The sequence below is a fragment of the Xenopus laevis genome, chromosome 9_10L (genome assembly GCF_017654675.1).
Source record: "Xenopus laevis strain J_2021 chromosome 9_10L, Xenopus_laevis_v10.1, whole genome shotgun sequence".
Lineage (NCBI taxonomy): Eukaryota > Metazoa > Chordata > Amphibia > Anura > Pipidae > Xenopus > Xenopus laevis.
The window spans coordinates 114,243,968-114,351,082 of record NC_054387.1 but is presented as its reverse complement, the minus strand read 5'-3'; the positions used below and the strand labels follow the sequence as shown (position 1 = coordinate 114,351,082).

At 40.5% G+C, this 107,115-nt stretch overlaps 3 protein-coding genes across 7 annotated transcripts; 1 reads left to right on the top strand and 2 right to left on the bottom strand.

Moving 5' to 3' along the window:
- Window positions 1-8,673: 8,673 nt before the first annotated feature.
- Window positions 8,674-16,974, bottom strand: ears2.L (glutamyl-tRNA synthetase 2, mitochondrial L homeolog). Of its 2 annotated transcripts, none has more exons than XM_018236461.2 (9): window positions 16,737-16,974; window positions 15,647-15,802; window positions 15,035-15,224; window positions 14,289-14,761; window positions 13,253-13,361; window positions 13,041-13,179; window positions 12,833-12,963; window positions 9,480-9,615; window positions 8,674-8,835 (listed from the first exon to the last, which is right to left on the bottom strand). In XM_018236461.2, the coding sequence occupies exons 1-9, from the start codon at window positions 16,867-16,869 to the stop codon at window positions 8,752-8,754; spliced, it is 1,551 nt and encodes a 516-aa protein (XP_018091950.1). In that variant the 5' UTR covers window positions 16,870-16,974; the 3' UTR covers window positions 8,674-8,751. The 2 variants fall into 2 exon arrangements, with proteins under 2 accessions (XP_018091950.1, XP_018091951.1); XM_018236462.2 differs by having other exon boundaries at window positions 16,768-16,904.
- A 38-nt stretch (window positions 16,975-17,012) lies between these two features.
- cog7.L (component of oligomeric golgi complex 7 L homeolog) lies at window positions 17,013-52,060 on the top strand. Of its 4 annotated transcripts, none has more exons than XM_018234340.2 (19): window positions 17,013-17,151; window positions 19,057-19,324; window positions 24,459-24,635; window positions 26,015-26,163; window positions 26,246-26,362; window positions 29,472-29,640; window positions 35,015-35,097; window positions 38,377-38,499; window positions 42,250-42,448; window positions 45,236-45,363; window positions 45,464-45,618; window positions 46,126-46,242; window positions 47,808-47,873; window positions 47,995-48,178; window positions 49,486-49,626; window positions 49,785-49,868; window positions 49,946-50,060; window positions 50,597-50,740; window positions 51,756-52,060. In XM_018234340.2, exons 3-19 carry the CDS (start codon window positions 24,470-24,472, stop codon window positions 51,920-51,922), a joined length of 2,307 nt encoding a protein of 768 aa, XP_018089829.1. In that variant the 5' UTR covers window positions 17,013-17,151; window positions 19,057-19,324; window positions 24,459-24,469; the 3' UTR covers window positions 51,923-52,060.
- A 2,774-nt stretch (window positions 52,061-54,834) lies between these two features.
- scnn1b.L (sodium channel, non voltage gated 1 beta subunit L homeolog) lies at window positions 54,835-100,165 on the bottom strand. The gene is given in 13 exon segments (NM_001085789.1): window positions 54,835-55,357; window positions 55,670-55,745; window positions 56,110-56,171; window positions 56,313-56,370; window positions 57,208-57,283; window positions 59,083-59,200; window positions 65,730-65,837; window positions 66,473-66,636; window positions 75,756-75,862; window positions 85,598-85,788; window positions 88,183-88,495; window positions 88,987-89,306; window positions 99,947-100,165. Coding segments are annotated over 13 exon segments (1,944 nt in total). The 5' UTR covers window positions 99,956-100,165; the 3' UTR covers window positions 54,835-55,015.
- Window positions 100,166-107,115: the final 6,950 nt, after the last annotated feature.

Below are 107,115 nucleotides of genomic sequence, written 5' to 3'. Positions count from 1 at the left end.
CTTTTTAGGGTTAGTTTTCACCTCCACCGCAATTAACTCTTCATTTCTTTTCTTAGCCTTCCGGATTGCTGATTTACAACATTTATTACAGTGTTTATATTCATTAAATGCAGCTTCTGTCCCTACAGATTTGTAGTTTTTAAATGCCTTTCTCTTCTTTCCCATTAACATCTTTACCTCTGTATTAAGCCACACAGGATGATTCTTAGAGCTTCTACGTTTAGTCCTTAAGGGAATAAATTGAGAACAGTAATGATTTAATATCATTTTAAAGGACAACCATTTCTGTTCTGTGTTTTTAGCTGAAAACCTAATGCCCCAATCAATGCTCTGTAGGGCAGCCCTCAAGGCACTAAAATTAGCTTTGGCAAAATTCATGGTTTTTGTTGCCCCAGTATATTTTTGTTTTTTGCACCAGACATTAAAAGATATAACATTATGGTCACTATTACCCAGGGGTTCAATGACTTGCACATTTGCTATAAGTTCTGGGTCATTTGAGATCACTAAATCAAGAATAGCATTTTTTCTGGTAGGCTCCTCAACAACCTGTGCTAAAAAATTGTCGTGCAATAAGTTTATAAACTTGCTCCCATTAACTGATCTAGCAGTACCGTTGCTCCAGTCAATATCTGGGTAATTAAAATCCCCCATTATCATTACTTTACCTAAACTAGCAGCCTTTTCTATTTGCATTAGGAGCTTTGTCTCTTCCTCCTCACTTACATTAGGGGTCTATAGCATACTCCTACAATTAATTTGCTGGATTCTTTACAATTGGTGAAGAACTCCACCCATACGACTTCTGGCCCCTCATTTTCTAACATAACCTCCTCCTTTATATGAGCTTTTAAATCCTGCCTAACATACAGACATACCCCTCCTCCTTTTCTATTGCCTCTGTCCCTCCGAAACAAAGTATAGCCACTGATATTTACTGCCCAGTCATGCGACTCATTCAGCCATGTTTCGGCCACACCAATCACATCATATTTTCCTTCCATCACCAGCAGCTCCAGCTCTCCCATTTTACCAGTCAGACTTCTTGCATTTGTAAACATACATTTAATACTCGCACCATATTGAACATATGACATGTGGTCCTCCCTATCCTTAACAGTATCCCTAGCCAAATCTCCTCCCCCATTTTCCCTTTCTTTGCCCACTATCTCATCTAACCTGTCTACCACTGAATCTTTTACTGAACCCTCCCCCCCCACACCTAGTTTAAAATCTCCTCCAACCCTCTAGCCATCTTCTCTCCCAAAACAGCTGCCCCATCATCATTGAGGTGCAGCCCATCCCTAGCAAAGAGCCTGTAGCCGACTGAAAAATCAGCCCAGTTCTCCAAAAACCCAAAACCCTCCTCCCTACACCAATCTTTTAGCCACGCATTAATCTCCCTACGCTCCCGCTGTCTCCTTAGCGTTGCTCGTGGCTCAGGTAATATCTCTGAGAAAATTACCTTGGAAGTCCTCGCCCTCAGCTTTGAACCTAGTTTTTTAAAATCATTTTTGAGGACTTCACCACCTCCTCTAACTTTGTCATTGGTACCTATGTGTACCAAGACCGCTTGGTGAATCTTACGATCTCAGGGGGCGGCCCTTATTTTTTAAAATGGCAATTTTCTATTTATGATTACCCAATGGCACATACTACTAAAAAAGTATATTATTATGATAATGGTTCATTTACATGAAGCAGGGTTTTACACATGAGCTGTTTTACTCAGTATCTTTTAATAGAGACCTACATTGTTTGGGGGGTATAGTTTTCCTTTAATCCAAACTAAGATATAATTAATCCTTATTGGAGTGATTTTATAGTAGACTTGAGGTAGGAAAATCCAAATTACAGAAAGATCTGTTATCTTGGAAAACCCCAGGTCCCAATCTTTCTGGATAACAGGTCCCATACCTGTAGTAGTAAATGAGCCCTGACAGTAGGTAACTGCGCTACATCACTCCCACTGGTGGACCAAAGCTGGAATGTGTGGTTTTGAGGCATGTGAAGCTGGTGAAAGGATTCTGGGAGATGTAGTTGGCACTGAAGATTGTTTTTTTTTTTAGATAAAAACCCTCTTGGCGGCACCCTGCCTGTTAGCACTGAATTGTATTTGTACCATTTTATCTGACAAGATAAGGGAAATGCAATAAGCATGTAACATTCACCAGTGCATAGTATATTAAGGTTATTCATAACTGTGGAAAAAATACCATTGAAATGTGTTTCTTAAAGGAGAACTAAAACCTAAAATTTAATATGGCTAAAAATGCCATATTTTATATTGTGAACTTATTGCACCAGCCTAAAGTTTCATCTTGTCAATAGCAGCAATGATCCAGGACTTCAGACTTGTCACAGGGGGTCAACATCTTGGAAAGTGTCTGTGACACTCACATGCTCAGTGGGCTCTGAGCAGCTGTTGAGAAGCTAAGCTTAGGGGTCGTCACTAATTATCCAGCAGAAAATGAGGTTGGTCTGTAATATAAGCTGATGCTACAGGGCTGATTATTAAATTCTAATGCTAATTGCACTGGTTTCTGTGCTGCCAAGTAGGTAATTATCTTTATTAATTACTAATCAGCCTTATATTGTGACATTTCTATTCTATGTGTACTGTATATTGTGAGTGGGTCCCTAAGCTCAGTAAGTGACAGCAGCACAGAGCATGTGCAGTGAATCAGCAGAAAAGAAGATGGGGAGCTACTGGAGCATCTTTGGAGACACAGATCTTTACTGCTAAAGGGCTGTGGTTGCCTTGGGCTGGTACAGAAGCACAAAACATAATGGACAGCATTTTAGCCTACTTTTTTTTAATTAGGCTCTAGTTCTCCTTTAAACAGCTCAGGGAAAGCAGGATCCCCTGCACTTAATATTTTCCATTGAAAAACACCCTCCCTGCACAGGATATTGTGTGAGCCGGGTAATATCCTTTTCCCCATTAAAGGGGTGGTTCACCTTTAAGTATGTTACAGAATGGTTAATTCTGAGCAGATTTTCAATTGGCCTTCATTTTTTTTTTTACAATAGTTTTAGAATTATTTACCTTCTTCTTCTGACTCATTCCAGCTTTCAAATGGGGGTCATTGACCCCCATCCAAAAAACAAATACTCTGTATGGCAACAAATTTATTTTTATTGCTATTTTTTTTTAACACTCATCTTTGTATTCAGGCCTCTCCTATTCATATTCCAGTCTCTTATTCAAAGGAGTGCATGGTTGGTAGGATACTTTGGGCCCTAGCAACCAGGTGAAATTGCAAACTGGAGAGCAGGTGCATAAAAAGCTAAATAACTCAAAAACCACAAATACAAAAAATCTAAACCAATTGCAAACTGTCTCAGAATTTCACTCTCTATATCATACTAAAAGTTAATTTAAAGATGCTCTGTATAGCACAGTCACAAAGCAAGGGGGATTCAGCCACACACACACACAGGGCCATAGACAACCTCATAAACTGCATAGAGACCTGGACTTTACCTTGGTTAAGAGTCGACAATACCAAGTTAGGCTTCTTGTTAAACATGGACTTACCAAGTCATGGCTAAAAGTAGTAGTGGTAGAGGCACTTACCGGTATTGGGATCCATTATCCAGAAACCTGTTATCCTGAAAGCTCCAAATTGCAGAAAGACGGTCTCCCATGAACTCCATTTTTATCCAAATAATCCAAATATTAATAAATGTTTTTTTCTCTGTAATAATAAAACAGTACCTTGTACTTGATCCAAACTAAGATATACTTAATCCTTATCGGTGGCAAACCAGACTATTGGTTTTTTGTAATGGTTAGATTATCTAGTAGACTTAAAGTATGAAGATGCAATATATGGAAAGACACCTTATCCGGAAAACCCCAGGTTCTGGATAACAGGTCCCATACTTGTATATGTAATAAAAGCTGAGGAACGTAACACCTTGGGTGCTCAACAGGAAACATAAAGCTGGGGCACCCTCATCTGCTATTGAGCTATAAAGAGTTGGTGTTTCTCTAGTGGATTGAATAAATGGATTCCAGGAGTATAGTCTAAAGTAGTGGTTGCATAAAAAACAGGTGCACTAGCGAAATAAGCCTCCTGTAGGCTGCCAGTCCATATAAGGGCTACCAAATGTCCAATCACAGCCCTTATTCAGCACTCCCAGGAACATTTTTCATGCTTGTGTTGTTCCTCAATTCCTTTTACATCTGAATGTTGCTCACAGGTAAAAAAAAAGGTTGGGGGGACCCCTCATCTAAAGGATTGTCATTGTCCGTGTTCTCATACATTTGTAACCAGTTTCCAGATCATTTCATTTTAAAATATAAATGATAAAAACTGTCCTTTGCTGAAGCTGCATCCTTCTTCCATGTCACAATAGTATTAAAGGGATGTTTTTTCTTTAAGTTAACTTTTAGTATGTTATAGAATGGCTAATCCTTAACAACTTTTCAATTGGCCTTCGTTTTTTCTTTTTTATAGATTTTGAATTATTTGCCTTCTTCTGACCCTTTTCAACTTTCAAAAGAGGGTCACTGACCCCATCTAAAAAACAAGTGCTCCGTAAAGCTACACATTTATTGTTATTGCTTTTATTACTCATCTTTCTATCTAGGCCTCTCCTCTCTCATATTCAATTCTCTTATTCAAATCAATACATGGTTGCTAGGGGAATTTGGACTGGAGAGCGGCTGAATAAAATGCTAAATAACTGAAAAACCACTAATAACGAAACATGAAAACTAATTGCAAATTGTCTCACTGTCTACATCAGTGATCCCCAACCAGTAGCTCATGAGTAACATGTTTCTCCCCAACCCCTTGGATGTTGCTCTCAGTGGCCTCAAAGCAGGTGCTTATTTTTGAATTCCAGGCTTGAAGGCAAGTTTTAATTGTATAAAACCATATGTACTGCCAAACAGAGCCTCATGTAGGCTGCCAGTCCACATAGGGGTTACCAATAGCCAATCACATCCCTTATTTGGCATTGCAAGGAACATTTTTCATGCTTGTGTTGCTCTCCAACTCTTTTTACATCTGAATGTTGCTCGCAGGTGAAAAAGGTTGGGGACCCATGGTCTACATCATACTTAGCATAAAAAAACATAAAACAAATAGAAAAGTTCACTTAAAGGTGAACAACCCCTTTAATGATGTTGATGATGAATTATGATACCATTCTTTTATTAAGGTGGGTACAAAATTGAGAGGCAAATTTTATAGGTTTCAAACTGGGGCATCCCCAATTGATATTGACCCCTTTTAACAAATTTGTTATTTGTATATTCTGTATATTCCAAAGCAGCACCGATCTAATCAGTAAGTCCCCAAAAGCAGAACAAGCATAGAATTCATTTTATTCGAATACAGGAAACATAGCAAATAAATATTTTTTACATCAGAATCTATTCTTTCCTTTTTTTATCAGCTCTAGCTTTCATTTGCACTCTAAATAATAAATCTGCCCAGTCTAATATAGAATTAAAGGGCATGTAAAGTCTAAAATAGAATAAGGCTAGAAATGCTGTATTTTGTATACTAAATATAAACATGAACTTACTGCATCACAAACCTAATCAAACAAATAATTTATGCTTTCAAAGTTGGCCACAGGGGGTCACCATCTTGTAACTTTGTTAAACATCTTTGCAAGACTAAGACTGTGCACATGCTCAGTGTGGTCTGGGCTGCTTAGGGATCATCATAAACAAAGCTGCTTGAGTTCTGCATGGCTGGGAAGTAGGGCGGGGGCTCCCCCTGCTGTTCATAAGTATGATTGTTTCCCTGCTCAGCAGTTAGGGACCGTCTGACAATTCCTATCCACAGCAGTAAATGAAGGGAGAATTTCACTGCATACAGTCAGGTTTCTTATAGAATCGGTACACATTTTTTAATTAAAGTATATTGGAGATAATATTCATAATATTATTATTACTACCATGAATTTATTTAGTTCTGACCCATTTGCACAGCATTAACAGAGATTGCCCATGATGCACATTAGCACCTTCCCAAGTGGAACTTGTAGTCTAAAATCCCTATCCCTATCCATACACACTAGGGCCGTTTTCATGATGAGCCAATGGAATTGCCTGTGTATTTGTTTCCACACTCTGTTTTCATTGCCTGTTTACTCCACCATAAAACCCTCCCTTGCCCCTGCACTTTATGTAGAGTGTGAGCTGTAATACTGAGTCTCTTCTCTTCATATCAGTGTAAATGTATTGGCATCTCCGTGTGTCTCCCCTGCACTGTAGGTTGGCACCTTCTGATGCCACCTGAGATTCCACTAACCACAAAGATCTTAGTCTTCACAAATATCTTTTTTATGTTCACATATTTACATCATCCTTATTTCATCATACAGTATATAAAGTTAGGTTTAATAAATAGGCAAAAGAGGTATTTGTCCAGATAGTGGGGCACCAAGAAACATTTTATCAGGTGGCACAGCTCTTCAGCACATCCTTTCAGCAGCCGCTCCATCTTACACCTGAGGAAATCAACTGCAGGAATTACATGTAAATGTTCACTAAGAGGAACTGTTGTATAAATGAAAATATACCAGCTTCAGCTCTTTCAGATGAGAAACGTTCTTAGTATATTCAATTAAAAATTCGTTTCTGACAAATTATTCTTCTCCACCCCCCTCTCTGTAATCTGTCTCTCTCCATGCAGGAGTCAGAGTCAGATTTTGATGGACATTTAGCTCTATTACATCATCATGTTATGCATTCCCTTTGCCTGGACAAGGTTTTAGAGATGTCTATCAAAATAACTGAATGTTACAAAGTCTATCTGTAGAGAGACAGATTGCAGAGAGAGGGCGAGTGAAGAGTAACTTGGTAATTTCAGAAAAAGGATTTTTAACTTAAAAAAAACATTATCTAGAAAGCTCCAAATTACGGAAAGGCCGTCTCCCATAGACTCCATTATAATCAATAATCCAATGTTTTAAAAACTATTTCTTTTTTTTCTCTAATAATAATAAAACAGTAGCTTGTACTTGATCCAAACTAAGATATAATGAATACTTATTGGAAGCAAACCCAGCCTATTGGGTTTATTTCATGTTTACATGATTTTTTAGTAGACTTAAGGTATGAAGATCCAAATTATCGGTTATCCGGAAAGTCCCAGGTCCCGAGCATTCTGGGTAACAGGTCCCATACCTGTATATACATAATTACATGTTCTCAATGCTGTGTGTACAGGTGTCTCAGGGCTATCAAGTAAAGGTTCCAAGGGAACTTGGATACATATGATATGGGCTTGCCCCAAACTAGTGACCTACTGGACACAATTAACCGCCTTTATATCTAAAATAATGGTCCTCGAGTTACCTCTGGACCCAGCACTGGCGCTCTTGGGTTTGACTAGGGGATTTGTTGACAAGGGTTCCGACGGAACATTGCTTCAATTGTTAATGTACTATGCACGTAAACAGATAATTTTGAAATGGAACAGGCCCGATCCTCCAACACTTGCAACCTGGAAAGAATTAGTTAATAAGGCACTGCCATGCTACAAAGCTGCCTATTTTGCTAGAGGCTGTATGGACAAGTTCATAGACATTTGGATGATCTGGGTGCTCAACCCTGCAACTAACAGCCCACATGTTTTTTGAGGTCTAGAATGTTGGCATTGTGTTATAGTGTATGATTACTCTGTACGTTCGACCCCCCCCCTCCGCTCTCCTCTACTTTATTTCCTTTTCTTCTACCTTTCCTTTCCCTTTTTCTTTTTCTTTTTTCTTGTGATTTGTATCTCTTCGTGTGGATACATTGTTGTTAAAATCAATAAAAAGAAGTTTAAAAAAAAAAAAAAGGTTCCAAGGGAACATACACTTAATATAATTAAATGTAAGGTTGATGTATGATACAAGCCCTGAGCCTGACATAGGGAGCTTGCTGTGGGGTGCAGTAGCACTTTGATGGGTAGAGTAATAATGATGTACATCAGAGATGTCAGCTAAGCTGAATTTATTTGCATCATTTTATTAGCTAATTGGTTATATGGATAGAATGCAGAACCAGCTTTTAACAGATGATGAGGCAACCACACCATACTAGGGGTGCCATTCACCCACTAAAATACCAGCCAGTACCAGCTAAGCCAATATGACCTGGCCAGCCCAGTTACACACATATTCTGCCCAACTACGCCCCCAAGTCCCCACACTCATAACAAATTGCTTCCCCTAGATCTGCCAGATCTCCACCCCAGATAAACCCAATCCTGCCCTCGGCCGAATCCCTAAATCCTTAGTGAAAGATTTGGCCGAATACCGAACCGAATCCTAATTTGCATATGCAAATGTAAAATTGTCCCTACTACCCCTAATTTACATATGCAAAGTAGGATTCGGTTCGGCCAGGCACAAGGATTCGGCCCAAATCCTGAACCGAATCCTGGATTCGGCACATCCCTAGTTAGAGTGCAAATCACCGCTTACTTCTATCTTCTTCGCTAGCAAAGTGACGTCTGTGCCCTTTAGCAAATTTGCCCCTAAAGGTTTTAAAAGAGCACCTACTAGCTAAACATAAAGTAAAAGCACTCCCCAGAGGTGGTGATGGGCCAAGTGACTTCTGGAGAGAGAACAGCATATGTGTCGAATACAGATTTTATAGATGATTTTTCCACACCAACCAGCTGCCAGCAGTTACATATACAGGAACAGTACACAGTCTTAAAATAAAAATAAATTTATTAAATGTCAGTGTATTGTGGGGCTCTGTCACACTGTTGTAGGAAGAGTGTCAGGTCTTCAGTCAGTGAGAGCATTCTGTAGCCGAACAATAGATTCCTCGTGCCCCAGGGACAGCAGCATCTCAGCTACACTTGGTCCGTGCTGGGGAAACACAGGTGAACAGAAGTATTACTGGGATGGAAAATTAAATATAACAGTAAGTATGTATATATATATATATTTTAGTAATATAGGGGTAGAGTCATGATCTGTTGGGTATCATTAATGCCTACACGTAGGATTAAGTACCAGAGGGTATGAAACGCATAAGGCGGAATACCATGTGGTCTGTATGCCTATTTTTTTTAAATTATTTTTGGAATAGATATATTTTAAACTTAATGAAGATTTACAGGATAATTATTTGATTTTGGATCTCTCTCTCAATGTGTCTCACGCTCTCTCTTCTCTGAACAATACGGATAGGTATTGAAATTGTTACTATTAAGGATAGGTGATGTAGGTAGACAGATACACAAGAATTCTAAATTGAAACCAATGCATTTAAAATATACTTTAAATCTATATCACAAATTAAAGGGGTTTATTAATTTTTTTGTCTTTTTCCCTCCGCCCCCCATATTTATGTTAGTTCAACACTGATTAAAATATTTCACGATGATACACAACTTCTCTCTATCTATATAGAACTTTGGGATCATCTTCCACCAAAACATCACTTAAATGTGTTTTCCAGAAAAACCTGGCAGAATTCCATTATTGCCTATGGGGGTGGGGAGCCGCACCTCCTGTCCACTCAGAGCCATGCGGAGCAGTTTCATAGCACTGCTGTACTTTACGTCTTTCAGATGTTTCAGCTGCCTCCTCAGTTCCCCATTTAATGTGTCCAGAGTTAAGTTACTGTCGCTCTCTTGTAGGAGTCTGAAGGATAAGAAAAGAGAAAATAGTTATGATATTCTTTACCGAGATAAATATAACTATATCCCTTGAAATCAATGACTTTAGAATGATTTGTAGAAATGCTGTTACTTGTATTTATTTACAGGTTTTAAAGGGGAAATAAAGTCTAAAATAGAATAAGGCTAGAAATGCTGTATTTTGTATACTAAATATAAACATGAACTTACTGCACCACAAACCTAATCAAACAAATGATTTATGTTTTCAAAGTTGGCTACAGGGTGTCACCATCTTGTAACTTTGTTATACATCTTTGCAAGACTAAGACTGTGCACATGCTCAGTGTGGTCTGGGCTGCTTAGGGATTGTCATAAATTATCAAAACAGCACAAGTCAAATAATATCTGCTAGAAGCTGATACAGCAAGACTGATTAATAATCAGAATATACAGACTGCACTGGGTCCTGTGTTGTCATGTAATCTAATGTGGATTTTATAGTTTTTGTATTGTTTAATACAAACTTTCTCCAACTCTGCAGAACCAGTGGCTGCAGCAAAATAATCCTCCAAATAGAATCCCAGTTTATCTGTTTAAATCTGGCTCCATGATCTTTGTCTCTGCACCTGGAGTTGGGAACAGTAAAGGGGATGTAAAAGCAAAAATAAAATCCAATACAAATCTCTACACAGTCGCCAACTGCTCTACAAGAAAACAAACAAAGCTGCTTGAGTTCTGCATGGCTGGGAAGTAAGGCCGGGGCCCCCCCTGCTGTCCATAAGTATGATTGTTTCCCTGCTCAGCAGTTAGGGACCGTCTGACAATTCCTATTCACAGCAGTAAATGAAGGGAGAATTTCACTGCTTACAGCAGGTTTCTTATAAAAACGGTACACATTTCTAATTAAAGTATATTGGAGCTAGGTTTCTTTTTTCATTGAAGAAAGAAAAAATGTGATTTTATTTTTTTGCCTTTCATTTTTTTGCCTTTACATGCCCTTTAACCAAAAACAATTAACAATTCTGAATTGGGTCACTATGTGGAGCCTGCAGTGCAATAAAAGCAAATAAAACTCCAGTAAAAGCCTTAAAAAACAACATTGCTGCACAGGCTCCAAACATTAAGCAAAACCAACCCTCTCAACATTATCAGAACTATGTTTTTGATAAACGACAACACCTTGGAGAAGATTGCTTCCATGTGACAGCATAATACATGAAAAAGAGACCTAGCTTTTATATTTCACACAGTTGGGCAACTGCAGGGTCAAGTCCAACATGTATCAAGCAAGGGATAAAACTGCTAATTTGAGGGTTTTGTATGTTTTTAAGGTTAAAAGGCTTACAGCTCTTAAACAAAAGTGTAAATATATCCATTTTTTAACGTTAAAGGAGTTCTCAAAGAATATAAACGTTTCACTGCTTTATTGAAATCTACCCAAAACTTTAATAACATAACCCAGCGACTAAACTTCCATTGCCCCCTTTTTCAGGCTGTCATATATGTACTATATAACTAGGTCATATTTATCAGAAGTCAATGAACCTGCCTATATGGGAGGAAACCTGAGTATCCATATTTAAATTAGGTGTTATATATATGATTTGTCATTGGATAAATACTGGTCCCTTTAAAAGGGGTTGTTCATCTTTGAGTTAAGTTCTAGTATGATGTAAAGAGTGATATTCTGAGACAATTTGCAATTGGTTTTCATTTTTTATTATGTGTGGTTTTTGAGTTATTTAGCTTTTTATTCAGCAGTTCTCCAGTTTATAATTTCAGCAATCTGGTTGCTAGGGTCCAAATTACCTAACTAACCATGCATTGATTTGAGTAAGAGACTGGTCTATGAATAGGAGAGGGTCTGGATAGAAAGATGAGTAATAAAAAGAAACAATAACAATAAATTTGTAGCCTTATAGGGCATTGTTTTTTTTGATGGGGTCAGTGACCCCCACTTGAAAGCTGAAAAGAGTCAGGAGAAGAGGACAAATAACTGAAAAACTATAAAAAATGAAGGTCAACTGAAAAGTTACTTAGAATTAGCCATTCTATAACATACTGAAAATTAACTTAAAGGTGAACCTTTAAGAGAGTTGTTGTTAAACTATTTCAGCTCAAGCTTAAAGGGGTTGTTCATGTTTAAATTAACTTTTAGTCTGGCGTAGAGAGTGATAGTCTGAGACAATTTGCAAATGGTTTTAATTTTTTATTATTTGTGGCTTTTGAGTTGAGTTATTTGGCTTTTTATTCCGCAGCTTTCCAGTTTGCAATTTCAGCAGTCTGGTTGCTCGGATCCAAATAATCCTAGCAACCATGCACTGATTTAAATGAGAGACTGGAATATGAATAGGAGAGGGCCAGAATAAAAAAAAAGGAGTAATACAAAGTAGCAGTAACAATAAATGTGTAGCCTTTCAGTGTATTTGTTGTTTAAATGAGGTCAGTGACCCCCATTTCAAAGCTGGAGTGAGTCAGAAGGAAAAGGCAATTAATTCAGAAGTATAAACAATACAACACCAATTGAAAAGTTGCTTATAATTGGCCATTTTAGAACATGCTAAAAGTTAACTTGTAGGTGAACCACCCCTTTAAAGGTCCATCCTTTGGCCAAGGCCTCCCCATGCTTATGAAATAATTACAAGCTGGGCTTTTAATGCATCTAGGAAAGCAAATGGCCATTCTCCCCAATTCTCCCCCTAACTGTCCTTCAGGCTGAGCCTCTCTGCCACCAACCAATGACTTGGGACAGCTATAGTGCAGGTAGTTGTACATGAACTGCCCCATACAAGCAGCATGCATATAATCATTGTAATATCTAGTTTCTGTAATATAAGGCTTATACTGTCTTCTGCCATGGTATAACTTTGATATACAACAAATGAGGTCTCAATGTACTGACTCATCAAGTGAAGGACCTTCAGCTAAGGGAGCAGATCAAAACCGTATAGTAGTAGAGCAGGCACTCAAAGAGCTCCCAGACAGACGTGTAGAAGAATTATAATTTATTTGGTACACATGGAAGTTGCCTTATGCGTTTGTAGCTCTCTGTATAGGCTATGATTAAGTGTCTATGAGATACAAAGCATATAAGGCTTCTACACATTTATCTGGAAGATTGCGCTTAGAGTGCCTGCTCTACTGCCATAATGTTGATATACTACCACACTCTTTTCCCCTGTTATACAGCTCTCAAAGGCTGGATTTCAGTAAGGGTCATCTTGGGTCCACATTCATACCTCACCACAATGTTCTTGATCTTACTGCCTTCACTTGTGAGGCTCTGAAGTTGTTCCCTTGTCACTGAAGGCCTGATCCATAGGTAGGAATATTCAGGGGACATCAAATCCGTCAGCCGACACAAGTGGCCCTTAGAGGGAAGCACAGAGTAAAGCTTATAAGCACCACACATGCAAAGAGTGTTCTTCTCAGCTCAATGCTACCCACCTTCCTAAGCAATAATATCCGCTCAATGTGCTTTTTATCCAACGCTAGATCTTTATAGGTGTCTTTCAAAAGGGCTTGGAGCTGTCCAACCAGTTGAACTCGGGTTTCAGTGCCATCAATCCACCTAGTGAGGTGAATTCTAGGAAAGAGATGAATACATGAGCTTAGCCCACGGCCAAGTAATTAAAGGGTCACTATTGTACCACATGTACCTGTTAAACTCTGGGAGCTTGTCCAAATCCAACAGAGCTGAGTGGGTGCTGGTTTTGACTAGTTCATATTGCTGGATAAGTGTTTCAAGAGTGCGACCCATTTGGGTTTCTGATTGGAAGAAAAGAAATGAGAAGTGACCCACTGAACAGTCCGTTCTATTAAGTACATGGTATAATAACCCTTAGAATGCCTATAAATGTATGTAGCTTTATTTAGGCCCACTCAATGCCCTATTATTATTATTATTTAACATGTATTTATAGAGCCCTATTACTGAATAGGAGGACAAGAATAAAATATAAATTGAATATTGTTTTGGTTCTCATAATTAAGGACATTAATCGGTTGTAATACACAAAAGCCATGAATATCCTGTAAATAATATCCTTATCAGTGGCTCTTAGTGATGTCATCAGTTAAAAGCAGAGCTTAGTGATGTAAAACTTGTGTATTATAATAAATAAAGTACCCCTTGCTGGAAAATATGATGATATTAGAAGTTACCTCAAAGTTCCATGACCTGTATAAAAGCACTAAGCCTTCGGTCATATGCTTTTATATTGTCATGGAACACATCTGTGACTTATAATATCTTTATAACACACAAAAGCCATGAATATCTTTGTATTTTGTCAATTGTATCCTTATAAACGGTGAGTTCTGATGTCATTTCTGTCACATGACTCACTGAAACTTGTGTATTATAATAAATAAAGTACCCCAAGTTGCAAAATATGAGGACATTAGAAGTTACCTCGGAGTTCCATGACCTGTATAAAAACTCCTCGGTAACTTATAATATCCTCATATTTTACAAGAGGGGGAACTTTATTCACTATATATTTTACAATAGGGGGTACTTTATCCACTATATAATAAATAAAGTACCCCTTGTTGTAAATAAGTTCCATGACCTGTATAAAAGCACTCGGCCTCGACCCCTAGCGAGTGCATGGCCCTACACCTCTCAACTAATACTGTTCTATACATTTCTCTTTTTCTTGCCAACGCTTCTCTCTTTCTGGCCACTGTTACCAGTAAATCCTGAACCGCAGTTGGTGATGAGGTCTAGAAGGGCATCAGACAGGTAACCAGTGCGTACATAATGCTGGATAAAGATATCCCCTTGCCGTTTAGATAGTTTGGTGCCATCCTTGTTAAGCAATAAAGGCAGATGAGCAAACTGTGGCGGCCGCCAGTCCAGGGCTTTATACAATAGTAGGTGTTTGGCTGTGGAAATGAGCCACTCCGCTCCCCTGAGCACATGACTGATGCCCATATGGTGATCGTCCACTACGTTGGCTAAATGATAGGTGGGGAAACCATCTCCTTTTAGAATCACTGGGTCGCCCTCCACACTGGCCACATCATGCTGAGTCCAGCCGTACACGAGATCCTGAAAAGGCTGGGGACCTTCTTGCAGATGAAATCGGATAACATACGGGGAGCTTCGGGACAGCTTCTCCTCCACTTGTTTTGGAGTCAAATGCCGGCAGCGGTTGTCATATCTTCAGAAAAGGAAATGTTTTTAATGTAAAAGAACATAAATGGCCAACACTGCAAGTAGATACAGCATTATTTAGGGAAAGCCTGACATTGTATGCACCCAAGGGCGCTTTCAACTACCACGGGTACAGACCCACAGTGACAGAGCACCAACATCACAGAAATCATTTTTGGAATCCAAGCAAATCGTTTGGAACATATAGATTTTAAGCATGCATCTGTCAATGTTGCAATAACCCCCATGCTGAGTGTCAGCACAAACAGTAAGCTCCTACCGTGGTGTCTGTCTGTTTCGCACGGCTTCTCTTTTCAGCAGCTCTAGTCTTTGTGGGGTGCAAAAGCAACGATACGCAGCTCCAGTGTCCAGCAGTGTGTGGGCTGCTGCATGATAGAAGTCAAGGCGCTTCGACTGCTCATATGGAGCACATGGCCCGCCATGCCTCGGACCCTCATCTGGTGGGATACCTGCAAAATAGATAAATTCCAGAGATTGAAATACTGAGGGGTAATGCTGGGAGTTGTATTTTAACAACCCATGAATCATGAAGTGAAGAGCCCAGATTATCTCAGTAATGCTACTATTATAAAAACAGGTTTATTCATGTTACTTTAACCAAAATGCAGCTGCGTCCCATCCCATTGTCCCTTCAAGTCGCTGACTAACTCAAGAGTTAGAGAGCTGAAAAGCAGGAAGTAGTGTTCTGGCTATTATGTTAGACATCCAGCCTTTATATATTACATTTTTGGCTAAATATATTAGAAACATTTTTTTATTTTTCACAGCCTATTTATCCAATTTTTATTTTTCCACTGAATTGCTCCTTTAATAAAATTAACATACAAGTCTAGTCTCAGTGTCAGCCCCACTGAGGGCAAATCCTATTCACCTGCCCATTCCAACATGTCCTCAATACTCTCAGCTGCTCCAGGCACCAGCCGGCTCCTGTCTGTGTCTTCAAGGCGCAGGATAAAAGCCCCTCCATGTTTCTTGGCAAACAAGTAGTTATAGAGTGCAGTGCGCAAGCCTCCTAGGTGCAGAAACCCTGGAGAGAACAAAGCCACTAATCACAATGCAGCCTCATTACAGATGGACTATACCAGGGGTGCCCAAAAGGTAGATGGGGATCTACCAGTAGACCTTTAGCTGGTGATCAGTAGACCTCAAGAAACTGTCAACAAACAGCTTATCTAAATCACCCTCATATTTCATGGTTTTCATTCAGATATTTATTATTACAAAGGTTACATAAGAAATAGTTGTTTGTTAAATATAGCAATATATATTTTCTAATAAATCAATATTTAAGTAATATTTTTCATGGAACAGAATGCTAAAAATACTTTTATGGATGTAGATCATAATGGGACAACATCACTGAAAGTAGACCTCACATGGGTAAAGTATGGGCACTCCTGGACTATACCATTATGTCACAAATCCTATAGTTTACATGTCTCTGTTGCTACATAACCTCCTCTATTGTTCCCTGATATAAACCTATTGTCATTATGGGATATTCATCTTTATATTACCTTTTTAGTATGATGACGAGAGTGATATTCTGAGACAATTTGCAATTGGTTTTCATTTTTTATTGTTTGTGATTTTTGAATTATTTAGCAGTTCTCCAGTTTGCAATTTCAGCAATCTGGTTGCTAGGGTCCAAATCACCCTAGCAACCTTGCACTTATATAAATAGGAGACTGGAATATGAATAGGAGGCCCGAATAGAAAGATGAGTAATAAAAAGTAGCAATAACAATAAATGTGTAGCCTTACAGAGCATTTGTTTTTTGGATGGGGTCAGTGACCCCCATTTAAAAGCTGGAAAGAGAAGAAGGAAAAGGGGAACAGATGCCCCAAACTGTATAAATAAATAAATGCATTTAAGCACAGTTTGCTTGGTAGTTGTATGGGAGGGTGCTTTCTATCTGTCAAGAGATTACAATGAATAGGGGAGCAGAAAAGAAACGTACCAGTGGGACTGGGTGCAAATCTGACACGCACCTCGCTCCCTGACTCCCTAGAACTGCACCTCCTCCGCCCCAGACCGGTGACAAGTTCCAGCGATCGGAACAACCATTTCCCAGGAACAAGGGCGGGACGCATATCCCTGCTCTACAGCGCCCGTCCTTCTCAAGGGAACCGGGTTACTACACACCTACATGTGGTTTCAGATACGACTTCCGGGTTTGTTGCACGTGACTTTGTCTTCTCCAGTAGGAGTTCGGCTTCCTGCTGCCTGGCAACGTTGGAAAATCAAAGCAGCCTTCCCATTGGTGCAGGAGAAGGAAGTTTGGGAAGTCCGTCTTCTGCCAGTCTGGAACTTGCCAGTTGCTGCGTGCGCATGTGCAGGTGACGTGTAAGACGCTACGGTGGCTCTCTGGCAAAGTAAGTGACACACTTCATTTCCTGGTATAAATGGGGTATTTCTGTGTGAAAGCAGACAGTGTCAGTGGGTTTATTGGCGTAACTAGGGAGTGTAGCTAAGGTAGGGCAGACAAAGCTTTTGCCCTGGGCCCCCCAGTGCCTTTAGGGGCCCCATAGGGGAAACATGTTTCCTTGTGTAACAATCATACACATCAGGAATGAGGGAAGAGTTGAGAGTTGCAGTTCAATAATAGATGGAAGGTGGAAGGTTGGTTTTTTTTATGTTTCTCCCTTAGGTTGGGACCCCAGTCTTGGTGCGGAGTCCATGACCCATTGATACATAACGCAGACCCCAGTAAACAGGTCACTTACCACTATGGTTATCGTGTTGCCATGGGACTCTTTTCCATTATCACTTGCTAAAGGGCCTGTTCACCTTCCAAACACTCTTTTCAATTCAGTTGTTTTTAGATTGTTCCCCAGAAATAAAGACTTTTTTTCAATTACTTTCCGTTAATTATATTTTGCTGTTTTTCCAAAAATCTAAGTTTAAAGTTGAATGTTGGTGTCTCAGTCTGGTGTTTCAGTCTGGCAGCTCAGTAATTCAGACTCTTAACCTGTTACAATTTTGCAACATTTACATTTCTCAGCAGCATCTCTGGAGTATTAGCAACTATTGTATCAATTCTGCTGCCTGTAATAAAACCCAGAGATTCTGCTCAGCAGGGACAAAGATAAGAAATTTATCAACTAAATGTATTCATTTAGAATAGTTTACTGGGTCGCCGACCCCCCTCCCAGAGCTGCTTTAGATGGTGAAAAAAAGACACTTTACACTTCAATGTTACAAAAACGGTGACAAATAGAAATATAAAGTAATTGGTAAAGGTCATTATTTATGGCGATCTATTGGAAAATAACTAGTTGAAGGTGAACCACCCCTTTCAAGGTACAGAAACACCAAAAAAATGAACGTGCTTTAAAGGAATGGCAATAGAGTCTACTGTTGCCCTGCACTGGTAAAACTGGTGTGTTTGATTCAGAAACATTACATTATTGTTTATGTAAAAAAGCTGCTGTGTAGCCATGGGGCAGCCATTCAGGCAAAGGATATACAATAGATAACAGTTAAGTGCAGAAGAATCCCATTGTATACTGCAGAGCTTATCTGTTATCTGCTGTGTATCCTGTGCCTTTTCTCCTTTTTCAACTTTAAATGGCTGCCCCATGGCTACACAGTAGCTTGTTTATATAAATGTATGTAGCGAACACACCAGTTTTACCAGTGCAGAGCAAAACTACATTATATTTTTATTATTTTGAAACACTTTCATTATTTAGTTACATAGTTACATAGTTAAATTGGGTTGAAAAAAGACAAAGCCCATCAAGTTCAACCCCTCCAAATGAAAACCCAGCATCCATAAACACACCCCTCCCTACTTTTAATTAAAATTCTATATACCCATACCTATACTAACTATAGAGTTTAGTATCACAATAGCCTTTGATATTATGTCTGTCCAAAAAATCATCCAAGTCATTCTTATAGTCATAAACTGAATCAGCATCACAACATCACCCGGCAGTGCATTCCACAACCTCACTGTCCTGACTGTGAAGAACCCCCTACATTGCTTCAAATGAAAGTTCTTTTCTTCTAGTCTAAAGGGGTGGCCTCTGGTACGGTGATCCTCTTTATAGTGTTACTGTTCCTTTAATATTGAGTTTCCCCCATCCCTTAGCCCACTGGTTGGGTCTTCTGCCCACAAATACAGTAGGCTCTGTATAAACAGTGAGTCCATACACACCCAGACGTTTGGACTCTATAGCTGCATCTGTAAGGACATTTTCTATGATTCTAGAAAATCGGATTGAAATCATAAAATGTCATCTGAAAAAAATGTGGTTTCCTTTTTCTCCCAGCACATCGCACAATGAAATGTTAGGCTTGCCAGCAGGAATATTGGTATTTCTACAACAACCAGCATCAGAATTATAATGCCAGGTGGGCCTCAGCAACTCATCCACAACAGAACCATGTTACCTTCATTGTGAAGTTCCACCACATCCAGGAAAGTATCTAGTAAAGTGTCACTGACTGTCGCTTTGCATTGAAGCCAGCTAAGGGACTCTACATGGTGAAGTGGAGCCGGTGACAGAGACCTGCAGTAAAACTGCAAACTTTCTCCTGGTAAGTGGGAGGGGCTGGCGTTGGTAAAGTATATTGTTTGTTCGTTATATGAACTTGAAATGCACAAATAGTCATACAGCTACCCCCTTTTGTTGGCTTTGTATAGTTTGGGAGGAGTTACCAAGTAATTTGTAGGCACCCCAGAGGAATACAGAAATATATATGTATCAGTCGCATTCACAAGTCCTTCCTTTGCTATTTACATTCCTGTTGTATTTTGGTTTATCCAGAATAGGCCTACCAATGTCTACATAGTGTGTGTAAGCTGGACATACACGTTGGCAAGGTCATCAAAAAGTGGACATCTGCATGATTTGTCCACCCACACGCTGTGCCAAATCAGCCTGATTGTGAGGCATAAGGCAGGAACCCCATCACCTACAGATGCATCCTTCCGTGATGGTATTTTCAAACCTACCCAAAAGATATCTGGCCAATTTTTGACTATACATTTGTTGTGTAGACCCTCCCAAGGGTTCAGATGTTTCATACAGGATTTTGACTTGGTCTGGAAGGAAGGGCCCAGTTGGCAGCTTATTATATAGCCTGTGTATGACCACCTGACATAATAAGGAATCTGTGGTTTCTCTCTTTTCCCAGTAAGCCCTTTCCACAGTTATTTTATTTAGCTAAAGCTTTGAGATCCACTTGTTTGGTGAGGTCACGAAACAATCATATCTCTGCCCAATTTGTCCTCACACATACACTGTGGGACAATTATGTACAATAATGGGAGCCTATAGAGCACTGATGTAGTCTTTCCATTTTCAGACTTGCCATATAGAAAGGCAGATTTTCAACCAGATATTGGTTGGGCAGACCATCCTGAGGGCCTGATACACAAGCCAATAAGCTGTTGAAGTTGTCCACATATGGTCACCTTCAATGAATTTAGGGGCAGATTTATCAAGGGTTGCATTGAAAATTGGAATTTTTTAGTTTTTTTAATAGATTCAATTCAAGTTTTTAAAATTTTCTTAATTTGATATTCAAGATTTATCATACTCTGGCCCTTTAAGAAATCAAATTTCGACTATTCGCCCCCTGAAACCTGCCAAATGAATGTTTAAGAAGTAATTCTGTGTCAGCACACAACTCCTCCACTTATTTCAGGTGCACGTTCAGAGGTGGCCACCACACACCATAGATACTTCAATATAGAACACGAACAGCACCTTCTTGATATAATAAAAGGCCTTTATTCAAACATGGCACAGACCAATCGTAGCAACGTTTCGAGCCGTCTCCGGCTCTTTATCAAGCTAACACACCTGGTCACAAAGACTTCCTTTTAAACAAGTAAAAACAGCGCCATCTACAGACAAAATAGCAACAAAGTGACAGCAATTTGTGTACAATATAAAGCATACTTGTATCCATTTCTAAATGTAGCCACTTGGCAAGGAGCTATTCTGCTTTTCTTCAAAAGTATGTGCTGGAGTCAATTACCTGTAAAAACACAACAATAAAAAAGACTATAAAAACAACTGGATATCATATTTATAAAATAGTATGTAACTCATACTCTCTATTAAGGCCATTAGGTGCGAGGGTTTCCAGGCGACGAATCCAAAAGGCCTCCTTCTTGAGTAGCCTTTTCGCTCTGTCACCCCCACGACGTAAAGGGGGGACATGGTCCACCACTTGGAATCTAAGCTGGTGTATCCCATGTCCCATCTCTACGAAATGGCCCGCAACAGCTTGATCAACTTTTTTTGTTTTTATAGCAGATTTGTGCTCTCTAATTCTATCTTTGACCTGGCGAGTGGTCTGTCCTACATATAATAAACCGCATGGGCATTTTATTACATATACAGCAAACACAGTGAGGCAGGTATAATATCCATTGATAATAATAGGTGTACCTTTACGAGGGTGATATACATGTGGGCCTTTCAGGCAATTTGTGCAACAGTTGCAACCCAAACAAGGAAAAGTTCCATGTCTTTTAGACTGTAGTAGCAACTGGGTGTCTTTTTTACCACCAATATCAGATTGCACCAAGGATGACCCAATAGTACGACCCTTTTTATATGACATCATCGGGGGAGAATGGAAGCTCGGGATATTTGGAAACCCGTCTCTTAATACCCGCCAGTGTTTACGTAGAATGTTAGTTATCTGTGGGCTAATACTGTTATATGTAGTGACAAACGGTATGCGATCCATTGATTTACGTGGGCGTCCCTGTAACAGATTCTCTCGGCTAGAGAGTTCAACTTCAGAGCGCTGTTGGACCAATAAAGGGGCAGGATAACCTCTATCAAAAAATTTAGATTGCATCTCATCCAATCTGCGTTGGCAAACCCCTTGATCACTTACAATTCGTTTCACACGTGAAAATTGTGCTTTTGGAAGTGATTTTTTTACTTGAATAGGGTGAAACGAATTGAAATGGAGTAAGGTATTTTTGTCCGTGGGCTTTGTATATAAATCTGTCAGTAAACAGCCAGACGTCATATACACCCTAGTGTCCAAATAGGGTATATCACTCTCACTGACATGTATAGTAAATTTAATGAAAGGTGAACATGAATTAATGGACTCAAAAAAATTGTCCAAGGATGACCGAGGACCTGCCCATACCATGAACACGTCATCGATGTACCGGAGCCATCGAAGACAGTGTTCACGGTACTGGGTATTAGTGTAAATATAGTTCTCTTCAAATTGGTTCATGTATATATTGGCGTACGAGGGGGCCACATTTGACCCCATCGCTGTCCCTCTGATTTGGATATAGAATTGGTCCCGAAATAGAAAATAGTTATTGTAAAGGATAAGCTGAATGAATGAATGTTTAAGTCAATGGGAGAGGTCAGGGATCAGTTTTGAGTTGTTTGCAGCCTTCCTGACATTCGAGTTCTTTTGGGAGAAAAAAAAAATTTATTGAATTTTTAAAATTCGATTTGAAATTCGATTCCAGTTTTTGAGTCGATTACATTCATCCGAGTTGAAAATTTTCAATTTTTAAAATAAATTTTGATTGGTCGAATTTATGGGAGTTTAGGGGAGTTTTTAAAGACTCACCTGAATTTGAAACTCGACCTTTGATAAAGGTGTTCTATGTCATATGTACTGCTTGCTTAATATACTACAAATCAAAAAATTAAAGTTCCAAACCCAATGTATTCTCCAGTTCAGTAACAGATAGGCTCTCTCCAACCTCTGATAAATGCAAGTGTTCCAAGAAAATTTGCTACTGATCGTACCTCAGAAAAAGGAAACGGAGAAAAAAAACAAGAAAAATATAGTGCAGCTTTTTTAATAAAATTACACCTGAAAGGGGCCCAAAGCTTAAAACCTTGGAGACCAAGATAGATAAAGCTATCCCTTACTATAAACTAACATATATGAGCAGGGGCTGTCCTCAGAAATTTGACAAAATATGGGCAATATGGACGGAACCCGAAATCTTAATGCACTGTGGGATAATTACGGCTGTAATATTGAAATTACACACTGGAAATGTTGTATTAAATGAATGCATATAGACTATGGAAATGATGAAGCTGCAAAGTTGTTATTTGTTTAATGTTTATTTGATAATATCCCATATTATTCAATGTACAATGCGTAACATGAAACTTGTTAATGATACAATGCAAATGTGTACATTTGAAATTTAAAAAAAATTCATTCTTAAAAAAAACAAAAAAAAAAAACACCTCAAGGTGATTCCATTCACACAATTATCAGTGTAATGTTCCCCACCTTACATTGATAAAGTTTTTAGCTTTCAAAAGACTTTGGATGTTTGAAAGCTTAAGAGTAGAGATAAGGAGCAACCATCATCGCTCAAGGAAGAAGCCTATTTGGCGAAACGCGTCAGCGTTGACGTAAGCGGAAGCAATTACAGACATGCGCAGCGAGGTCTGAGGAATGCCGTGGACGTCTCAACACACACTGCGGGAGAACCGCTCCTAAAAAAGAAATGCCGCAGACATCCCAGCACACAGTGGCTTTTGATTTTAAAGTGATTTTAAAGTGGGAAATTTGTGCAATATTTAATTATTAAAGTACTGTAAAGCGCTTTCCGCACATGCCCCTCTTTGTTGTCCAAAGGAAGGATTTGGGAAACAACTGCATCCTTGATATGTGATATAAATTTCTGGCTGGCTGTGAGTATAATCAACTACCATAAACTGGGCTAATCTGTGTCGGTATTCAACTATCCTAAAAAACTTTTTTATTCATGAACACAGCGCACAATGCTGATGGTGATTAAAGGGATACTGTCATGGGGAAAAAAAAAATGTTTTCAAAATGAATCAGTTAATAGTGCTGCTCCAGCAGAATTCTGCACTGAAATCCATTTCTCAAAAGAGCAAACAGATTTTTTTTATATTCAATTTTGAAATCTGACATGGGGCTAGACATATTGTCAATTTCCCAGCTGCCCCAAGTCATGTGACTTGTGCTCTGATAAACTTCAATCACTCTTTACTGCTGTACTGCAAGTTGGAGTGATATCACCCCTCCCTTTTCCCCCCAGCAGCCAAACAAAAGAACAATGGGAAGGTAACCAGATAACAGCTCCCTAACACAAGATAACAGCTGCCTGGTAGATCTAAGAACAACACTCAATAGTAAAAACCCATGTCTCACTGAGACACATTCAGTTACACTGAGAAGGAAAAATAGAAGCCTGCCAGAAAGCATTTCTCTCCTAACGTGCAGGCACAAGTCACATGACTGGGGGCAGCTGGGAAATTGACGAAATGTCTAGCCCCATGTCAGATTTCAAAATTGAATATAAAAAAAATCTGTTTGCTCTTTTGAGAAATGGATTTCAGTGCAGAATTCTGCTGGAGTAGAACTATTAACTGATGTGTTTTGAAAAAAAACATGTTTTCCCATGACAGGATCCCTTTAAGTATACATGAAACTATTTTCACCTGCACTAAAGGTTTAAGGTGGGGAACATTACACTGATAACTGTGTGAATGGAATCACCTTAAGGAGTAATTTTATTAAAAAGGCTGCACTATATATTTTTTCGATCAGTAGCAAATTTACTTGGAACACTTGCTTATTATACTACTCGGTTCATTGTTGATATATATTCCTCTTTTATAACTGTATATAACCAATCTCTGTCTCAGATCCGACTTCTTATGTATCTTTTTTTCAGACCCTGCCATCATGGATTTCTCACGTTTTTTAGCTGATGACTTTGAGGTAAAGGAATGGGTTAATGCAGCTTTTAAGTCCGTTCAAAAAGATGCACCAGCCAAGGCAGATGCGCACGCCTCTACTCTGGTAATGAAACTGCAACTCTTCATCCAGGAGGTGAACAACTCTGTGGAAGGTATTGCAGTTTGTTGATCATAGCAATTTATTCCTCTTATGTTTTTGTAAAGGGAAGCTGTCATTAAAATAACAAGAAAAATATGTGCATGAAAAAAGTGTGTTTACTGCTGAAAATAATAATAATAAAAATTAAAATTTTGTTACTTATGACATGGGATCCAGCTCTCTGTACAGCAGAGCATGAGTCTGCCGTTACACAAGATAACTGATCCTTCATCTGGCAAAGTCTAAATGTCAGTGGCTATTTTCATTATTTTTAACCAAAGTTGGTCCTTGTAGACCCCAAAATGAGCCTATTATGTGTTTAAAATCAGTTGTGGGTCAGAAATACTGGTAAATAGATGCATAATCTGTTCAGGGCACTGGGCATCAGAACCCTTTGATAAGGGGTGTGTGATGTGTCGCTGTAATGTCATTTTTTTTAAATAAACATATTTACATAAATCCTGGATCTTTACAATTATATATAGATATGTTGGGAATTAAAACTCCCTCTAGTGGGTGCTAGGTATAAGCAAAAAACTGTTGCATATTTGATTGATAATTACATAGGTCCAGTGTCTACTGTGATTGGCTAATTAGTCACCGATCCAGTCTTTCATTCAAATGCTGAAATACTAGAGTGGAGACCTTCATTGCGTTTGCATAATGAAAGAAAATATCATTCTAAGCAAATTTTCAATATATATATTAAATTACCTTTAAGGTAACTTTTATTATTTTTTACAATGACCAATTCTAAGCAACTTTTCAACTGGTTTTCATTATTTTTTTTTTTTATAGTTTTGTAGTTATTTGTCTTTTTCTTCTGACTTGCTGCTTTCAAATGGGTTTCACTGTCCCCTTCAAAAAAAACAAATACTCTGTAAGGCTACAATGGATTGTTATTGCTACTTTTTATTACTGATCCTTCTATTCAGACTCTCTCCTATTCATATTCCAGTCTCAAATCAGTGCATGGTTGCTAGGGTAATTTGGGCACTAATTACCAGATTGCTTAAAATGCATATTGAAGAGCTGCTGAATAAAAAGCTAAATAACTCAAAAACCTTCAATAATAAAAAATATAAACAAATGGCAATTTATCTCAGAATATCACTCTCTACATCATACTAAAAGTTATCTCAAAGCTGAACAACCCCTTTAATTTAAAAACCTAAATTAATTTAAAACTGCGGTAATGTAAAGACGTAGGATACCATCAGACAATTGTACCCTGAACTTGCATGACTCATTTATCATCATCAACATCATTTTTTCATATTAGCACCAGCAGTTTACAAGTGTGATTTAAATACTCTCCTTTACTAAGTACATTGTTTTCAGGAACACTTTAAATCACAACTGATTAAAGAGATTTACTGATGTTTCTCACAGAGATCAGTCACCAGGCTCTGCAGAATATGCCCCGAGTGCTACGTGATGTGGAAGCAGTAAGGCAAGAGGCATCGTTCCTAAAAGAGCAAATGATCCTTGTGAAAGAAGACATCAAGAAATTTGAGCAAGACACGGCTCAGTCCATGCATGTGAGGCACAGTCAGGCAGTGAACAGCAGACTCTGGAAGGAAGGGTTATTCTCCCATTATAACATGTCATTGCCTCTTTCAGGTTCTGGTGGAGATGGATAAAGTAAAGTCTCGTATGCAGCTGGCTGCTGAGTCTCTGCAGGAAGCAGATAAATGGAGCACACTGAGCGCAGACATAGAGGAAACCTTAAAAACCCAGGTGTGTGTGTGTTTTTACTTAAATGTGCCACATTAAATACTTTAAATGGGTAATTTTTTTCAAGCATTCAAATAAGGGTCACTGACCCTGGTTGCCAACACACTTTTTCTTTGTGCGGCTACAATTTTATATACTTTTTCTGGATTCTCTTTCTGTTCCGGCCCTCTCCTATTCATCTTTCAAAAAGCACTGGTTGGTTGCTAGGGTAAATTGGACTCTAGCAACCAGGTGGCTGCTGAAATTTCATACTGGAGAGCTGCTGAAAAAAAAAATTTACCATTAACATTTACCCCTTTAAGTTTACACTTTATTTTTCTACCTCCTGCCCATTTCCCTGTCCATCGATGTGGATACATGATGTTTGTTTTCCCGTAGCTGCTAGTGCCGCTCCAGAGAATGTAGATACAGTCAATACATCGTACTGATTTATTTTGTTACAGAATGTGACAGCAAACCGTATCATGCAGTAAAGCCTTGCCCAAATGTGATTAAATGCACAGTGACCCTACAATTACTGACTTTAAAGGGGTTGTAAACCCTGCTACACCACACTGCTCAACCAAATGTTACTCAGTTGTTGCTGGACTACAAATCCCAGAAGAATGTAACATAATAAAGGTTGAAGCATGCTGGGAGCTGTAGTCCAGCAACAGCAGGGTCATATTCTTAAAGTAGTATTGCAGAATCACATTAAGATTTGGACTAATCTTTCACAAAGGATTTGGGATTTGACCGAATCCCAAAAAAGTGAATTCTGTGCATTCCTACATATTTCTAAAAGTAAAAGGAGCGATATCTAATAATAATAGATTTCTACAGGGCAACATAGATTATACTGAGTTGGTAACAGTACCGAGACATTGGGCAGTGGATATACCATAACTGGACATGTAAGGGCTCATAAAAGCATATACACAACTCTGACACATACTACCATCCAGTACAGGAAAATCTTTCAAAATGTATTTCGTAGACCTTCTGTTAACTTCTGAAATTTATTTAAACATGCAAAGACATCAGATGATCACTGCCCAAAAGCTAATATGATGCATTGTCTATGTTGGGGAGCAACACAAATATGAAAAGTTTCTGGGGGTGCCAAATAAGGGCTGTGATCAGGGCCGCTTCTATCATGAGGTAAGGTGAGACCCTTAGAAAGGCACTTGGTCAATGATGCAAAAAGCCGCCTCTTGTAACTTTAAGAGCCGAACTTCCGGGTTTTAACCTGGAAATTCGGCTCCGCTAGTGCAGAGAGTGCCATTGCGCTTGATGCATTAGCAATACTACCCCCTTAGACCCGCTCCGACGCTAATTTTTAAGCGCAGAGAGAGGAGGGGGGTGGCAACCGGGTGCTGCCTCAGGCTGCCGCAGCCCCAGAATTGGCGCTGGCTGTGATTGGCTATTTGGTGGACTGGCAGCCTACAGGAGGCTCTGTTTGGCAGTACACTTGGTTTTTATACAACCAAAACTTACCTCCAAGTCAGGAATTCAAAAATAAGCACTTGCTTTGAGGCCACTGAGAGCAACATCCAAGGGGTTGGTGAGCAACATGTTGCTCATGAGCCACTGGTTGAAGATCACTGGTCTATGGAGTTGCCCAATTATTAGAAAGGCCCTTGGTCAATGATGTCATTTTATCAATTTTGGGCATTACCCCTAATTATGCGCGCTAAAATGAAAAAAAAAAACCTTCCACGTTAAAATCCCATACAGATATGGGATCCGTTATCTGGAAACCCTTTTTCTAAAAAAGCTCCAAATTACTCGACGTCCGTCTGACATAGACTCCATTTTAAATAAATAATTCAAATTTTCCAAAATAATTTTCACTGTAACAATAAAACAGTAGCTTGTACTTGATGCCACCTAAGATATAATTAATCCTTATTGGAGGCAAAACAATTGGGTTCATTTACCGTTTAAATTATTTTTTTCAGTTGACTTAACGTATGTTGTTCCAAATTGTTCCTAAGCATTCTGGATAATGGGTCTCAAACCTGTACTATAGAACTGTGTCTGCTTCTATCATATCATAATACTGCAATTACAAACCTTGTACAAACAATGCTGAAATGATTTAAAAATAAATAAGTTAAATACATTTTACCTGTGCAATTTTCAAACAGTGTGTGGCAGCTCCAAAAAAAGTTTTTTGAATATATATATATATATATATAATATTGTGAACCTGCACCCAGGCAGTTGTTTTTCTCTACAAGAGTGCTCCAGTTTTGGTGAATATATATATTAACCAAAAAAATGAACCTGTGAATAAAAGCACATTTATTTCACTATAAAGAACGAGTGCGGGTCCATTTACTGGATTGTAAAATGAAACTTTGACCAACGCACCACCATCAACAGAATTGAATCGGGGAGGAGTGCGTTCACTGTACTGACATAATATATATATATATATATATATATATATATATATTCACCAAAACTGGAGCACTCTTGTAGAGAAAAAACAACTGCCTGGGTGCAGGTTCACAATATTATGTAAACCGAACTGTACAAGAACCACACTCACAGGACCTGTTAAAGTGCAAAAAAATTATTTTTTATTTCGACGTTTCGGCTCCTATACTTTCACCTGAGGAAGGCTCCAGTATAGCAGCCGAAACGTTGAAATAAAAAATATTTTTTTTGCACTTTAACAAGTCCTGTGAGTGCAGTTCTTGTACAGTTCGGTTTATATATATATATATATATATATATATATATATATATATATACATACACGCACAGTTTTGTGCGATATATGATGCAGGGAGTCACAGAGCTCCTGCCACACTTTTACACGCAATAGCGGGATGCAACATGCTGGGAGTTCCTCAATATGCTCCATTTATATTTCTTGATAAAATACAAAGAAGGGATATTCAGTGCACTTAGCCTTGATCACTTACTTGTCTGGTGGAAAATAAACAGATGATAAACCCTAGAAGAGTGGAAGCAGAACTTATTATATACAGTATTCTGGTTTTAGGAGGGTGCATTAATTTTTTTATATAAATTTGTCTGCTGGGTCCTGTCTAGTGACAGACAAGTATCATTTGAAAAAAATGTGCACTATATGAGTAATAAGTATGTCTGCTCTCCCCAGAACATCAGTGTGATCTCTGAGAAGCTGACCAGCATGCAAGTGAGCCTCACGATGTTAGTAGACACCCCGGACTATTCTGAGAAATGTGTTTATTTGGAGGCTCTTAAGAACCGCCTGGAAGCAATGTGCAGCCCACAGATTGTAGCCGCTTTCAACAGTCGGTCAGTGGGTGAGTAACACAGTTCCTGCTGTAGGAAAACCCATCCAAAACAGCTTGGATACAATACAATTGCATGTGGGAATTCAAGTGGAGATGTAGTTTTACATTTCAACAGAAGGTGGCAGTGATGTACTTCGCAAAAGTGGCATTTTCACTTTTACATGAAAGCAGGAGAGCTAGATGTTACTGTATGAAACAGTGTTTCGTTTTTTCCCCCATTAAACTTTTAAAAGCAGTTTTATTGTGCATTCACAAACTACAGTTTTATACAAGTGAAGTCTCTAAAAACATTGTTTCAAAGGCAGGTTTACTCATAAATGGACTCACATACAGATATAAATACACGATACCTGAGGTATTTACTCATATATTTTTTGAGCATATTTCCTTAAAGGAGAAGGAAAGGCATCTACACTTGGGGGTGCCAAATTTTAGGCACCCCCAAGTGATTGTATTGACTTACCTGAAACCCCGGGCAGGTGCTCCTATCAGCAGAAAACTGCACCGGCCCGAGGTTATACCAGTGAGCACCACGGAGTGATCCTCTTCCAGCTTCTTCTTTCTTCAAATTTTTATGGGGCAGGCGCATGCGCAGTTGAACGAAATAGTCGACTTTAAAGTTAAAGTTCGGCTTTTTACTCTACTGCGCATGTGCAGCCGCGCAAAGAAAGCGGAAGATGGAAGAGGATTGAACCGTGGTGCTCACTGGTATAACCCCGGGCCGGTGCAATTTTCTGCTGATAGGAGCACTGGCCCAGGGTTTCAGGTAAGTCAATACAATCACTTGGGGGTGCCTAACATTTAGCACCCCCAAGTGTATGATGCCTTTCCTTCTCCTTTAAAGAAAAAAAAAAAAAAAAAATATATATATATATATATATATATATATATATATATATATATATATATATATATATATATATATATATATATATATATATAAACCCACTATTGGTGCACACATGACCCAAAGGCCAACCGCCTGGGTGCAGGTCAAACGAACATGTAACCAATACAAAAAAGCCGCACTCCTAGGTCTTTGTCAAATACAAAAATATCCAAGTGTTTATTTATTCAACGTTTCGGCAACAATTCGCGTGCCTTCTTCAGGAAAGTGAACCACATATCACAGTGCTCGTGCTTTTAAATGTGCTCAATGGCGCCAAAAAACCCTTGGGTGACGTCATCATTGTGTGTCAAACCTGTCAAAAATGCCATACATCGTATCTACATATTGAAAATAGGGCTACAAAGTTGCAATCTAGTGTTAATAGATAGTATTGTGACTATCCCATTAGTCACAATGTTTACAAGAAAGTGACAGAGAAAATGTGTGCCCCATGTTACCATCACGAGTGATAGTGTCAGTGCTCTGGTGCAGTTAAAAGCAAACATAACATACAGCCATCCGGACTCGTTATAACATAAGCTTGAAATGAATATAGGATGTTGTACTTGCCCCAGTAGGATCTAGGAAACAGGACACGAACTCCCTTGTTGCCCTTTGCTGCCGCTGTGCGCACCAGACACCGGCTGCCCGTAGTTCTCCTTCCTACCGAATCCCCATCCAACGACTCATCTCGACGTGCTGCTCCCCTGCTCGTGTGCGTGCTAAGCTCCGCCCCATCACCATGGGAACTGGACGCTCAACATTTAGGTGCGGTACCATAGGAGATTGTGTCGGGGCTTCAGGCGCATCAAGGGTAACCGGCATGTCTTACTTACGTTACTGTAGGAGGGACATCCAGGCGCACCAAGTACTCCTCAGTGTCCCATTGATCAACATCACCTTACCTGGCCTCACGTAGACGGGTCTTGCCTCCCGTAATGCCGTGTGCCAGGTGGTATGCTGATCATTTCTACAGATCAACAGACCGTGCTCAATTAGTCCCCTTTCCCCTTGTACCTGTCACCATCGCTCCACGTTACTGCAGTCGCACGGAGGTTCATGTTGTTCGAATCTACATATCACCAGGAAACTTAGACAGCCCCGGTGTGCACAGTGTGGCCTGGGCTATTTTCCTTCTGTCCTCTCCTAGACCCTATCTGGGGTTCCGAATCCACATCAGTCCAAGAATCATCTCTTAATAAAAGGATGACATGGATAATGTTTCGTTTAGTCCTTTGGGAGCTAAAGTATCCAACTTAAAAATCCATTGTGTCTCCCTTTGTATCAACATCAGTCCCCTATTACCTCCCCTGCGTGGAACAGGCACATGGTCGATGATCATGTGCCGAAACTGTGGTAACGAGTGTTTTAATTTGAGCCAGTGTCGTGCTACTGGTTGGTCAGCTTTGCCAGATGTAAGGGCCATGCGTATAGCGCTTCTGTGATTGTTCATTCTCTCCCTGTACGACGTTCCAGCTTTGCCCACGTAGTACAGTCCACATGGGCACCAGGCCATGTAGACCACATGATCCGAGGTACAGGTCACCCTGTGTCTAATGTCAAATTTCACTCCAGTTCTGGGGACTACCTGGCTGGACAGACCCCTTAAGAAAGGGTGCTATAAATGCGCGGGTTGTCTGACCTGTAGTGGGATGTTGCAGGGAGCCCAATTCTCACATCCCAGAACTGGAGTGAAATTTGACATTAGACACAGGGTGACCTGTACCTCGGATCATGTGGTCTACATGGCCTGGTGCCCATGTGGACTGTACTACGTGGGCAAAGCTGGAACGTCGTACAGGGAGAGAATGAACAATCACAGAAGCGCTATACGCATGGCCCTTACATCTGGCAAAGCTGACCAACCAGTAGCACGACACTGGCTCAAATTAAAACTAATTGAGCACGGTCTGTTGATCTGTAGAAATGATCAGCATACCACCTGGCACACGGCATTACGGGAGGCAAGACCCGTCTACGTGAGGCCAGGTAAGGTGATGTTGATCAATGGGACACTGAGGAGTACTTGGTGCGCCTGGATGTCCCTCCTACAGTAACGTAAGTAAGACATGCCGGTTACCCTTGATGCGCCTGAAGCCCCGACACAATCTCCTATGGTACCGCACCTAAATGTTGAGCGTCCAGTTCCCATGGTGATGGGGCGGAGCTTAGCACGCACACGAGCAGGGGAGCAGCACGTCGAGATGAGTCGTTGGATGGGGATTCGGTAGGAAGGAGAACTACGGGCAGCCGGTGTCTGGTGCGCACAGCGGCAGCAAAGGGCAACAAGGGAGTTCGTGTCCTGTTTCCTAGATCCTACTGGGGCAAGTACAACATCCTATATTCATTTCAAGCTTATGTTATAACGAGTCCGGATGGCTGTATGTTATGTTTGCTTTTAACTGCACCAGAGCACTGACACTATCACTCGTGATGGTAACATGGGGCACACATTTTCTCTGTCACTTTCTTGTAAACATTGTGACTAATGGGATAGTCACAATACTATCTATTAACACTAGATTGCAACTTTGTAGCCCTATTTTCAATATGTAGATACGATGTATGGCATTTTTGACAGGTTTGACACACAATGATGACGTCACCCAAGGGTTTTTTGGCGCCATTGAGCACATTTAAAAGCACGAGCACTGTGATATGTGGTTCACTTTCCTGAAGACGGCACGCGAATTGTTGCCGAAACGTTGAATAAATAAACACTTGGATATTTTTGTATTTGACAAAGACCTAGGAGTGCGGCTTTTTTGTATTGGTTATATATATATATATATATATATATATATATATATATATCCTAGTTTGCTGTGTGCAGCCCTCTCTCCCTCCTCTGTGGGCCCCAATCAGGCCCCGGACTTTTTACACTGTTCTGTTTTCAGTATTTTCAAAGATTTTTGTTTTCTGGGCAATGAAGTAATACATTTTGCCTTTATTAAAGCTTAAAAATAATGATAGCAGCCTATATACATGTATGTAGTCCCTTGTTCAATAGCTGTGGCCCCTTCTCCATCCTAAAAGGAGTGGTTCACCTGTAAATTAACTTTTAGTATGTTATAGAATGGGTAAGAAACTTTTCAATTGCCATATATCTTTTTTGTTTTTTTTTTATAGCTTTTTAATTATTTGTCTTCTGGCTCTTTTCAGCTTTCAAATGGTGTCACTGACCCCATCTAAAAAAACAAATGCTCTGTAAGGCTACACATAAATCGTTATTGCTACTTTTCAGTACTCATCTTTCGATTCAAACCTTCTCCTATTCATATTCCAGTCTCTTATTACAATCAGTGCATGGTTGCTAGGGCAATTTGGACCCTAGAACCAGACTTCTGAAATGGTAAACCGGAGAGCTGCTGAATAAAAAGCTAAATAACTTTCTAAAAATGTTTAAAAAATGTAATCTACTACTACTACTACTACTACTAATAATCACCCTCGATCACCCTCCCATGCTTAACTTTTGCTCTCCTACAGGGGTGAGAAGAAGCTGGTCCATAGTGCAGAGAGAGCCTAGTCATATATATATATATATACTAGTGGTAATAAGAACATTGCTCATTACAGCAAGCCATTTAACCCGACACCCAGAGAGGAAATCATAAGCATAAAGTACCAGAAAGTGTCCCAAAGTGCTGCCTGATAGTTTTCATTCTGTTCTTGGCATAAGGGCATATTCTTAGCCTAAATATGTGCCCTGTATTGCTGTCAATTGCCAATGTTTTGCCACAACCTGACAGTTCCTTATAGGTTGAAGCAAAGACTGTATTAAATGAGTGCTTCACCTTTAAGTTAACTTTTAGTATGTTATAGAATGGCCAATTCTAAGCTACTTCTCATTTGTTTTTTTATTCATTATTTTTTATAGTTTTAAAATGATTTGCCTTCTTCTTCTGACTCTTTCCAGCTTTCAAATGAGGGGTCACTGACTCCATCTAAAAAACAAATTCTCTGTAAGGCTACAAATGTATTGTTATTGCTACGTTCTATTTCTTTTCTTTCCAGTCAGGCCTCTCCTTTTCATATTCCAGTCTCTTATTTAAATCAATGCATGGTTGCTGAGGTAATTTGGACCCTAGCCAACAGATTACAAAAATGGCAAACTGGAGAGCCGCTGAATAAAAAGCTAAATAACTCAAAAACCACAAATAATAGAAAATGTAAACCAATTGCAAATTGTCATGAAGTATCACTCACTACATCATACTAAAAGTTAACTCAAAGGTGAACAACCCCTTTAAGAATAGATCTGTTTATTTTCAGTCTGGCTGAAGATCTTTGTTTTTATGGTACATCTTGGTTTTTCATACTTCGCTGTCGGCCTGATGTAGGTATGGCGGGACTGAATGGATATCCTACAGGTTGTTGGAGGAAATCCCTATTTATATTTTATCGCATCTCAAATACACAGTTCAGTTGCCGTTTATCACGATGATTAGACTAATGTTTGTCTAATTCCTCTTTCTCTCTTCCTTTTTACAGATCAGGCCAGGATGTTTGTAAAGGTCTTCAGCGAGATCGACAGGATGCCACAGTTACTTGCTTATTACTACAAGTGCCACAAGGTAGAGATCTTGGGTCAGAAGCCATACCTATCCCCCTATTCCATTAACTATATCTGTAGATAGTCCTGTAATATATGCTGTTTGTCTGCAGCTTTCCTTACCCAACACATTCCTGACTGCCAGTGGGGGCCTGAGTGGGCAGGTCCATTTAGTGGCTCCATGCAAAAAAGCATGGGGCACCATCATTACTAATGGCAGCCCAGATGACTGGCACAGCTGAGTGACACTTACAAATAATGGCAAGCATTGTGCTTTTACTTTGCCTTTGGATGGGGCTCGATGTCCAGGCAGCGGGCAGTGCCCTCAAATTGCAAGTTCATACCATGGCCATAATTTACTTGTCAGTAAACAGGAGGGTTAAAAGGCGCACTCCCAACTGAATAAATGTGAGGTGCAATCCCAAAAGAGTCACCAAAGCATATTGCACGTTCAAAAAAATTACTCAAAAGAAGAATTCACTCCGTTTTAGTCCATCAATAAGTTACAAACTCAATACACTGGCCCTATGCGTTCCAGCCATTTAAGGGGAAAAACATAAAAAATATAGTAAAGAAAAAAGGCACCAGCCTTTAAAACGGACTGAATTCTTCTTTCGAGTCTGCAATCACAACACAAACCAACGTTTCGGGGAGGTGTGTTACCCAATCCCTTCCTCAGTGGTTGGGATTGGGTAACACACCTCCCCGATATGTTGATATTTGGTGTGAATTGGTGTCAAACTTTGATCTTATGAAATAAATGCTCACTTTTTTGGCAAGTGGATGAAAGCTTTTTGTATTCGCTCATTGGAAACTGGAAGGAAGGTACCAGTCTTATCCACTTGCCCTCCACCGTTTGTTTAACGTATATCCAATGATTTAGTTGTCCTCTAGCAGGGCTGGATCTTCTATACCATAATAGAGAACTGTATTTTCCATTGATTTACGATACAGCACAGTATTGGCTCTTTGCCCATTTTTCGGCAATAACACCAAGCATCACTTTTCTGGAAATCCTTATATTATATAATATTCCAAATTCCACACATCTGGATCATTCCTTATTCCTCGTGTGGTAAGATATGACTTTGTCAGCCAGAGATAAAAGCAGCTCTGCATTCCAGGAGCCAGTAGAATATACTGTGGGAAACCCTTTGATTGCCGCTGTGGAATGCGGCAGGCACCAATCTTTTCTCTTGGTCATGAGTTTTATGTTTGGCAGCTGTCCAGCTGTTGGGGTAGGTACACACGAGTGCTGACAAGTGCTTTTACCTTTCATTCAAGGTGTGCGTGATCTGTTCTTTATATGGCTACAGAAGTGTGCTCTTGGTTAATGTAGTAAAATGCTATAGTTGGACCAGTGAATGTGGACATTTGCAAGTGCACTGGAAGCAAGGACAGTATTTGACTACATTTACTGTGCACATAAGCCCATGCAAAGGATGCGTAGCACCAGGCACACACCCATGTTTTTGGGGTCGGCTTACAGATCTCCTGTTAATCAACACAGCCTTTGCCCTGGATATGCCTGCACCCTGCCATCCTATGTTTCACAATGTTTGCCAAGCAAGGACATTTAATAAATATTTGACATTTGTAGGTATGCCACCAAAACGATAGCACCCTTAATGACTCACCAGTGTTCTTTTCATGTGTACAAGGACTGAGCACTTGTTGTTTTCAGTAAATCACGCTGCCCAGAATCCTTAAGAACATAGTGAAAGAAAAAATATTGAATTTAATATTTGCATATCTGCACTCCTTGCACATTTAATCCAGTTTATATACATCATGTATTGGGTCATGATGAGCAAATACACACCACCGAAGCAGTGGCCCTCCGAGCAGATGGGTCACCACAAGGAAACAGAAATTTGATTGTAGGCAGGCTCCAATCTGGAACATTTTATCCAACAAAACACGGAGCAAAATAGTAGTTAAAATGTCACCTTTAATAATCCATCTTTAAAAAAAATCCATCCTTATATGAATCCAAAATATCCCAACATAGTGGATCATACGCTCGACGTGTTTCATGGCTTCTCGCTCAGAAGCGATCACATGATCCAACTATAACCAAAAGAGTTAAATACCTTGTAGTCCCACACCTAAAACATTAACCCTTTGATAAATCACAATAAAATAGATAAAGCCAAGAAATAGCGAAAATATCATTATTTCATAAGTACAAAAATGAAAATAATAGTAAAAAAATTGCAGATTCATGTATTTAATATGCATTTAATATTTGCATTCCTGCGCTCCTTGTATATTTCATCCAGTTTACAGTATATACATCATGTCATGGGTCATGATGAGCAAATACACAGCACCGAAGCAGTGGCCCTCCGAGTAGTTGGGTCACCACAAGGAAACAGAAATTTGTAGGCAGGCTCCAACCCGGAACACCATAAAGTAGAATCCAGGAGCCCAAAGTTGAAATACTACAAAAAGTTTTTATTTTACATTATGTATAAAAAAAAATGAGCCTATGATTAAGTGTCCTTTGGTTGACATGAAACGCGTAAGGCTTTTTCATTTTTTTAATATATAATTTGATATAAAAACTTTTTGTACTATTTAAACTTTGGGCTCCTGGATTGTACTTTATGGTGTTCCGGATTGGTGCCTGCCTACAAACAAATGTCTGTGACTTTCCACCCCTCCCCTTGCTGAAGGTCTGGGGGAAGAGCACCTTGGACCACCATGGAAGCTTATCCTATAATCCAAAGATTCAAGCTTCTTGTGGTTTGGAAATATATGCAGCGCAAGGAAAGTAAAATTCTCATATACTCTATGGGAATAGGGTTGCCACCTTTTTACAAAATTTTCACCCGCCATTGGTGGGGGGTGAGAACAAAAGGAGCGGGCCATGATGTCAAAGCGGGTGGAGCCATGGCACGCAATGGGCAGAAGGCAGCGAAAAAGGTATGTTTTGATCGAATTAGTGGCGGGCCAAGGGCCTTTTTTAGGGGTATTACAAATTTACAGACAGCTACATTGCCGGTAAATTTGTAATACTGGCCCCGGCCTTGGCAGGTGTTTTACCGGCTATGCAGTTAAAATACTGCCCGGGTGGCAACCCTATATGGGAACCATGGGGCTTATGGCACATGAGCAAATACTTTATAAAATGTGGATATTAATATATATATATATATATATATATATATATATATATATATATATATATATATATATATATATATATTATTATTAACATGTATTTATATAGCGCCAACATATTGCGTAGCACTGATATATATATATATATATATATATACTTTATTCTTTATTCTAGGTACAGTTAGTGACTGCATGGCAGGAGCTCTGTCAGAGTGACATGCCCCTAGACCGGCAGCTGACTGAATTCTACGACACGCTGCTCAGTGCCTGGCACACTCAGCTGCAGTGGGTATCCCAGGTAGGTAATGGCACTAGGCTTCTAGTAGTGAATACTGGAATTGCATATTAATAAGAAAAAGATTATTGAGTTCATTCTTATGTTACATAGGCAAGGTTTTTACCTGCACTACTAGCACACATTTTATTCCTTATTCAATTTGTCATTAAAGGGGGTGGAGTCAGTGCTGATTTGGCTAGTTGATAAGGGCATGAAGCTTTACTCATGGGTCAGACCTTCAATTCACTGTTAACCATTATCTAATGTTAAAGCACCTTTAGTCAGGTTCAATTTTGCATCCCATTACCTTGCAGGTACTTTTTTTTTTTTTTTTAAATGGAAACTTTCCTTATTTTTTCTTTATTCTCTTCCTTTAATTTTGCTCTAAGGCCTTGTTTATATGCACATTATATAAATCCTCTACACTCACCCATTATAAATATATTAAGGACATTAAAGGGGGTTGTTCACCTTTAAATTAACTTTTAGTATGATGCAGAGAATGACATTCTGATTCTGGGATTTGCTCGAACACAGAACAGAAGGGTTCAGAGCATCCCTAACTAAAAGTTAACTTTAAAGGAGTGGTTCACCTTTAAGGTAACTTTTATTATGTTATATAATGACCAATTCTAAGCAACTTTTCAATTGGTTTTCATTGTTTATTTTTTTATAGTTTTATAGTTATTTGCCTTTTTCTTCTGACTTTGCAGCTTTCAGATGGGTGCTGCTGACTCCCTTCTAAAAAACAAATGCTCTGTAAGGCTACAAATTTATTGTTATTGTTACTTTTTTTACTGATCCTTCTAGTCAGGCCTCTACTATTCATATTCAAGTCTCTTATTCAAATCGATGAATGGTTGCTAGGGTAATTTGGACCCTAGTTACCAGATTGCTTAAGATGCAAATTGAAGAGCTGCTGAATAAAAAGCTAAATAACTCAAAAACCACAAATAATAAAAAATAAAAACCAAATGCAAATGGTCTTAGAATATCACTCTCTACATCATAATAAACGTTATCTCAAAGGTGAACAACCCCTTTAAGGCGAGCCACCCCTTTAAGACATTTTGGGCACAACTGCTTCCCTTTTGCTTTTTTGTTAGCAGGAGTCCATTATGCAGGGAGATTATCTTTGCCCATGCCTATGATTAAGGACCTAGGACCCCGAAATTTGTCAGGTTTTGATCCTCTTGCCTGTTTTTAAAGTGAAACCAATAATGACTAATGTTTTAATTTACTGTATTTATGGTAAGTGCTGCTGTCCTAGTTTTGTGGATTATCTGTGCACTGGGAATCTTATCATCTACCTGACAAGGACCGAACATGGAGCAGCTGCAGTTTCCCTGTTTAGCTCAAGAAATAACAAAAAACTGTTTTTTTTCTCTCTCTCTTCACTTATTGTAGTTCAAGCAGCAATTTTCCCAGCCACACGATTAAAGGAGACAAACATAGGCTCATATGCTTCTGTTTCAAGGGACATAAATGGCAAATATTAGTTAGGCTTCTGTTTCCAATGACTTTGTTATTGGTGCCGCTGCGTAAAAGTCCGCTTTTTAGAAGTTCAAAGCCCCTTTTGTAGCCCCGATTAGCATTTATGTTCGGCTGTAAACCGGTATAATCGCCATTTATGAACGAACTCAGGACAGTAAAATCTCAGCCCCCCTTCCTCGGATCACACAATAGAGTGTGTGTGGAAAGTACAGAATTGCTTAAGGTTTTTTTTTTTTGCTTTTAAACGTGGATAGAGCTAAGTGATCGCTATCTTGGCTAAAGGAATGCAAGTCTGATAGGCATCTCTACTGCCCTTCAAATAACAATTTCTGGAACTTGTTTGTACCACTTTATAATAATCCGTTTTGCCTCTGGCTGCCTGGGAGGCAAGGTCAATATTTCATCTGTGGTTTGAACGTTCCAAGAACATGGATTCCTCCTCTGGATTGTGAGATGTCGCCTTGCTTGGTCTTTTTCTCTCTCGTGCTCTTGGCTGTACATGAACCTGCCAGGCGCATTGCATAATAGAATGAGAACTGATTAACCCACTGTGTCTACCTTTTCCTTTTTCTTTCTTGACATTATTTAAAAATGTCAGATCCTATTTGATACTTGACATTCTTTTATAGTCAGCATAGATCTCATGAATGTCCCCCAAACATTGTTAGAATTCTTTGGCTGAAGGTATCTAAATCTGTCCCCCCCGGGAAATGAATCTACCTCTTGGGAAATCTTTTTATCTAGTTTATACAGGTGCCATGGCTCACTGTATATAGTGGTAGTGATTTGGAATGGATGGAATTAAGAAACTATCCATTGGTCACATAGGTATTTTGAGGTAGGAAAGGGCAAATTTATATTTATAAACCATGGGATCAGTGACCCTGATTTGAAAAAAGATTTTGAAAGCTGGAAAGAGGCAGAAGATAAAGTCAAATATCTTAAAAACTATAAAAAAAGAAGGCCAATTGAAAAGTTGCTTAGAATTAGCCATTCTATACTCAAGGAAAACCACACCTTTAAATACTTAAAACAACCGGCAACGCCTCCAGCATTGGAGGCTTTTGGGCTTCTGCGCAAAGCACTGGGAATGTCAGGGGGAAAATGGGGATGTCAGAAGGAACCATTTCTTTAAGAATTAAACTTGCAGCCATAGACTTTCTGGCAGTGTAATAACCTAATAATGTGGCTCCCGTAGAGTCTCAGCATCTCTTTTAAATCTACCCCCCAGGTGGACTTGGCCTCAGCAATATACTGAGATAACATCAGAGTTCAATAATAACCACTATATTAAAAGCTCTCGCACAGCAGAAAACAATATGCTCATATAAAGTAACACAGCCGCCCGGCTCATTGTTGTAGACACAAAGGACTATTGTAAATACCAATTACAGGTGTTTTTTTTTTTTTTTAACCAAAGGCAGGTTTTAGGCTAGATTAGAAGTGGTGGTTCTCAGGGTACCCAGTATCAAGGGCAGCCCATGTGGATACAAATAACTCAGTATCTAAATATATTCAGGAAGTCCTCGATTTACATACACCTGGCTTACATACAACTCATACTTACATACGGGGGCTATTACAGTAACATACTATGGTTTGCTTGACCTTTATTAGCATTTAGCTTTAATAAACCATCCCCTCTGGTGTGTGTTGTCTACTGCAGAGCACAGAAAGGTAAAAATAAATTCTATTTTAAGACAGACATCTGTCTAAGTTGCATTTAATAAGTAAATATATGTTTCAACTTGCATACAAATTAGGCCAAGTTTGTTAACATGAAACGCATAATGGCTGTGGACAAAATTAACTCCTTTTACTTTCAACTGACTGCCTGGTGGAAGTTTGCCTTCATTGAGTGCCTGCTCTAAAGAAATTCTCAGAGATACAAGAGTAACCAATTGCTATGGGCGATCAGCGAACATATAAAGTTCATCCTGGGAACTCCTCTGCTTGCACACTCCAAGCTTGCCATGGTGGAAATATGAACTGCAGGCGGATCATTGCTTCTCATTATAGATGGCGTCATAACGAATGCTGAACCCAAAAGACAGCCTCTACAACTAGTCCCTCTACCAGATCAATGTCATCCAAATCGAAAACCATGAATGGGGAGGAGGTTTAATCAAATAGGCTTGGGTGCTACAATGTCCAGCAGCTTGAGGACATAGGGTCTCTGCATGAGTCTCATTAACAAGACATTCTTCCTTCTGTAGATGTTGTTCTGCAAGATAATTCAAGTCATAATATAATCCTGTATTTCTAATTTTGCTGCAGGTGTTTAAAAAGCCCCAGGAAGTGGTGAGTGTGCTTATGATCCAGACCCTGGCTGCCATGGTCCCATCTATCCCTGTGTGTCTCAGCACTGCCATGGAACGTGCCTCTGAGGAGGACAAGCTTAGTACCCTTCTGGAGCTCTACAACTCCACCAACCACTTTGCCAAGGCGATGGAGACTGCTATCCTGCCCAGCATAGGTAAGGTGGGAGAAAAGATGTCAGACTTACAGTTCTGTAGTTCACTGGGAATGCTGGGAAGTGCAGTTTGCAGTAACTAAAGGAATGTGGTGTCAAAATAAAGTCAAGTTTGTTGAAGGTCGGTGCTGTCCTACCTTCCTACCTTTCACGTTCTGCTTATATATTTGTTGTGTACTTGTATCACTTGGCAGATGCCGCTTGATCATACACATTTAATGGACAGTCTGTGGCATCTGACCTGCCCATGTTTATGTACGGATCCGCTGACAGATAGATTGTCACTGAGATATCTTCAGAAGGGGTATGGCTACCATCTTTGGATACACCAGCCAAATATATGCAGCCACGGCAAAATAAAAGCTGAGCAGAAGAATGGGGAGGCACATTTATCAAAGGTCGAATTTCGAATTCATGTGAGTTTTTTTTTAAAACTCCCATAAATTCAAAATTTGACCAGTCTAAATTTATTATTAAAATCAAATCAGAAACGACCTGAAAATTCTAATCGAATTCCATCAAACTCAAACTTCTCCGAAAAAAACTTGAAAGTCAGGAAGGCTGCAAACATCTCCAAATTAATCCTTGGACCTCTCCTATTGACTAAAACAGCAATTCGCCAGGTTTTAGGTGGCGAATAGTTGAATTCTTAAAGGAGAAACAAACCCTTTACCAAAAAATACCACTAAATGTAGCATCGGCTCTACTCAAATTTGCCCTCGATATGTGTTAGTGATTGGATTAGTGCAGTTTAGCCATCCATGTGACACACGCTTAATCATCTGACCAGTCCTAGGGACAATAGGGCAGTGTCGGACTGGCCCACCGGGATACCAGGAAAACTCCCGGTGGGCCCAGGTGTCAGTGGGCCCTCATGCTGCTAAACATTTGGCCTATTTCATGGGCATTCCCTATTTCTATGAGAAAAGAGGCTAAATAGATGGAATAATAGATTATAGTATGTAAAGAAAAGAGACTCGGAGAATAGAGGTTGAGTGAGGAGAAGAAGAATAATAGTACTGAGAGTGGACCCCTGGTCTAAGGTTTTTTGGTGGGCCCCTGGTCTAAGGTTTTTTGGTGGGCCCCTGGTGTCCCAGTCCGACACTGCAATAGGGAATAGATAGCATTCTACTCCACTTACCAGGGCCTTGTAAGGGCATTATATACTGCTATAGAACATCTATATGAGCTGATAAGGAAGGTTTTGACCAACCAGATGGCACTGACCTACAGGTGCACCTGTGACTTGGCCAGATCTTTGTAATAATAACCTGCTACTGTGTGTGTGTGTGCTTGAAGTTCCATATACTCCCTATTTTATGGCTGTTCTTTCAGCAGCTTTATTGTTCTTTTTTCCTTTAGGCAGCCATTAGTTTGCAGTTACTTTTCATTTCTTGCTTGTAAGGCATTTTCTCACATCGCCTCAGTACGCCGAGACTCACTTGTACAGAAACATGGCCATGCCCTCTTTTACACTCAGGCAAAGGTCACTTTTGTCTTCCTCAGTCTATTGTCTATGTCTGGGGCAGGAGTTTTACAGCAGGGTTTAACGCAGGTATTTATAAAGGGCTATATATGAGATTAAAATATTTTTTTAGGAAGCCTTCGGGAGCCCTGGGCTCCTGCTTGCCTGCAAGAGTCTACAAGGCTTAGTGCTTGTGCTTACAGCTGCAGGGTTCAAGTTCGGTACAGTCCCCGGTGAATTACTGTGTCTATTTCTTATCAAGCTGTTGGATAATGAGAGCACCTGAAAATTCACTCCCTCAGCTGGAGGTGTCACAGCCTCTGCTCTAATGAGGTACCTGCAATAAAACTGCCAGCTTTACTGTCATTTGGCATCATCAATCTGATGTAAGTATTGGCTTATTTGATAGCCTGCAGCGAACATGCCGTAGGCCAGATGTTGCAGGACGGCAGCACCCCCAGTCTCTGAGCCAATTCCTGCCTCTCCTTTTAACATTGTCCTTACATCTGCACAATTCCCATTGTATATTGACAAGCTGAAACTTTAGGCTGGTGCAATAAGTTCAGTATATAAAACATGGCATTCTTAGTCCTATTCATTTTTAGGGTTTAGTTCTCCTTTGAAGCCCTAAAGTCACGCTTTATGCTGATTTTGTTCAGACAATTCATTGTGTAGGGAGGAATAACCAGCAGTGGGATGTTTAGAGGTGCAATGGGACTTCTCACACCACAGTTCCAGTTTGCTCTGTTTAGTTTAAAAGGCCCTTGATCAAACATGAATATAAAAGCCTGTTTGATGATATATAATATCCACAATGAAAAGTACCACTCTCTCTCTCTCTGTGTGCAGAACATTGTTACCTTCCCCTTGTACTGTGTATATCAACTCTTGCTAGGAACAATGGAAACTGTAGAAAAAACTGAATAATCTAAAGCTGGACTGCAAAAGAACACATTGGAAATAGTGACATTTGAACCCAATGTCACATTTTGAAAATTAACTTCATTATACTGATTTGTTTTAAAATGAGTCGTGTGTTTAGGAGCCCGATACCTTGATACAGTTTGCTCTATATGTTGCCATTACAAAATTCCTTATGAGTATGTGCGGATGAGTTCCATCTGAATTTGATGGTGAGGATTTTTACTTTACCTTTGGATCTCCTATGGCCAGTCCAATGTCAGCTCTTTAGACGAGTTCATTGATACACGGATGAGCACCTGATTCTTTTATACCATTTACGTTGCTCAGGAATATAGGGGCTCACTTGCTGTTGCACTTGGTTTTTTGTATCCGCAAACATGAAGACTATTGTTTCTCTGCAGGCGAGTACAATCTGGTCAAGTTGATTGAACTGGTGGACGCTGTATTTGGACCATACAAACCTTTTCAGTTACAGTATGGAGACCTCGAGGAATCCCACCTCTTGATACAGATTAGCGCTATACCTTTGGTAAGTGCCTCTCAGTATAATCCATTTTTGCCCCTTTTTTTAATAACCAGAACTCAGACCTCCTTCTCACTGCTTTCCTGCTTTTCTGTTTACCTTTCAGGAACACGGGGAAGTTCTAGACTGTGTCCAGGAGCTTTCCTATTCTGTCTCCCGACTCTTTAGCCTGGCATCAGGGGCAGTGGACAGATGCATCAAGTTCACTGACGGACTGGGGTTGTGCGGCCTGCTGCAGGCTCTTCAGTCTCTTTTTAAAAAGTGAGTCGGCTTCCAGATGGGCACAGAAATTCTCTACCGTGGTTTGGTTTCCCCCCGCCTATTCCTTTAATAACACTGAGTCTTATCATCGCTTGGGTCTCCATTGATCAGATTTCTCGAAGGTTTATAGTATAAGATATTACTGACCTTTACCAAGATTAGTTTGGCAATGGTGATACCCTAATGCTTATTACTGTTATACCCAATATAACCTGGAACACTAAGCCTGCTGCCAGTCTGCCTGCTCTGTAGAAAAAACACAATTGGCATGTATACATTTTGGGCAAACACTTCAGCTATTATTGATTTCAGAGATATTTCTTTCTTTGTGGATATCATTAGTGTTTTCTGGCTTGCTTTGCTTCTCAAACAAAGGCAGAGCCCGGCTTTGCTTGTTTACATCTCACTGCCTGGAAATACTGGACGGCTCTATACCACCCAGCACACAGATGTATTCAGCAACAGATCCGCACCGGTGCTTTTCATTTGCTTTGCTTTCTTTGTTAGGTATGTTTCAGACTTTACACTCACACTTCAGTCAATACGGAAGAAGTGCAAGTTGGACAGCATCCCCTCCGATTCCTTATTCCTGGAAGACTGGTCGGCCTTCCAGAACTCAGTCAGGTAAACATCGATAAAGAGTTACCAGCTCAGTACCCGATGTTCTTGTCGTGCAAATGACAAATTTGTGTTTCACAATGGCAAAGTGCAGCAAACAAAAAAAATTGTGTACTCCATGGGGGCCTGCAGCCCTTTGTCTGTGCTGAAACCTCCCATCTCAGATGAGATGTCAACATTTGTGAGCAGATGATTAGTTTACATTTCAATTAACCTTTAGTTTGTTGTATTCTAAGACAGCTTGTGGTTAGTGCATGTTTCTATATTTTTGTGGCTGCTGGCATTTAAAGGGATACTGTTATGGGAAAACATGTTTTTTTTCATAATGCATCAGTTAATAGTGCTGCTCCAGCAGAATTCTGCACTGAAATCCGTTTCTCAAAAGACCAAACAGAATAATTAATATTTAATTTTGAAATCTGACATGGGGCTAGACATATTGTCAGTTTCCCAACTACCCCCAGTCATGTGACTTGTGCTCTGATAAACTTCTGTCACTCTTTACTGCTGTACTGCAAGTTGGAGTGATATCGCCCCCCCCCCTTTCCCCCACAGCAGCCTAACAACAGAACAATGGGAAGGTAACCAGATAACAGCTCCCTAACACAAGATAACAGCTCCCTGGTAGATCTGAGAACAACACTCAATAGTAAAATCCAGGTCCCAGTGCGACACATTCAGTTACTTTGAGCAGGAAAGCAGTTCCATCCTAAAGTGCTGGCTCTTTTTGAAACTGACCTGAGATGGCTGCCTACACACCAATATTACAGCTAAAAAATACACTTGCTGGTTCAGAAATGTAATTTTATATTGTAGAGTGAATTATTTGCATTGTGAACAGTGTAATTTAGAAATAATTTAGAAATAAAAACTACACCATAAAAATCATGACAGAATCCCTTTATTTACCCTAGCATCCTGGCATCCGTTGATCTTCTAACATCCAGAAGTTAGAATATCAACAGGTGAGGACCAGAAAAGAAAACCACCGCAATTGAACCCTTGTAGTCAGACTGTGTTGATGGTGGCTGGGGTTAGCGACCCTGGGCAGTTCTGTTATGAAGAGGGTGATTCTACCTCAAGCCACCCAGACATTGTCCATAAAGGGTCTCCACCCAGAACAAGAATGAGACTTGAGAGAGAAGCAACAGAGAGGCCAACAATGACTAATGTTGGAATAAATGCAGGTGGGACCATGAGGGAGCTTTTTGGAGGTTTGTCTCCATGCCCACGCAGCTGTTTTGAAGCACTTAGATGCAAAGGTTTCTTGTGATGAGTTTATGCTGCAAACAAAATCAATGTTGCTTGTAACTACAGTGAGCGATTGACCTGAGCACTCTACATGCTACAGATATCATGGAGTTTTATGGGCACATATATATATATGAAGGAGATATTGGGCACTAGATTATTTTATTGATATTGATTTTGCCAGTGACTGCCGAATATATATGTGTATGCTTTATGGCTGCCAACTCAGTTCCCTCGTGTGTGTGCAGGATCTACATTTGGAGTTATCCCTACTTCCTACTACTCATTCTCACCACTTGCTCTTCTTTATTGCATTGTAGGATTATCGGCACCTGCGGGGAGTTGTTACGTCAGTGTGGAGACTTCGAGCAACAGCTGGCAAGCCGGTAAGCCAGGCCCTTAGTAAATGGCACATCATTGTTTGTGGTTCCAAACCCCCTTCAACATCAATTAGTGGTTCCCACCCTTGTGTTCCTTTTCTGAGCTACTTTTACACTCTTTTTCCAGGTTTCTGTCTATAGCAGGGAAGCACCTGTCGGATTCCTACAGCCCACGCAGCCTAACGGGCATCCAGGAGACTGGCACTTCTGACCGTAAAAACGTGCGGAATCCTTGGCATGACTACAACTATCTGCAGAAAGGAGACCCAGCACAGTACGCTAACTTGATGGAGACCCTGTACTTGCTAAAGGTAACACCATTGTAGCCTTCATATCACATTCATAGCAACCTATCAAAATATTTGGAGGGATTTACTCCCTATAAATCTCAGCAATGACTTTCTCCCATTGGGCTCCTGTAACAGCTGCTATCAGTCTGGCCCAAAGCCCGCAGTTCAACTACTTGCCAGGCCCCTCCATCCACCATTTGAGGACCAGAAAATGAAACCACCGCAAGTGAGCCCTCACAGTCAATCTGTGCTTATGGTGGCTGGTTATTCAATCACCGCATGTGTGAGTTGTATCACTTACAGCTACTGGATAGAGTTACTGTTTACTATTTGTCTACCATGGAGTTCCATTTTAATAGTGATGGATCTTTTGTTCCCTAGCGATTGTCTATGTCAGCTATTTCCTCAACGATTTAGTACCCACACTTCGGGCTTTTGTACAGCTGTCTTTTGCAGCATTAACAGATTTGAGTTTTTTGGGGTAAGTGTGTACCAGCTTTAGAAGGAGTTTTGGCCAATTTCTTTTCTCCATATTGTTCAGGTTAGTTTTCATTTTGCACATGGCCTTGCTTTACAGCTCATTGTTAGAATAGAGTTCAAGGAGCTGCCCATGATTTTGGAAGTGGGCACATGGTAAGTAGCATGTGGGTGTCCCCTGGAATGCTTCCTAGCTTGCAGATCATTCAGGTGAGAAGACTAGGAAACACCAGGGACAACAAGTGGTTCTTTGAAATTTGATGTGCGTGGGTATTATCTGGCTGATCTCAACAGCCTGGAGCAAATATGGCTGGACGCAGGGGCCGAATCACTATAAAACTCTGTGCAAATACTCCAAAAGATTTAAGTCTATTATTGCTGTAAAAGGTGGCTCCTAATGATTGAAACCCATGAAGTCTGGCATCACCTGGGCAGAGACACGATCAGATTCGGGGAGATTAGTCGCCCGTCGACAAATCTCCTCTTCTTCGGGGCGACTAATCTCCCTGAACTGCCCTCCCCTGCTTCCCGCCGGGTAGAATGTAAATCTCCGGCGGGATGGCAACTGGGAGCGATTCGTTTTCCGAAGTCGCCTCACAAGGAAATTTCGGGAAACTTTGGAAAACGGAGCACAAAATCTACATCTACAAAATATGAAGTAACCCACAAGAATACTCTGTATACATTAGATCACTGGTTCCATTTACTTTGAGCTGCCCCAGTCCAAACCAGTAGCTGTGAAAGCCTATTAGGTGAAATTGGAGGGGAATGATGATTTGCTCTTTAGATATTTCTTTTAAGTGAATTAAAGGTGAATATTTCTGCTAAAAGCCTGTACCATTTCCTTCCAGGAGAAGGGGGCCGTCAGCACCAGCCTTCTTGCTGCTTCTCGCTCAGCTTTCACACGACAGAACCAGGTGGCACATCAGCTGGCATTTGATTCAGTCTTTCTGCACATCAAGCAGCAGCTTCTGCTAGTTCCCAAGATGGAGGTAATGTCCTCGAAGTGTATGATGTATAGATGTATATATCGCTGGAATCATGGTTATCTCATGTAATCTATTAGTAACCCTAACCGCTGCTTGTATTTATATGGGGTCTATTGGCTTTACAAGCCTCACCTCTTTAATCATGTCTTTTTCCTGCTCAGAGCTGGGGCTATGAAGGCTCGGGAGAAACACTGACTGAAGACCTTCCTACGTTCAGCCTCACTCCTCTTGAATATATTAGCAATGTAAGTACCCAGCTGAACCAAAGGAAATACCATTTAGTCAGTACATGTCCCTCACCTTCTTCACTATCTTTGTTTAGATCGGACAATACCTCATGTCCCTTCCTCTGCATTTGGAGCCTTTTGTCACCCCTGAAGATTCTACCTTGGAACTCGCATTGCATGCTGGGAAACTGCCATTCCCTCCCGAGCAAGGTACGTAGGCACATTTCCTTTAGAATCAAGCAAGGTAGCCGGTTTATCTGTAGAAATAAGTCAAATCAACTGAACTGTAGACATTTCACCAGTCATCCAACTGGCTTTCTCAATTATCTGGTGCCTGGTGAAACGTCTTCAAGGAAAAAAACACAGCAAGTTCAGTTGATTTGACTTATTTCTACAGATATACCATGACCTAGATGAATGAGAATCTTCACAAACATGTAGCAGGTTTAATTAGTAACTCCCAATACACCGGCAGCCATCGATAGTGAATAAACAGTCGCGTTTCACTCTTAAATATTCATATAGTTGAAGATATTACCAAATAACTATTGCGTAAAGGGCCAACATACCTTTATTCGACTCTTTCGTATCGATATAGCCTCTGTCAGTAAGAAAGATCGGCATTTCACAGTTAATTTATTAACTGGTTTGGCACAAAGGATTTGTACACAAGAAAAGAAGAACAGCATGATTCAGGTCTCAGTGTGAAGGTTGCTTATCATTTTGGCACTGATTGTATGTTCCAGGAGAGGAAACGCCAGAGTTAGATAACATGGCCGATTACTGGCTGGGCTCTCTCGCACGCGCCACAATGCAGACGTACTGTGATGTCATCCTGCAGATCTCTGTGCTCACGCCTCACACCACCAAGCAGCTGGCGACAGATATAGGTAAGGCTTTGATTGCACTTGCCATTGAGTGGAGATGCTGTTGACCTACTCTTAAAGGAGAAGGAAAGCTACCAAAGCAGTTTATTGCCAATAGATTAGCCACAATAGTGCAAGCTATTACACTATATTTATTCTGCAGAATGCTTTACCACACCTGAGTAAACTGCTCTAGAAGCTCTCTCTGTTTTTAAAGGATAGCAGCATCCATATTAGCTTGGTGTGACATCACTTCCTGCCTGAGCAAACTGAGCACGCTCAAGCCCTAGCCCTGGAGGTTTAAGATGAAAACAGGAAGTCTGATTTTGCTATTTTAGTCAATGGAAGATGTCCTGGGATTAATCTGGAGTTGTTTGCAGCCTTCCTGACATTCGAGGTTTTTTTTAACTTTTTTTTTACATCTTTTTTAAAACTCGAAACGAATTCGATTAGAGTTTTCGGGTCGATTCTATTCACCCGAGTTTGGAAAATTAGATTTTTATGAGAGTTTTAAAAAACATGAACTCGAAATTTGACCATTGATGCGGCCAAACGCAGGTTGGGACACAGTATTTTTCCTGCATTCGGCACTTGTGCAGCCACATTTAAAATAATTCAGCGTGTCTACTCCTGTGCTCCCCTGCAGCTGAATGCATGAAACCGGAATGCAGGGGAGCGCAGCTTCAAACGACCACGAGTAAGGGCCCTAAAGTAAGGGTCTGTCCTTCTGTCTGAGCTCCACCGGAAAAGAAGGTGCTCCTGTTACACATTTATGATGTGAGCAGTAAACCACTTCTCATATCATGACATCAAATACTTCTGTAATTTGGAGAAGCGCTCAGTAGAGCAATTTTGGGGTATTGTCTCTTTGCTGGGCAGGCCACCAGCTTCTTTATAACTTCCCATAGGCCTCTTTTAATTTCTAATCCCATCGCAAGACACCAGAAGGGGAATTGGTTTAGAAGATCAGGGTGTAATAAATCGGTGCCTGGACCCACAGCCCTGTGCATATTCTAATGGTATTGTCATATATTTCCAGACTATCTGATAAACGTGATGGATGCGCTGGGTTTGCAGCCTACTCGGACTGTGCAGCACATTGTCACGCTTCTCAAGGCCAAACCTGACGAATACAGACAGCTTGCTAAGAGCTTGCCCCGGAAACTCTCCTCTTCTATTGCAGCCATGAGAAACCTTGAGTACTAAACACGCTCGAGTAACAACAACAACAACAGGGGCTGAGCACCCGATACTGCCCAGCTGATACCTTTACTAATCTGACCCATACCCAAATACTGTAAATGTTGTTTATTGCCGAATCTATAAAAACAATTTCCTACAATATGTCACCGCTTGGGTTTTATTACTCACATTGAAAGCTTCCTCTTGAGTGTTTGCTTTTAACCTTGGGTTTCAGAAACGATGCAGGTTTTTTTTTATTGATTGTATTTACAAAGTTTCTTAATTCAGTTTCAGTTTATATTAAATTTACATTTTTTCGCAATATTTCCCCTTTAATAAGCTTCTAGAGAGCATCCCAGGGGGCAAATTCACTAACCGGCGAAGTGGCTAACGCTAGCGAAACTCTCCAGCGTTACGCCATTTTGCCACTTCGCCACTTCGCCAATTTACTAAAAGTGTCCCTGGCGAAAATTCGCTAGCGAAGTAGATAGACTAGCGCAACTTTGCAGCCTAATGCCAGGCGAAGTTGCACTCTGGCGAAGGGGCGAAACTACGCTAATTTACTAAGTTTTTTTTTTTTTCTGAACGTTACCTCTTTCGCCAGAGTTTACTTGGCCAGGTCAGACCAGGCGAAGTGCAATAGATTAAATAAGAGTTGGTAAAAAAAAAAGTTAAACATTTTTCTAAGTCCCAAAAAACACTGGCGTTTTTTACTTTTTATAGGGTGATAGGCTGAAAAAGATCGGAATTTTTTTTTAGGGTACCCTCCTGTAGGGCATTAGAACACCTCTATATAATTTTATTCAGTTTCCCTGGGCTTATGTAGTGTTATTTATTTGCTGCAGCATACACGTCCATTCAAACTTCTATTTCGCGCTGTATGCAAATTTCCGATCACTAGCGTAACTTCGAAACCGCTGATCATAACATCGCTAGCGCAACTTTGCAAACGATCGGTAACTTGTGCGCAACTTCGGATCTTCGTGAATTTGCGCAGCCCTGGCGAATCTACGCCTGGCGAAGTCAACGTCGGCGGCAACTTCGAAGGTAAGTAAATTTGCCCCTAGGTATCTTAGGAACAGTTAATCCTCTTCACCTGCATGTATAATTGAGTGCTGGCTCCTGGTATATTACTAACAATGTCATATTTGGATTTAAACCTCATGCTAATGTCCTTTCTAAGCAACTGCCCTTGAGCCTGATTTTCTCTGGTTGGTTTGAGTCACTTTGCTTTATATCTGACAGACAAGCGAAAGTCTTTAAAGCATATAAAACACACTCGAGCCCATATACTGTATTGTGATATCGTTTTTATGTGGGTAGAAATGAATGCACGGCAGTCGTGATAGAGGTAAGCATTCTCTGTAAAGTAAAGGGGGTTTGTGCTGATTCCTGGCGCTGTGCAATAAATCTGTGCAGATATACGACTAGCAAGGTAAAGTACTCATTCTCTTTATGTTCACTGTACTGTATACCTGACTTCTCTGATGCACCTTCTGATCAGCTCAGATTCAAAAGCAACACTTATGACCCATGTGGCCCCCCCTCAAGTCATTGATTGGTTACTACCTGTTAACCAATCAGTGGAAACCAAGACAGCTGCAAAGCAGGAAGTAGTGTTCTGGCTATTATGTTACACATCCAGTCACTCCAGCCTTTATACATTACATTTTTGGCTAACTAACTATATTAGAAACATTTTTTATTTTGCACAGCCTATCTATTTACCCAGTTTTTATTTTACACTGAACAATTTAAGCAAAATTTGAATTTTGGGGTTACCTCCCCTTTAAAAAAAATACAAATGTAGAATTTCAGAGCTTGGGAATAAAAATAGCATAAAGCGTCAGTGTAGGATTCGGTAGAAAGAGGGAAATTTCAGAGGGTCTGAAGGGGTTGTCAAGGCAATTATCCATCTACCCAGGGGGATTTATTCTACTGAAGTGCATAATAAACTTGGCGCACTCCTATTATTAGGGATGCGGTTTGGGATTCGGCCAGGATTCGACCTTTTTCAGCAGGATTCGGCAGAATCCTTCTGCCCGGCCGAACCAAATCCGAATCCTAATTTGCATATGCAAATTAGTGGCCTGGAGGGAAATCGCGTGACATTGTCAGAAAACAAGGAAGTAAAAAATGTTTTCCCCTTCCCACCCCTAATTTGCATATGCAAATTAGGGTTTGGATTCGGTTCGGTATTCGGCTGAATCTTTCGCAAAGGATTCGGGCTTCTGCCGAATCAAAAATAATGGATTTGGTGCATCCCTACCTATTATATAGACATTGTTCCCTAATCTGACCCGGTATGGCCATTAGGGGAGGCATTTTTCAAGACTTTCTTCATACCTGTCATAACCAAGAAACAGATTGGGGAAGCCCAATAAACTGGCGACTCAACATTTTTAAATAATATGCGACTGATGTCCCAGAGCTGCTGCGGTTTTGGAGAAGGTGGAGCTATGGTCAATGTTTGTGCTCATAGCACAGAGCCCCTCTATCTTTATATGATGTTTTGGTCAGCCATTACTAGTATTAGTAGAGAATTGGGTTTGTTAAAGTAGAAGAAAGCTACAGAAGCAGTTTATTGCCAATAGATTAGCCACAATAGTGCAAGCTATAAGACTATATTTATTCTGCAGAATGCTTTACCAGACCTGAGTAAACAACTCTAGAAGCTCTCTGTTTGTTTAGGATAGCAGCTGCCATATTTGCTTGGTGTGACATCACTTCCTGCCTGAGTCTCTCCCTGCTCACTCATAGCTCTGGGCTCAGATTACTGCAGTGAGGGGAGGAGGGCGGGAGAGAGGAGCAAACTGAGCATGCTCAAGCCCTAGCCCTGGAGGTTTAAGCTGAAAGAAGGAAGTGTAATACACAAGTCCATGTGTACACAATAGATGGAAAGAAATGTGGATTTTGACAGAGGACTCAGAGCAGCATTACTTTGAGGGTTTACTGGTGTATTTATATAGACCTTTCTGATAAAGCTTACTTAGCTTTAACCTTCTCCTTTAACATAAAGCTCTTTCCCCATAATATAGCGTTTCATTGTAACATACGGAAATGCAAATCTAATGGTCACAATGTCATTTATTAGGCTGTAGCCGCTTGTAGTGTCGTTTAATTCTCTTCATCACTGGAAACAGGTTCGGCAGTATTCACTCGCAGGGAATCGTAATTTGGAGGAGGAGTTCCAGGTATGTCCACGGGCACATGATCTCCGTCGTCATGCTGGAAGCCTGGGTTGGTGTGAGCCTCCACCAGCTCAGATACAGTAGGTGGTGGATCTGAGTACTGAGGCCGTTTCCTTCTTTGCCTGCGGTTCCTGCTCCAGGCGAGAAACTTGAGGATGGTGATCCACACGCAGTCTATGATAATCTCGCCAAACTCAATGATACACAGGACAGAGCCGCCCATCCAGAAACCAAACTGACCGCCCAAGTTGGACAGGAGCCAGACCACCTGTAATGAGTACAGTGTTAGAGGCTGGAAGTCTTGCAATTTGTGGTCATGTTGAATTGATTCAGCCAGCCAGGGGCGTAACTACAGAGGAAGCAGACCCTGCGGCTGAAGGGGGGCCCAAGAGGCAAAGGGGGCCCCATAAGGCTCTAATTAATTAGGAATTTTAATATATATTGTTAATACAGGGCAACCACTGGATATTTTGGGAGCCCTAAAATTATTTTGCTGTGGGGCCCAGTAACATCTAGTTACGCCACTGCAGCCAGCAGTCTTTATACCCAATATGACCCCCCCCCCCCCCCGGGTACTCACGTTGGTCGCTTCAGATTCTGAAATGCTCCGGTAGTTAAACTCTTGAAAGTAAATGTTTAGCCGGACAATGCCATTCCTGCAGCACAAGAGTAGGAGATCTCTATTAAAGGAGAAAGAAAACTACGGAGGCAGTTTAGCTGAAAATAGTGCAAGCTAGAATGCTATATTTATTCTGTAGAATGGATTAAAAAGCTCTAGAAGCTCTCTGTTTGTTTAGGATAGCAGCTGCCATATTAGCTTGGTGTTACATCACTTCCTGCCTGAGTCTCTCCCTGCTCACTTATAGCTCTGGGCTCAGATTACAGCAGAGAAGGGGGGGGGGAAGAGGAGCAAACTGGGCATGCTCAAGCCCGGGGGGAGGAAGTTTAAGCTGAAAACAGGAAGTCTGATACAGAAGCCCATGTGTACAAAATAGAAGGAAAGAAATGCTGTGTTTCTACCTGTTTACAGTGATGTTGTGGCTGGAATCTTTCTCATAGGAAAGGACATGAAAAATCCAGTCCTAAATAAACAAGAAAACAAACATGTTATTAATAAAACCAATGGGCAAGTAAAGTTACAGTGCGACGTATAGCTGCATAGATTGTTTTCACACTGCGCCTTAGAAATCTGCTTATTTTGGCTTTTGTGCCCATATACTCACCTCTGCCCCAGCTGACGGCCAGTCTGCCATTGAGATCACCATCTTGTAGTGTGTGTCACTGGGAGAGACAAGAAAACAGCTTTATATTTATACAAGAGCTAAAGCCTAAGCTCTTCTGCAGGTTCACTGGTAAATAAACCCAATCTGGAAACTCATTATACAGAAAGCTCCGAATGACGCAAAGCCCGCAAAGACTCCATTTTAAAAATAATTGTACTTGATCCCAACTAAGATATAATTAATCCTTATTGGAAGCAAAATCAGCCTATTGGGTTTATTTGATGTTTACATGTTTTTCTAGTAGACTTAAGGTATGAAGATCCAAATTATGGAAAGATCCGTTGTCTGTAAAACCTCAGGTCCCGAGCATTCTGGATTACTGGTCCGATACCTGTAATAGATTCCCAGTACATGACTATATAAATCAACGCTCCTCATTGGTTACATCAGTAATGATCACACGATCAGATTCTTCAGCTCTGCTCTAAAGTAGGGATGCACCGAATCCACTATTTTGGATTCAGCCGAACCCCCGAATCCTTCGCGAAAGATTCGGGCAAATACCGAACAGAATCCGAATCCTAATTTGCATATGCAAATTAGGGGTGGGAAGGGGAAAACATTTTTTTATTTCCTTGTTTTCTGACAAACAGATTTCCCTCCCTGCCCCTAATTTGAATATGCAAATTCGGTTCGGCCTGGCAGAAGGATTCGGCCGAATCCGAATACTGCTAAAAAATGCAGAATCCTGGCCAAATCCTGAACCGAATCCTGGAATCGGTGTATCCTTATTCTAAAGCCCAATGGATCAGCATCAGCTGAATTTAAATAAGGTTTTGGTTTCTGCCCAACATGGAATAAATGGCTGGAATAAAATGTTGGAAACATGACTTACTTGCACGGCTGCTGGCACAGGCTGATACAGTTTTCCCTGATGGCAACCGAGTCTCGCAGACTATAATAACAGGGAACTGGGGGGAAATAAAGCAGAACGTATAAACATTACCAGGAATTCTGTTTCTCAACTCTTTTTATGGAGCGACTCTTTGATCTTGCCAGGCTGCTTGCTGCGGGTAAATACGATCAAAGAGAAACCCCATTAATGTAGAATGGACTTGATTAACCCCTAAAGACCAGGGAGAAAGAAATTAGGGATGCACCGAATCCAGGATTCGGTTTGGGATTTGGCCAGGATTCTGCCTTTTTCAGCAGGATTCGGATTCGGCCGAATCCTTCTACCAGGCCGAACCGAATCCTAATTTACATATGCAAATTAGGGTTGTGGAGGGAAATCGCGTGACTTTTTGTCACAAAACAAGGAAGTAAAAAATGTTTTCCCTTCCCACTCCTAATTTGCATATGCAAATTAGGATTCAGTTCGGTATTCTGCCGAATCTTCCGTGAAGGATTCGGGGGTTCGGCCGAATCCAAAATCGTGGATTCGGTGCATCCCTAAAAGAAATGAAGAGGAGGAGAAAGTCAAAAAGGCAAATGCGGAGAATGGAGGAGAAAGGGAATGAGGAAGAAAAGGTAATGGAGGATACAGCAAAGTGGACAGAAGGGGAAGCAGAGTGAAGAAATTGGTGTCAGGAGCAGGAGAGCTCTGTTTAAGGGCCAACTGCACTAGTGGTTCTGACTTCTGAAACAGAAGGCTTCTGATTAACAGACCCGGCACAGAACTGATTCCTGCTACAATGCTTCCAAAGTCAGAACCAGAATACAGGCAAGTTATAAAATAACTAACTTCGTTATCTGTAAACAGGGAGGCAGTGATCCAGCACAGGTATTACATGTGATTAAGATGGGATCATCTATCTATCTATCTATCTATCTATCTATCTATCTATCTATCTATCTATCTATCTATCTATCTATCTATCTATCTATCTATCTATCTATCTATCTATCTATCTATCTACTGTATCTATCTGTCTGTCTGTCTGTCTGTCTGTCTGTCTGTCTGTCTGTCTATTCAATCTCTATCTCTCTCTATCATCTCTCTCCCTCTATCATCATTTATATATCTACCATCTGTCAATCTATCTATCTATGGTATGGGACCTGTTATGCAGATTTTTAGGATAAGGAGTCTTTCCATAATTTGGATCTCCATACCTTACCTCTACTACTTAAACATTAAGGGGGTTATTTATTCGGGTTAAAAAACAAACACATTTTTCAAGATTTATTATACCCCAAAGCTGGAAATAGCTTGAATACACCAGCTAAAACCTTCATGATGTCCGAGTTTTTTCGGTGGGTTTCGCTCAAAAACTTGATCCATTCAAGCTTTTTATCGTCAAAAACTCAATCAATTTGAATATTCAAGTTTTTCAAATTGTGAGTTTGATCAAGGTATAAAAAAACTCCACAAACCTCTAAAAATTGACCTTTGATAAATAACCCTCCTAATAAACCCAATAGGCTGGTTTTGCCTCTAATAAGGATTAATTATTTCTTAGTTGGGATCAAGTACAAACTACTGTTTTATTATTTGAGAGTAAAAGGAAATATTTTTAAAAATTTTGGCTAAAATGGAGTCTATGAGAGACGACCTTTCCTTTATTCAAAGCTTTCTATATAACGGGTCCCATACAATATCTTTAATATCGGGGTTGCCTAAGCTGTCGCTTACCAGCTTCAGTTCAATGAAGTTGTAGTTCAGTTACAGTTCTTTGGACCATGTATTAAAATTCCCTGCTTTGCAATGTATGTTCTATATTTGTATAGTTGTATATGTGACAAACAAGGGAAGCTCAGTGTGACCTACCCCAGTCGGGATGCTTCATGTTAGTGCAGTATTCTGATCCATTTGGTAGGGGATACTGGTAGTGAGCACACTTGCACGTTTTCACCATCTCCAATTGGTAGCAGGAACGCAGACAGGACTGACAATGAGACGGGACATTTGTTATTACCCATGAGAATATAAACAACGGATCCTAGAGGGGCACCAATACCGAGGCTGTATTATTGTCCCACTTCAGAGTTAACTCCACCAATCCATGTCTCTTATTTACCTGCTTTACAGACAGGCATAGTAACCAAGTCTAGAACTATTGACTGACAGCTGCCTTTTTCTCCTGACTCTTTTAAATGGGGGTCACTGACCCCATCTAAAAACAAATGCTCTGTAAGGCTACAAATGTATTGTTATTGATACCTTTTATTACTCACCTTTTTATTCAGGCCTCTCCTATTCATATTCCAGTCTCTTATTTAAATCAATGCAGGGTTGCTAGGGTAAATTGGACACTAGCAACCAGCTGTCTAAAATTGCAAACTGGAGTACAGCTGAATAAAAAGCTAAATAACTCAAAAAACATAAATAATAAAAAAGCAATTCATGATACACCAATGTGAATTCTACTGACTTAAAACCTAATTTGAGGAGAGTAGACTGACGAATTATAGCCAAGTTAAGTCTCGGGTAAGCCTGAAATTGGCATTTCTTAGGAACCACTCTAAATAGAACAACCAAAAAAATGCTACCTTTCTAAAGAATTCTGTTTGGCTGTAGAAACTGTCCTGAAATCAGAGTACATTCTATTGGTAAACAATACCCTGTGGTTTATAACAAGAAATGCATTCTCTGTGCTCCCTGTCATTAATGAACAAAGGCAGCTATAACCAGAACTTCAGTGGAATAGTTCTTAGTTATGGCCCAGAGTTGAACCTCAATCCCTCGGCTTCCACAACATATTAGGAGGTGCCCGCAGATGACTTTGGAGGGGGGGGGGAGATAGATCCCTGGGCTGGTGTCATGGTGAAACTCTGCATTTGCAGGAAGGGAAAGTGTGGAATGCAAGTTTAGCAGACCAAGATGGCCACAGCAGGAGCAGTAGAAAAATTGCATTAATGCAAGAATGGCGGAGAATGATGGTCACAGCAGGGCAAAAAAGTGACTTTGCCTAAACTTTACCTAGTGGGCCTGTCCAGGCTCTAAGTGTCATCCACCTCCTCCAACGGAGGGGATCCAAAGAGACCAAGCACTAGTGATGTGTGGGTCAGGGAAAAACTCAACCCACATCCGACCCTAACCTGCAATTTCTTAACCTGCACTCAACCCACAAAATGCTTCCATTGTAGGACCCGCACCCAACCCTAACCTGCAAAATGTTGATAATTGATAAAGGATCCTTGGGGTCCGAAACATGTTGTGATGCAATAAAGAATGTTTTGCGGCAGAGACTGCGTTTGATGTGCTCCATCCATACCCTTGTTTATTGAATTAACCTGCAAAATGTTGCCATTGTAGGACCCACACACAACCGATAGCCCTGCGTCTTCTGACTCTGTACGCTATTTCTATGCATGCATCTTATTCGGGGAATATACAGGAGCAGAGGAGGAATGTACTTCCCCAGTCTGACCCACACCCAACCGTAACCTGCAATGGTTGGCCAAATTTCAACCCAAACCCACCCAAACAATTACTGCGGGTTTCTGGTCAGTCTGCACTACTGAGCATGTCTTCCCCTTTTAAACACTAGGACACCTACTGGCCAGTTACTGAACTGCAAGGAGAATACTTAAAGGGGAACTATTGCGAAAATGAAAATTTAATTTAACGCTTCAGCATACTGAAATAAGAAACTTTCTAAATATAATCAATTAAGAATTCTGTACTGTTGCTGAAATAATTAAGTTTATCTTCACTATCCCTCTCTCAGCATCTATTTTTCTTCATTCTGTCTTCATTCAGGAGTTGGGTGTCAGATATTCATTGACAGTTAGATCCAATATATCTTATAGGGGGGGCTCCTTTTGCCTAGAAGATGTATTAGAGCTCACTCTATTAAAATCATCATACATCTTGTCTCTCTACATGCAGGAGTTGTGCAAAAGGCAGTTATTTTGTTAGATTTGGTTTATACTGGAATTAGTTATTTGAGTGAGCTCTAATTTATCTGTTAGGAAAGGAAGCCCCCTATAAGATATATTGGATCTAACAGTCAACGAAGAAAGGGATAGTGAAGATAAACTTGATTATTTCAGAAACGATGCAGAATATTTAATTGATTGTATTTACAAAGTATGCTGAACTTTTTCATTTTCGTGATAGTTCCCCTTTAACCCAGGATAGGAAAACAGCTTTCCCTCTCAACTGTAAATTAGGACCACCCTTAGCTGTTTCAAACTTTAGGGCACTGCCTGCAATAAAGGGGAACAAAAACCTCAGTCTTCTACATAGGCAATTCTTATTTCTTCTGTATTTATTTTAATATCATATTTACAACTGGCTAGGATACTTTGGACCATAAATTCAATGGAAAAAAACACCTATAAATGAGCATTAACAGTTATATTGATGGCATTCTTATGTAAAGACAAAATAGACAGAGACCCTTGCACTGCATTTCCATAAATTAATGTTACTTTCAGAGAGCTGAAAGCAACCAATAAGAGTTTCCATCAAGTGTAGTGTTCCACTGGCCACATCCTCAAAAACTGCGAAATCAGGACAAATCGGTAATAAGAAATACAAAAAAATGTCTATATCAGAAGCAATTCAAGTCAATGAGCATAATTCTACACGGTCAGTGGGTGGGTTGCTGGAGAATTGGGGCACACTTTGAGAATGGTGCATGGCACAAAGTACTTAATCATTGAGGAACTTGTAGCCTTCATGCACTGCTGCTGCTGCTGCTCCTCCTGAACCAGTCACATCTAGATCAGGGATTAAAATAGGTTGGTTGCTGTGTTTGCATTGGGGGTAAGAGGTATTTATTCTTTTTTTTTCTCTTCCCTCTACCAAGGGAAAGGTGTTACAGCTGAAAAAGTAATTCGGTAATTTAAGTTGCTTGTTCTGAATAATACAGAGCCTTTTTGAAGGGATTTATTCTACTTGCCTCCAAATCGTCCCAAATCGTTCCACGTGAGAAGTTATTTTGTTTAACAGACCATTATTTAAAGTAGGGTTCTTTCAATATTGCATGTAGGGGTAGTCTAGGTCCTTCAGCCACCTTTAGTAATTGACCCTGTCGCTAAATCTCTGTTGAGGGTTCAATGGTCCTGACAAGAGCAAAAATAGTCTATTGCTCTTCCTGTAGTAGTAGGATTTGAACTTTTAGTTCAAAAGAAGAAGTTCAGCCCTTAAAGGCATTCAACCCATGGCAGATAGGTAACAAAGATACTTGTCACAGTAGATGTTTCCATACAAGTGTGGCTTCTGAGTTAATGAAGAAATGAAAACCTGAAAGTCCTTAGTGGTTAGAGGAAGAGACTTCACTGAGTCTGAGAAAGGGATAACTGATGGACATATCTAGCTGGAGCTACAGAAACACCATTGAAAGCAGAGGCCCCCAATCTTTTTTACATGTGAGCCACACTTAAATATAAAAAAGTTGGGGTGCAACACAAGAATGAAAAAGTTCCTAGGGGGTGCCCAATTGGTTCTTTGGTAGCTCCTATGTGGTTTGGCAGACTACAGGTGTGTTTGGTCTCACATGGTCTTTTTGTCTCTAAAACTTGCCTCCAAGTCAGAAATTCAAAAAGGAGCACCTGCGTTGAGGCCACTGGGAGCAACATCCAAGGGGTTGATGAGCAACATGTTGGGGATCGCTGATCTAAAAAAAGACTTCATCAACTCATGGCATCTGTAGCCATATAATCCTTGACTGATGCACCTCCACTGACTTGATTTGTGAAGCAATATAGACAAGCAACTCTAAACCACCAGCAACTATCAGTCTAGCCTATACTTTGGCAACATCTTCAAAGACAGTCCTTCAAGAACAGATAGGAATAAATATTATGGAAAGGTTGTGCAGAAACTGCTTCTTATAACTACAAATTCAGCTCCTCCTCCATATAGTGGTGCAAGGACCAAAGACAGTCATCTTTTAAGGAGGAGAAACCTACCCTACACTCAACAAACTAATGGGATGTGAAGGAAGATTAGAGGTTCAAACTCTCATATGTCACAAGGAAAAGTTTGAGGGCACACAGATCTTTGCGCCAAGGGAGACCTTCAGGGATCAAAATACTGTCTCCATGATCATAGGGCATTTTGAGTGATCCTTTAAAAATAATGAAGGCCTTATAATGAGAAGCTGTTTGTGTCTGTTATTGTTAGGTCCACACTTCTCCTCTAATAGATTATTAGCAACCTGCAAAATTGATGCCATAGGTTCATGTTCTGGTGGCTTGATAGTGGCCCTCAATGTTTTATGTTGGTTTGTTGCCTTTATGATGACAATTACATGTATCTCCTCAGTCTGCAACATCTCTTTTGTACATTGTGCCAGTTTATCCGCGGACACAAAAGGTTCTTGAAGTCAGAAAGATAATTGGCTTTTAATTTAAATCAGGAAGTTGTCTGATGGGTGTAATGCCAGAGATTAAATAAGAAATTTGGGCTATGCGCAAGGAAAATACCAAGTAATAAGCAACACAAAAAGACTTTCAGTATTCACCAGATACACCCAAAGATGATCTGGTCCAGCTCTGACCAGTTCTTTATTTTGTTACCGTCAGATCTTCTAGTTGACACCGATGATCCACAAATGCCAAATCTCTTGTGTAATATTGAACAATAACAGATCTAGCTGAATCCTGATTAGATTACACAATGCAATCACTTTACCTTTATGAGAATTCTGCTTCATTGTTCCTTTACCTTCTGTACATTTTGTCTTTCTCTGATTCTAGGTAGTTCCCACGCCTTTGTGACTTATCGTCTTATAGAGGGTCCTCATAAAGTTGCTAGAAACGAGCTCCTGGCATTTTTGGTGCAATCAACAGTTACTCAACGTTCCCATTTCAGAGAAGTTTTTGTAGAGTGGCCATATGATCATTTATTTTTTCTATAGCACCCACACAAGCATGGGGAGAATAGACAAACTCCTTGCAGTGCTTTGGCTGTAACGGAACTAAAGGCCACTCTGTGCATATGGATGTTAGTTCCAGAGGACAGAGAAGGCCACCAAACAAACAAGTGCCTTGTCCTGTATAGGGGATCACCTAGGCTCACAAGTAGCCTGTTGCAAAGACAGTGTGTGTTTTTGAATGCCTAATGAGAAGACCCTTTTCCTGTCCTTTGAGGTGGACTTTTTTTCAATATAATATTTCACTGCCCTTCTTTGCTGCTAAGTTTTTTCCCAGATTTAAAGTTGACTGCTGAAATATTTACTGTTCTTGAAATATTGCCAACAGCCCCAGGGCCTTCACTAGCTACTGATCAGCCTCTTTCCCTCCATTGATTCAGCTCTTCTTCCCAACATAGGAACCAACTTTCTTTGTGGGGTTTTACTGCATGGACTGGAATTCTATCCAACCCCACTACTACTGATACTGAAAAATAGTGATGGGCGAATACATTCGGCAGGCGCGAATTCCTGTGTTTCGCCACCGGCGAATAAATTTGCATAAATAATAATAAACTGCAGCGAAAAAATCCTCTGGTGGCAAAAATTTTTGGATGCGCATTGCAAAAATCACTCGTCAAAACCGCCGAGTGTCAACATTATTCAGACACCCATGGGCTTTAACGGCGGCATCAAAATTGATGCGGGCATCAAGATTTGTGTTTTGCAAATTTTTCAGAGAAGCAAAACAGGACAAATTCGCCCATCACTACTAATAAGAGCAGCTTGCTCCATATCCCATTTTAAATATATCTTCAACTCTTCAGGCATGATAGCCTCCCTCACATTCCCTCCTCGCTCTCTTCTAATGCCTCCCTAAAACCACAAAAAGTGAATCCAGCCCACTGTGGTAGAGGGTTATTGTCATAGTGCTGCTCCAGCAAACTTCTGCTCTGAAATCCTTTTTTCAAAAGAGCAAACAGATTTTTTAATATTTAATTTTAAAATATGACATGGGGCTAGACATATTGTCAGTTTCCCTGGAGCCCCCAGTCATGTAACTTGTGCTCTAAGAAACTTCACTCTTTACTGCTGTACTGCAAGTTGGAGTGTTATCACACCCTCCCTCTCCCCACCCAGGAGCCCATCCGCAGAACAATGGGAAGGTAAACAGATAACAGCTGCCTGGTAGATCTAAGAACAGCACTCAATAGTAAAAATCCAGGTCCCACTGAGACACGTTGAGTTACATTGAGTAGGAGAAACAACAGCCTGCCAGAAAGCAGTTCCATTATGCAGCACTGGCTCTTTCTGAACGCACATGACCAGGCAAAATAACCTGAGATGGCACTTCATACAGATATTATTACTAAACAAAATACACTTGTTGGGTTAGAATTACATTTTACATGGTAGAGTGAATTATCAGAATCCCTTTAAATAATGAGTCCAGAGATTCACTGGAAATGCCAACAATCAGGTAACAATATGAATATTGTCACGCCCCAAGCCTCTATCCTGGTAGAAGATAAGGACCAATACATGTAACATGCTAAAATTACGATTGACTGTCTGTGAATGAAATGCTAATATTCACTCTCAGTGGTACCTGGATGGAGTAGGAGCTGTTGAACTCTGCATACAAGTTCTGCACTGGGATATCCGAGCCGTTAACTGTGCAGGAAGAATATGGGGCCTCCATGTGCTCCAGTTGATCCTGGAAAGGAGAGAGGCAACAGGACATTAGCTATAAAGGGAGAACACAACAGAGAAGAGCTATGGGGTGCAGTAAATCTGTAGCCAGTGGAAAGACTGTATAGTGAGCAGATAAAGAAACTGCTGAGGGGCAGAAGCATTGAGACCTCAGTGGTGTCCTGACTGATGCCCAGTTTCATTATAACTTTGAGAAACATAATATTCCTGTATTTAACTCTAGTTATAGCCCCCCACACCCATGCTTTGGCCATAACAGAGGAACATCAATAGGAGGCCGGGGAGTTGGGGCAACTGGACTCAGGTGTTGCTGTGAGACCCAGGAACTTCTAGTTGTTGCTGTCAGTCTCAATGGATGACAAACAGAACTGTTTCAACAAATAAAAAAACATAAATGACTTAGTTAATAGTAAAGCAAACATGTGTGACCACAACTAACTCTCCATCAGGAGGAAGATAAATCATAACAATTAAAAGGACAAAGATAACATCGGCTTCAAACAACAGATCTTAGTTAAGAGTCATAGCCATAAAAAATGGCTCAGAAAGCTTTTGTGAGTCCGTGGTTTGGATTTACCCGGTTTCAGCCAAACCGTGTGCTGGCGGGTATCCCATCTGATAGCATTGTTATAGACTTACCACGAGGACAGCGATGGAGGTCTCTGTTCCTGGCATGGCATAAATCCCCAGGTCCTTGACAAAGGGAAAACTTCGCTGCTGGTGCAGGATCAGTCTTGCCGCTGCCGTGGTCTGGAGGAACGGCAGATATTCACCCTGCTCAATGTCTAGAACCAACTTTAACCCTGTGAAATAACAAAGGAGGGTATTCAGCTGGTTCTGTTAAAGACAGAATGTTCCATGTATCATATGCAGAATGGTAGCTATTGTAATAAATGCAACCAGTATCACATCAGGCGAATGCCCTAAAGGACCAGTATCAGCAGTTCTCTCCCTATAAGCTTCATAATCAGTTGTGTAACTACAGAGGAAGTAGACCCTGTGGCTGCTTGTCTGTAAGGGGGCCTTAGAGTGACCCGCAATGTTGCAAAACAAAGGGACCAAATGGTGCTCCAGAATGATAAAATAAATAGCTCACCAGGTTGATTGTGTGGTCCAGGTGCACCAGCCCCATACCTCCAGCTTTCGGGAGCAGTAAACCAATATGAAAGAGAAAGGGCTATCCAGCACTCAGAGGAATGCACAGGGCCAAAAGTATAAGTTAAAAAAGTCTTTATTGGTCATAATTAAAAGTATAAATGCATCTCCATAGGCCCTAGGTGTTTCATACCTCCAAGGAACATCATGGGCCACAATGCACACAAAATCACTGATTATCTGCATTTGTTTTCTCATTGTTTTCGCATGATTGGTAACCCACAAAATATTATGGGGGTGGTCCCAAAGTTATACCATTACTACCTGAAAATTGACTTAGGGGGGTCAAAAAGATCATATAAGCCTAATTTGGCCCAGTGTGTGGGCAGCAGCGAACTGGGCCAATGGGACACTGGTGGGTCCCTGCCCTGATGGTTCCTGCAGATCCAGGACCATATACTGAACCAGGACTGGGGTGGGGGAACCATTTGTAGCGGTTGTGGTTGGATAGCAGGTCGCATGGGAGGGACGTATGTTGGGGGTGAGGGTTCTACGACTGGGGTAGGGGGGTCAGGACAAAATACAGGCAAATGATGATGCAAATTGTCTTGGTTATGATGTAAAAGGGTTAGGGTAATGACTGGGTGGGAGAGAGGGAGGGCCAACCCCAGAGCAGGGGTTGGGGACGACGACAAATGTGATTATTATTTTACAGACAAATCCATTGCTGGTAAATTTGTAATACTGGGCATGGCCTTTACTGGTATTTAACTTAAATGCATTGCAGGTAGCAACCCTATTTGTGCATAGGGAGTTTGGGCCTTGAAATGGTGGGCCCAGAACACTCAGTTTGACTATGTTTGTGGGTAGACAGATATTTAGTCCTATGGCTAGTAAGTCCATAACTAGGGGTTGGCAGAAGAGGTACGTGTCCAGGGTGCAATAGTGGGGGGTGGCACTGGCCATGTACTTCACCTGTCTACCCCTAGTTTTTGCCCGGATTCATGTGCGTGAGTCACATACAGAGGGGAGGGAAGGGGGGTTCCACCAGGAGATGAGCGCCAGGGTTGGAGTCTTGCCTTGGGAGCCCTCAGCCTTAGATCCAGCACTGATGGCTAGCTTAATGTCTATAGCTGATGTGATTTTTGACCTCCATGGTGCTCTCAGAAAGAGAGTTCTAGAACTCGCACAATGCATTGCTTCTCAGTGTAACAAACCCACCCAATATCTTTATAGAGACAAAGTGATAAAAGAAGAAAAAGTAGCACTGGCTGTTTTTTATTCTTCATTTCCAATTATTGATCTGCCATAATTTCAGTGTTATAATACCCAATGGAAGAACACTCAAGCACAAGTCAATGGGCATGGAATCTTGTGCACATAATGCCTTAATACAAGTTGGGTTTACGCTTTGCACCCTTGATATTTCTGAATGCCCCCTAAATATTGTGAATGCTAAACAACCTCTTTAAGCGCAAAGAAATGTTTAAAATTGCAAGATGCCAAGATGGCAGAGAATGACTTGCCTTTTTTCATCTGTGCAAAATTTAACAGCAGCTCAGTTGGTAACGATTGAAAGGGAAATACAGATAAGAGTATATAAAAGAAGCTCAAGTTCCCCTTTAATTAAAAATACTGACAGAAGTGGACATTCCTTATAGTATATTGCGATTTAATAGGGAAACCTGGTATATGACTCAGCCACCGGAAACATGTTTTTTTTTAATCTACATGTGGGTGGATCATGCCCAGTTTGGAAGGTGGAGTTCCTGGCGAATGACACCCCAGCATTCATTATCCTGCAATAAAATCTAATTATGATTTTTAAATCCTTAGAATAAATAAAGGAAACCTTAAACGAATGATTTATCCGTCTTGCAGCGTTAGTAATTACAGTCCTGCTGCTCACCGGAAGTTTTCTAGAAATGATGTACAGTATTTCAATCCTATACTGTAAAGGTACAGTGAAGTGTCAGCTGGATGAGTCATTCTGTTATTGTACTTTTATTTATAGCACCAGCATATTTGGCAGAGCTTTACAGACATTATACAGCATTCCCATCAGTCCCTACCCCAGCGAAGCTTGCAATCTACCCAAACTTTTTTTTACCTATGAGCCACATTCAAATGTAAAAAGAGTTGGGGAGCAACACAAGCATGAAAAATGTTCTTGGGGTGCCAAATAAGAGCTGTGATTGGCTATTTGATAGTCCCTATGTGGACTGGCAGCCTACAGGATGGTTTGTCTGTTTTTTTATACAACCAAAACTTGCCTCCAAGCCTGGAATTCAAAAATAAGCACCTGCTTTGAGGCCACGGAGAGCAACATCCAAGGGTAAAGTGAATAACATGTTGCTCAAGAGCCACTGGCTGGGGATCATTGATCTAAGGTGTTACATTCACACATAGTAGGGTCGGTTTTATTAGGACAGTACCTAGACGGAACTTGTGCAGACTCAGGGGAACATACAAACAGTGCTCCATGCATTGATTTGATTTTTAGGCAAACTAGACACAGGGTGCATCTTGGCAAGTTAACCTTCTGCTGGATAAAAGTTCTAGTTCAATTTTAAGTTCTCCATAACCTTTTTCCTTTCTCTGTCTTCCTTAACTCCCTCCCATTATTCTCCTTGATCCCCTTCCCTCTCTCTGTATGGCACTCTCTCCTTAAATTACCAAATTTCCATTCAAATACATTTCCTCCTATCCTTATATACAATTCTATCCTCTTTAAAGCATGTCCATTTCTTTCCCCCTTTCCCTCTCTTTTGTCAAATGATTTCATTTTTCATTTTCTCTATGTGTTGTTCTCCTTCTACTTCACGTGTTATTCTCTACTCTGTCCTCTCTCCCTGTTTGCATTAGCTAAGTCTTCCTCAAAACACCATGTGCCAAAACCCCACATATCAGTCTCTCCTTTTCCTTATCTCTTGAAGTGTCCCTGAGCTATCCCCTCCCTATATGCCAATCTACCTCTGCTCAAGTCTCTCCTCCTAAAAGGCACCTACTGTATCAGTTAAAAACTGATTCCCCCACTGGAGGTGCAGAGTAACAGAGCTCTATTGGACCACACCTCTAGTGGGGAAACAATTTTACTCTTACAGACGCTCTTTAATCTAATTCCTCTATACAAATGATTGCCCTTTTGCTTTCCCCATATAACCCCTACCACCAGTTGTCCACACTGATACAGCCGGCTCACATCCGCTTGTTCAGTTAATTTTACCTTTTAGAATGCCTTGAACAAAGCAGCCACTGGTCTGATCCACATACCCAGTTAGGGTAAGAGCACCCTTGTATACCTCCCAACATTTTGGAAACAGAAAGAGAGCCAAAAAAGATTTTCCGTGCAGAGTGCAGCAATTTTTTTGACCACACCCATTTTTGTGGTCACACCCCTTAATTACCAGGTCCATTTTACTAAATTTGCCAGTTTATGAAAGTTTGAAGACATTCTGTGGTTTTCATGTGTACAGTGCAGAGATCAAAGAGAAAGTCGGGACATTTCAGAACAAATGCGGGACTACAGGTTGAGCTGTCAAAAGCGGGACTGTTGGGAGATATGCCATTGCACTAAATTAGCTTAAATCCACAGTTGGATGTTACTAAGTCCCCAGCAGCCATTTCTATAGTTATCAATGAACAGGGTGCCTGTACAGTGGTCAAAGGCAGAAATGGTAACCAACATATTTACTCATGTTATACTGCTCCTGTATGGCAATCTCATAATTCTCCCAGAGATAACATATACAGTACCTATACATTCCCTTATACCAAGCACAGCTCTACCAGAATTAGACTCTTCCGAACCTGTAATGGGAGTTACCATAACATTATGGCACCACTTGCATTCCTCTGGCTCTTTAGGTTAAGGAAAAGCAAAAACACTTCTGTAGGTTACAATATCCAGTATCTTATTTCATGTTCCATTTCCTTTTATATATATTATATTCCTGTAGCCATAGTTTTTGGCTACAGGGATATGAAACACTGTTTAAACATGCCCAGCATTGACTGATCCCATACAGTGAAGTAAATGGGCGCAGGATACATGATATTCAATTCCCTGCAGAATTAACAGTCAGGACATTGAAATATTCTGGGCACCTACGCCGGGTGCAGAGATAAAGTGATTCTGTTACAGATAGCTTTTTCTGGATTCCCTTCAGTGAGGTTTGAGATATGGAAAAAAAAGCCAAGTTGCCACAAATACTTTGATTTATTAAAAATCTTGACTGGCCTTGAACTTACTAATTACCTTGAACCCATTAAAATGATCATGCAGTGATACAGTGTAAATGAACCCATCAAAGATATATATTTTCATAATATGAAGAGTAACAAAATATATGGTGGCAATATAGTGTCATTTATCAGAGAGTGAAAGAATTCCCCACTGCCTTTATTCCTTACGGTAACCGGTGCCGGACTGGGACACCAGGATGCCAGGAAAACCCCCGGTGGGCCCAGATGACAGTGGGGCCTCCTGTTCACCCAATCATTTGCCAATCATTTTGCTTTGTATGTCTGGGCCAAATGGTTATGTGAAAAGGATGGATGCACTGAATCCAGGATTCGGCCTTTTTCAGCAGGATTCGGATTTGGCCGAATCTCGGGGCAAATTAGGATTCGGTTCGGTATTCGGCCGAATCTTTCACAAAGGATTCGGGGGTTCGGCCGAATACAAAGTAGTGGATTCGGTGCATCCCTAGTGAAAAGGAAGACCCACTGACATCTGGGCCCACTGGGGGTTTTCCTGGCATCCTGGTGGAGAGAAGGCTACATGATAGCAGACAAGAGACGAGACTAGGAGGATAAGGAATCTGATTAAAGGACAAGGAAAGCCTTCCTCTAAATTCTTCAGTATGTTATAGAGCCCATCTTACTGTCCCTAATCGCTAATTTTTTTAAAATAAAAGTTGTTTTCCCCCTGTTTTAACTTCTCAAACGCCCACCTTACCCGGCTTAGTTGCAGACTAGTGGGCACCATATTGACATGCAGGGCAGCTATCAGGGGGGGACAGGGGGGAGAGTTGTAGGGGGCCCGAGGGGTAAGGGGGGCCTGGCCATGCCACACTTACTTGATTATCCGGGCCCCCCATCTTTCTGAGAGCTGCTGACTTTGGGAAGGCATGGACGTTTAAGGGGCCCTGGCCACCAATTTTCTTATATCTGCACGGATGAAAATTGAGGAGGTTCTATGTGCCTGTCACATTAGTTATAATGTTTAATACCCTTTCCTTGACCTTTAAAAAGAAGATAAAATATGCGGAAAGTGGCTTATGGTCTAAGGATTCCTGGTGGACATCCCAGACAGACACTGATGGTGACTCCTGTGCCAGTTGCTTGTGACCTTGTGCAAGTCTCTTCATTTTCCTTTAACTCATGTATCAAATCTGGCCTGTAAAGCTACTGTGGGCAGTTTCGAGCAGCAACTGACAGTTGGTGTCAATCTGCAAATATGCGACAGGAGCTCCAACACACAGGCCAGTTGGAGATCTATGTGTAATAGCGAAGAAGACAGATCTCAGTTGCACAAGGCTTGGCTTTTCCATGAACATTGCTGTACATTGCTGAGTAGTGTTGCTGAACAGCTACAGCTGAAACAATGCTCTATTATTTCCATCCCATGACACACACACAGCCTATTATTATGCTAAATTCATTATGTTTTGGAGGCTTTTCATCATTGTACCTTGTCACGCCCTCCTACTGTAGAGAATTATATGGCTTCATTGTGTGTCACAGAAAATGAAATGGTGCATAGTAAAAATAAGAACAAAAGCTTTAGTCTTTAAAGGGAAATGAGTTTGTTCTTCAGATACGGTCCTGTAGTGAGCGGAATAGAAATCCAATGAACAAGTCAATGCAATACAAAACTGATTTCTAGTATTCTTCAGGGGATGCAAACACTAGGCATAACAACTTACACCTACAAGGTGTTGGAGAAGAATAAGTTGTTGAGGGCTTAAGTTGAAGAAGCAAGTTTGGAGTGAATGGTTGAAGTCTCTGGAAATGTCTAATGGGATGGTGGAAGGGATTCCAGAGGATGGGTGCAGCACATGACAGTTGGAAGTGTGAGTTTGAGGAGGAAACAACTAATAAGGAGAGAAGAACATCATCAAGGTTACACCTAGGGTGCATTTTGTAATTAAAGGAGAAACAAACCCCTTACCAAAAAAAACCCTACCCCACCTCACGTAGACCCCCTCCCCCCAGCCTAGCTGCTACCCCGGGCAAATGCCCCTAACTTCTTACTTACCCCTCGGTGCAGTCACAGCATTGGAGTTCACCGCAGCTATCTTCCGGTTCTTCGTGTCTTCTTCCGGCGCTTCAGCAATTTCCGTCCATTTCGGCGCATGCGCAGTTGTAAAAAAAAGGTAAATTGCTCCAACTGCGCATGCACTGTTTCACCGGTCTCCGTTTCAGATTACCAAAGATGGCTGCGGTGAGCTCCGATGCTGTGACTCTGCACCGAGGGGTAAGAAAAAATTTAGGGGCATTTCCCCGGGAGCCAGCTAGGCTGGGGCGGAGGAGGGGGGTCTATGTGGGGTGGGGTTTTTTTTGGTAAAGGGTTTGTTTCTCCTTTAAAGGGCAACTAAAGTCTAAAATAGAATAATGTTAGAAATGCTGTATTATGTATACTAAATATAAACATGAACTTACAGCACCAGCAGCCTAATAAGACAAATGATTTATGCTTTCAAAGTTGGCGCAGGGGGCTGTCATCTTGTAACTTTGTTTACTGCAATATCAAGACTCGCACATGCTCAGTGTGGTCTGGGCTTCAGTTGGGAGGTTAAGCTTAGGGATCATCATAAATTATCAAAACAGCACAAGTCAAATAATATCTGCCATAGAAGCCAATACAGCAAGACTGATTAATAATCATAATATAGAGACTGCACTGCGTCTCTGGATACAAATCTCTACAGGGAATCCAACAATTCTGCTAGAGTTCTGGGAAGTAAGGTGGGGGGGGGCTCCCCCTGCCATTTGAAAGTATGATCGTTTACCTGCACAGCAGTTGGGGACCATCTGACAATTCCTATCCACAGCAGTAAAAGAAGGGGGAATTGCACTGCATACAGTCAGGTTTATGATAAAAACTGTAGACATCTTTTAATTAAAGTATATTGGAGATAGATTTCTTTTTCATTAAAGAAAGTAAAAATGGGATTTTATATTTTTGCCTTTACATGCCCTTTAAGGTGGTGTGAGATTGCTGAGTGCTTTGTGAGTTCAAAAATTTTAATGTGAATATGGTCCATGACAGGCAGCGGGGCAGGGACTGCCAGGGAGAGGCAATACTTGTAGAATGAGAGGAGAGGTATATGAGTGTGGCAGCAGTGTTCATGATGGATTGGAGGGGGGTCAGTTTAGAAAGGAAGCAAGGAGCCCAAAGATCAATGTGTTGCAATTGTCTCTGGGGGATATGAAGTGTATGACATGTATGAGTGTTTTGGTTATCTCATGTAGGGGAAGGGTACTAAGAATGTTCCTATGATGAGAGCAGCAAGAATTGAGATGGGCAAGTGGACAAGAGTTAAAAATTACACTTAAAGGAGAAGGTAAGGGTTAATCACTGGCCAAAATGTTAGGCACCCTCGAGTGGCTGTAATAGCTTACCTTCACCGGTCTGGGTATTGCTTAGCATGGGTGCACATGTGCAGTAAAGTGAAAAGCTGAACTTTTAGAAAAGAGCTGGCGCTCTACAGCACATGTGCATGTTTGCTTCTGGAGGAAAGAAGGCAGAAGAGGAAGAAGATCGCTGTGGATCAACTTACAGATATGCCCTTGGCTGGTGCAGTTTTCCGGTAACAGGAGCACTGCCCTGGGGTATCAAGTAAGTGAATTCAATCACTGGGATGTACCCAACATCTGGAAACCCCTTCTCCTTTAAGCGCTATACTTGGGAGTCTGGTATTATATGGTAGTTATTAACATTGATAGTTATTCTGGGCAGGAGGACAGATGTAGGTGGTAGACAGATAAGTAGCGTTGTCCATGTTGAGTTTTAGGCAACAAGAGAACAAAGAGATTGCTTAAAGACAGTCTGATACATGAGCTAGAAGGAAGGGCAGCCCTGGAAATATCAGTTTTGAATCTCCATAAAGATGATATTGTAATCCACAGAAGCTGTTTATCTGACCAGTAGTATTGATTGAAAAACAACAGGCATCCATGAACGGAACCTTGAGCTACCACAATTGAGAGTGGAAAGGGTGAGGAGGTGGAGCTACATAACATATTGCCACACTGGTGCCATCATAACAAACTGACCTGTAGCCCATGCTGTTGTGAACTTCCAGATGTACATCATTCCACAGATTGAAAAGAAACCATGATAGTCTTTCTCTGACTTGTAAGAACCATATCACAATCCCTCACCTTAGGCTCACAGAGTCATTCAACCCCATGCTCATACTGTTCCATTGTGAAGTGATACAATTCTGAGACTTGAAGCCCCTCTACAAAATTGATTAAAGCATCACCAAAACTTTGACTAGTGTCCAACTCTAAAAGTCTCTTTCCCAACATGGACATGGCCCACCATGCCTCATTCATTCACTTCCATCCCACCCATCTCTGATGTCACTGAGGGATAAGGCAGGTGCAACTTCATTAGCAGACAGAGTTAGACCCCAGAGCAACACTGGGAGATTTGTCACCAATGGGGAAGGACAAGAGCAGGCTGGGCACCCACCTATTACCTGATGATGAAGTGTTTTACTTATTTAGAAAAGCTACACTAGTAATATCACAGAGTAGAACACAAGAAACAATGCCCACCGATTATATTGATTTATTCTATTACAAAACCTACCAAAATCAGCTCCTGGGTTTGCAGATGACATGGTATTCTCCCCTTCTTGTCCCCAGTTAAAGATGTAACAGTTTCCATAATCAGCATCATAAATATGGGTGAAATTTCTAGAACAAAAAAGCAATACAAGCAATTATATGACAACCATACATAAACCCTGAGACAGGGACTGATGTGGATGATCTGAAATCTCGGGAGAGTACAGTGGAATACGATATGTCAGTGCTACCATGTTCGGATGCATCACTTCCAGTCTCAGGCTTAATGGCGGTTATTGCAGACCAGAAGCATGCAGAACTGGAACTAGGGGTGGGCAGAAGAGGTCAGTGTATTGGGCACAAAGATAATGGGGTGCTGCATACCTCTTGTGCCTGCATGCCTACCACTAGTTTCGGCCCAATTGTAACTCCAGTGGCCAGAATCTCAACCAGGTATCAGCAGCGGAACGTCATTGAGGTAGGAAGGGGGTTGCTGAGCGAGGGGCGTCATGGGGGTGGCCAATTGCCTTGGGTGCCCATAATATTTTAACCTGCATAAGAAGCATGTCCAACATGCATGGTCTTGAAGTGAAGACCTGAAGTGCCATGGCTTAACATCATGGCTTCCAAACCCACTGCACAGTTCTGCATTAAATCAAAAGGTTAGTAGTTGGGGAGCAAGCCATAATGGTAAAAGTCAAAAGCGGGGTTTAGTTACCCTTTAATACTGTTTGAAATTCTTTGGCCTGGTCTCAGGCTATATATAATATAATAAATATTCAATATATAGACTATATTTTCCCTTTATTAATGCTAACTGTATACATCCTCTGCTTTAGTGCCCCACTTCTATACCAACACTCAACATTCTGGTGAACTTTATACTGTGCCCTTCAGAAAACATTCCCAGTAGTTTATAATCAGGAAGTTCACCATTTAAACACCAGCTCCATGTATAGTTTAGTAAACATATTTCAGATGCATATTTCAGGCTTATAAAGGCATGCCTTTTTGAAAAAATAATTGGGTGTAGATGTTCAAAGCCAATGTGGGAATTCTAGCATCACAACACGCTAAAATGAACCTCTGTTAAAAAAAAAAAAAAAAGTCCTAAATGATGAAAGGAGACCTGCTCATGTAAAGGTAATGTGTTCCCTCCCAAGTTTTTATTGGAGCTTGTGACACCTGTAATGAAGGGTGTAGGCTGCCCAACTGATGATAAGGATCTCTTGCAAAGAAAAGTGTGCCTTTATCTCTGCATTTATACTATAGCTAAAGTACATATTGCTCACACGTGAATGAGGATTTTGTAACTTTCATAAATGTTTATCTAGAAATGGGCACAGTGAATATTTTGCATATTAGACATCCATGTGTACTTTTTAAAGGGGACATAAACCTTCCATTACAGTGTTGCTCCACTCTCCAGCATATTGTGCAGGGTTAACCCATAATGGGAGCTGTAGACCAACAACCACACATGATGGAGAATGCAAGAGAATCCATCTATAGCTGGATCCTCGTGTAATTAATGGCATACCAAAATTGCAACGTAATCTCAATATATTGGATAAGGACAAGGTGACTGCACTAGTAGGGATTCTCTCATTGGAGATTCCTCTTGCATCTCTAATTAAGTTTGGAATGCCAATGCTTGAGATAGGGGTGCAAGAGAATACGTTTGAGGACCTGCCTCCTTTAACAGAGTTTGTTTTGTCAAAGGTATTTTGCAAAGGACTGTTGGAAATGTAGGCTGTCTTAGGAGGGACCCACAATTCAGGTCATTGTGCCAAAAGTAAATAAGACAGGACTGCTGTCCAAGCATTCACAAGGCTACGTAAGCTGATCAAAGGAGTAATGCAATTTGGAGGTTAGTGCCAAGGTATAACCCATTAACTCTAAGTACAACTTTCCTGCGACCCACTGACCTTCTCCCTTCCCTCTCAGAGCCCTTTTTTCCCCACATAGATTTACCATCTCACAAGGAATCACTCCCTTCCCTTCCTCCAAGCATTGAAGGGGCAGAATACACCCTTGTCCTACATGAGTTCTATGGACTATGCCTATTGATAAATCTTAACAAAAAATCTGGTTTTCATTATTCCTTGCGCTAAACAGGGCAATCAGGGAGACTGAAGCTACTCCATGTTTGTTCCTTGGGGAGGGGGGCAGATAATCAAATTACTTCTGCATAATAAACTTTTCATGTTGCACCATACCGTAAAGTGGCCCATACATATGGAGATCCAGTTGTTTGGCAAGTTCACCAAACGAGCAGATCTCTGCCCGATACACTAATATAGTCAGCCAAAAATGTAATGTATAAAGGCTGGAGTGACTGGATGTGTAACATAAAAGCCAGAACACTAATTCCTGCTTTGCAGCTCTCTTGCTTTCCACTGATTGGTTACCAGGCAGTAACCAATCAGACACTTGAGGGTGGGCACATGGATCATAACTGTTGCTTTTGAATCTGAGCTGAATGCTGAGGATCAATTACAAACTCACTGAACAGATATGTCCCATGTGGCCTCCCTTATAGTCACTGACTAACTCAGAGTTAGAGAGCTGAAAAGAAGGAATTTGAGTTCTGGCTATTATGTTAGACATTCAGTCACTCCAGCTTTTATACATTAAATTTTTGGCTAATTAACTATATTAGATACATTTTTTATTTTGCACAGCCCATCTATTTACCCTGTTTTTATTTTTATATTGAACTTTTAAGGACTGCATGGAATAGATAGCAGGGACTTCACAAGAGCAATTCCAACCTTATGAGCATGAAATTATTTATCCAGAAGCAATTATACACTATATAACTAGAACCTTGAACCTTGAATATATAGATGAGGGTTACATAATGTTACAGGAGAATTGTTTCACTTCCTATGAGGCTATTCTGCTGAAGAACTCACAAAGAACAAGCAGGACATTAGGTGACAGAATTTTCCAAGCAGCACAAGGCAGTTCTGGCTGATTTATTTTTATAGGTTAGTCTTTCTTCAATAACAATTTTTTTTACAACCTCCCTTCCTATAAATGTATAACTACGCCCAACTGTTTTCTTTAAACGCCAACACATACATACAAGCCTAATCCACCATAAACTTCACTACATAAATCTCTTGATAATTATAGAAACCCATGGAAACAAGTTATTTTAAGCAGTGCCCTTGCAAACAAGAGCAATATGATAAATGTACTGTAAGAAAGGGCAAATTGACAGAATAACTCCCTGGCGACAAATCTCCTCTTCTTCATGTCCAATAATCTCCCCCAACTGCCTTTCCCTGCCTTCCCGCCAGAAGAATGAAAATCACCAGCGGGGTGGCATTCGGAGGGATTTGTTTTCCGAAGTTGCCTCACGAGGAAACTTTGGGCGACTTTGGAAAACGAAGCGCTCTGAGTGCCATCCCGCCGGCAATTTACATTCTAGCTGGAGGGAAGGCAGGGAAAGGCAGTTCGGGGAGATTAGTGGCCATGAAGAAGAGGAGATTTGTTGCAGGGCAACTAATCTCTCCGAATCTGACTGTGTGTCTCTGTCCTAAAAATCATTTAAATAATAAATAAACCCAATAGGATTGTTTTTCCTCCAGTATTGATTTGTTATATCCAGTGTCGGACTGGCCCGGTGGGCCCCTACCCTCATGGGCCCCCGCCGGGCCAGACCCATCTCTCCCGATGTACAAAAATGTTTTTCCCGGCGCCGTTTAGTGCCATTTACGCATGCGCGCCGACGGGGCTCTGTTTGCGCATGCGCAGAGCGCATCATCACAGTAGGGGGTGGAGGGGGGGTCTGGACAGCAGTCCCGGTGGGCCCCGGGGCCCCCAGCCGACCCTGGTTATATTTTAGGATAAAGTACAATATACTGTTTTAATATTATAGAGAACAAAAAGGAAACAGTTTTAAAAAATTTTAATTTTTTGATTACAGTGAAGTCTATAGGAGGTGGCTATCCCGTAATTCAGAGCTTTCTGCATAACATTTTCCAGATTATGGAACCCGTACTTGTACATGGATATCAGTAGGGCAATAGTTACAATTAAAGGGGTTGTTCACCTTTGAGTTAACTTTTAGTATGACGTAGAGAGTGATATTCTGAGACAATTTGTAAATTGGTTTTCATTCATTATTTGTGGTTTTTGAGTTATTTAGCTTTTTATTCAGCAGCTTTCCCATTTGCAATTTCAGCAATCTAAGTGCTAGTGTCCAAAATACCCCAGCAACCATGCATTGATCTAAATAAGGGACAAGATTATGAATAGGAGAGGCCTGAATAGAAAGATGAATAATAAAAAGTAGCCATAACATTCAATTTGTAGTCTTACAGAGCTTTATTTTTTAGATGGGGTCAGTGACTCCCATTTGAAAGCTGGAAAGAGTCAGAAGAATAAAGGCAAATCGTTAAAAAGCTATAAGAAACAATGAAGACCAATCGAAAAGCTGCTTAGAACTGACCATTCTATAGCATACCAAAAGTTTACTTAAAGAGGTAGTTCACCTTTAAGGTAACTTTTATTGTGTTATAGATCTAGCCAATTCTAAGCAACTTTTCAATTGGTTTTCATTATTTTTTTTTATAGTTTTATAGTTATTTGCCTTTTTTCTGACTCCTTGCAGCTTTCAAATGAGCGTCGCTTCTAAAAAAGCAAATGCTCTGTAAGGCTACAAATGTGTAGTTTATGTTACTTTTTATTACTCATCCTTCTATTCAGGCTTCTCCTAATCATATTCCAGTCTCTTATTCAAATCAATGCATGGTTGCTAGGGGAATTTGGACCCTAGTTACCAGATTGGTTAATATGCAAATTGAAGAGCTGCTGAATAAAAAGCTAAATACGTCAAAAACCACAAATAATAAAAAATGAAAACAAATCAGAATATCACTCTCTACATCATACTAAAAGTTATCTCAAAGGTGAACAACCTCTGTAAATGTGAACCACTCTCTTTCATGGCAGATGGGGAGATTAATTTAAAGGAGAAGGAAACCCAGTGGGCGCAAAAACCCTCCCCCCCTCCCCTGTGATGCCCCCCTCCCTCCTCCCCCCTGGCCTACCTGTCCTGCTGGGCAAATGCCCCTTACTTGTTACTTACCCCTCTGCGCAGGTCCAGTCTACGGAGTTCACAGACGCCATCTTCTTCCAAGTGATCTTTTCCTGCTTTGACCGGCGCATGCGCAGTAGGAGCATTTCGCCGGTACGGCTCTACTGCACATGCGCCAAAAGTCATGAAAAACGCCGGTCAAAGCAGGAAGAAGATTGCGTGGAAGAAGATGGCGTCTGTGAACTCCGTAGACTGGACCTGCGCAGAAGGGTAAGTAACAAGTTAGGGGCATTTGCCCAGCGGGACAGGTAGGCCAGGGGGGAGGAGGGAGGGGAAGCAACACAGGCGAGGGGGGGAGGGTTTTTGCGCCCACTGGGTTTCCTTCTCCTTTAAAGATGGCCTGGCAATATGCTCACAACTGTCACCCATTCTATGCCAATCACCTGGAGCCTTGGATGAATTCAGGAATCAGGCAATTGTGTCTCAGCATTTTTAAGTAACAAGCACCCAACCTGCACGTGAAGGCACCTGCCCACTGCTGAGCTTTAGCAATCACCATTGTTTGTCTAAACTATTTTAAAGCTCATTAAAAAAAATAATGTTTTAAAGGTGGCTACTGGTCATTTGTGGTGTGTGTGTGTGAATATTTATTACTCGTTGTGATCACTGATCTCCCTGGCACAGCAGCGGCGCAGATCTTTCCTGTTCTGCTGGAGAGGCTGGATGTCTGGGCTGAGGTCTCTCGCCACTATCATTGTTAGCACAGGGAGGAGCTGTTGTTTCTCTATTTCATTGCAGAAGAGATTGTAAAGCGAGATCAGAGCGAGGTGTAGGGTGTAACACAAATCTGTGGGTCCCCAGAACAAATTGCACAACCCCAGCAACTCACCCGCCAGATACACACCCTGCAATTTTGGTGGCTCATATTACCGTGTTAGATTTATATAAATTAATTCTGTTTTCCCAGACCTGTTCTCACCTACCGCAAAACTAAGGATATTTTTAGGAAATCCTAAGAGGAAGTACATGGACAAATAAACTTTAATGGGTTACACCTTGGCACCGACCTCAAAATTACATTGCCTCTTTGATCATCTTACGCTAGCGAATTGTATGCCTGGCTATTGATCCTGTCTTATTGGCTACTGGCACAATTACCTGAATAGCGGGTTCCTCCCCAGGATAGCTAAGATTTTACATCAGACCTTTACAACGCACTTGGACAGTTTGTAAGGGGTTCACGGGGGTCAGATTTCGGCATTGTTGGGGGCAGGGGGCAGAAAAGTGTGCTGGAGATGGGTCTTTTACCTGATTTTCCAGTGTGCCCCAACTAACCTAGTCCAACTCTGACTTTAGTGTTCAATTCATTACATTCAACAAAGTACAGATGCCTGTTGGACTAATCTAAAAGATCCCGTAGGTCTCAGTGCATGATCCAATGTTTGGCCTTGCATTTGGATGTCCACATTAGGTCTAGATTGGTTCATTTGATGACCTGGACAAGCAAGAGGATCTGGGAATGTATGGCCACTTTCCAGCTGATGGTTGGAATTAATTTTTATGGGACTTCCCATCACCCAAAACAGCAAACATGATTTTGTGTGCAAGTGTACTAGGGGTGCAGGAGATTTGCATAGTAGAGAATGGACTGTTTTATTATAACAGAGTAAAATCTTTTTTAAAAATTTGGATTATTTGGATAAAATGGAGTCTATGGAAGATGGGCTTTTCATTATTCTGAACTTTCTGGACAATGGATAACGGATCCCATACCTGTATAAAAGTACACCCATTATCCAGAAAGCTCCAAATTATGGGAAGGCCGTCTCATTTAGACTTCATTTTAGCCCAATAATACACATTTTTTAAAATGATTACCTTTTTCACTATAATAATAAAACAGTACCTTGTACTTGATCCCAACTAAGATATAATTAATACTTATTGGGAGCAAAACCAGCCTATTGGGTTTATTTAATGTTTATATGGATTTTCTTGTAGACTTAAGGCATGAAGATCCAAATTACCATTATCCAGAAAACCCCAGGCCCCAAGTATTCTGGATAACAGGCCCCATACCTGTATTTAAAAATCACAGCTGACACTCAAATATTGCCTGCCCTGCCTCTATGCCTCATAGAGGCGGGGCAGGCAGTTACTTTCACTTTCCATTCTGCCGTTTCTAGATGTCACTGCTCTCCCTTTCCCCTATGTAGTGTAAGGAAAGATTATTTTGCTTGACTAACCCAATAGAAAAGAATTAAGAATTATTTCTTAGGATGACAGGTACCCTTTTATCGGTCTGAAAATGCAATATTATTTAAAGGGGTTGCAAACCTACAACCACAATCTTGATTAAAGAACATGTCATTCTAAACAAATTGTACTTTCATTAGAAATATTTGATGATTTCACACACTCGAACATGTAATAGCTAATGAGCAATGTTGCTTTTCTTTGCATTGCTGGTGCAGGTAGGGAACCTGTTAGGCAGAATACGTAATTGGGGCCTAAGGGATCTTTCTGTAATATGGATCTTCATACATTAATACATTACATTACATACATTAATTCTACTAGAAAATCATGTAAACATTAAATAAACACAATAGGCTGGCTTTGCTTCCAATAAGGATTAATTATATCTTAGTTGGGATCAAGTACAAGCTACTGTTTTATTATTACAGCAAAAAGGAAATATTAAAAAAAAAAAAGTGAATTATTTGATTAAAATTGAGTCTATGGGATTTGGTATTCCTGTAACTGGTAACTTTCTGGATAATGGGCTTCTGGATAACGGATCCCATAACTGTACTGACTGCCTGTATCATTGAACTGACATAACAGTACTTCATTCCCCACTTTCCTTTGCAAAGTTGTGTGATCCTCCTTCTTCACAGGTCTGTTAATCACAACACTTTCAAGACATTGTGAGAAGTGGAATTACAAAGGATCCTTGTTGCCCTATTTAAATATATGAGTGAACCTCTGAATATCCTGCTTTCTCTCTGCCCTTTTTTGAAAGGTATTAAGGGAATTTGCCAAAACAGCCTCTCCATAAGCCACTCTCACTGTAAAGGACTCTTTAGGTCACCAAAGGTGAAGATGCTTTTCCTCTAATCTCAAGAGGTGACCTCTTGTTCCTTGTACATTCCTGTGAGGGAAATGATCTCCTGAGAGTTCTTTGTATTGACCCATTTTCTGCTCAGCTCACAAACATCTCTTCTCTAGCTAGAACAAACCCAATTATTATATTTATTATTGTACTTCTGATTGGTCTTTTTTATATTTTACATAACTGTTATATCCACCTTTATAAACGTTATTGCTTCACTTTTTCTTTTTCAGTTTCTCTTTAAAACTCTACTAAATATTCTAGCCTAGGGGTCCCCAACCTTTTTTTTTATCCGTGAGCCACATTCAAATGTAAAAAGAGTTGGGGAGCAACACAAGCATGAACAAAGGCCCCTTAGGGTGCCAAATAAGGGCTGTAATTGGCATTAGGGCTAGGCCCCTATATGAACTTACAGCCTACAGGACATTCTGATTGGCAGTACAGTTGCTTTTTATGCAACCAAAACTTTCCTCCAAGCCTGGAATTCAAAAATATCACCTGCTTTGAGGCCACTGGGAGCAACATCCAAGGGGTTGGTGAGCAATATGTTGCCTACAAGCCTCTGGTTGGTTGTTCTAGACAGTGACGGAATAGTTATAATTTACATTATTAAACACACTGCCCATTATCTGCTGTGTGTGTTCTCCTGTTCCAACAATGTACGCCCTCACCCTGCCCCCATCACTGATGCTGGGCCCCCTTACTTTCTTTGGGACCCAGACAGCCAGATGATAATCCCACACTGTCTGATATTTTTATAACTCTCTACCAGTCCATCTGATCTAGCAGCAGAAGAGAACTCTGCATATAATATTCAACTGCAGAGGGTTTGTCTATATTCTACAACGGTGGTTTCCAAACTGGGCCCGTAGCAGTGGTAGTAATGGGGGTGGGGTATACATTCAGTGAAGGTCAGTTATGAAGAGATTCAATGAGAATGTCTAATTGCTCTCCTAGATTACTTTGGAAGACTAGTTGATGGGCAGTCAGGGTGAGATTTATGGTAAAACCCTATTTGCTGTCCTAGATTTTCTTGCAATTATGGCTGAAACACCAATAAACTCCTATATCTATAACCTTGTTATTAGCTAAAGAGGATCCTGAAGAAAAACTGGTCCTCTAAGGTCTGACAACCAATAACCACTGTTCTACACAAATGGTTTTGAAGCTTTAAAACTGTCATTTTCAGGCTCACTCTAGGTCTATTACAATGTGAGTATGTCCTACACTGTCACAATGACATTATGAGCTTCAAGATATTAGCTTCCGTGATCATAAATTTCATATGTTTAGTTCTAAAACCAACGGACAGGGGTGTATCTACAATGGAAGCAGCCCATGCGACTACTGGGGGTCTTGTGTATAATGGGTTTCATGTTTATAATGAACAATGTCTTATATTTACTGAGGTCCTAAAATGTTTTTGCTGTAACTTTGCTCGGTAAATTATAGTTACTCTACTGCCAAGGAAATATTAATTTTGATGTCCATGATATTCTCGTAGTGACTGGATGCTGCATAACAATTCCAACCAGCCAATGACCTATCTGGAAGTATAGGTACACGCAAGCATCATAAACAAAGAACGCAACACTCTACAGAAATCAATATACCACCATCGTTGTGGAAAATACATGTTGTGACAACTGAGGGCTGTGATGCCCATTCACTGCCTTCATTGAATGTGTTGATATTGTACCTGTAGCTGCACGGCTGCCCCCCAAACAGGCAGGTGAGAATCAAATCTTCTGCTTTGAAGCCCATATCTATGCGACCAGACAGCGGCACATTGGAGAAGATGCTGGAAAGCTGAAGAAGGTACCACTCCCTTAAAGCTTGAACTCCACTAGTGAAATTCCGATAGACGCACTGGGTGTTATTGTTTGTGCACTGCAGAAAAAACATTCAAATCTAAATAAACTTAGCTGTACAAAACGCCTCTACACATAATATTATGGATAGGATACTTGTGAAGCTCCTTCACCAACCAACCAACCAACCAGCTAGGATTGACAAATATCTGTTTTCTCAGTACAGTGCTATCAGTCAACAAGTGGAACGGGCGCATGAATAACAGTATAGTACATAAAAATAACATTATCTACAAAACTTTATCTGCAAGGGGATGCTGAACCTGGGGAATAATATGTTTAGAGCTAATCTCAGCTCCTTGAGGCTTTAGAGATGCTACTTTATCTCACTGTACCTCAGGTACCAAAATAGCACCATAAAAATGGAAGTCTATGAAATATGACTCTCCTTCTAGGATGATTGCTGTCTGCATGTTCTATGCTCAAAACTAGAGACCCTAGTTGCTCTGTGCTAAGGAGCCTTCAGCCTAGATTTGGCACATCACCCCAGCACCGGTGGCCAATTTGCATGTCTCTGTTAGCTGATTTCACAAGTTAAATAAAGCCACTTTAGTAGAAGGAAAACTTGGCAAGTGCTAACTAGCAATTGCTAATGAAAACCCTCTGTCCTCAGAGATGTGGAAAATGTTGACAAATGCCTTTGTGTTGTCAGGACAAATTCCAGACGCAGATAGTTGCCAAATGCATAACCCGAGTCAGGTAGAAAAACAGATTAAGTGGGGTATACTCAAAATCGCAAGGAAAAGCTGTGTATTGGGCACGAGGAACTAAAGGTGCATTAACCCCTAAAGAAGTAGCTCGTTTGTAAACCGCAGAAAACAATCTGTGGAATAAATACAAGTACATGTATGCCAGGTCAAGGGGTGCGTCAACAGACCATCATGTGATGTTTTAGATGGTTGTCTTTTATCTACCAATAGCACATCTGTAGATAAGGAAGAAATCTCAGGGAAAATGGAACAGTAGGAAGGTGACCATACATGTGTTCCACAGTCGCGGTAGAAGATGTAGAGTAGTTGTTATTAAACTTCTAGGGTTTATGCCCCTATTGAAGTTTGGCAGAAGACCTTTAATTTGGGTTCCTATTTACTGATGAAAAGTTTACAGCCTCTGGAAAACATTGCCATAATAGGAATTATCCCCTAATTTCACCCTAAATTACCATCAGGCTGAGGCCCACCAGGACACAAGCGTCTACTACTGTAGAGAATCATCTAATTTATGACCACCCTAATAAACCTCAAGAATGCTCACTTTCTGTGTTTCTGAGTGGTGTAAGCCTGTTGCCTCCAGTGTCTGCCATAGACAGCCGTATTTTTTCAAGGCTTTAAAGGGCATGTAAAGGCAAAAAAATAAAATCCCATTTTTACTTTCTTTAATGAAAAGGAAACCTATCTCCAATATACTTTAATTAAAAAATGTGTACCATTTTTATAAGAAACCAGACTGTATGCAGTAAAATTCTCCCATCATTTACTGCTGTGGATAGGAATTGTCAGACGGTCCCTAACTGCTGAGCAGGGAAACAATCATACTTATGAACAGCAGGGGGAGCCCGCGCCTTACTTCCCAGCCATGCAGAACTCAAGCAGCTTTGTTTATGACGATCCCTAAGCAGCCCAGACCACACTGAGCATGTGCACAGTCTTAGTCTTGCAAAGATGTTTAACAAAATTACAAGATGGTGACCCCCTGTGGCCAACTTTGAAAGCATAAATCATTTGTTTGATTAGGCTTGTGGTGCAGTAAGTTCATGTTTATATTTATTATACAAAATACAGCATTTCTAGCCTTATTCTATTTTAGACTTTACATGCCCTTTAATTCTCCTTTAAAGGAGACATATTATGTAAAAAACAAGAATGTATCAGTGCATTATACTCTTTTAAATATTGAAAGAATGTGCATTAATGAAAAATGTTTTCTGGTTATTTTATTGAACATTTCTGCAAAAACCCTACTAATCCAGTCCATCAGTTCCACTTCCTGCTGCCTCCTTTCCAAGGCCGTGCAGGGGTACCAGAGGCACTCAGCACACTGCACTGTATGATAGGAACCAATCAGCAGCTAGTCTGACCTGATAGGGAACTGAAGCCTGCAGGTCTGTTTTTGGATATCCCCTTCCTACTGTGCTTCTGGCAGGGGCCATTATGACACCCCACCCTTCATTTGAACCATAGCAGATCTATAGAGATATACAATAAAGGGTGCATTTTTTTAAATTATTAGCTTTTACCCCAAAGTAAAAACATGTATTATTCAGTATTACCTTAAATATTAGGATAGGTCTCCTTTAAACTCTCATTGGAACCCCTTCATAGTAATTTCTGCTTCTGGTAACACCATAACCAAACAGGACAAAGAAGACCCTTGCGGCACATTAAGTGAGCCGTGAATGAGTAGATGGACTCACCAGTTTCATGGCAACTTTGTATCGCTGAGAGTAGGATGTCTGATCCTCTGAAGAGTTTCTAATTGAGCTGTTCTTTGAGTATACGGCATTGTTGTCAAAGATGTTGTGTATAATAGGGTTCCGTGGGTCAGTTTCATCAATAACCACCAGTGGTATGTGGTTCCACAGAGCGGGGTCAAGAGTCACATTCTGACGTGTTTGGTTGTTGTGGGTGAATGTGTTGCCTTGGTTTTGGCTAGAAAACTGAATGCGATCTAAAGCCGTGGCCACCAGCTCATCCAGTTCCTTCAAGAGCGGCTTAACCCGTGAGTATCTGAAAAGCAAACGTGACATGAGAAATAAGGTGAAATAGATTCCAGCAAACGATTTATTAAAGGACAAGGAAATTTGCCTATACTGGTACCCCCCCAGAGTATTACCTATCCATGCCCTTTAAGGTACTTCTTCTGTTAATGAAAGTATATTGTAGCTGTACATTTTATTTAATAAAAATACCCATGTAAAAAAAAAACATCATCTATGTATCCTGCCACTCTTTAAAAACAAAATAACCAACCATTCTCCAGATAGTACCTGAATACAAAGGCCCACAAAGGTCTAGCCCTTATTTGGACCCATTAAGGATATTTTTTTAAAGCAAATAAAAGAGCTAAAATGCACTAAAACTTTGAACTTGAAATTCACAATTATATACTTTACACCATGTGCCAAAAGCACTGCTTTGTTGCGCTGGCAATAACCCTGTGTGCCATTATATTTGGAGGCCCTCTGATGAAGATCTTCAACACCCTTGGCTGTACTCACTTGAAAGGGTTGGCGTTACACAGCGTCACAGCAGGAAATTCCATGGTCTTAAATCCAATTGAAAGAGACACACTCACTCCATAGGAGAGATATGTCAGAATGAGAACCCCCCACTGCCAGAACACAAGTCCTGCAAAGACCAGCGTCAGTATAAACCACATTACTCTCTTCTTAGGCCCTTCCTTAATGATCCGTTTGGGGCCATGAGTGTTGGTGTTATCGCAAAACCAGACCAGCAGCTCCTTGTAGGTGTATCCTGGTCCCTTCTGTATACGGTGCAAGGCCCTGGTGAAATATCGCTTCAGCCTCTTCATCTTTCCCTGCAGAAAGGACAGACATTTCATTTACATGAATGGATATATTATGGACTTCAGTGATGCATCTAATATAAACAGATATGTTGAGAGCCCACGTGTCTATTAGGCATGCAGGGATCCAAGATTGGTTCAGGATTTGGCCAAATCCCGGGGCACCATTTACAGGACCTTTATCTGTCTGTATCCTTTGTATTCAGCAACATTATAGGAACGTGCCAGTATCAGTGTAGAGTTGCTGCACATACAAATAAATAAATAATGGAGCAGGTAATACTATGTGATACAAACCAGGGAACACTTCAGTTGAAACACCTCTACCTCTAATCCTACCTTATCCTGACTAAAATACTTAGGAGAAACCTAAGACGGTCAGCTGCCTAACCCTAACTCTTTCATGCCCTAGAGTAGCTCTGGGTATCCATCATGTGTTGCTGGGTGCCTGCACTAGCGCAAGCTCTGAAATACAACCTTAAAGGGATACTGTCATGGGGAAAAAATTTTTTTTCAAAATGAATCAGTTAATAGTGCTGCTCCAGCAGAATTCTGCACTGAAATCCATTTCTCAAAAGAGCAAACAGATTTTTTTATATTCAGTTTTGAAATCTGACATGGGGCTAGACATTTTGTCAATTTCCCAGCTGCCCCAAGTCATGTGACTTGTGCTCTGATAAACTTTAATCACTCTTTACTGCTGTACTGCAAGTTGGAGTGATATCACCCCCCCTCCCTTCCCCCCCCCCCCCAGCAGCCAAACAACAGAGCAATGGGACGGTAACCAGATAACAGCTCCCTAACACAAGATAACAGATGCCTGGTAGATCTAAGAACAACACTCAATAGTAAAAACCCATGTCCCAATGAGAGACATTCAGTTACATTGAGAAGGAAAAACAGCAGCCTGCCACAAAGCATTTCTCTCCTAAAGTGCAGGCACAAGTCACATGACCAGGGGCAGCTGGGAAATTGACAAAATGTCTAGCCCCATGTCAGATTTCAAAATTGAATATAAAAAAATCTGTTTGCTCTTTTGAGAAATGGATTTCAGTGCAGAATTCTGCTGGAGCAGCACTATTAACTGATGCATTTTGAAAAAAACATGTTTTCTGACGACAGGATCCCTTTAAGCTTAGAGTTGCAATACAATGATCTGGACCACTCTCTGGGACATTAGTCACTTCCAGTAAGGATGTGCACCACTATTTGTCTACCCTCAGCTTTCCAACTACTTCCACCTAAGGGAAGCGCCCACTCTGCAGGTTAGTTCCTAGTTTCAAGCAGGGGTTCTATTTTGGAACAGACGATCTTAAAAGACAACTGCTTTAAAGGGCTTGTCCACCTTTAAATTAACATTTAATCTGATGTAGAGATTGTTACTCTTAGACTATTTGCAATTGGTTTTCATTTTTTATTATTTGTGGTTTTTCAGTTATTTAGCTTATTTTTTTTGTAACATATTTTTGTTAAGTTTTACAGACACAATCAAGAAAAACATATACAATATACAAATATACAAAGTAAAATGGGATACATATCAATTAATTGCAGTACATAGCAAAAAGTATAGTGGTATTAGCGTGTCTTTACATTAGTTGTTTATTGTAGTCCAGTTTATAAGCCATCCAAAACCTATCCAATGTATAGTTAGATGTCCAATTCCCTGTAATCCTGTAGGATGAGCCAGTCATACAATACGGTAGACATATTTCTAACTTGTATTTCCCATATTGTATATATTTTGGGTTTCAGATTCAAGTTCCAAACCAGATGTTGGCATATCATTACCAGCAACCCTTATATCAATAATGTGTAGTGTAAAAGTCGCCCATCATCTCTTTTATACAGATTCTAAAGGTGCCGTGTTTCCCACGCTGTCCAGACTCTCAGATACTGTGCAACGTTGTTTTGAACATAGGCTATATTATATTCAAAGACTCGGTTACTTTCTATTCTGTTTTCAATTTCTGTTTTTGTGGGTATAGTCTTAGTTTTCCACTTAGCCGCAATTGATACGTGTGTTGCTGTCAATACCTGATTAGCAACAGTTCTGTAACTGTATGGCATCATGGGTAAGCCCTTTGCTTGGTACAGGTAATCCCACGTTTGGTATTCTCCCAGATGCAGGACCAATCTTCAGTTGGGATTTCGAGTCCCAATTTAGTTTTTCTTTTTCATATATGTATGTTTGAACTCTGTTGCGAAAGGGGGTTCATTATTGATTTTATATATTTTAGAGATTATTCCCCGTCAGGGTCGGACTGGGGGGCCCGGGGCCCACCGGGACCGCTGTCCAGGTCCCCCCTCCGGCTTCCCAGCCCGGTTGCACGGTGCCGATTTTCTTCTTTTTTGGAGGATTTCAAAATGGAAAGAGGGGGTCTAGCCTGGCGGGGGCCCATGAGGGTTGGGGCCCACCGAGTTTTTTCCCTGTGCCCCGCTGGGCCAGTCCAACATTGTTCCTCGTTGGGGTAAGCCTTGTAGCGCCAATGATTCAAATGTTGCCATTGGTTGTATTTGAAGGGCCCTGAGATATGGGTACGTGAAATGCCTGATCTGGAAGGACATGTCCCAGGGTAGATTGGGTTCCGCACTCAACTCTGTAGTTTGTTCGTATGTTAATATGGCTGCTGTAGACAAGTCTATCATATTCTTGAACTTAAATAAACGATTATGGCCTCCTGTCTTACCTAATGAGAATGTCATTGCTGGTTCCAAGAGAGGGTTGTCTAAAATAGCTGTTAAGGGTGAGTGTTGTGAGTTCAATTTGTATTTACCCTTAACTTTCTTCCACACATCTAGGGAAACAGCTGTTGCTTTAAGCATCGAGATATTGGGTGAGATATTGGTATGTGGGTACCAGAACCATGCATCAGGATGATAGGGGGTGAACTGAGCCGCCTCAATCTGTGCCCAAGTTGCTTTGGGTGACCGATCAGTCCAGGCAAGGATATGTCGGAGTTGGGCTTCTTCATCATACTGTATTGTTGTAAGGCTGGTACCCTTAAGCCTCCTTGGATAATGGATGTGGTTAAAGTTGTTTTATTTATTCTGTACTTTTTATTTCCCAGTATAAAGGATATTAATTGCTGCTTTTAAGTCTTTGTGAAATTTGATCGGTATCAGAACTGAAAGTGTCTCATACATATATAATAGTTTCGGGAAGAACATTCATCTTTACCGCTGCAATCCTTCTGAACCATGAGAGCGGTTTAATGTCCCACCTAGTTAAACTAGCTTTCATTTTTTTCAAATTTTTTGTGAAACTGTCTTCATAATGAGGAGTAATTTTGGTACCCTAATAGGATATGAGTTATTTAGCTTTTTATTCAGCAGCTCTCCAGTTTGCAATTTCAGCAATCTGGTTGCTGGGGTCCAAATTCCCCCGGCAACCACACATTGATTTGAATAAGAGACTGGAATATGAATTGGAGAGGGACTGAATGGAAAGATTAGTAAAATGAGTAATAAAAAGTAGCAGTAGCAATGAATTTGTTTTTTTAGACAGGGTCAGTGACCCCCATTTGAAAGCTGAAAAGAGTCAGAAGAAAGCAAATAATTCAAAAACTTTAAAACATATAACTAATGAAGGCCAACTGAAAAGTTGCTTAGAATTCTATAACATACTAAAAGTTAACTCAAAGGTGAACCTCGCCTTTAATACAAGTCGCTGGAACTCCAAGGTGACTTATGACATTGTTATATTTTTATAAGAGGAGGTACATTATTATTTTATATAATGCACTTATGGTTCCAATGATCATGTGACACAAACTTTTTAATTATATTAAACGTTTCCACTCGGTTCCCCACACACGTTTTACTTCCCAGTCCGGTATTGCCAGAATAGTGGGTATTCTGCTTTCAGACTCCGCAGCCCACACAACAAGAGAACATCTCTGGTCTCCCAGGTGCCAGCTTTGCCCACACAGATATAAATAGTTCACAAATAATATTTACCAAGTGTTGCTTGGAAGTGATCAAAGTAATTGCAAGCAGCTCATGGAGATCACAAAAACAGCTGCACCGTGGGTAAAAATAAGATGATATGTACAAGTATTTGCTCCTGATGCTTTAGCATTAGGCACAAATCACTGTTAACATACCTCCCAAGTCCTGGGTTTCCCATTGAAATGTCCCGACTTTCTCTTTGATTTCCTGCACTGACGCCAGAAAAAGATACAAAGTTTCTGAATTAAAATAAGAGGCTTTTTGGCAGAAAGCCCAGAACAGTCAGCATCTGCACTTAGATACTTCTGTAACAATTTAAGATAAGCAAAACTTGTTGTAACTTTTTAAGATAGCAGGTCTCTTGGGAGAACTATGACTAGCAGTTTAAGGGCAGAAACAGATGAGAAGATTCAGAGAGATTTAGTCGCCCGGGCGACAAATCGCCAATTCTTCGGGCGACTAATCTCCCCGCCGGCTAGAATCAAAATCACCACTCAGGATTGCACTCAGAGAGCTTCGTTTTCCGAAGTCACCTGAAGTTTCCTCGTGTGGCAACTTCGGGCGACTTTGGAAAACAAAGAGCACCGATTGCCATCCCGCCGCGATTTACATTCTAGCCGGCGGGGAGGCAGTTCGGGGAGATTAGTTGCCTTGAAGAGGAGATTTGTCGCTGGGCGACTAATCTCCATGAATCTGAGCGTATGTCTCTGCCCTAAAGGGCAATTCACTTTCATTAGCAAAACTGTTAGAACACATAAAACATTGTACTAAAACTCCCAGAAATGTGTTCAAACTTTCGTAAACTGCCAAATTTTGTAAAATTCACATGTTAATTAGGGGGTGTGGCTATAAAATGGGCGTGGTCCAAAGCTATTTCGCCGCACTGCATGCAGCACAAGTATTTGGCCCTCGTTGTTGGGAGCTATGATGTATCGTTATGGACAATGCTCTCCTCATCACCCTCTGATGATCTCATAGATCAGAGGGGAGGGATCAGCACAATTACATCACCAGAGGGGAGGAGCCCTGCTTGAAGCTTGACCCACCGCTGTGGTTTGGGGTCAGGCAGCTCATTACTATTCTCTATAACTGCAAAGCACTGACACTAGAATCAAACCTTGAGTTTTAGCCTGAGATTCTGCGTTAGAAACTCACCCTTCATTGATTACTCAGCAAGTCCAGTTGTTTTTAGATTTACCTATACAGATATGGGACCTGTTATCCAGAATGCTCGGGACCTGGGTTTTTCCAGATAACGGATCTTTCCGTAATTTGGGTCTGCATGCCTTAAGTCTACTAGAATTTCCTTTAAACATTAAATAAACCCAATAGGCTGGTTTTGCTTCCAATAAGGATTAATTATATCTTAGTTGGGATCAAGTACAAGCGACTGTTTTATTATTACAGAGAAAATGGAAATCATTTTTAAAAATTTGGATTATTTGGATAAAATTGAGTCTATGGGAGACAGCTATTCCGTAATTCGGAGCTTTCTGGATATCGGGTTTCCGGATAAGGGATCCTATACCTGTACTAGATACACTGGTTGATATTACTTTTGAAAAACAGAAAAATTCCTCCAACAATTAACTTCAGGTTTCAGATCTGTTCTGTAGAGCCAATAAAAACTGTGGAATGTCGAAAAGGTGGATCAGTAACCAATGGAGTAACTCCTAAGGGCCTACTTGTCCCATTCATTGAACAAATTGTGTTTCTAGACAAAAAAACTCTTGCCGAATACCCCAGAAACCAGTGTTCTAGAATTGTGGAACACCATTCCAGATCGTTAAGTGGAAATGCACCTCTAACATAGTGGTAAAGTCTCTTTATATACCGGTACAACAAAACCACACGTTTCTTTTTTATCCTGTGGCCAAGGATACATTTCTAAATTGTACATATATTTTTTTCCGCTGGGGTAGCAATTTAAACTCCAGTCAGTGAATTATATCTCAAGTGTATCTAAATACAACGTATATATATGTAGAACAACATGATCCTGATTGTGTGGTGACACCGCTCTCAAAAAGTGTATTTCACTGCACTAGTGTTTAAATAGGGCCTGATGAAGTGCTATTGTTCAAACACATCTATTCAATAGGTAACGAGAAATTTAAATTTGAAGTCAGTGGGTCTAGCAACTAGACAGGGATGTCCCACAAGTCCAGTCCAAATTTGCCTAACATTAATGCTAATCTAGTTTTACAGTTCTAGGGTCAGTATTCGCTCCTTATTGGCACTGTTTAAAGGTGCAGTTCACCTTTAAAGGAGAAAGAAAGCTACGGAGGTAGTTTATTGCCAATAGATTAGCCACAATAGTGCAAGCTAAATTGCTATATTTATTCTGTAGAATGTTTTACCATGAGTAAAAAGCTCTGGAAGCTCTCTGTTTGTTTAGGATAGCAGCTGCCGTATTAGCTTGGTGTGACATCACTTCCTGCCTGAGTATCTCCCAGCTCACTTATAGCTCTGGGCTTAAAGAAGGGAGGGGGAAGAGGAGCAAACTGAGCATGCTCACGCCCAGGGCAATGAGGTTTAAGCTGAAGGCAGGAAGTCTGATACAGAAGCCCATGTGTACACAATAGAAGGAAAGAAATGTGGTGTTTCTTTTGACAGAGCAGCAATACTTTGAGGGTTTACTGGTATATTTAGGTGGAGCTTTCTGATAAGGCTTACTTAGTGTTAACCTTTCCTTCTCTTTTAAGTTAATTTTTAGTATTTTATTGAATGGCCAATTCTAAGCAACTTTTCAATTGGCCTTAATTTTTTCTTTTTTTTTTTTTTTTTATAGATTTTGGATTATTTGACTTCTTCTTCTTCTGCTTTCCAGCTTTCAAACGGGGGTCACTGACCCCGTCTAAAAAAATGCACTACAAATGTAGTGTTATTGCTACTTTTTATTATTCATCTTTCTTTTTAGGGCCTCCTCTATTCATACCCATGTCTGTTATTCAAATCAGTGTATAGTTGCTAGGGTACTTTGGACCCTAGCAACCAGATTGCTGAAATTGCAAACCGGAGAGCTGCCGCATAAAAAGCTCAATAACCCGAAAACAAATATGAAAACCCCAAAAAAAAAAATGAAAACCCAACTGCAAATTGCCTCCGATTATCACGCTCTACATTATAATTAAAGTTAATTTATAGTTGAGCAACCCCTTTAACACACTGCAAACCCTTTAGTAGAGATATGGGTTCATTTTGTATCCCAAAAATAGATTCAGAAGAAAAAAATACGCTCCCTGCCTTCTTTTTTTACTATGCATGTATTTGAAGAAATATTTTGTATCCTTTTTCACTTTCATTTCCAGATATATAGTTGTTTATCCCTTTATGTTCTCTGGTTCTGGGTCCCGAAACAATGTAGAAAAGTTAGGTCTTTCAGGTCTGAAATAGTAATGCAGAGAAAGAGACAGAGAGATGCTTATTTCAACAGCAGGAGTGGAATGGAGTTCCCCTTTAAACAATTCCGTTGGTCTGGCTTGTATAGGAAGACTGTACTAGAGAGTTTTCTGGTTTCTCTTCTTATCTATGTTACGTATCTTGTAAAGTCTGCTTTGGACACATTAAGCAGGCAGGTTCTTTCTGGTTATGTACATTTTGCTGCCTGTTAAACAATAAACTGTAGAAATTGAATGTTTTATGCTCTGTTGACAAAGGCAGTAGATAAACACAAGTGGCAATTTATTGAACACTTCCCACAAACGGACTGGCAACCATTGGCGTCTACAGAAAGTTTACAGGTGGGGGGCAAGTAGCTAAATATATTAAAAGAAACACTTCTACCAATATTTCAATAGCTAAGGAACACAGCTAGAATATAAAACGTTGCATATGGGGCACTTTCATTTTTTTTTTTTTTTTTTAGCCAATAAATACCATTTGATATGTAAAAAGGGAAGGAGAGGTGAGGGGTCAGTCATAAATATACTTGCGGCAAAAAAAAGAGATTGGGGGATCTCAGGCTGTTATACAGGGAATTCTGAGTATCACTCATATATTATAAGGGATAATGTACCCCCTATTGTAAATGATAAGGATATTAGAAGTCACTGAGGGGTTGTTCTGTGATCAAATAAAGACACAAGGCTGCAGGCTGAGTTATACAGGGAACTCTGAGTATCACTCATGTATTATAAGGGATAATGTACCCACTACTGTAAATTACAAGGATATTAGAAGTCACTGAGGGGTTCTGTGGACATATAAAGGCACAAGGCTGCAGGCTGTGTTATATAGGGAACTCTGAGTATCACTCATGTATTATAAGGGATAATGTACCCCCTACTGTAAATAATAAGGATATTAGAAGTCACTGAGGGGTTGTTCTGTGACCATATAAAGGCACAAGGCTGCAGGCTGAATTATACAGGGAACTCTGAGTATCACTCATGTATTATAAGGGATAATGTACCCCCTACTGTAAATGATAAGGATATTAGAAGTCACTGAGGGGTTCTGTGACCATATAAAGGCACAAGGCTGCAGGCTGTGTTATATAGGGAACTCACAGTATCACTCATGTATTATAAGGGATAATGTACCCCCCTACTGTAAATGATAAGGATATTAGAAGTCACTGAGGGGTTCTGTGATCATATAAAGGCACAAGGCTGCAGGCTGAGTTATACAGGGAACTCTGAGTATCACTCATATATTATAAGGGATAATGTACCCCCTACTGTAAATGATAAAGATATTAGAAGTCACTGAGGGGTTCTGTGACCATATAAAGGCACAAGGCTGCAGGCTGAGTTATACAGGGAACTCTGGTTACATGTTACATGGCTTGTGTATATATAGTGAATGTTTGGCTCACACAAAGAAGTCAGACATATTTTATGGCATTAGTTAAATGTAGGTTATAGGTTATATAGGCCAACCCTATTCAACAAGGACTGGATGTAAAAAAGTACTTGCCCTGTGGCCTGCTGCCTTTATATGGCTTATACTATTCCTGTAATACACAAAAGCAGATGAATAAATATTAATGGCGCATAATAATATTATCACCTATAACTGTTGCTAAGAGACACGAGGGATATTTTCCAAAAGAGGGAATTTATTTTTCCCCGCAGCTGAGGCTATCACGTTGAGTGAATACGTTGCCCATGTGAACCTTTCCAACAATATTATCCTATCATAAAATTGGAGAACAGTAATAATAATCATTGTAATTATTATTATTATTATTATTATTTTCTCATTGTTTTTTTTAAACCTAGGCCATCAGGAAATATACCAAGGTGTGAACAAAATGAAAACAAACGTGTCTGATCATTGCTATAAACCTGAAGCTTACAATTACAAGTCAGCTTACACAAACACTGGGTGTGATAATGCCACAGCTAAACTGTTCTCATGAACTGCCTGGCTTGCTCCCCTAAAATTATCTGCCAAATGGAACAACGCTGATAAAAGTGGGAGCCAAAATCCACATGTGCCCCCGCCCCTTACCTACGAGGTTGGACAAGTTTTTCTGCTACTCTGCGACTCATTTTCAATACAAGCCCTGGCATTTAAAGCCACCCACATCCCCAAAATAATACATATGTCACCAACAGGTTATAGAGTCTGGTACTGCCAGAATATCCACCTTGCTCTACAGTAATAAGGCTGTCAAAATAGCAACTAGATCAAATGGATATATATATATACAGGTATGGGACCTGTTATCCAGAGTGTGCAGGACCTGGGGTTTTCCAAATAATAAATCTTTCCGTAATTTGGATCATCATACTTTGTCTTCAAAAAAATAATTTAAACACCAAATAAACCCATTAGGATTGGTTTGCCTACTATAAGAATTAATTATATCTTAGCAGGAATCAAGTACTGTCTTATTATTATTATTACAGAGAAAAGGAACACGTTTTAAAATGTTCATGTATTTCATTGTAAATGGAGTCTATGGGAGATGGCCTTCCTTCAATTAGGAGCTTTATGGATAATGGGCTTCTGGATAATGGGACCTATACCTGTATTTTAATATTGTCTTCCAGTATCTATCTATCTATCTATCTATCTATCTATCTATCTATCTATCTATCTATCTAATATTATCTATCTATCTATCTATCTAATCTATCTATCTATCTATCTATCTATCTATCTATCTATCTATCTATCTATCTATCTATCATCTATCTATCTATCTATCTAATATTATCTATCTATCTATCTATCTATCTATCTATCTATCTATCTATCTATCTATCTATCTATCTATCTATCTATCTATCTATCTATCTATCTATACAGGCATGGAATGTGTTATCCAGAATGTTTGGGACCTGGGGTTTTCTGGACAATGGGTATTTCTGTAATTTGGATCTCCATACATCAGGTCTATTAAAAATCATTTATTAAAATGTGATTGTTTTGCCTCTAATAAAGATTAAATATATGGGTCTGGTCTTACAGTACTATAGTGTGGCAGCAAGGGGTTCTCTATAGGGGATCTCTATAGGTGTAAGGGTACAACATCTATGGAGAGAGAACATATCAGCACCCATAGCAATATAAAGCAATATAAGATAGCCAACAAACAGCCATAAATACAAATAAACAGATGTATACCACATATATTTAGCAAGATGGATTGTGAAAAGTACATCTCTGAATCATTCCCTAAGAAAACCACTATGGCAACACCACACACTTACACACACACGTGTTGGCCCGACTTCAGCTTTACTCACATGTATCATGGTTTGGGATCCGAGAGACGGAAATCCGAAATACCAAATTCCAGAGACGCAGAGAAGCGCAGACACCGGTTCGCTGCGCGCCTGCAGGTGATCTTTGCGCAGGGCGCAGTGCAGTTAGCGAGCTCCGTTTTAGCTCCAGCAGAGGGCAAGTGAGCCGGCGGTATGTGCGGACTGTGCGCTACTTCTGTGCTGCTGCTGCTGCTGCTGCTGTAGAGATTCCAGGTGCACTGCCAGGTACCCAGACCCGCCCACCTGCTGCCTGTGTATGTGCTCTCAGCCCGTGTAGCTCCCCGAAACGCGACCCCGACCCTCATTCCCCTAGAAATGAATGGGCCCTGCAGCAACAACAACCTTATTTTAGGGCCCCTCTAAACATTGGCAAATAAACACGTTTACCTTACAGTGCTACGAAATATGTTGGTGCTATATAAATACATGTTAATAATAATAATAATAAGAGGCCTTGAAAGCTTGCAAGTTGTTACACTAATGCTGCTGGGGCAGAGGTCCACTCCCAGTATACTTTAAGTCTTGATAATATTTGGAAATATGTATGTGCTTGTAGTTCAGCAAGATCTGTATATAATTTGGTTGTGAACATCTTTTATGTTCCACGCTGCACAGAATCTACACTGCTGACAGCAAGGTGGTACCACTGGGAAAGTCCTATAGACTCTTTGTTTCTGGTGCCTCTTTGATGCATTATTTGATGCTCATTCCTTCAGTGGCCATATTGCACCGTTCCACCAGAATATTTAGTCATACACAAATCTGGACCTCTGGATTCAAAAAAGGGCAGTTGTTAAAAAGATAAACATTTTTTAAGCCTCATGGGTTTCGCACCGAGCACATTATGCTTCAATATTTTTATGCTATTTTATTTAAGTGCACTTTTTCATCCCAGGAGTCCAGATTTAAGATCGCTTAATCCAGAAATCATCACCGTACTGTTTGTAGGGTGGGCACTCAAAGAGCAATCCTCCAGGCAGTAGTAGTAAAAAAAGGTCTTTATTAGAGTACAAGTGTGGATTACAGCCTTTACGAGTTTCGTGTTCTCACAACACTTAAAGGGCATGTAAAGGCAAAAAAATAAAATCCCATTTTTACTTTCTTTAATGAAAAAGAAACCTATCTCCAATATACTTTAATTAAAAAATGTGTACCGTTTTTATAAGAAACCTGTTTGTATGCAGTGAAATTCTCCCTTCATTTACTGCTGTGGATAGGAATTGTCAGATGGTCCCTAACTGCTGAGCTGGGAAACAATCATACTTATGAACAGCAGGGGGAGCCCCCGCCTTACTTCCCAGCCATGCAGAACTCAAGCAGCTTTGTTAATGACGATCCCTAAGCAGCCCAGACCACACTGAGCATGTGCACAGTCTTAGTCTTGCAAAGATGGTTAACAAAGTTACAAGATGGTGACCCCCTGTAGCCAACTTTGAAAGAATAAATTATTTGTTTGATTAGGCTTGTGGTGCAGTAAGTTCATGTTTATGTTTAGTATACAAAATACAGCATTTCTAGCCTTATTCTATTTTAGACTTTACATGTTTACAAGTGTTGCGAGAACACAAAATCCGTAAGGCTTTAATCCACACTTTTACTCTAATAAAGACCTGTTTTTACTACTACTGCCTGGATTGCTGTTTGAGTGCCTACCCTACAAACAGTACGGTGATGTCCACTCCCTATTGCTGAAGGCCTGGGGCAGAGCACCTGGCACAGAGTCTCTATTGAAAAGAAATGTTTGTGCTGATAATCCAGAAATCATCTCATGTTTTATTATCACCAGCCATGGATTCGCGGCAAAATTCCGAATTTCGCCTTGTGTGTGTTTTTCATGAAACTGAGGCAAAAATTTGAAGCGGGAAAACTCACCGAAAAAAATACAGCCATAAGAAAAAACGCCCATTGACTTTATTGCATTTGGAGAAAAAAAGTCACTATAAGGAAAAACGCCCATTGACTTTATCGCGTTTAGAGAAAAAAAGTCGCTATAAGAAAAAACGCCCATTGACTCTAATGCATTTGGAGCGAGAGAAACTGTCGCCCTCGTAAAAATATTTGCGCATAAAAACGCCCATTGACTTTAATGCATTAGGACAAAAAAAAGACACCATAAGAAAAAACACCCATTGCGTTTAATGCATTTGGAGTGAGAGAAATTGATGCGCGTGTAAAAACGCACCCACTGACTTCAATGCGTTTTGCTAAATTTCGCCGTTTGTGCAGTTTTGCAAATTTTTTGGCGAAACGGGACAGAGCGGATCTCTTCCCGATATGCCCACATTGAGGCCATAGGGCCCAACGATCGGATCATAATGCATCCGAAACGGGCGGGCGGATTGCGGGACCGCATAAACGTACAGATGTGAGCGCGATCCGACGGGATTTTTTAACCTGCCCAATTGAGATCTGGTCGACTTTCGGCCAGATATCGATCGGGGAAGCGAAAATTTGCCAAAAAGACAATTTGCAGGGACATTGCCAAATTACTAAAAGGCAAAGGGGGCAATTTGCTAGCGAAAAAGCTCAGCTCTAGAGAAAATCAAAGTGTGAACTTTCCAATACGTAACCCTTTTTGCCAGAGTCTGTTTCGCATACCTCCTAACTGTCCCGTTTTCAGCGGGACAGTCCTGTGTTTGTACTGAAAAGTCCAATTTTCTCTGCACTGAACACCTAAAAAAAAGATACAAGGTTTCTAACTTAATTGGGTTTTGACAGAGAGCCCAGAACAGCCACAGCTGCAGACAAGATACTTTTGTAACAATTTTGAGATAAGCAAATAAGTAATTGTAACAATCTAGATAACAGGTTCCTTGGGAGAAGTTAGACTCACAGCTTAAAGGGCAATTCACCTTCATTAGCAAAATTGTAATAAAAACATGGTAATTAGGGGTTGTGGGCAAAAAAAATGGGCGTGGTAAAAAAGAAATCGCCGTACGTAGCACGGTAAATTTTTTGTCCCTCTTTTTATTTCCAAAATGTTGAGAGGTATGTTTTTCGCCAGGTTTTAACTGTGACATAGGGTTGCCCCCTTTGCTGGTGGCTAAACCCGTACAAAGGAGGCGGGATTGATTGCATTGGGGATGGAGCAGGGATGACATAAGAGGCAGACACAATGAAGTAGGTGGAGCAATGACTCCAGGGCAGGGATTTAGCATCACTTAAGGTGGCCATACACGGATAGATCCGCTCGTTTGGCGATGTCGCCAAACGAGCGGATCTCCCTCCGATATGCCCACCTTGAGGTGGGCAATATCGGGCTGATCCGATCGTGGGCCCTAGGGCCCAACGATCGGATCCTAGCGTTCGCCAAACGGGCGGTCGGATCGCGGGACCGCATCAACGAACAGATGCGGCCGCGATCCGACGGGATTTTTAATCCCATCCGATCGAAATCTGGCCGACTTTCGGCCAGATCTCGATCGGGGAAGCCCGTCGGGGGCCCCCATACACGGGCCAATAAGCTGCCGACACGGTCTGTCGGCAGCTTTTATCGGCCCGTGTATGGCCACCTTTAGATGCAACATGCTGTATTTCCATCCAGTTTTCTCAATGTTGTAAACTGGACAGGAAGTTTTGAAGCCCAGTTCAAAACCACACTGGTGGCAAACCCTATCTCTGAGAAGGCCCAATCTTTAAATTACAGGTATGGGATCTATTATAGAGAAATCAGTTATCCAGAAAGCTCTGAAATACAGCAATGCTAATTTAGAAAAACAATTTCTTATTTTTGATTGATTTGCTTTTTTTTTTTGTTTCTTTAATTATAAGAAATTAACCTCACTTGATAATTCCTTTATTGGCCAGATTATTGTTCGGTTTTCACAATAAACTTGATACCCGAACAGGCCTTAGAAAATCCGAACTGTTCGGGTCAGGTGGCAACCCTACACTGACATCAGATCCTGTGTGTCAAAAAAGTCATAAAAAAAAACAAAACACTGTTATTTTTTCATAATTTAATGTTGGATTATGTTTAAAAGTTATAACTGTTAATATATGTTATAGATACTTTTTTTTTTTTAACCATTTGAAGCTCATTCCACATTTGTTTTAGGGTGGGCTCATGTCTAGGACAATAGAGGAGCTCTTTTGTCTTCATTTTGCTTCCTTGGACATTTTTCATAATAAATGGCGGCTTCCAGCAATTTCAGCAGCACTCACTAATAAAGACATATATATGACCTGTATGTACCCGCTATATTTAAATTGACGTAAGCGTGTGTTTCCTTAGGAAGAAAGTAGCGGTACAGAAAATTCGCTTAGAAGGGTTTGCGATGACAAAACCACGTACTTTGATAAATACAGGTATGGGACCTGTTATCCAGAATGCTCCGGATAAAGGATCTTTCCGTAATTTGGGTCTTCATGCCTTAAGTCTACTAGAAATTAATTTAAACATTAAATAAACCCAATAGGCTGGTTTTGCTTCCAATAAGGATTAATTATATCTTAGTTGGGATCAAATATAAGCTACTGTTTTATTATTACAGAGAAAAAGGAAATAATTTTAAAAAATTTGGATTATTTTGATAAAATGGAGTCTATGGGAGACAGCCATTTCGTAATTCGGAGCTTTCTGGATATCGGGTATTTGCTGCGAATTAATGTCTGACGAAGTTGTGTGAAGTATGGTGAAGCCTTCCGAGACGTAAATAGGCCCTTTAGTAAATTTGGCTCCGTGAGACTTCCTGTAAGTGATGGAAACATTAGCCTACACTTTTGTACAGTATAATTTTTATACTGAATCTGTTTCTTTACACAAAGGCCACAGTAAGGGACTTGGCCATAACATAAAATATACCCTAGTCAGCAAAGAGAAAGTTCACATTTTAGTTTGCTATAAATTGACCAGTTCCAAGAAATTTTTCAATTGGTCCATAATATTTTATTTTTAATAATTTTTTTTTAATAATTGGATTTTTTTTCTAGCCTGTGATTAAAAATGCTGTCTGGTTGTCAGGGTCACTGCCCCTAATGACCGAAAATTAATTTTTAAAAATGATATAGGTTGATTTTTATTTGTATTGCTTATGTTTCTTTTCAGGCTCTCTCCTAATCATCTTCCATTCTGATTTCCAAACTGCTGACTGGTTGTTAGGGTTTAATCCCAGCTACTAAGTGACAATTTAAATTATTTCGAAACGACCTGTCTTTCAAAAAAAAAAAAAATAAACAAAAATGGAATGGGGGTGATTTCTTGCATTTTGTCTCTTTTCCAGAAGGGTGGATGCAACCTCCTAACATTTTGGAAATAGAAAGAGGAATTAAAAAATTTTGTGGCCACACCCCGTAATTACCATGTAAATTTTCCAAAATCTGGCAGGTTATGGAAGTTTGAACACATTTCTGTGGTTTTTATGTGTTATTACAATTTTCCTAATGAAGGTGAATTTCCCTTTAAGCTGCAAGTCACAGTTTCCCCAAGAGACCTGCGTATCTTAATTAGTTACAATTGCTTCTTTGCTTATCTTAAATTGTAACAAATGTATCTAAGTGCACCTGCCACGTATTCTGGGCTCTCTGCCAAAAGCCAATTCAGTTTTAGAAACTTTGTATCTTTTTCTGGCTGTTCAGTGCAGGAGATCAAAGAGAAAGTCGGGACATTTCAGTAACAATCTGGGACTGCGGGTTGAGCACCTGTGACAAAATGCTAGCAATCATCCTTAAATGGTTCCTTGCATTTTCCAAAGGTTTCTAATCTGATAATAACCTCCCTCCCACTTAATTTGAGAGCTGAAAAATGACAGGACCGAGCAGCAACAGTGGATTCAGAAAGAAGTGGTCTGTTACTTATTGTCACAGATGTGGTTCGACAGACCTGTGGGTGCCACATAGACTCCAATGGGGAGGCAGCAAAATTGATAGAATTCTCTCCTAACCATCTCCTTGTCTTTGAGTCTGTCGCTGACACTGTAAAGATATATATTTTATTGTATAAACAATGAGAGTGGATAATAACTTGGGGGCAATTTAACTTTGCGGGAGAGATAATTATGGGGAATAAAGCAAGAGATCGCTCAAGTATGAAAGCTTCATGTAAAGAAAGAAACCTTCCATTTATACCCAAGAAGTTTTGTTCGGAACCAGCAGTAGAACTACAGGTAAAGGATCTGTTATCCGGAAACCCGTTAACCAGAAAGTTCCGAAGTACGGAATGAACATCTCCCATAGACTCCTTTATAATCAAATAATGCAAATTTTTTAAAAGGATTAACTTTTTCTCTGTAATAATAAAACAGTCGCTTGTACTTGATCCCAACTAAGATATAATTAATCCTTATTGGAAGCAAAACCAGCCGATTGGGTTTATTGTTTACATGATTTTCTAGTAGACTAAGGGTAAGGCACACCTGGAGATTCGGGGAGATTTAGTCGCTCGGCGACTAATTGCCTCTTCTTTGGGGGCGACTAATCTCCCCGAACTGCTTCCCCCTGTCTTCTGGCCGCTACAATGAAAAAACGCCTGCGGCATGGCACTCGCGGCGCTTCGTTTTCCGAAGTCGTCCATGAGGAAACTTCGGGCGACTTCAGAAAACGAAGCGCTGCGAGTGCCATGCCGCAGGCGTTTTTTCATTGAGACAGGTGGAAGACATGGGGAAGCAGTTCAGGGAGATAAGTTGCCCCAAAGAAGAGGCGATTAGTTGCCGGGCGACTAAATCTCCCCAAATCTCCAGGTGTGCCCTTACCCTTAAGGTATGAAGATCCAAATTACGGAGATCCATTATCCGAAAACCCCCAGGTCCCGAGCATTCTGGATAACAAGTCCCATATCTGTACTACTTTTAATTCTGATGGCAGCACCATGTGGCCTTGAGCCAGCTCTTTCTAGAGAGACTCAATGTGCCTGAAAGTAAAACAAAAAGCTGTCTATGGGAACATTAAATTACCAATTAGATGTATAAATAAGGGCATGGTCTTTATTGTATGGCTGCTGCCAGCATAATTCCCCCATAAACCTTGGTGGCTCCACTGAGAATCAGAAAAAAACCCCAGCCATTCTTTTTCCCTGTAATTACCTATTGAGGTTCTTATCATTTTATCTTTTCATACAGAGCCTGTGTTATTTCATTATTACACTAATGGCGACTTTTCCGTCTAAAAATAGAAGCCTGAAAACTGGTTTCCTTAACGTGGAAAAGCAGGTATAT

What these genes read in the sequence shown, in the direction of transcription:
- ears2.L (XM_018236461.2), bottom strand. Translation starts at nt 16,869, where the DNA reads ATGCGTCCCGCCCTTGTTCCTGGGAAATGGTTGTTCCGATCGCTGGAA. An exon ending in GGACATGTTGGAATGGGCAG is followed by an intron (nt 15,225 to 15,646) that starts GTGAATAGGATT and finishes TCTATTTTGCAG; the next exon opens with GTATCCCACCAGATGAGGGT. An exon ending in GGATATTATTGCTTAGGAAG is followed by an intron (nt 12,964 to 13,040) that starts GTGGGTAGCATT and finishes CTTCCCTCTAAG; the next exon opens with GGCCACTTGTGTCGGCTGAC.
- cog7.L (XM_018234340.2), top strand. Translation starts at nt 24,470, where the DNA reads ATGGATTTCTCACGTTTTTTAGCTGATGACTTTGAGGTAAAGGAATGG. An exon ending in AGCTGCAGTGGGTATCCCAG is followed by an intron (nt 38,500 to 42,249) that starts GTAGGTAATGGC and finishes ATTTTGCTGCAG; the next exon opens with GTGTTTAAAAAGCCCCAGGA. An exon ending in AGATTAGCGCTATACCTTTG is followed by an intron (nt 45,364 to 45,463) that starts GTAAGTGCCTCT and finishes TTTACCTTTCAG; the next exon opens with GAACACGGGGAAGTTCTAGA.